The 144,179-nt window shown below is 37.0% G+C and overlaps 4 protein-coding genes across 9 annotated transcripts; 3 read left to right on the plus strand and 1 right to left on the minus strand.

The window, feature by feature from the left end:
- The first annotated feature begins 23,679 nt into the window (after positions 1-23,679).
- bcl9l (bcl9 like) lies at positions 23,680-83,044 on the plus strand. 5 transcript variants are annotated; one of them, XM_051135266.1, is made up of 9 exons: positions 23,680-24,141; positions 61,731-61,795; positions 64,240-64,644; positions 73,746-73,868; positions 77,485-77,659; positions 77,973-78,057; positions 78,457-80,884; positions 80,966-81,223; positions 81,382-83,044. In XM_051135266.1, the coding sequence occupies exons 3-9, from the start codon at positions 64,329-64,331 to the stop codon at positions 82,608-82,610; spliced, it is 4,614 nt and encodes a 1,537-aa protein (XP_050991223.1). In that variant the 5' UTR covers positions 23,680-24,141; positions 61,731-61,795; positions 64,240-64,328; the 3' UTR covers positions 82,611-83,044. The 5 variants fall into 5 exon arrangements, with proteins under 5 accessions (XP_050991223.1, XP_050991220.1, XP_050991222.1 ...); XM_051135263.1 differs by having other exon boundaries at positions 23,681-24,141; positions 73,743-73,868; positions 81,382-83,042; XM_051135265.1 differs by having other exon boundaries at positions 23,682-24,141; positions 81,379-83,040.
- A 144-nt stretch (positions 83,045-83,188) lies between these two features.
- LOC127180907 (C-X-C chemokine receptor type 5) lies at positions 83,189-85,274 on the minus strand. Its single transcript, XM_051135301.1, has 2 exons — positions 85,136-85,274; positions 83,189-84,541 (listed from the first exon to the last, which is right to left on the minus strand). Exons 1-2 carry the CDS (start codon positions 85,163-85,165, stop codon positions 83,456-83,458), a joined length of 1,116 nt encoding a protein of 371 aa, XP_050991258.1. The 5' UTR covers positions 85,166-85,274; the 3' UTR covers positions 83,189-83,455.
- Positions 85,275-87,013: 1,739 nt separating this feature from the next.
- Positions 87,014-99,603, plus strand: ddx6 (DEAD (Asp-Glu-Ala-Asp) box helicase 6). 2 transcript variants are annotated; one of them, XM_051135297.1, is made up of 14 exons: positions 87,014-87,131; positions 88,683-89,298; positions 89,393-89,456; positions 89,556-89,660; positions 90,801-90,930; positions 91,050-91,196; positions 91,304-91,398; positions 91,489-91,611; positions 93,432-93,560; positions 93,688-93,804; positions 94,005-94,068; positions 96,193-96,294; positions 96,406-96,590; positions 96,699-99,603. In XM_051135297.1, exons 2-13 carry the CDS (start codon positions 89,096-89,098, stop codon positions 96,579-96,581), a joined length of 1,455 nt encoding a protein of 484 aa, XP_050991254.1. In that variant the 5' UTR covers positions 87,014-87,131; positions 88,683-89,095; the 3' UTR covers positions 96,582-96,590; positions 96,699-99,603. The 2 variants fall into 2 exon arrangements, with proteins under 2 accessions (XP_050991254.1, XP_050991255.1); XM_051135298.1 differs by lacking the exon at positions 87,014-87,131 and adding an exon at positions 87,140-87,986.
- A 373-nt stretch (positions 99,604-99,976) lies between these two features.
- treh (trehalase (brush-border membrane glycoprotein)) lies at positions 99,977-116,717 on the plus strand. Its single transcript, XM_051135289.1, has 15 exons — positions 99,977-101,019; positions 101,486-101,586; positions 101,685-101,832; positions 102,097-102,184; positions 102,561-102,661; positions 104,859-104,951; positions 105,265-105,381; positions 105,492-105,614; positions 105,810-105,859; positions 108,181-108,381; positions 109,904-110,121; positions 110,586-110,697; positions 113,991-114,103; positions 115,980-116,033; positions 116,472-116,717. The coding sequence occupies exons 1-15, from the start codon at positions 100,949-100,951 to the stop codon at positions 116,607-116,609; spliced, it is 1,728 nt and encodes a 575-aa protein (XP_050991246.1). The 5' UTR covers positions 99,977-100,948; the 3' UTR covers positions 116,610-116,717.
- Positions 116,718-144,179: the final 27,462 nt, after the last annotated feature.

The following is a 144,179-nucleotide window of genomic DNA, read 5'->3' on the forward strand; positions in this document are numbered from 1 at the left end:
TAAAAAAAAAAAATCAAGAAAAATGCTTTTCCCACTTAACTTATCATTCTGTTTCATCATAAATGTCTGATTAGTTAAGTGTAATCAGTTTGATCAGATGGTTCAAAGTGAACGTAGCAGTTAAAAATGATTTGCTGATGTTTTTGCATCTTTACCCTTACGAAAACGTTTATTCAAGTGTGCTACTAGCAAACTAAAAATAGGAAAGTATACTTTTAGTCTACTTTTTATGTGCTTCTCAGAAATATACTTAAAATGACATTTAAGTATACTTGACTTATACTTAGAAAAAATATATTTGAGCAATATTGTTCTCAGAGAATCCATATTTTCATTGTTATATGGTAGGGGGCGCTATTACACATCTTATGTACAGAATTTCCAAAACACAAGCGAAGAAGAAACTGAAACAACAGATGCTTCTACATGATCATCAGTCATAAAACAGCATCAAAACTATAACGTTATGGAATAAAATGTGGTCCATAAAGAGGTAATTACTGTCAAGCTTTGGGGTGTTGATCGTCTCCATCTACGTTTTGATTATCACTTTGCATCCAATTCATATATATATATATATATATATATATATTAATGTTGTTTATTTCTATTTTATTATTATTAATTAAACTTGCCCACATTCAAGAGTTTATAAAAAGAATGCATGAAGCTAAAATAAAATATTTTTGTTTACAATCAGATACCCTGTTCTTTCTTTCAATGTTTTGTATGTTCAGATATTCATATAACAAAAAATACAAATTAATATCTAACAGGGACATAGTAGTATACTTAAAGTATAATGTCAAGTTAACTTAAAAAAACAAAAAACTTATGAGTATGCTTGCGGTATAAAACTACTAAACTAGTAGTTTACTGAGACTATACTTTAAAGTGTACTAGAAATGCAGTACTAGTATAAAATAAGTAAACTATCAGTATACCTGTAAGTTCACTTTTAGTATAGTTGCAGTACAAACTAAAACGTGGATAAAAACTAGTTGAACTCAAAGGTTACTACTGAAAGTATAATACTTAAAGTATACACTGTAAAAAATAAAAAACACAATTTGTTGAGTCAGCTTAAAATAATTTGTTACCCTGCTGCCTTAAAATTTTAAGTTCAGTCAACTAAAATAAGTTTAGTCAACTTGAAATGCTAAGTTGTACTAAGTAACAACTTAGATATTTGCGTTTGCTAAACTTAACAGATGTGTAAGTAACCCAGCTGCCTTAAAATTTTAAGTTGATTCAACTCAAATATCTAAGCTGTCACTTAGTATAATTTAACATTTTAAGTTGAATAAACTTTTTTTGAGTTGACTGAACTTAAACTTTTAAGGCAGCCGGGTTACAAATTATTTTAAGTTGACTCAACAAATTGTTTTTTTACAGTGTACTTAAATGTATACTTTTTTAAACTAATGGGCCAATTTAGTCCAAAGGAGTATTGAAATAGTACACTTACAGGTATACTACTACTACACTGACATTTGTATACTTACTACAAGTACTGTATAATAATACACTTGAACTTTACTTAAGTATAATTAATGAAATAAACTTGAAGTATATTTATTTTTGGTAAGGGTATGCCTTTGTTGAAAAATGTTTAACAGTTTTATTTTTTTGTTTACTAGCCCTTTTTAGCTGCTTTTTGTTAGCAGCTGAAGGCAGATTGACTGCAGTTTCATATTAAATGCTAATGAAATTCACAAAAGTAATAATTGAATTAAACATGAAGTACTCTTGTGAATGGGCATCAAAGACTGACACAGAAGAGAAGACATTTTTGAATTGAAAGTTATTTTTGTTTTCTTTGCACACAAAAATCTATTCGGGTGGCTTTATAAAATTACGGTTGAACCACTGATGTCTCATGGACTGTTTTAACAATGTCCTTACTACCTTTCTGGACCTTGAATGTGTCATTGCATTGCTGTCTATGCAGGGTCAGAAAGCTCTCAGATTTCATCAAAAGTATCTTAATTTGTTACGAAGATGAATAAAGGTTTTACGGGTTGGAACGACATGAGGGTGAGAATTTTCCTTTTTGGGTGAACTAACCTATAATCTGCACTTAGAAACAGTTACAAATACCAGTTTTATGACTAAAATGGTACTGGATGATTATGTTCATGTACCATGATATTTACAGTACTTAATAATATGAATGCATCGTTAAGGTACCTTTGAGTAATATATATATATATATATATATTTTTAATGGTAATACCCCAGCATAATTTTTAAGTGACATGGATAGAGTTGTTTTCAGTGTCTTGATGGAATGTTTTAAGAGATAAAGGCAAAACGTTTAGCACAGTCTCTGCTATTGATTTCCTTTTTAGTGATCACATGACCGTATAATGAATTCAGCGTCTGGCCTCAGCTAAAATGATTGTAGAAAATGATCGCATCAGGATCTGTGTTTACACTGACTGAAGAATGCCATATCCAGATCAGATGGTGTTTGTGCTGTATGTGTTGAGTATGTGCAGACAGTCTGTGTGTCATTAATGTATCAGGCTAAGCTCTGTGTGTAGTAAACCTGCAGCGCTGCACAGTCTCCTTCTGTGTGCTTAAATATGTAACCTGGCATTTCCTCTCATAGCCGAGAGCTCCTTTGCCGTTTTGTGTTTCCCCTTCGTTCTTGTGTCCCACATTACTTCCAGTAAGGATTTTAATCTGCATTTGCGCACATGCACACTGTTTTCTTCTAGCTAATAATCGTGTTAGATGGTGAAAAGGTCAGGTCTATTTTATTCATCATCACTGATATACTTACAAGACAAGAGGAGAATCTCAGTTGGAAATCATCTTTTCCACCCCCTCTGATTTCCTCTCACATTTTTCTCATCTTGTCTTAACTTTTTTTTTTTTTTTTTTTTTGTCTCATCTTGTGTCATTTTGTTTTCGTCTCTTCATTCTTTCCCTATTCTTGTGTAGTCTTTTCTCCGCTGGCATCTTTTCTCATCTTGTTTAATCTATTCTCATCTTTTCTCCTTTGCCTCATCTCATCTTGTTCCTTTGTCTCTTATTTCCATTCTCATCTCCTCAGTTCTTATATCTAATGTCACCTTCCTCCTCTTCTCACTTCTCAACTCACGTGTCTCTCCTTTTTCTTATAATCTATATCCACTTGTCCCCTTTCTCATCCCATAATTTTTTAAAATCTTTTACATTTTTTTATCTATTGTCTCATCTCGTCTCTTATCGCATTCCATCCACGTCTTGTTTGTGCTCTTCTCATTTTTCATCTTCTTTCCACTTGTCTCATCTTTTTCACATTTTCTCCTCTTGTCACATTTCATCCCATCTTACCTTGTCTTCTTTTCTTTCAACTCTCTATATGTAATATTGTCTCTTCTCCCTCTTCTACTCCCTTCTTATATTTTGTGTCTTCTTCTTGTGTTGTCTTGCTTCCTCTCATCTCATTTTCTCTTTTCTTTATTTTTTTGTAATCTTTTATCCTCATTCTAATTTTTCTCATTCTATTTTTTGTCTCCTCTGTTCTTATATAATATCATAATCTCACCTTGTCTCCCTCTTCGCTCATCACCTCTCAATTTATCCTAATTGGTCTCCTCTTGTCTTGTCTCCTTTCTCATATTGTCTCATCTTGCATTGCCTCCTCTTTTTTCTTTTTCTCATCTCATGTTTTATCCTTTGGTCTCGTTTTCTTTTCTCATCTCACCTATTCTCCTCTTTGATTTTGTCTAACTTTTTTCCACCTGTCTTACAGTCTCTTCTTGTCTTCCTCATTGCCTCATTTTGTTTGTCTTATCATCCTGACTTGACATGTTTTCTCCTCTTGTCTCTTCTTCTCCTCTCATCTCATCTATTCTCATCCGTTCCTTTTATTTCTTGTATGTCATCTTCTTTGTGTCGTCACCGCTAGAAATTTTATGCTGCCAGAACATTCTCAGAATGTCCCCACTGGTGTCAAGGGCGTCGCCTAGTAACATTCCCAGAACGTTCCGAGACGGTCACAATGATGAGTTATTTTAAATTTTGAGGGACATTATTTGGCGGACATTCAGGGAGCATTCAGGACATTTTGGGAAACTTTATGGGACCAACCTAGAATGTTATTTTTTTGGTAGTTTTTTGATGCTTGTACCTACCATTCAAAAGTTTGGTAACACTTTAGAATAGGGTACACTTATTTACTATTAACTACAACTTTTTTCTCAATAAATTCCTAATTTTCTGATTATTAATAGTCAGTAAGGTAGTTGTTAAGTGTAGGCACTGGGTAGGATTAGGGATGTAGAATAAGGTTATGTAGAATAAGGCATTAATATGTGCTTAATTAGCACTAATAAATGGCTAATATTCTAGTAATATGCATGCTAATAAGCAACTAGTTAAGAAACCATACAATAAAGTGTTACCAAAAGTTTTTTTTAAAGAAGTCCCTTATGCTTACCACGCATTTGAAATATTTTTATTATTTAAAGTAACTGTTTTGGTGAGCAGAAGAGACTTCTTTAAAAACATTAAAAATCTTACTGTTCAAAAACTTTTGACTGGTAGTGTACATCTGCCACAAATATGGTTAGAGAATGACTGCCGCTGTCTATTAGTTCGTATTCAGTGCGAGGCATCTGGCATCTCAAATGAACTTGCCATGTAATGTGAGAAGATTTATTGAAGAATAAGTACACTTGCATAGAAATATATATACAGAAAATTTACACAGTGTACTTACTATTACAGTCATAGCAGCAACAAAAGAAATAAATCAAATAAACTATCCACTGAATGACATAAACCAAATTAACAAGAGAATAGCTTTCAACTATATATTTTGTGTAGACACGTAATGGTTATACAAATCTGAAAGCAAGTTTACAGTTTACTGATACAGTTGCTGCTAGCTAGCCTCCAAACCATCTAAGGTAGTTACAGAATTAAAGTTGATAATCAATAATGTTTAGCCAAAGAACCCGAAGTACCCGAAGTATATTAACATTATTAGTCTTAACTCTTATGTTCCTGCATTTTCCCGAGAAGTCTCCAGTGCGAAGGTAAAATGGAAGTACAGATGCACTGCTGCTTCTTCTTCTCGACGTTTCCAAGTCAGGAAAGCTCAGGAAGATACAGTATGTTGTAGCACAGTCCCGAATGAAATGCCCCCATCTGACTATTACACGTCTTCTGTACAGAATTTCAAAAAAAAAAAAAAAACACAAGTGAAGAAGAAACCGAAATACGATCATCAGACATAAAACAGCATCAAAACTGTGTAACATTATGGAATAAAATGTCGACCAATGAAGAGGTAATAATGACTGTAAAGCTTTAGGGTGTTGATCGACTCCATCTACATTTTGATTATCATTCTGAATCCAATTCATAGTCTTTTTTCAGCTTTTTGTTCAAAATGTTTATTTATTTTTTATAATTATTTATGAAACTTACCCACATTCAAGTGTTTAAAAGAATGTATGAAGCTAGAATACAAGCAGATACCCTGATCTTTCTTTTGATGTTTTGTATGTTCAATTATTAATAAAACAAAATATAAACAAATTAATACCTAAATAAGGACACAGTAATATACTTGAAGTATGATGTAAAGTTTATTTAAAGAAAACTTACGAGTATACTTGCAGTATGAAACTACTAAACTAGTAGTTTACTGAGACTATACTTCAAAGTGTACTAAAAATGCTACTCCAAGTATTTAATTAGTAAACTCTCAGTATACCTATAAGTTCACTTTTAGTATAGTTGCAGTACAAGCTAAAAACTTTGATATAAACTTCTTGTGTACTCAAAGTTTACTACTGTTATGTTTAAAGTATACTTAAAAGTATACTTTTATATACTAGAAAGTTGGCCAATTTAGTCCCAAGGAGTATTGAAATTGTACACTTATGAGTATACTAGTACAGTAATATTTGTATTGTGTACTTACTACATAAAGTATACTTAAAAATATACTTGAACTTTACTTAAGTATACTTAATAAAATAAACTTGAAGTATACTACTTTTTGGTAAGGGTAATGCAATGTCAGATTTTAATGGTTGAGGTTTAAAACTTTTAATTTATATATTTATATATATTTTACGATCATTTCTAAAAATTCAATTTTTTTTCATTTGAGAAAGGCAATGAAAAAGGACTTTTGGTGACAAAGGTTAGAACTCCTGGTATGATGTAAATTTTTGAGGTGCACTCTTGTCAAATTAATCTATTACTGTTCTTACATAATTTGTAACAAAAAACAGTGGTAAAATATCTATTTAGGAGTCTTAGCCTTTCCAACAGTTTGTCATGATTAGAATAGGATTCAATTTAAATATATAGTAAACTTAGGCGTCCCTCTGAGGGGACGAGTGACAGTTAAAAGGTTAAATTGCAGCACTTTCATAACCAAAAGAGGATGTTTTAGGAACATCCCTAATGTTCTGTAAAGGTTCAGGACTTTTGTCATCTTTATAAAACTTTCAGGGAATGTTGTGCAAAGTTGTGAGAACGTCCCCTCAAACATGGGATACTGTCTCATCTCGTCTTCTATCCTCGCGTCTCATCTCCTATTCACATGCAGTCTTTATCTCATTTATTGTCCTCATCTCCTCTATTCACATATTGTCTAATCTCACCCTGTCTCCTCCTCCTCTCCTCAGTTCTCCTCTTATCTCATCTGTTCTCCTCCTGCATCCTTTCTTCTCATGCATTTTGCACTACTTCAGCTTGTTTCCTCTCTTTGATTTATTTCTTCTCATCACTTGTCTCTTCTTCAGTTCTTGTCTCATCTTATTTTGTTTTCTCTTGTCTCCTTCTGTCTCATGTGTCCTCCGGCATATAGTCTTCTCTCATCTCATATTGTTTTACCTCATCTCTACTCGCGTAGTTGCAGTTGTCAGCTCTGCGCTGGTGCGGTCGTCTCTGCCCTGCGTTTGAGGTTAGAGACAGATGACAGAAAGCATGAAAGCATGATGAGAAAGCAGAGGGCGCCTGACAGCAAAAGTGGACGGCATAGCGAAGACAGCCTATGGAAGGCGGGAAAAAATAGCACAAATTTTCATAACTTTCAGCCACAGAAGGATTACAGTGGAGCCCGATGCCTGAAGGGACATTCCAGCAGCATCAGATTTATCCTGACTAGCTTCAAGGAGGGTGGCGGACCGGCCCTGCTTATTCATTCCTAATTCCGTCATTACCATAACTGCTGACAGCTCCGTGTTTTGTTCGCACTGTACACACAAACCACATTTTCCCAGGCTCCATGTTCAGAGTTACAGTATACTGTGTAATATCTTTGGCTGCCACACCAAGGGCAATACCGTAATGGCTTCTCACAGGCCCACTCAGGCTCTTAATGATGGAGAGGGGCTTGTGGCCTGTCAACAAAGTGTGTCAGGCTGATGAGCTCAACTGCTTCTCAAAGTGCCGTGGATGTATTTGTGGCTCTGCCAAGCGGCGGACACACTAGAGTGAGTTTTACAGCCGACCTGCCACCGAGGGAACGAGAGACCCGTGACACGCCGAGACTGGCCTGTGTGCGTATATGCGCGAACCACAAAACCCTGGAGAGAGTTTGCTTGTGTTTCGGTGGAGCGGTCGTGAAGCGTAACGCAGGTTCACGTCGGGCAGGGTGTGTGTATAAGAGAAAGGGGCGGTCCAGCTGACCTGGAAAGAGCCAGATGGGAAAAAAGGCACCACAGAGGCCTTCTGCAAACAACATGTGGAAAGGCTTTGGCCTCTAATGTAGCGTGGAGCGTTTATGTACTGCATGCGGACCGCTCTACTGTCCATCAGAGAGAAGAAGCTTCGCCGCTCGCAACTACGCCCGCGGTCGAGTGGCCGCGACGACCTCATCTTCTGCTTCCTGCTTCCTCTTAATCTTACCGACCCCCAGTCGGAGAAAAAGACTCCCTCAGGGCCGTTGCCTCAGCGGCTCCGCTTCAGCTGTTCAGTGTGCGGAAGTGCTTACCCACAATCCTCCCTGAGCAGGTGGCCCTTAACAGGCCTCTTTGTTTTCCTGTGTCTTGCCAAAAGAAGCTGAAGGCAGAGGGAAGGAGAAGCTTGTGAAAATTATTTCTTTTTTTCCCCCTTTGGTTTCACATCTTGGCGCTCTGCTCTTGGCTCTAGCTGGCCCAAATGTATATGAAGCATTCACGGGCTCCAAAATAGGATTTCCTGCACTGGTGTGATGTCATATGTCTTAGAGTCCAAGGAAAAACGAGAAGCTGAATTTGCGCTCTGTGGAGAAACGCGAAACGAGTCCGTTGGGACGTGGGAATAAACGGCGGTTTACTTAATCTTTGATACACTCCACACAGTTTTCTCACATTCTCATTGACCCCTTTGTGATCCCACAAGATGGGAAGAGTTTTACAATTCCTTCTTCGGTCAGTAGGAAAATATGGTATCTTTCTGTAAATGACTTCCTGAACTCTCTCTGATGTCTATCTCGTATCTCCTCAGCTCAGTGCAAACGGCTCTATTTTGCTCCCAGAGCTGCTCGTTTCGGTCTCAGAGCCAGTGAGCAATTATGTGCAATTAGCCTTTACAATCCAGTGTTGCTTCTGATGATCTCATGGATAAATGCCATGGGGATAAAGAGAGGAGATTAGGCTTCACATTGAAATCTGAAGGATAGCTGGACGGAACAGGCTTCAAAGAGATCAGGCTGGTGCTGTCCTGGCTAGATAACTGATGAAGGACACCATAAGGAAACATCAAGGACAATGCTGAGAACAACTGGCACCGGACTGCAGCAACTGGCCTTGAACTACTAGCCAATGCACTTTTCCAGGTTAAATAGAATTTAAGCTGTGCAACTGTGGCATGCTGTCTATTATTGCGGAATCTTTTTTTTTTTTCAACTTAGTTTGTAAAAACATGCATACAGCAAGCACGTCCTGACTTTGCTGAGTTAGATGTGTACCTGGGTCAACATATTTTGTTGACCCTGGAACAACATTTTAATCCAAAATTTTAATCTTGCCCATATCCCTCCACCTAAACCTCACCTTACCCATGACTAATCCCTAAAATCAGAGGAAATGATAGATGAATGACACTGATGTACAACCACCAAACATTGATTGTAAGCCTAAACTTCACAAAAACTATAAACTGTTTTTTCAAATCTGATTGGTTAATCACAATGTTGTTCCAGGGTCAACAAAGATGTTGATCCAGGAACATGTCGTACTTGGTAAAATCAGGTTGTGCCATACGGCAATGCATTTACAAAAGAAGTCTATGGGATAGGAATATAGAAGTGTTAAAGTGTAGAGTAATAAAATAGTCACTTTCTACCAATGTACAAAGTGTATTTATTTGCACAAAAATAAATTATTACATTTATTGGTTGTTCACATGCTGTTATTTTTAATATTATATTTATTCTTAACCAGAAATAATTAATAGTTGTTTAAAAACTGTTTATACTAATATATGTACATATTGCATATAGAAGTTTTAATGTTTTTGAAAGTAGTATCTTATGCTTGCCAAGGCAGTATTCATTTAATCAAAAGTACAGTAAAATATTAATATATTGTAATATATTTTTTTCTATATAAGAATATAATTTATTCTTGTGAATAAGTTGAATTTTCAGCATCATTACTCCAGTCTTCAGTGTCACATGATCCTTCAGAATAAAAAATAATAATAAAAATAAATCCGGTAACACTTTATTTTAAGGTGTCCTTGTTACACATGTTCCATGTACTTACTTTTATAATAACAATTAGTTATGCATAATTACATGTAAGTAACCCTAAGTCAAACCCTAATCCTAACCCCAATCATATAGTAAGAACATGTAGTTAATTAATATTAATAATATTACGCAGTAATTATATGTATAATTACACTGTAACAAGGACACCTTAAAATAAAGTGTAACCAAAAATCCTAATCCCAAACTTTTGAATACTGTATTGTTTTTTTCAAAAACTGTTCTAACACTTTGCCTGCTTCTAAGGCCACAGCCTTATTTTTTTTTTTTTTTTTTTAATTTAATTAAATTTTCTAATTTTCCTTTAAACTGTTCATAATATATCTTCATTCAAATACTTTACCAAAAATACAAACTAAACAATTTTGCTTTGAAAACCTCCACTACACTCTCCCCATAAACGAATTCTTACATTCAGAGACTGAGTCAAAATATTTTCTTTGGCAATTTACAGCATGACAGCATAAATTTTACTGCAGATTATTACTTTCATAGAAAATTGTACACTATTTCTGAAATAATTTATCTTGTACTCTAATTTTGATTTTGAAGGTAAGGCTTTTCAAGACAGCATTATAAAATGTTTCTTTATTGGATTTGTAGCTTTGGAATGGTTTCTTGAGGCAGTCTACATCAGGAAACTAGGCTGCGGTTTTACCACACTTTTTACCACATTTGTTTGCAATCGAGCTGTGAGATTTTCACATCAGCTTCTCAGGCTGCATGCATTTCATCACACACCAACAGCACTGCCCTGGAAAGCCACCATCGCAGAGTTTCCTCTCTCAATGGAAACCAGACCACATTGCTAACCATGACAGTGTTTGAAATGTACAAGGATAATATGCTTTCTTAACACTTAAGAGGAGCAAACAAACATCGGTGCACAAACAAACAGATGAGTAAACATATTATCCTCAGGAATCCTGCTCAAGAATGCAGCCACAAAGAAAAGGACGTCTTATTTTCTCTCACACGCTTTCGCTCTCCTCATCTGTCCATGGCTAGAGGTACCCGTTCACAGACCTGCTGCTTTAAGCAACTTTTTTCTGGGAGTCAAAGACATTATAGCATTACATTTTTTGAAAAACAAACTTGAACCCTGTTGTGCCTTCTCCATCTGGAAACGGTAGAGGGCTTGTCTGAAAGATAAAAACGATATGAATCGCTTCTGGCAACGCAAACAGACAATCTGGGATCAATTACAGGGACAGCGTTCTGAAAGTAAAAAGGGAGGAGGGGGTAGGAACCAAGAACAGACTTAATGCTACAGTCTCGTCCAGACACACACACACACACACACACACACACACGACTGCTAATGCTATCTGTGACCTGTAGCTTAAATAGTGTGTCTATAGAGTCTGGCTGTGGATTGGTTGGTCTGTGGGCAGTTGCAGACCCTCCCCACTAGACCAGTCCTCATAATGAGGTTCTGCAGGGAGTTTCATGCATGGAGAGAGGCATCACAGGCCAGCTGCGTTAGTTTGTAGGATCATTCTCGCTATTTTTCGGTGTCCCACCATCCGTTTTATAAGACGTGCGCCTATAATTAAAAACACAAATATGTGTCTGTAAACTTGCAGATGTTTAGTATGTGCAAGTGAAAATCATTAATGCTTCATTCAAAGTTACATTCATGCCTAAAATCTAGGAAAACACACTTGCGCTGATTTAACTTACACTGGTGCCACAAACTGTGAAACATCTGCCAGGCAGCTCGGGAGCAGTGCATTGTGGGAGCAGCAGCGCTTAATGAAAGGAATATGAATAGCACAAACTAAAAACAGAGGGAAAAGCAGGGAAGAAAGAAGAAAGGAGGAAGAGAAAGAAAGACAAAAAATCTAATGCAGTCCAGATGAGACACACTGTCACAAGTATGTTTGTAAGTGTGAAACCTGGAAGCACAGCGGCTTAACTTATCACAACAAAGACATAAGATAGGTTTGGTGCTGCCATGTTGTATATTTTTAGACTACTGAACAGTAATTTTAAAACAACTTACTAATTTGTTTTTCCTGTAGCATGCAGTGAAGATATATTTGAAAGTGAGGATCTATATTGATCTATATCGATGAATTAACCACTTGCCGCACACCTAATTTAATCTGAAAACATGTCAAGAAAATGTTTCAGAAATTTGGCATTACAAACATCACTGCAGCTCAGCACCAGCATGTAATTACAGTCCGTCCAACTGTAGTAAACTGTGTTGGTAGCTCTCCTCTGGAAAAGGTCAGGGGCGTGTTAGAAAATACTCTAGTGCCATCTAGTGGTCATATGCAAAATATCGAGTGACTGTTTTAATAAGGCATATACTGTATTTATTATATTAATTAGTGTGTGGTGTGACCAAATAAATCAGCATATTTAATACGTATTTAAAATGTGTCACGCTATTTTTAGAAATCATTCTAATATGTTGATTTGCTGCTAAATAATATTGAAAACACTTGATATGGTGATATTTTTTTTAAAGAAATGCAACTTTTATTCAGCAATTGAACAAAAGTGACAGTAAACACATTTATTATAAAAAAACAACGCCAACAAAAATAAATAAATAAATAAATGCTGTTCTTGTGAACTTTCTATTCATCAAATAATCCTAAACAAACTAAACAAAACATTAAGTGTTACATTAACAAACTGTTAAACATTTGTAATAATAACAACCATTAACAATAACAACTGAGCAGCAGTTCAGCACATTAAAATGATTTCTGAAGGATCGTGTGACCCTGAACTGAAAATTCAGCTTTGCATCACAGAAAAATATCACATTTAAAATATATATTGAAATGGAAAATGGTTATTTTAAATTGTAATAATATTTCACAATTTTACAGTTTTTCCTGTATTTTTAATCAGATAAATGTAGCCTTGGCGAGCATAAGAGACTTAACACATTTTTATTATTCCAAACTTTTGCCTGGCAGTGTACCTATACATCTTCTGAACGTAATATAATTCTGCAACGTTCTTGACAATCCTAAACAAATCAAATCAAATCCTGATGTAATATTCATGAACAAAATAGCACGTTCAGAAAGCATGTTGTTATTCTAGTAAACACTCTCTTATGTACATGCAGGTAGCAGATCATCTCCCACCTCCAATAACAGAGGCTGCTGGGAAATTCATGAATTATTTAGTGCCTCATTAGCCCTACAAATCCTTGCATTAGCCCAATTAACACTACAGTGCATGAGCATTAACCAGGTAATTTCAGCAGAACACCAACCACCCATGTGCCACTCTGCACACCTGCATCTATAACACATCTCGTTTAGATGTGTGGTGTACATTCTGATGCTGAAAGAAATGCAGATGCTTGAAAATGCAGTTTTGCCTTTTATGTGGCAGTGGATGAGAGCAGTAGCGGGCTAATGCGGAGTGCTTTCATAAATGAGGGTCATTCATGGCGAGGAGCAGGTTAAGATGACTTACAGACACAATGGCAGGGGTATTGTTGTCACCACGGAAACCATTAGTTGCCAGGCAACTGACCTATCAAGGCAAGACTGTGAGCGTGTCAACTAATGATGGGATTCCAGCAGCTCAGAGTGTTAAAATACATCTGCGTGATGTTTGAGTGTGTGTGTGAGAGAGAAAAAACGAATGAACGAATGAAATAAAGGAAAAAAAGGAAGGTGGGTGGCAAGCTGTGGGAAGAGTAAAGTATTGCTTTGAAAATGTAAAAAGATCATAATTTAAAAGCATTGAAACTAAAAACATGCACAAAATGTGCTTTCAGTCATTGAGGAGAATGAATTTATGGGAAGTGACTCACTTTGCCTTTAGCAAGTGTGTTATGACTAAATGTCCATTAACACTGGTCTTTGTAGGAAGTGTACCTGGCCTTGGAAGTGTTCCGGCCTTGAATGAACCCTCTATCATCAGTGACACGTCCTTCGCTATTTGAGGACAAACTGTGGCGAGTGGCTGCTATTTCTCATCAAAAAAACAACCTCAGAACAAAGCCAGAGTGGCACATGATAAAAGCCCTGTGCCGCAAATTGAACTATACAAACTCTTTACAGGGTCTAGAGTAGACTTCTATAGAGTCAACATGAAATCAGAATGGGTGCTTTTTACTTTTTAAATGCATGGATATTCATTTGTTCCCTCATTTTAAGGCTGTGACACAGCATGTCGCGTGCAACAAATGCACCATCTGTATGAATTTGTTCAAATGTGTTAAGTTTATACTCATCAAGTTCTTATGATGGTAATTTTGATCCCCGAACACGTAATTACAAATTACCAGGATGCCTTGAACACGCCATCTCTGTCTGTACCAGCAGGTGGCAATAGTCTATTATTAAGATGTCACTGCGTCTCATGCGCAAATTTGTGCGTGAAACCTGCGTACGAACGTTTTCACTAACAAATCATGATTCGCTAAAACGTTCATAAATTTAAGAAAAATATAGGAACAGCTCACTAAGAGCACACATACGCAAAAAATCACACTCTCTCCAGTCTTAATTATCTATGTATATGCTATACAGTGCTGCTTAAAAGTTTGTGAACCCTTTAGAATTTTCTATCCACAAGTTTCCTACACCCCATGAGACCTTGCGTCAAAAGTGGGAGCGTCTTCCGGTTCGAAGTAAACAAGCGGGATGTAGCACTCATTCGTCAAAAGCTGACAGTAGTGATGGGCAAATGAAGCCTCGTATGCACTGACATTTCAACTGAATAGAAGAATAGTGTACACATTAAGTGCATATCGCAATTTTTTTTTAACTTTCCTTAAATAATTTATATTTTTCATATTACTTGTATGACTGGGTATTTAAAATATAAATGAATAAGTAAGATCTGGGAGTTTGAACCGACACATGGTTCGTGAATCTCGCAGGGGACTGGAGAGAAAGTGATGCTTTGTTTGTCACTGGTTTCGTCATTTCTAATGACGTTAATAACACAAGCCTCGAATCGAGGCTTCATCTGGCACACCCCTTAACACAATCTCCGATGCCTCGGTTCAAATGTCACATCACATAGTTAACAGTCATTGAAGATTTAATGATCCAAACTTGCTAACGATGTGGGAGCACAGCTTCGAACAACACATGTTGTCCCTGATAAAGGTGTGCAACTTTACAAAGTAAATAATGATCCGAAAAACACTTAGCCTCCCACTAATTAGCACACAAATACCACTGGTATACTACTACTGCCGCCTCACCAGAAGTTGTACCCACGTTCTTTTCTACAGTAGCGCCCCTCGGAAACAGGTGGATAGACCTTTTTCCTGAGAAAACGATAAGTGCCACCATTAAGAATTCTAACTTCCGATTGGATGCTCTTCTGTTCCGGTCTCCATTGGAACCCATTCGCATAGTGCCCATCTGTTTTTAATGTAGCCAACGTCGGCAGCTTCCCCTGGTGAAAAAAACAGCATATGCTGGTAGGTATGTTTTGATGCTGGAATGCTGGTTAGGTAGGTTTTGATGCTGGTTTAAGCTGGTCCTTTGCTGGTTTATGCTGGTCCTTATCTGGTTTATGCTGGTCCTTTGCTGGTTTTTGCTGGTCATGTTGCTGGTCAAGGACCAGCATGAACCAGCAAAGGACCAGCATAAACCAGCTAACAAACTCATTAAACTTTGAGGAGTGAGGCACTGACAAATGACGGTCATTGCAACATTGCAAAGTGATGGCGCTATGGAGCCATGTGCTTTTGAAAAAACATTTGAATAGGTTTAACATTAGATTATCAGCTCAGAATATACGCTAATTTGATTAGAAACACTGGAGACCGGAAAAGCAAAGCATCCTTCCGGTTAATAGTCAGGCGTGACTTCCGCGTTCAGAAGAAACGTCCCATAAATATGCATAAATATGACCAAAAAGTTCATCAGATTTTCACACAAGTGTTGAAAATTGACAAAGAGAATCCTATGGAAGCCAGTTTCTGCCAGTGAATGAAAAATAAAAAATGTAATAACGACTTTTTACCTCACAATTTTTTTTCAGAATTGCATGATACAAACTCGGAATTCTGACTTTTTATCTCAGAATTGTGAGATATAAAGTCAGAATTGCGAATTATAAAGTCAGAATTGCGAGTTATAAAGTCAGAACTGCGGGATATAAACTAACAATTGCGAGAAATAAAGTCAGAATTGCAAGATACAAAAGTCAGAATTGCGAGTTTGTAAGTCAGAATTATGAGATACAAACTTGGAATTGTAAGTTATAAAGTCCTGTTATGGGAAGAAAAAAGACTGATATCTTCAGAGAATTGCAAGTTTATATCTCACAATTCTAACTTTAGAATTTCTCAGAATTCCTTTTGGCTACTTTGTATAGGTTTCTATGCTAAGTACTAGCTTTTCTGATTGGGCTGAGGCTGGAATTTAGCGAGTTTGAAGTAAAAGTATTTGATGGAAGTATACAGTGTGTCAGGAGCATTCACTCAGTATCATTATCCCATTTTTGACCGAGATGGCTTTGAACTGGTTTTGCATCTGACTCTTCATATATACTTTGTCATTTATTTATTATGAAAAATTATCCAGCATTAAATATTTGTGAGTTGCAAAAAGTATGTGAATCTCTAGGATTAGCAGTTAATTTGAAGGTGAATTAGAGCATATCTGTTCAGAAGTGTTTTTAGTCAATAGGATGACAATTAGGGATCTATTAAAGTCTGATCATGTTTGTGAAAGTGAATCATGGCACAAACAAAGGAGATCTCTGAGGACCTCAGAAAGAGTTGTTGTTGCTCATCAGGCAGGAAAAGGTTACAAAACCATCTCTAAAGAGTTTGGACATCACAAATCCACAGTCAGATAGATTGTGTACAAATGGAAGAAATTCTAGACCACAGTTACCCTCCTCAGAAGTGGTCAACCAACAAAGATCACTCCAAAGCAAGACGTATAATAGTTTCCGAGGTTGCAAAGAACTGCTGCCTGTCTGCAGTTTGATAAAGATCATGTGGACAAGTCAGAAGGCTATTGGAGAAATGTTTTGTGGACAGATGAGACTAAAATATAATTTTTGGCTTTAAAAAAAAGTGTAATGTTTGGAGAAAGAAAAACACTGCATAAGAAGAACCTTATCCCATCTGGGAAACATGGTGGTGGTAGTAGTTTGGGCCTGTTTTGCTGCATCTGGGCCAGAACGACTTGCCATCATTGATGGAACAATAAATTCTGAAGTATAACCAGCAAATTCTAAAGGAAAATGACAGGACATCTGTCCATGATCTAAAATCTAAAGAGAAAGTGAGTCATGCAGCAAGACAACAACCCCAAGCGCACAAGTCATTCTACCAAAACATGGTTAAACAAGAACAAAGGTAATGTTTTGGAATGGCAGAGTCAAAGTCTGGACCTTAATCCAATTAAAGGAGAAGTCCACTTCCAAAACAGAGATTCACATATAATGTACTCACTCCCTTGTCATCCAAGATGTTCATGTCTTTCTTTCTTCAGTCGTAAAGAAATTATGTTTTTTGAAGAAAACATTTCTGCATTTTTCTCCATATAATGGACTGATATGGTGCCCTGAATTTGAAGAAAGAAGATCAAAAAAAGAAGATCAAACACCCTTAACAAAAAAGGTAGAACAGCGATATAGGGCGATTTCGAAGTTGAGGGACAACATGAGATGGGAGTTTTTCGACATACCCTAACTGTCATGAACCGGAACAAAAACAGTCCCAGCAGAGTGAGACAAGACGAGCGTTTGGCATTACAAAGTATATAAATTGTATTGTTTTTATTAAAATAACCGATCGCTACACTAGATAAGACCCTGAGTACATTATTTGTAAATTGTTGTTCTGGAAGTGGAGTTCTCCTTTAAAATGTTGTGGAAGGACCTGAAGCAAGCAGTTCTTACGAGGAAACCCACCAACATCACAGGGTTTAAGTGTTTCTGTACTAAAGAATGGACTAAAATAAATTTGTATGTAGGACTGATCAGCAGTTACAAAAAACGTTACCTGCAGTTACTGCTTCAAAAAAGGGGTCACACCAGATACTGAAAGCACCTTGTTTTTTCTCAATAACTAAATGACAAAGTATATATTTTTGTCTTGTTTGTTTGATTGGATTCTCTTTGTCAACTTTAAGGATTGTGTGACAATCTGATGATGTTTTGCGTTATATTTATGCAGAAATATAGAAAATTCTAAAGGGTTCACAAACTTTCAAGCAACACTGTATCTCTACAGATACACAAATGAGAATGCATGTTAATACCATTAGAATAAAACCTAAAATTAATAACCAAAGTGATGAAATACTATCTTATCATCCTCCTAATGTTGCCTTTGCCAATTTCGAGTAATACTAAAAAAAAAAAACCCTACGCTGGCAATACACATAATGTAGACTCCAAAATATTAGCCTGTAACTACTATCAGATTCCCTATGCTTAATATCTTCAGTTTCCCGTTGGGACTCGTGTACAACCTGCTCTCTCTCTTCCCGCCGGTGGCTGTCTGTGATGGAGTTATTTCATTTTTCTATAAAACACTGATGTGGGGGAAGCGCCAAGTCTCCAGAGAACTCCCCACCACTAACAAGCTAAATTAAACTCGTGAAAGACAAACAAGGCAACAAAGAAACACAGTTACACACACTCACAAGCTTCCCTTTAACCCACCTTAGTTCCTCCCAAGGCTAATTAAAAGCACTTCGTAATTACTTAAGTCACTGATTTGGCTACGTAATTAGATGCTCTTTCTTCCAACTGCTCCTGTTGCACCAGCTATTCTCCTAAGATTTGATATATTTGCAGCTTGTGTTGTGCAGGTTTGATTATTTTAGGTTGATTTGATTAATACGTGACTTTGACAGTCATAACCGTTTCCTTTCTGCCTCGATCATACATCACTCTTGGTTTTTTATCATTCCCTCACTCTTTTCCTCTCCTCTTGTTATCCAATTCCATCAGACTCGCGGAGGGTAAACCAATTTACATTCTTGTTTTGGTCTTCAGATCCTTGCCAGTTTCCATGACAACACTGCTTTCGCACTCTTTCTCCCCCTTTCTCCTCCTCAGGATCTTTCATTCCCCACTGTTTCGCTCTCCTCCTTTACTCTTGACCTTCCTCTTCTGTCTCATTTTCGTTCTCTTTATATTCTGTTTGGTTCTTGCGTCTAACTCTCATTTCCTTGCCTAATTGATGCGGTTGCTGTCGTGGCACGCAGCGGCTGGCGGTAACGGCGAAGAAGCGAGATGGGCAGGAGGGAGAGGCATCCCAAATGTCTGTATTAACACACATCACGCTCTCTGTGTGTTAAATGATCAGTGCCGGGAGGAAATGATTTGGGCGTCTCTCTGTCTCTGTTTCAAAAGGCTGTCTGATCTCTGATGCTTTTATTTGCAGACCGAGGATTATTTTATATGGGCAATATAATTAAATAACTGTGCGAATGATATTAATCATCACATTCATTGGGTACAGGCATAAACTACTCATTATTCAGGATTAAAAAATGAACCTCTTTTCTTTCCAAATCTTTTAATATGCTTCCATGCACTTTCCAGAAATGTGACCATGTTTATCTAATATCATTACTTGGCTCTCTTGGAGTACTTGATTCTGATTGGCCAATTGTGCATTCTGTGGTCAAATATTTGTGCATAATGGTCGCTAAACTATTTAATTGGCCGTTGTCCCAAGCAACCAATTTCCTACATAGCTTGTTGCATGTCTCTGGTAACACACTGTGGTCTCATTCCTCTCACATGTTACATTTATTTCAAATTAAAATAAATTTTTTTCTTGTGTTTATTTGATAATTAGCCATGTAATAAGCAGGATACTGCCCATTCAGCTGGTCATTATTGCAAAATAAATCTCTTAAAGATGACACACAATCCACTCTGTTGGTATTTATATTATGATAATGACCGGCTGACTGTACATTACTTCTTGCTTGTAACGTTGTTTCTGTTTAGGGTCAGTTTAACCTCAGCAACACATATGTTGTGTCCCAATTCACACGCTTTCCTGCACTATTCCATGTAACGTGTTCACACTGAAAATTTCAACAAGAAGAAGTGCACTTCAAATGCTCGGATGATGCACTCATTTAACCGCAAGAAAAAAAGTGTGGAATGCACTTCATACACTCAACAGCTGCAGTTTTCTTTCTAAACCTTCTAAAATTCATACACTAGATGTTTCAGTATATCATAGTGCACACCATACAGTATGCCATTTGGGACACAATTATTGCTTCACAATTTTACTCACCTTTAAACCATGCCTATGCTGTATAGAAAAACCCACTGAATTTTATTGTATGCAGCAACAACAAAAGTCTTCCTCTAAGTTGCACAAGAAAGGAGGTCATACAAGTTTAAAATGGTCATCGGATGCAAAATTCACTTTTACATTGCTGTTTGAACATAAATGTGTGTTGGCAGTGTTTGTACACAACCACCCTATAATGATTTTTTTAATCCCTATACATCATAACCCCTTCCTCAGATCAAGCCATTTTCAGATTCTTGGCTGTGTGACGTCACACATGCCCAGGCCCCTCCCATGATTGACTGACACTGGCGTTTTAGCGTAAACCCACCCTGAGTGAACTGTAAATTGTCCGCCATTGTTTCGATGCTGCAGCTGGGTAGACAAGAATGTCTCCTAAGCGACTGAAGTGTTTTGTTGTTGGCTGTAATAATGAACACAGTCATTTACTCCCGACATCTCAGCCGCTGAAGATGCAGAGGATTACCTTTGTTTTGAAGGGATCAATCTGCCTAAATGCGTCTATGTTTGTGCAAATCATTCGTGATCCAACTTCACCTACAGAAGTGAAGGTTTTTTTTATGAATCTTTGCAAATCACCTTTCCTAATAATGTGCTAGTTAGCAGTTTCAGCTTTAGTTTCGGCTAAAGTTTACAGCCTCAGATAACTGCTCATCACCCCACGGGAAAGAGAGGGGTGGGGTGAGCAGAGCTCATTAGCATTTAAAGGGACATGCACTGGAACAACTCGTTTTGAACAGAGCTGTTTTTGACAAGGTAAAAAGGGTGTTGTTTTACACAACCATTGAGAAATTTTAACCAAAGTATGTTATAGGGTCATGAAACCCTGGACTACTTTTTTTGAGTTTTCAGCAGAGGTGTTTGTGTTGCACATCATAGACAACAATGTTAGCATCTGTTAATATTAATTGTTGGAGAAAACTGGTTAATTCTGAGCTTTTTTGCACTATTTTCATCTTCCTGGTTTAAAATTGACTATAGTATTTTGATGATGTGTTGGTGTCTCATTAATGTTCATGAGACTGTGTGTTTTTATCCTATGAGAAGATGCTTCGCTTAATTATACACAACAGCAATAGGTGATTTGCTATGACAGACACTTCAGATTGTCAGATTGCGTATATTAACTAAGTAAACATTCATGGATCGAAGGAGAGTGTTCGTTTTTTGCATTGTGAGAGTTCAGCACACGTGGTTTATTCATTTAGTGTTTTTACAGTTCTTTGATGCAACCCATCAAAAGTCTTATAAATGCCATAAAATAAGCATTAAAAGTTATTAGAGGTGCAACAGTGTTAATATATATGTTTTTGATGCAGAGTGTCAATGGCTGTGCATTTATTTGTGTTTTTAACTCAATGGAAGCGAAATGAAACTGTCTGAACCCGAAGTTGTCTGTGTTGTCTTGACCCTTTAAGGCCCTGTTTACACCAATGCATTTTCATTTTAAAACAGCTTTTTAAAATGAAAACGATCCTCGTCTACACTAGCGTTTTCACTGCTTTTCAAAAATGATCTCCGTCTACACTACACAACCAAAAACGTGTCACATTACCATTTATGCAGGTACAACCATAGATATGTATAGGTAGATTCCCTATTATTCAAATGGCGGATGCGTGGCATTTCAAATTTTCAGTGATTACTATGGTGAATGACGTCAAGTTGACCATTAAAATATGGCAGACAGCTTACGTTTAGCAGTCTATAGAAACAGTAGCTGATGAGGCATCTATGTATGTACATCTATATGGTCCATTTACACTGAAACACATCTCCGGAGTTTTGAAACTAAAACTGTGAGCTATCCCTTTACAACGATAGTCCACCCAAAAATAATAATTCTCTCATCATTTACTTCATTTCATTTTAACCCTGTATGACTTTCTTTCTTGTGTGAAATTGAATTCAACAGTTGGCAACCAATTGAATTCCAATGTAGTTTTTTGTTGTTGTTGTTGTTTTGCCCTCTGACTTCCATATAATGGACGTCAATGGGAAAAATACAATAGAATTCAAAAGAAACGGAAATCATTTGATTGGTTGAATTCAATGTTGCTTGCCAACATTCTTCAAAATGTCTTCTTTTATGTTCCACAAAAGAAAGAAAGCCATGCAGGTTTGGTATGACATGAGGGTGAGTAAATGATGACTGAATTTTCATTTTTGGCTAGACTATCACTTTAAAGTTTGTTTTTAGGCAAGCAGAATGGCCTTAGGGATTACTGGATGCCAAACTGAACATGAGGGTTAAGTCCAACGATTTTTACACAAGTTTGTATCTCTACAAAGATTCTTATAGTCTTTTTAGTATATTTCATTCATCTCTCTCTCTTTCTCATTTTCTCCTCAAGGCTTGGCACTTGAGAGTGTAATACAACACCAGATGCAGGAGACAAAGAAAAAGATCCCAGTTATTTTCAGGAATAAACTTTTGCCAGTGCCATTTTCTTTCTAAACCACTCTGTCCATTCAGCACGGTTTACAACACAAATTTAACAGTCTAATTAGAATCCTGAATTTCTCTCGGTTTCATCATGTATATGTGATTATAACGCATGTTTCCTCAGGGTAAAAAATATAAACACAAGCAGCTCATAAAGGAGCTATTTGTATGCGCGCACAATTAGATTAGCTTGCGCTTCAGTTTAGAGAGGGGTTGATTTCTCGGTGGTGCAACTTTGGGTGCATTTAGTGCAAGTCTGTCGGATATGAAACTATGGTTAATTCACTTTGGAATGCACATTTACATAATCATAGTTTAGTTTTAGAAGCTTTGTCTGCTTTGACAACCTAACAGTAAAACACTAAATTCATCAGGGCTTCACTAAAGGGACTTTTTGGACGTTTCCTGCACCACCAGAGGGAGTGCTCACCTGTGAAATGATGGCTGAACACCCAGCAATAAGGGTCCAAATGTATCAGAGGGTAACATGCCTCCTGGGGAGAGAGCGCTGATCTTGGCATATGCCAGGTAAGGAGTGATCTAAGAGGGCTGATACATCTGATACCTCTGTTGTCAGATCAGGTTATGTGTCTGACGTCTCAGACAAAGCAGACGTGAGCTTCATTCACCCAACCACATTCTATAACTGTATAAGTAAAACTATACGTTTTAGTGAACCAACGGAGAAACATGCTCTAATCATTCAGTCATTAGTGGCTCCTGCATTATTTTAGATTTAAACATTTTTTTTAAATAAAAGTAAATTACACTTAGGCCATAAAGAGGCTACATTTTATCTGTCTTAAATATTATGGATATTTGACAGCTGTGATTGGCAAATAGTTTCTTGTAGTTTCAGACATAACTGAGATCATACAAGAATAATACAAGAGTGATTCATTTACCATGTTTACTATGGTATTTAACATTCCGTTGTTTTATATTTTATTTTTATATTAATATTCTGCATAATTTGATCATTCATAAGCTTGTTATATTATATTGTTTCTGCGTGCACGTAAGTAGTATGTATAGTATATATGTGCTCTTACATGTATAGCCCTTTTGAAGACGCTAAACAATGTGTTTCATTATCATAATGCCTTTTTAATAGCATTATATATATGCAATGTTTTGTTCTATAGCCTATATATTATTTATTTTGATTTTTTGTGATGTATTTATTTATTTTGCATGTGCAATCATGTACATATGCATGTATGCATGTTATAATGACATCTAAAAATGAGTGTATTTTAAAATAAAAATGTGTGCTAATTAGATGATGGTGTACTGTTATGATCTAATATGAGAGGAGCTCATTGAAACAGCAGGAAACAGTCCTCATATAGCTCTGGGTGAGTGAGCGAGCGAGAGAGCGAGCGTGTCACTCATATGTGTGTACAGTGAGTTGAGTAATGAGCGCAAGAGCGGCTGTCTGTCTGAGCGCCTTCTGCTACCTCTACACTACAGGCTGGAATATGCAGACAGCGTCTCCAACAGCGGAGTCATGATCTGCCGTCTTCCCCGGGACTCGTCTTCCGCTCGGAGCCGAACCGAAACCACATTTTGAGGCATCTGATATTTAACCAGCGGCTTTACTTCGGGCCATCGCATTGGTCGCTTAACACAGCCGGGGAGGATCTTGCGCAGTGGCGGCGGACACTTCGGGTGATGTCGGCTGGCCGTCACTCTTGACATCGGCCTCCGCTCGCAGACACACGGCGGAATGGGGTAGGAAAGCTCCGCGCACACGCACCCACACAAGCTCGGCGTAGAATGCCGTGACAGCGCGTCGCGTACTACACGCAAACGCATCAAACTATCAGATGGCTGCATGTATCGCGGCGCGTCTGTAGTGTAGCGCTCCGGCGCTGAACTCGCAGTCACAGCAGCAGCTGTAGGGGATCCTGGAGTTAGCCTCGCCTGCTAACTGCCTCTCTTCAATGCAATGGATGCTAATGAGCTGACGATAGGCTCGGAGTAACGTCGGGCCCGTCTCCATGTGACCGTAAAAAGACACGAAAAGCCAGGAAGGACTTGTAGCTGCTGCTTAGGAGCGAGTTAGGGCGTTTTGATTGTCGTTTGAAGGTCTGGGTTGAGGAAAACGAGCTAGGCTGTTACAATGTCGCGACTGATTGGCAGAAAGAGGCAGGCACTTGAAGAATGTGACGGTGAATGTGGCCGCTGCTCACCATCACGTTCATGAAGTCAGTGGAAAAAAAGCGCTGGTCTGTAGCGATGCCATCAACACTGAAGATGAGCATTTTACAAAAGTGTGCTGCAAACTGTCAGGCCATGCACGCAGGACATTAGTTTCTTTTTGTGCAAATGAGTGTTGTGCACACATACAGTGGCCCCACTCAAGTCACACTTCAATGTCTGAATGTCCTTGCATCTCAAAAAAATATCCAAGCCAGAGGCATTTACTGTAAACAAAGATAGCACAAGCACAGCTTGTAAGCAGAACATTGCACAAAATATTTTTAAATCATAAAATACATTGAAGAAAGAAGACAAAATGATTTGGTTGACATGTTATGTCATCATTTATTTAACCTCATGTTGTTAGAAACTTGTGTGACTTGGTTTCTTCCGTGAAACGCAGAATGAGAATTTTTGAGGAATGTACTGGTTTCGCCTTTCCATTCAGTAACAGTGACTAAAAAGCCATATAACAGCTTTGCGTGAAGAACAGACAGAAATTTAACTCTAAGGAGCGGTTAACCACTGTGAGTCACTGAGTTTAGAATTAAGAACCATGTTAGTCAGATTACTGAGCAAATCATTCAAACTGGTTTTATGAACTGGATCAACAGTTTCATTGAAAATAGCGTACTTTTTCAGCAAATAATGACTTAAAGTTTGTTCTGCTTGCCACACAAACCTGTTGTATGGTTTCGGAAGGCTTAGAATATAGCACAAAAGTTGTATATGCTACTTTTATACTGCTTTTTTTGCTGTCATTTTTGGCTCTTGACATCTGCAGTCCAAATTTACATTCATTATATAATAAAGAGTGGCTAGTATATGTTTCAAGAAAGAAAGTCAGTCATACAGGTTTCTAAACAGTGTCATAATTGTAATTTTTGGACCATCTTTTGTGATGATCCACACTTGGGCACTTGTATAAACTTGAGGGTGGCTGACTTTACTTTTTCAGTTACAAGTAACTGCAAAATGGTTTAGTTCTTGTTTTAGAGAAAACTAATTGATATGTTTTGTTTCTAATAGTGTGAAAAAGAGGCTGAATGCCTTTTGGCGTCGCTGTAGCATAGTTCGCCTCAGTATATCATCAGATATAAGAAGTCTGACGACCTTCCGAAGATGATGTAGTCATTCGTTCTGACCGCAAGCTGTTTTGATGCTGGCATGATGTGGCATGACAGCTAATGATTTCAAAGGAATAACTGAACCATGGTCGATTTTGGATCACAGTTATTGTGCAGAATTGGAATGGAGCCTGTTAAGCTCCAAATGCTATGAAAGACTTGTGCACTATGTTTCAACTTGGCATAAGTTATGTTTAATAGCGTTTGTGACCCTGGACCACAAAACCAGTTATAGGTAGATTTATACATCATCTGAAAGCTGAATAAATAGACTTTTGATGGATGGTTTGTTAGGATAGAACAATATTTGGTCGAGATACAACTATTTCATTATATGGAATCTGAGGGTGCAAAAAAAAATCACCTTTACTTCTTAAAAATTTATACTGCTAATCAAAAATGAAGTTTTGATATATTTACAGTAGGAGTTTTTACAAAATATCAACATGATCTTTACTAAACTTCCTAATGATTTTTGGCATAAAAGAAAAATCAATAATTTTGACCCATACAATGATTTTTAGGCTATTGCTACAAATACACCCCAGCAACTTAAGACTGGTTTTTATTTACCTCAAAATAAGGCATATATTGGCCCTTATATACTTGCATTGTGTGGAAATGAGTGAGTGGGACCTTCAGTAAAATATCTTGTGTTATAAGGAATTAATATTCCTAAAAATAAAGTTTTTATTTATTTATTTTCTCAGTGATACAATAGAAGAACCATTTTTGGTTCTCCAAAAGAACTTTTCAGTGAGCAGTTCTTAAAAGAACGATTTGTTTCTTAGTGTAAAGATTTTGATCATGAAGAACCTCTTTCCACTATAAAGTGTTTATGGAAAGGTTCCATGGATGTTGAAGGTTGTTTATGGAGCCATACAGCCATTAAAGAACCTCATGCAAGATTGGAACAGCGCATTCATTTTTTTTGGATGAAATAGTCCTTTAAATTCTGAGTAAAATGGGATATTTAATGAGAAAAGTGCACTATGGGTCTTGATTTAATCTACTGTGAATTGATTGGATTGAGAAAGTGGGTGCTTGATGACGTCACACAAAAATGTTAGCTGTTTCAGAAGTAGACCAGACAATTTTAAAACATTTTTATTGTTTATTTGAAATAATGTTTGCCATTCTTTATATTTGAATAAAGATTTGCATCCCATTCAAGCCCCTTACTGAAGGGTGCTACCCAAGTTCCCCTAATTCTCTTTTTCCTGTCAGATCTCCAGGGCCTCAGTGACGCAGGCTGATTAAGTTAGCGGTGTGTGTGATAGAGGGAGAGATAGTGATACTATAAGCTGACCCCAGATCAGACAGAGCTGATAATCTTGCGGTTTCTCCTGATAGTTTTGGCACAGAGGTCTGTTTAAATTAAACACATCTTTTCCCAAATTTTCCTCCATCATATGAACCCGACAGACCGTCAGTAGTAGTCAGCAGTGTGAGTGGAGAGAGAGAGAGAATGTGTGAAGTGTATTCTGGCAGTGTTTGGCTGCTCTTTAGCCCACTGGCCACACAGGCCATTAGCTAGTGCTGCGAGCGTGATATCCTACCACGCTATTTTTAGAAGCTCACAGAGTTTGCAACTTGATCTGAATTGTCTTTGAGGCTCAAGGCTCACAGCGTGCTCTGCCCCACATTGGCTCAACACCTCGTAGACATCAGCGAATGTTTTAGAGCGAACCGCTCAAGGGAACTGGCTTTAAAGTGATCTAGATAATCTACAGTGTTAAAGCTTCAGTTGTGACGTCACAGAGATGAGGGAAATGCGACGTCAGTGTGCTTTACCAGCGAATGGTGAATGTGCTGGTTTTGTTTAGAAAACTCGCCTACCCATGTCTGACCCTTTACCCTGTAGCCTTTGCGTAGTTGCACTGAAGGGACAGTACCGTACAGACATTATAGTGTATTAGGTAGTTACCCGGCAAAATGTTGCTTTGAGACAAGACATCGGTCCTCATTAACAAATAATTGCATAGTTACATGACACCAATTTCTCATTTATTCTGCAAAAATATAGTTCCTCAATTTTAAATTGAGTTGAAATTCATTTCTGATCATTTTTAAGTAAAAAATACCGGTATTGCCTTGTCTTATTATAATATTTATATAAATTATGAAAATATATATAGAGGACCTCTTTTAAGGAGGAGTACATTTCAGCATCTGTCACTTAATTGTAAACTGTCATGTGGTGCAACTTGATAAAACCACAATAATATATCTATGATATTATTTGTTAAACAAATTTGCCTACAAAATATACTTAAATTATATTTACAGACTTGATGATTAAGATGTGCACACTAGGGGTGTAACGGTTCTCCGTTCTCCACCCATGGTTCAGCACGCACTTGCACCACAGCTCAACTTAAATCTGACAAGGCATTATATGGTTTGTTAAAAAATAACAACACATAAAACAGAGTTTGGCTAATGCACAAATATTGAGTTTTATTTCAAGTCTTGTGCTTGAATAGACACATTCATACAAACATGTTGTCAACATGCCCATCTTGGTGAGTATCCTAGCAGACATAGTCAGCTGAACGTACAGTATCAATGTACTGGAGCTGTGCATTGTCTTAAAGTGCCAGCACTTTTTTTTAAAGTTTAAAGAGGTCATAAATGAGGCGATTTCATGTTTTCCTTTGTCTTTGGAGTGTTAGAAGCTGTTCATGCATATATAAGATCTGTTAAGTTGCAAAGATTAAAGTCTCAAACCCAAAGAGATATTCTTTATAAAAGTTAAGACTCAGCCACACCTTCCTAAAATGGCTCATTCAAACACGCCCCCAACATGTCTACGTCATGGTGTGCGAAGATTTACACCACCCAAATGTATACGCAAAGAAAGATGGTGTAACTTTTATTCTCACTGGAGTATTGTTGTAGCCGCTGCCATGTCGTGGAGACGCTGTGTGTTTCATTGCGAAAGTGAAAGTACTTTGTTTGGCCTTCCAAATGAGTACACAACTAGAAATCAGGGGTTAAGTTATATTTACTGTTCCAGAACAGTGTAACACAAATATTCTAGTGTGTGCAGTGCATTTTACGGAGGATTGTTTCCTGAACCTGGGAGAGTAGCCTACAATGCTGGCTGTGCACACTATAAAGTGGGGCAATTCCAACTTTGCAAGGACAGTCTGGGCGTTTCTGACTCACAGCCTGTAAGTACGTTTTCATATGTAAAGAATTTGCTACCTACTATTCAAACGTGGGTATCTTTGCTCTTTTGTATTTATTTGTGTTGTTGGTTGTAGATTACTTGTTCTTATTTTCTTTATTTTTTTTTGACAGTATAGTCCTTTTCCTAAACATAGCACATACCGGACTCTAAAACCACAATACAAACAGAACCGTGAGTAATTTAAACCGTTACACCCCTAGTGCACACCCATGTATTGGTAGTATAAGGACACTGTTATTTACATTTTTTTTTTTAATTTATATATATATATATATATATATATATATTTATTTATTTATTTATTTATTTTTGAAAATGGTAAAAAACAAGCAAACAAACAAAAGTATAGCAATCATATGTGAACGAATGCAAAAGTAAGTTTTAAGAGCTTGGCACATGATTTTTTAAAAAGTTTTTATGTATTGAGGAGATTCTTATACAGTATGTGTGAGCTGCCTTTTGTGTTAGCTGCCATGGTGCTCATGCAAATTTCTTGTGAATTCACAACAAATGTATATGCAAACAAATGTATTCTTGCTTTCATTATAAGCTGTCAAATCGGGATTTTTCCCAAAGGCCAAAGTATACTTTGGTTTTTACCTGTATACGTGGGTCCACACACAGTGCACATTATGCAAATTTTGGCACCAGAATAGTATGAGAGTACACACACCATCCAATTTTTGTAACCACGTGCGCTTTGTACGTGCAGGATGCACCAATTGGTTGTTCCACAAGGTGGCGACACTGGCCCGTGCCGTTGTATCACAGTAGAAAACAAAACTGAAGAGACGTAACAACGAAAAAATAGAGACTGCAAAAACAACATTGACAAGCGCTTGTGTGAGAGGGTTATGAGATAGCGGCAACTTTAGTTTAAAAAAGCACAAGATGTATCAGTCATAACTTCTGGAGAAAAATAGAGCAGACACTGGACAAAGATGAAGCTCTCTAAAGTGTATGTGTCGAGCGCCTGCGTTTGCACATGCTATCAAGTATGCTATTAACTATACTTTAAAAGGCTGTGCATTTGACTGTTCAAACATGCAAGTGTACACGTAAATAACTGAAGTATACTTTGGGCTTAATGAGGGAGTGTGTGTCCACAGTTACTTAATTAGCATAACACACAGCCAAACCATTTCCATATAAGGGCTTTCCGCATGACTTGTCCTGCATAGCCATTCAAAACTCTGCAAACAGGTTTCTGAACACACCCTCTGTCTGTCATTGGTTAAACAAGCAGAGAGTCCACTCAAACCCACACCATTGATGCAGTCAATGTTGCTGTGTCAGGCTAGTTGGGATTCTAACATAAACAAGAGTGATGTTTTTATAGCAGCACAGAGTGCTTATACTTTTTCAAAGAAATTCAACACTTATAATTGTCTCTCAATATTTAACTAGATAAAGATAAATTTTAATATTTAAAAAATAACAACGTATGTAACTCCTGTGTGTACATTTAGAAGCCTTCATGCACTGGTTTGTGTGTTACAGAAAAGCTTTCCTCCTGGACACTTGTGAGTTTGCTGTGTGGTTAGTGTGACCTGAGTTGACCTCAAGTTCAAACCTACAATTCACTTCTGCTTCTGTGGAAACAGTAGAGGATAAACAACTACTTTAAGGAACTAGACTAGACTACATTGTGATATCACATTTTAGCCAGGAGGAACATTTATCTGATAAAGTGACTGAATTCTTGAGATTCTTTCTGTCCTTTTTTTCTATAGAGAGATGAATGGGGAAATGATGGGGGGAAAAAAAGCAGGAAGTGAGATCAGTGAATGACACAAGTTGGATACAAACTGAGCACCACAAGTGCTAGACAGGGGCATAGTAACAACCCGAAAAGTAGGTGGGGAAACGTTATGAATTTGACAAGCTTCTCTTCACAAGTATGACACAGATGTTAATGTCTGGTTGACTTGGAAACTCATATGAGATACTTTTTTATGAAAGGTCAGTCACTCAACGTTTTCTAACTACTGTGTATGACCAAAATCTTATGAGTCATTTTATTTCATATTAACGATATATATATAACAATACAGTTTTTTATGCTTTAAATAAGGTCTTTTTGATATAAAAAGTTTATGTTTTGCCTAAATAAAACATAATATGAAATAAGAAACTAATTACAAGCAATAGGACAAAAAACAAACAAACAAAAAAAACTACAGTCAAACAAATAAGTAATGCTACATACATTGTATAAATTAATCAAATGTATAAAAACACTGCATATTCTTCATTGTGTGAATTAAATATATATTTCTTCTTATTAAAGTTGATTTAAAAACGTGATTTAGTCAAGAGTAGTGAGGTATTTTCTCTCATTGTTTGATTAACATGAATGACAGACAGTATGAATATTAGACTGCTGTCACTTTAAGAGCTGCCTTGATACAATATACTGTTACACACATTTTCCTTCTCAGCTGTTTGCTTTCACCTAAATTAGTTTATGAGGATATATGCAAAGACAGGCATTTTGACACATACAAGTGTGTGTATTTAACTGTTCAAGGCCTATAAAGTGGCAAAAATAACTTGTGTGATGTCACATAATAGAGACGATAGTCGAAAATCTTTAGACAAATTTCTACCGGTTAATCATGTCTACCAGTATATCACCCACCCCTACTATATGTAGACACACAAACATGTACATAAAGTGTAGCCTTTTTTGTATTTCGTCACTTATGTTTAGCATATTTTATGAGCTCTATGGTTGTGCGTTTGATCAGTGTTGAATGAGTAGCCTAGTTTGTATGGATTTCTTCTGCAGTTGGTTTATGAACTTGTGTCAGTTTGGGTTGAATGAACGTTCAGTGGATCGACAGAAACCAGGTTTAATTAAAAATGTCTTCATTTGTGTTTTGAAGAAGAACTTTACTCACCCTCAGCCAGTGCAGATGAGTTTTTTAGCATTCCATCACTTGCTCACCAATAAATCCTCTGCAGTGAATGGGTGCCGTCAGAATGAGAGTCCGAACAGCTGATAAAAACATCACAATAATCCACAAGTGTATCTGACTAATTTGTTTTGACTTGATTTGTGCATATTTCTCACTTGTTTGAGACAAGACGACTTTTCACTGGAGAAATCAACATTACGGACAGATTTGGAAGTAACAATTTGAAGTGTTTGCTTCAAAACACAGCTTTTGCTGGATTACTTGTGTTGCTGGATTACAAATCTGCTCTGATAAAGATACAAACTTTCTTTAAGCATAGCATGTTTCCCTTGATAAATCTTTTTTTTAAAAATGTATAATAATTTTATATATTTTTTAGTATCGCTACAACTGGTTAGCACAAACATATAAATTGAAAAAAATAAATTAGAAGACTAAAAACATGGTCAAGAAGAAAAGAAAATGATTTCAGAAACATGAAGAGGAAAGCATAGTAGCTGGAGTAGCTCTGGGGCACACTGAAAATAGAAACAGGGTGTCAATCTTCGAATGGGTTAAAGTCCAGCTTTATCGATTAAAATGGGGGCGATCAAGTGTTGTGATGTCTGCATGCTTCCGGTTTATTTGCGGTGTAAGGTTGCTGACCTGTGGCCTATTCTAATATCGCTTAATTTCCTCCGCTGCAGAACCAGAAATGACCTCTTCCTGCTGGCCTGTGCAAACTTTTTATAGCCCAACATATGGCCTCTCACCTGAGACGGTGTGATGCCACACTTCAGATCACCTCTGCTAAGGGACAGCGTTAGTCCCTGTGCTACCATCTGCTTTCATGTTGTTTGAAAAGTAGTGCATCCTCTCAGGCACACAGACAGGCGTCCAGGGAAGGCATATTCACATCGGGAATATTAAAAACAAGAACCACCGCAGGTCTGTGTTATATAACCCTGAACGCACCACCACAGTATCACCTCGTCATAAAAACAACAATAGTTATCACTGGTCAGGCGAGAGAAAGGTGAAATGTTTCATTACTTGTAGATCTGTGTTTTGGGTCTGTTAAAGGCCGTTTGTAGTGCGTTGGAAGGACAATGAGATCCAGCGTTCGGAACAAAGTGTTTCTTATCTGGTCAGGTGATCTGAGCTTCCAGATGAGTTACAAGTCGTGGTGCTAAGGTGAGCTATGAAAGAATAATGTGATATCGAGAAGCTTTCAGAGCACTGAAAACAACAGCACCCAGCTGTGAGACTCAGAACACTCCACAGTCAACACAACAAGCCTTTTTTTCTTTAGTACAAACTCTTTGGCTCAATCGAGCTAGAACTTTGCCCTACATTTAAGGTGGAATGGAAATTATTCTGTGTGTGTACAAGATTCCAGTGGAGTTTGTTCCTCCAGCGCTGCAATTGGCTGGATGGCAGAGTGTGTATACACTGGCTTAATTTAAAACTTAAATATTTAGCTTTACGCGCCAGTGATGAAGTAAGATTTCTCTCTTAAGAGAAAATTTACTGTATTCTTTCCCCTGTAATGATGATTGTTGATGCTCATGTTGTTAATTTAGATTTACAAAGACCTGGGATTGTGCAATGACTAAAAGTCTTGGTGTGGACCATAAAAATGGGGTAGTACTATAACAAAAATATGGTAAAACATTTATCTTCAATAGACAAGTCAGTCTTTTCAGTCTTTCCAAATTTGTTATGATAATGTGAAAAAATCTTGCGATACACAAAAATGTAAAAGTGGGTGGAGGAGGTCAGATGGGAAAGATTTGTGACTTTTTCCTTCGGGTCCATTAATTTACTAAAAAAAGCATTCATGAAATTCACTTGAATACACCTCTTTTATGATATTAACTTTACTATGGTATAACTTTAACTTTATTATAAATAAAAAAAAAAAAGAAGCTTCATTTAATACATTTCTTAGAAAAAAATAAGAAAAGCATTTTTGTTAAAATATTTTATATATAATAATAATAATAATAATAATAATAATAATAATAATAATAATAATAATAATAATAATATTATTATTATTATTATTATTATTTTGACAACAGTGCTTTAAATATGTGAAAAACAGTTGTTTTGCCTAATAAAAATGTGGTACAACCAATGTGCTGAAATGATGCCGAAAAAAAACAGGAAACAGTATCATCATCACCTTTTATGTTGTTTACACACACACACACACACACACACACACACACACACACGTTTGTTTTTGTGAATTGTGGGGACTTTCCATAGACTTCTATAGTTTTTATACTGACAAAATGATTTTTTTTCCCCCTAACCCCCCTAAACCTACCCGTCACAGAAAACCTGATTGCATTGTTACATGCAGATAAACATCATTTACTATTTTTAATTACTAACCAGGTTTTACTATCCTTGTGGGAACATAAGGATATTAAAAAAAAAAAAAATGTGTGTGTTTATGTGTATATATATATATATATATATATATATATATATGTGACCCAGGACCACAAAACCAGTCATAAGGGTAAATTTTTCGAAATTGCAATTTATACACTTTTTTTTATACACTTATTTTTTTGCACCTTCAGATTCCATATATTAAAATAGTTGTATCTCTGCCAAATATTGTGCTATCCTAACAAACCATACATCAAAGGTTATTCATTCAGCTTTCAGGCAGTGTATAAATCGCAATTTCCAAAAATGTACCCTTATGATGACTGGTTTTGTGGTCCTGGGTCACACACACATATATATATATATATATATATATATATATATATATGTGTGTGTGTGTGTGTATATGTGTATACATACACATATATATATATATATATATATATATATTAGTGTTTACGGTTACAGATTACTTAAGTCTAAACATTTGTCCAAAAATGTTGTGAATATATTTCAAAACCATAAAAACCAACATTAATTTTTTTTTTTTTCAAATCTTTGCCACTCTTGCTTGTTATTGACCTGAATACCTGTGCAGAATTGCATTTTTTAAAATGAATCAAACTTCGAAAGGCATGTTTAGACACCACAATATCATAGAGAACCGACTGGTTCTTTTGACCCCCTGGAACATCCTGGCATTGTGGCAGCAACCTTTGCACAGGCAAACACCGCTCAAATTTTCTTCAGAAAATGTACAAATCGAGTTTTCACTTGCACATCTTACTTTCCTGCATGTCTCTCTCTCTCTCTTTCTCATGCTGAACAGTAGATCTACAGAACAGAGACCATACCTCCATGTCTTTCTCTCCATCTCACTCTCACCATCTCCTGTCTGTTTGTGCTGCGGCTGCAGTTTGTTCTTTTTTTCTTGCTCTAGTTGGCTGATGGCCCAGAGTGTGTTGGAAAAGATACAACCCTTGACCCCCCGTGCAAAGTGAGCTGAGCTCTTCCCTGTCTTTACAGAGAGAGAATGAAATAGAGAAAGAGACTGCAGAGCTCACTGAGGGACTGCGGCCTCAGTCACTGCACACACTGCTGTTCTGTGGCCATGACAATCTGTTTATGCTGTATATACTGCTGCCCGCCCGCCCTCTCTCTCTCTCTCTCTCTCTCTCTCTCTCTCTCTCTCTCTCTTTCTCTTTCTCGCTCACTCTCACTCTCTGTTTATCAGTTCTCTTGGGGGTCACATGGTATGTGCTCCAAGAAACTCTGTTCCACGATGTGATCGTTCTGTATGCACCCAAACCAGTGCGTACATGTTTACTTCAAACCCTCTGTAGTCATTTTTCCAGATAGATCCTTACCAGGCCAACACAGCAACACTGGCTCGACCAGTGGTGTGAGTTTGGAGCAGGATCTGTTCGTCTGTATAGGAACAGACAGGGAGAGTGTTTGGTACACCTAAAAACATTAAATAGCTGTCTTTAGCAATACGCACAAATATTAAGTTTCAAGTTTCAGATATATACAGTTAACATACAGAGTCACAATACTTGCCTTATGTAATTACATAGTCTTAATGAAACATTAAAATATTTACAATGTTGCTTAATTCTATATTACAGTTGAGGTCAAAAGTTTACATCCCCCTTTCAGACTCGTTAAGAATGTTAACTTTTACCAAAATAAAAGGGATCATACAGAATGCTTGTTATTGTTTAGTACTGACCTGAGTAAGATCTTTCACATAAAAATGTTTACATATAGTCCACAAGAGAAAATAATAGTTGAATTTATAAAAATGAACCGGTTCAAAAGTTTACATCCCTTGATTCTTAATACAGTGTTGTTACCTGAATGATCCACAGCTGTTTAGTGATAGTTGTTCATGAGTCCCTTGTTTGTCTTGAACAGTTAAACTGCTCGCTGTTCTTCAGAAAAATCCTTTAGGACCCACAAATTCTTTGGCTTTTCAGCATATTTGTGTATTTTAATCTTTTCAAACAATGAATGTATGATTTTGACATCCATCTTTTCACACTGAGGACAACTGAGGGACTCATATGCAACTATTACAGAAGGTTCAAAGACTCACTAATGCTCCAGAAGGAAAAACCATACATTAAGAGCTGGTGGGTGAAAACTTTTGAACAGAATGAAGATGTGTACATTTTTCTTATTTTGCCTAGTAGGGACTCACGAACAGCTATCACAACTATCAAAATTAAGTGTATGTAAACTTTTGATCAGTGTCATTTTTATAAATTCAACTATTATTTTCTCTTGTGGACTATATGTAAACGTTTATGTGAAAGATCTTATTCAGGTCAGTAGTAAATAAACAATAACATGCATTTGTATGATCCCTTTTATTTTGGTAAAATAATTAACATTTTTAATTACTCTTAAATGGAGATGTAAATTTTTTACTTTAGCTGTATAAGCAAAATCATTGTGAATATTGTGAATATTTTACTCATCCTGTTTGGAGACTGTCATGTCTAATTACATGGTAAACACAAACCTGTTTGCTGACTTAATGCACGCATAAATATAGAAAAGGACACGGTTTCCACAATCATAGAAAATCTGGAAATATCATGGAGTTTTAAAGTGGTGTTTTGGAGGAATGGAAAAGTCATAGAAAGTAATAAACTTAAAAGCAATGGAACTTTCTATAATGAACATACAGTACATTTCTAAAAAAAATTTGGTTAAATATTGATAAAATGTGTGTGCTAAAATTATTTGCAGGTCATAGGGATGTCAGATTTGTGAGTGAGTTCTATCAGTTATTTTTTTAATGAGTTAGTCAAAAGTGGTTTACAAATTACTTTTTTTTTTTTTTTTTTTTTAAATCTTCATGCAGCTCTTTAATACAAAACATAGTTCATAGTAACCACAACTGTACATTAGAACTCTATACTGTACACAATAAAAGAGGTGCATATGCATATGAAATCAAATCTGGTATGTTTAGATGTGTTATGCCAGCTTGTAGATCAATCATGTTTGGTCATAAGGCATGCAACAAACAGTGACTTAAAAAAATTGTCGCTTAAAAGACGATCCCTTTATATTCCATAAGAAAACAAACAAACAAAAATACAGCTTTGGCATGACATGAGGGTGGGACAGAATTTTCATTTTGGAGTAAACTATTCGTTTTCAGTTTCTTAGGCTGAATCTGTGAGGGTGTTTATATTGGCTCCTTTGTCTTTGATTGCTCCACTCCTCCTTCCTTGTTTCCCTCATTCAGAGCGCTGCAGCCTGTCCTCCCTTTCTCTTAAATAAACAGTATTCTTTCATTTTGTTGTGGCACTGTTTCTTGGCGCAGGGGCACGGGCAGTGTTTTCAAACAAGCCCGGCTGCGAGATAATTTCCCCCTGACTGCGTCCGTTCTCAGTCTCTCTGTTTGTTGTAGTGTCATCATCATCCAGCCCGCTTTAGGCCTCGCGTTCTTCGCTCTTCTCTCATGCTGCTTTCATTTGCCAAGACCCATGTCATGCATAGTTGCCACAGCAACCTGCCTAAACCCCCAACAGGCTGATTTTTTGGCTTTCACCTGTGCAAAGTCCCACAATGCACTGCACATAGAACAAGTTGTCTACAAGAAGACACTTAAGTTATACGAATTAGTCTCTAAAGTGTCTTTTAGATCTCCTTTCTGTTTTGTTTTTTCTTGTAAGTGCCAATCATGTTTATTACAACATGATTATGATTAGTTTGCATTTGCAAATATCTTGGCATGAGGCGCACGTATCCAACTGATTCTCAGAAACTGGAAGAGGAGCTTTCGGTAATTATAGATAATTACCAAATTGGCTTTTGAGAAAAGTAATCACCTGACACTGAAAAAGAACTTGGAGAGTGATTATAATTTGTCGTGAGTTGTCGTTGATTATGTTATTTATCAAAGTTGTTCAGCGGGGTGTCTCGGATGTATTATCTCCTGAGTGTATACAGAACGAGTCTCCTCAAATGCCAGAAACATGCTCTAGACAAACAGGCAAATACAGATGCAACTGTTTAGTCAATGCATTGCAAGTACCATTTTCTGAAGTAGTTTTATATCATCTATCTCACTTCCTCCCTATTGCTTTAAAGGAATAGTTCACCTAAAACTGAAAATTAAGCTATTTCTTCATGGGAACAGATTTGGAAAAATTTGAGGTTTACAGTTTAGGTCAAAAGTTCGTACCCCCCTTTCAGAATCACTAAAAATGTTAATTATTTTACCGAAATAAGAGGGATCATACAAAATGCATGTTTTTGTTTATTTAATACTGACCTGAATAAGATATTTCACATAAAAGATGTTTACATTATAGTGCACAAGAGAAAGCAATAGCTGAATTTATAAAAATGACCCTGTTCAAAAGTTTACATACACTTGATTCTTAATTCTTTGCTGATGCCTGAATGAGCCACAGCTGTGCTTTTTGTTTTTGTGATAGTTGTTGAGTCCCTTGTTTGTCCTGAACAGTTAAACTGCCTGCTGTTCTTCAGAAAAAATCTTCAGGTCCCACAAATTCTTTGGTTTTCCAGCATTTTTGTGTATTTGACCCCTTTCCAACAATGACTGTATGATTTTGAGATCCATCTTTTCACACTGAGGACATCTGAGGGACTCATGTGCAACTATTACAGAAGGTTCAAACACTCACTGATGCTCCAGAAGGAAATGCAATGCATTAAGAGCCGGGGGGTGAAAACTTTTTAAATTTGAAGATCAGGGTAAATTTAACTTATTTTGTCTTCTGGGAAACATGTAAGTATTTTCTGTAGCCTCTGAAGGACATTACTAAATGAAAATATATGATATTTAGGCAAAATAAGAAAAAATGTAAACATCTCCATTCTGTTGAGAAGTTTTCACCCCCGGCTCTTAATGGATTGTATTTCCTTGTGGAGCATCAGTGAGTGTTTGAACCTTCTGTAATAGTTGCATATGAGTCCCTCAGTTGTCCTCAGTGTGAAAAGATGGATGTCAAAATCATACAGCCATTGTTGGAAAGGGTTCAAATGCTGGAACACCAAAGAATTTGTGGGACCTGAAGGATTTTTCTGAAGAACAGCGGGCAGTTTAACTGTTCAGGACAAACAAGGAACTTCCTCATTCAGGTAAGAACACAGTATTAAGTATCAAGGGGATGTAAACTTTTGAACCTGGTCATTTTTATAAATTCAACTATTATTTTCTCTTGTGGACTATATGTAAACATCTTTTATGTGAAATATCTTATTCAGGTCAGTATTAAATCTAAAACAATCACATGCATTTTGTATGATCCCTCTTAATTTGGTAAAATAATTAACATTTTTAATGATTCTGAAAAGGGATGACCTTTTGACCTCAACTGTACTTAACTTTTTTGTACGAATGGATCCTCTTCAGTGGCTGGGTGCCGTCAGAATGAGAGTCCAAACTGTTGATAAAAACATCACAATAATCCACACCACTCCAGTTCATCAATTAACATCTTGCAAAGCAAAAGGCTGCATGATTGTAATTAAAAAATAAGAAATTTCATCATCAAACTTTTCCTCAGTCCATAATATTGTTTTCTCCAGTGAAAAAGGCCTCTCATCTGAATCAGGGGAGAAATATGCAGTCACAGTTCAATCACAATCACATATGTGGGTGGATTTTGATTTGAGAAGACAAAAGTTTGTGGATTTTTATTTTTTTTTTCCACTGGAGGAAGTGTTATTATGGATTATGGATTGTACTTGACCAGAAGGAACAGTTTGATAATAAAATTTCTTATTGGTGGATTTGTTTATTACAAACACACAGCTTTTCTCTTCATGTGATGTTAATTGATGGACTGAAGTCGTGTGGATTACTCATTGTGATGTTTTTATCAGCTGTTTGGACTCTTATTCTGACGGCACCCATCCATTGTGTGCAAGTGATGCAATCTGTTCTGATAAAGAAACAAACCTATCTATATCTTGGATGACCTCAGGGTGTGTAAATTTTCAGCAAATTTGAACTTTTGCGTAAACTATTCCTTTAAAGTCATGTTGCTGAAAAGTAAAAGTTGTCTTCCCATGATTGCTCTGGATTTGTGCTATTCTGTTCTTCTAGTGTGCAATCATGGACCCGCTTGACTTTAAAATGTCATAAACTGTTGTGCGTTCAAGAGTGATTCCCAAAAACTCTGGAGCATGTGTGGCGTTGTCGAGCTGGTCTACTGACACGTCCGTTAAATAAATAAGTCACAAGAATTCACTGGTCAAAAAAAACATCTGTATCATCAAAACCATTTCACTGAAAATCATGCAGATTAGATTTTTCGTTGGCTTTCTGTGACGCATCAGCGAGGCTTTGGACAGTGAAATATTTAGAAGAAAATTAGATCAGTGTGAGTGAGCGAGTTCTTGACGCATGCAGCCTGCAGTTGGCGTCCTAAAGTCTCTCAAACTGCAAGCAGCTACGCCTGGAGGATGGGAGAAGAGGGTCAGGTCCAGCTCATTTCTGATTTCTGATAAAGTCACACACGCTCTCACCTGCAGTCTTGCCGTGTCCCTGTAGCTGCCGTCTTGCACATATGATAGTTGCACTCTCGTAACCTTTTGTTCTACTCAAGACTGCACTGCACTCACTCCCACGACAACAGGCGACTGAAAAACAAACGGCCTGTTGCAGCGGAAGAACAATGGACTGACTGAAGAGGGAAGGCACACAGCTGGACAGAGAGAAACTGAGAGAGAAAATTACTATATAGACACTCTGACAGTGGGAAGTTTCTAGGTGAACCCTCTATTGCGATGAAAACTGGATTTTACAATCTAACCTTTTTTTTTTTTTTTTTAAATGCCAGACTGGGAGTGTTCAGCTCCATTATTTTCCATATTTACTCATCTGCTAGTTATGCAACATTAATTTTTAAGGCCTGTGTGCACAAAAGCATTTAATAGATCTGTTATGTTCAAACATGATTCAGCAAGAAAGAGATTTGTGTGACCTACTGACCTCTAACACCTCTTTACCTAAGCAGCCAGATTTCCCGTCACCACTTGCAAAAGGTGCTACAATGAAGCTTTGTGATTCTAAATCGAAAATGGTTTATGTACAAACATCGTCATTAATTCAAACAAAATAACCTAAGAGTATGTTAAGCTAATGGCTTAAGTATTAAGTATTATATTTTCTGTGTCAGCATGGCATAACACATTCTACCTGCAGATGACGATAGATTGTTTAATCCAGTGATTTTGTTAAAAATGCACTCAATCCAGTAAGCTGACCCTGTTTTGTGACTGACAGGCTCCAAACTGCCTTCAAATCGCACAGCCAAGCAGTATAACCTCCAATAATAGTCTTTCTAGAATCTTTCTAGAATGGGCGAATGGTGTCATGCAAAATTCAGCCCCCCCCCCTGTAAAATCACAAAAATATGTCAGATCTTATCCCCACTGGGTTTTTTTGGGAAACAGGATTTTACATGATAGTGAATGGCAACAGAGTGGATTTAAAACTTCCTCTGCCATGTTTTGCTGATCCCAAATACAAATATCTTTTTTTTTTTTTTTTTTTTTTTTTTTTAGTTAAATCTATGCGTTCTCTTGATTCTTTCTCATATTTTTTTAGCATAATTACAAAAACTGGTCACAATGGTCATATAGTCAACTGTGTCTAACCACCCACTATTCAGTTAGTAAGGTCGACTATATTAGCTGTTTGCACAGAAATAATTTAACTGATTGATTGATTGACTGATATTGATTGATTGATTGATTGATTCAATTTAAATGAAATTAGAGGTAGTGTTTTTGTATATCCCTACTGAACACTAAAAACAATACTGAGTGTCTTGTAGAGTTATAGAGTTAAATGTAAATTAAAATAGTGAGTAGATAATTTACTCTAACTCAGCTTGTCCACGAAATAAACACTAATCCCTAACTAACATTCCATTGTTGAATATAACTGAAACTAAACTGACGTAACAGTAAATTTGCTATTAAAATACAAAACAAATTTGAAACGGCAAAATTAACCTTAGACCCTGCCTCAAGTCTCTATGGTATTGTGGTTTCTGGATATGTAACCCCAAGTTCTCTCACTCTTTTCAACAGCCTATACGATTACGTGGCTTAATATGTGGAGTTCAGCATTTGATGAACCCCAAATCCTAAATATGAGCAAAAGCAATTGTAATGCGCTCCACAGCAAGCCCCACCAACAAGTCCTTTGTGTATCATTCATAGAGCTGTCAAACATAATTGATGCTCAGTCAAATGTCAAATGCGATCCTAGAGGCAGCATGAATAATGGGTTTGAACATGGTTTAAAACGTGTTTAATGGCTCCCTCTTCACACACTTCATTAGGGAATGAGCGGAACACATACCGAGACAGAAATAGAGAGCCGTGGGGAGGGGGGAAGTGTTCAGACGGTGTGAAGTAGTCCCCGCTGCAGCGGAAGGGAAGAAATTAAGGAAAGCGAGAAAGTGTGTTAGTCACCGTTTGTGTGAGAGAGAGTGGCCGCTTCAGTCAGACGCGGAATGAAAGCATGTTTGACTCAGGTGGTTTTAGCTGACGTGTGGGAAATTGGGTTTCGGCTCGGCAAGTTACATGTTCAAACAAGACAAGATCCCGACTTCTAACAATCATGCCTCTCTGTCTTTCTCTCGCTCTGATGAGTAGCTGTACAGTCGAACGCTGACTCATCAGTTGTAATCTGGGTGTGGGGCGATATTTTATACGTTAGTGCCATTAGCATGCTCAATCCTGAGTGATTCGTAAGGTTCTGGTGAAAGTTTTTTTTTTTTTTTTTCCTCCCCTCAAGAAATTAAAATGAAGGTCATCATTTACTCACACATTTTTTTCATTTAAACCATGTCCAATTGTTTCTATTGATTTCTTCTGTAGAATATAAAAGGAGAAATTTTATAAAATGTGCTGGTTGCTTTTTTCAATTTAAAGGAGAAGTTAACTCATCCAAGATTATATGCTTTTCTTTCTGCAGATGTAAAGAAATTATGTTTTTTGAGGAAAACATTTCAGGAATTATCTCATATAGTGGACGTCAATTGTGACTATGAGTTTGAATGTCCACAGTGCGGTTTAAATGCAGCTTCAAAGGGCTCTAAACGATCTCAGCTGAGGAAGAAGGGTCTTATCCAGTGAAACGACCGGTTATTTTCTAAAAAAGATTAAAATTTATATACTTTTTAACCTCAAATGCTTGTCTTATCTAGCTGTGTGATGTGCATGTGAACTCTGTGTAATCTGGGTCAATACAGTATGTCGAAAAACTCCCATCTCATTTTCTCCTCCAACTTTAAAATCATCCTGAATTGCTGTAATGCCCTTTTCCTGTAAAGGGCATTTGACCTTCTTTGCATGTTCACTTTGTATATATTGCATGCCTCTCTTATTTAACCTGATTCAGATAACCAACTAGTTCAAAGAGAGCTCCATGACTGAACTGTGTTCCGATTAACATGCTCCCCACTCCCAGAGCAGTGGAAATCAGTTTAAGTTTACTTGGGAATATTCATTCATGGATTTGTGCTACACCACCGCCGGCATTGTCTTCACATACAGACGAAACTTAGTAGAGAAGTGTGACATAATATACCTCTGGAAATAAATGCAATTTAAATTCATATCTTGCACATTTTAATGGTTGTTGACTGGAACGCATACGTTGTCTTCGAACTGTAATCAGGGCGGAATATTTCAAGTTCGCAGGGCACTTTCTTTTGAATAGAACAGACATCTGAGATACACACAAAATGTGCAGAGCGGTGGTTCACTTACAAGATCAACTGGCTGAGATCAAGCTGTAGTGTTTATTTTATCTGGCAGATATATCGGTGCCACCTAGTTATTAAAAACTGCAAAAGAGAAATTAATTTGGTCCTGTGTGTGGTACAATAGAAGGCGGCCGTATGATTTCTGAGTATGTATGTGTCGTGTTCTGGCCACACGACTGAGCGCTCGAATGAATGCAATGGATTCAAATATTAGTACATTTATTCTAAGCAAGTGCAAGCAGCTCTTAAAAATATTAACGCAAATACAGTCATTTTTTCCTCTTGTGATTAGCGTGTCCTAAAACATGGCAGCGACTACCCAAAATGCAATGAATTTCTATACCTCAGTACGTGTGTTGACCTGACCATCATTACTTTTTTTGTGTGACATCACTCTTATCTACTAAATATAGACAATTGAATTATAAAGAAAAATAACAAACAAAAATATTTAATCATAATCTATGTATTGCACTGTAATAAAGCAGGTAACATATGATTGATAAGATGAACAAGAAAGGCTATTAATAGTCTTTCATTGCACAAAAGTATTATGATACGAAAGGCTCCAAATACGAAAGGCTGGAGCGGCGTCGGAACACTTGAAATATAGTGTATGAAAACTTTATTGAGCTTTATAATGTTTTTTTTTAACTTTCTTGGTGCTTAACAATAACACAGAATAGTATACACAGAGTAGTATACTCGGGCCGACAGAAAATGCCAGTATCAGAGCGATACCGATACTATATATCGGATTGGTGCACTGCTAATTTTGGCTTTGTTTTGCAATTGATTAGAGGGGAAAAAACACAGGGACAACATATGAATGTGTCCATTAAAAGTTAAATAATCTCAAGTTTAACATTACTGTTCTCAAGGTCAACCAGCTGACTCAGTGATTAACAAGTAAACAACAGCATTTGTTTTGGTGATTTAATGGATTTAATGAAGTCATACAGATTAGTCATACACATTTTTGGGTGCCTTAACCAATTTTCCCACCCAAATTCTTTACTGAAAATCATGGGCTGAAATAATTTGATGTGACCTTTGTATAAAACAGGTCAGCTTTATTAATAATAATCCAGTTTGTGTTTCCAGTTAAATAGCAGATCGCCATTTCTGGGCTTGGCCGAGTGTACAGTAGTGGAAAGACCTGATTGGTGGCAGTGAACGCTCACTTGTGACCTGGATGCACTGATGGGCTTTTAAAAGCCGGTAGCAGGTGAATGATTAGAGCTTTCAGCATGGCTGTCGGCTTAAGTGTGTTTAACTTTCCTTTATAGCGCTCGGTGGCGTGAGCAAAGGTCTTGCCGTCAGGTGATTGAGTGGGATTACAAGTACAGTGCCGCTTACCCTTTGAACTCCATGCCAAGTAGGAGACAGTTGACAATGTATGTGTACATAAACTTTTGTCACAGTGATTAGCCTTTGTCTGTGATTTGCATTGATTATATGAAGTGTGTGAGTAACAGCTCTGGCGAAATCTGTTTATTTGCGCAAAACTTGCAGTTTATTTGTGGGAAGCAAAACAGTTTATCGTAAATAGTTGCCAGAGGTTTGTCATTGACATTTACCGGAAAATCATTGTTTTGTTTGTTTTTCAGCAGACTGGTTAATGGCTGAAAACATTTTATGTTTTCATCTGAATTTATTGCAGTGACTTTTAGTTTTTTATTTAATTGTAGTAATTTTGTGTGCATCTCATTTTCCCTCATTCACGTCAAGATGAAATCAAATTTGACCATCGCTTTAAGAACTTTATTAAAGTTATAAATAGTTCAAAGATTGTTGGAATATATTTTATAAGAAAATACGGTTTCATTCTTGCTTCTTTCTTTGTGATTAGTTTTTAATTTTTTTTAGCAAATTTTGGGTGAAACTTTTTTCTGCACAAAGATGTTTTTCAGTGTATGTACATAATACACACAACCTGGTCTTATTGTACACCATTTATTGGCATATTATGGCCAAAAAAAAAGTTTAGGTTACACTTTATATTAGGTGGACATAACTATGATGTACTTGCATTTAAATTAATAATTTGATACAATGCACTTATTGTGTACATATATGTTTTTACACTGTAATTATATATTTTTATCTGCAATTAAGTTCTGTAATTACATTTATAGTTACACTGTTGACCCATTTCTTACACTTTAACCCACCCTTAAACATACCCATACCACCAAACCTATCCCTACAACCCTCTACGAACACCTTGGCAATAGAATCGCCATTGGCTAGTACATTTTTTTTTTTTTGTTCAGTCGCCAGACTGATATACTATACATATATGATGTATCTGAAAGTACACTTTTAACTAGGGATGCACGATATTATCGGACTGATATCGGAATCGGCCGATAATGACTTTAAATGTAAATATCGGCATCGGCCCGATATGAAAAATTATGCCGATATGTCTTGCCGATAAGATGAATATGTTAACTCGCATGTGCTGATGGTGTGCTAGGGATTAGATCATGTCAGCAGTGTGGCTCATTCTTGAAGCAAAGTTTTGGCTGAATGAGGAGTATATTCACTGTTTTGGATCACTGCATTTAAACTGAGAATGCACATACAGAATGATGTGTAGCAATAGCACGTGCAGTGGCAGCAGAGAAAAGCGCGCCGTTGTTCCGTTTGGGATCATTTACTGTTGCCTGTTTCATATCCAGTCACTAGATCGCCAAATGCACATTAAATGGTTTTATGGTGCTCTTTGTTGTATTTTGAAACACAATGGCTATGTTTGCACATGACATGATCTGCATTTAAAATAAAATAATCCCAAAAGTAATTACGGCGCGCAGTCAGTGAATTCTCTTTCTCCGGCGGCGCAATGGCAAAACACACTGTTGCTCATATGAAACATTTTTACATGAATATTATGACACAAGTGAGGTAGAAAGCATTCTTTATAAGACAAATAATTTGTTAGCAGGCAAATGTTAGTAGCGACCATGCTTTTGGATTCATGCCGTTCGAGCCCATACATTTAAGCCATAAGCGGCTATGTGTCCTGTTTTCCCGGTTGGTCACGAATTGCCACAAACGTAATAATATTTATAATTTCTTTTCACAAATCATCACCGTCTCACCCTTTAATTTCGCAGGTTTATTTTCTTGTCATTTACTTTTAATACATGTTGTCGTATCTTTAATGGTGGTAAACTGCGGGTGGGAAATAAAATATTTTGTGGCAATAAATTAAGAATTCGTTAATACGACTTTTTAATTCGTTCCCTCATTTTACAAATTAATAAATTAATAAATCGTAGGAACGAATTAACAAGTTGTAGGAAAGAATTATGTCCTGTTCGTTTCCCGCAGCCCTGTCAAAGGGCAGTGCACAGTATAAAATAATTAGAAATTATAATTAAACATGACTTAGTGACTACATTTCTATTACTTTCCATGATGAATGCCTTTGTATTGCAGGGCTCTAGACTGATCAAAACTGTCACATTTTAGATAATTTTATTTATATATATATATATTATGATAATGTGCAAGTTAAAATTTGACGTGGTGGCATTTGTGCGAGTGCATGATCTGCAGTGCTGAAGCGTCTGCTCCATACAGCGGGAGTTACAGAGTTACAAAGCCGTGGCATATTCAGGATTTCACTGATCACGCGAAGAGTAGTTTTCGTTGCGAGCGCTTCGGGTGTAGAGCCTGCTTTGTATTTGTAGTGTCAGCAGGAGCCAGGTGGTGACGGCAAAAATGACGCAACTATTCTGGAAACGATGGCGGACGGAGGATTTGGTAGGGTAAAAGACCGCTTGTTAAACCAGAGAAGGTAAACATGTTGGTATTCTTGGTGCAAAAAAAAAGAAAAAAAAAGTGTACTGTTTTGCCAGTTGGTCACGAATATAACTTATAATAATTAATTAATACTTTACTTTTCCCAAATCATCACCGTCTCACCCTTTAATTTCGCAGGTTTATTTTCTTGTCATTCACTATTAATCCATGTTTTCGTATCTTACTGTGATAAATTGTGGGTGGGGGAAATAAAATATTTCGTGGGAATAAATTAATAATTTGTTAATACTACATATTAATTCCTTCCCTCGTTTTAGAAATTAATAAATTAATAAATCGTAGGAACGAATTAAGAAGTTGTAGCAATGAATTATGTCCTGTTCATGTCCCGCAAAGCACCCTCACAGTCACCCAGTTTAGTTCTACTTTTCTTTTTGTTTTCGTTTTGAAATGTTGTTTTCAGATTGCGAATTTGAAAGTTAAAGCATCGGAAGTGAGAGAAAGAAGGGATTGAATGTAAACCACTCATAACTATTTATTTAATCCTAGCAAATCAGTTATTGTTAAAAACTAATTTTCCAAACAAAAGGATATATATCGGTATCGGTATCGGCCAAAATGAGATGAAAAAATATCGGCATATCGGATATCGGCAAAAATCCAATATCGTGCATCTCTACTTTTAACATCAGTCAGTCAAGCATTATGATATTATGATAATCAAGTAATTTTATTATTTAGTGATAGAACTTTAGTAATTAGAATTAAAACTTGGTAACCATGTATGAAGGCATGTTAACTGTGTTTTTAACCAAACTAACAATTAAACTGATAAGATAATAATAAAAATAATGGGAATTCTACTACTAAGAATAATATAAAACGTATTAGGGATTAATGAGCTGCTTGATTCATGAATATTAATCAGGTTGTGTGCGTTCGCTCAAACTGATTTGCTGAAATCAAAACAGGGACGAAAATAACTGAGCGCCAGCCAGCCAATGAGATATATATATATATATCTATGCTAAACTCATGTTACTTAGCTTCCAACTCACATACTGGCAAGTAAAATCTCAAAATGTATTAGACATCATTTAGTCGCCCAGAGTGAAGACTTGGTCACATATGCGAGTGATTTACTCGCAATGTAGAGGGTTGCCCTAACCTTACCCTTATCCCACCTCAATAGCAGCAATATAATATGAATACAATAAGTACATTGTACTTATTTTTGATGTAAGTACATGGCAGTTAAAGCCACCTAATATAAAGTAGAACCGAAGTTTTTCGGAAGCTTTTAGTTTGCCTCAAAAACGTCTTCAGTGCCTGATTAGAAATCCTACAAAATTGCTTATGACGCATGTTAATACTGAATCCTTATCACGACCATTAATGTAATATCTTTAATTTTGCAAGTTAACTGCTCAGCATACTAGTTTAGCACACCACTAGGCGATTAGTCTGCTGTCTTAGCCAACTGTATCTTATTTAAATGTTTAGTTATATGTTTTCATACATACTACATGTTTTAAAGTGATCAGAAATGACAAACAATGACTCTACGTGACATGATTCAGTGAACAGACCGTATGGTTCATAAAACTGGTTTGCTGCAAATGACTGCAAACTATCATAACTTTTTCATGATTAAATTAATTCCTAATAGTTAAAATCAAGACCCAGCCTGCGTTTGTTGTTAAACATTCAGTTTCACTTGTAAATGTGTCATAATGTGGAAGTAAGATTTCAGGTTAACATAAAAATTTGTAATATTATGTATGGATGTGCTCTCTAGATTAGTATTAGCTAATACACATATCAGTTCACAATATGCTGGATCATTATAGGCCCCAATCAGTGTAAGCTTGTCATCCGACTGGAGAACAACTCTCATCTCGCACCGTTTTTTTCAACCGAATTAAATCCGGCAGCAACGTTGACGAGGTTAAGCAGCAAAAGTCAAAGAGCTCGTTGTTTTGGAAACAAACAATTTGGTCTGCCAGAGAGACCGAGTCTAAGTGGACAGCCTGGGACAGAGACGGCCGTCAGACCATTTCATTCTTCATCTCTCTCCTCTCTCTCTTCTTTCCCCCCTCCCCACATTTCCACTGGCGCCGTGCTCAAATGTAGTTTGTTAAGCCGGGGCCAATGTCATAAAGCCTTCACTGTGTGTGTGTCTGTGTGTGTGTTGTTAACGTTTAACTCCTCTGTCACACACTTTGGTCACAGTATTGACCCTGTATTGCCTACAGTACAGCTCTGTGTGCATATGTGTGAGAGATTTATGTGTTTACGCAAGTATAAGAGGGCGAGAGGTGTGTGTGTCTTAGGAGAGGGCCTAGAATTTTCCTATTACTTTTCTCCTGCTCTCCTTTGGGTATTTGAAGCTATAAATATACCTCAGCATGCTAAAAATGTGCAACAGTGTAAGTTGTGTGTGTGCGCGCTTGTGTGTTGGAGATTTGATTCTAGATCTCAAAACTACATTAGGGTGCGTGTCAGCATTAGGGGTGTATTCAGTATCGAATGGGTCTGTTTGTGTTAAACTGTCTGTGTGACTTTTTCTGTGTTTAAGTGCTATAATTGAGTCCCCGGTGCATCTACCAACCCAGAAAACGTGAAAAAGGACAACCCAGTAACTTTGTTTTGGTAAGCCTTTCTCTGCAAGCATGCGAAAAAAAACAGCCGCTCAGATTTCACTCCCTTAGTGACGTAGGAAGCGGATCTTATAATAATATTACCACCCCTTCATCTCCACCCACCCGGGATTTAAAGGAGAACTCCACTTCCGGAACAGCAATTCACAAATAATTTACTCACCCCCTTGTCATCCAAGATGTTCATGTCTTCCTTTCTTCAGTCGTGAAGAAATTATTTTTTTTGAGGAAAACATTTCAGGATTTTTCTCCATATAATGGACTTCATTGGTGCCCCGATTTTGAACTTCCAAAATGTAGTTTAAATGCGGCTTCAAAGGGCTCTAAACAGTCCCAGCCGAGGAAGAAGAGTCTTATCTAGCAAAATGATCTGTCATTTTTTTCGGAAAATAAAAATTTGTATACTTCTTAAGCACAAAAGCTTGTGTAACACAGGCTCTGGGATGTGCGTCCACGTACTATTGAATCACGTCGAAAGGTCACAGGTGTTTACAAAGCGAACGCTAAGACTAAGAAACTGCAAGTAAGTCAAAAGGTGTTTACAAACAAAAATATACAATGATGTCGGATGTTTCTTAAGACGTAGGAGAAAATAAGATGTAGTTTTTTCGCCATTCTATACCTTTTTTAGCCAGAGTACACAGACAATGAACTTTCAGCAAAATGAAGGAATCTTTTTTCGAGTCATTTCGTTCATTTTAGCAAAACATAATTAAAATGTTACGTGTTACTTCCCTAACACATCTACTGCTTACACAAATGTTGATCACACTAAAAACAAGACAAAACTATAATGCTATAAGAAACAGAAAAGATTAATTAATTGTTTACCTGGGTCTTTAGTCTATGATTAGCTCACCTCACCTCTTATCTGATAAGTTTTCAGGTTTTAGTCGTTCGTTCATCACTTGACACCCCCATAAGCTTAACCAATGCAGTGTGAGCTGAAAAAGAATTGATTAGTTCGTCTCTCAAGTCTTTGGGTTTGAGTCATTCGTTCATCACGTGACAGCCCCATAAGACTTGAAAAACCCGAAGACTCGAAACAGGTGAACTAATTCCAGTACAGAACCTAATAGGGTGTTGCGCAAGCGCGACTGAACGAATCACTCCCTGAGACGATTCGTTCAAAGAATGAATGAATAAATCGTTGAAGAATCACCCATCACTAATTCGTAGCATCGTGGACGCGCATCCCGGAGCCTGTGCTACACAAGCTTTTGTGCTTAAAAAGTATACAAATTTTTATTTTTCGGAAAAAATGGCCAATCGTTCCGCTAGATAAGACCCTTCTTCCTCGGCTGGGATCGTTTAGACCCCTTTGAAGATGCATTTAAACTGCATTTTGGAAGTTCAAAATCGGCACACCAGTGAAGTCCATTATATGGAGAAAAATCCTGAAATGCTTTCCTCAAAAATCATAATTTCTTCATGACTGACGACAGAAAGACATGAACATCTTTGATGACAAGGGGGTGAGTAAATTATTTGTAAATTGTTGTTCTGGAAGTGGACTTCTCCTTTAAAGGTGCTATATGTAAGTTTTTGACTCTACTCAAGCATAAAAATACCATAATATGTTTGCAAATATTTAAGAAACATGCTAAGTTAACATACTTGTTTATCTAAAAAAACAATGCTACATTTTGGGGTATTTCAGCACCCCGGGTTGCCAGTTGGCAGAAAACACAGCGTATTTCATTTCAGTCATGGAAGCTGCCAAACGAAAGGGGTCAGAGTCAGAGATCAAACATTCTACCCTTCCTAAAAGGGCTCGGCATCCATCCAAAAAAGTGTATGATCAACGGTATAATAAAAGCCATGCGTTTGAGAGATGGAGACGGCTTAAGATAGACAAAGGTTTCAAAACGAACGCTGAGTTGGCTAATTTTCTCCTTGACAGGTAATAGTTAGCTAAAGTTAGTTAGCTGATGTATCCTGGCTACTAGTAGGAATATTTTAAGTAAATTCAACATTCAGACAGTACACGTTTACACTGTGTTTCGTGGTACCTGGCTCTTAAGACAGTGTGTATTCGAGACAGTGTGGCTGACTAGTGCAGAGATGCAGACGGGTCATTGCTGTTTATCACATCGGTAACAACCATGACAGAAAAGTCAAGTCAAGTTCTCTCCAATATTTTGAATTTGTCAAGTCCTCTCCAATATTTTGAATTTGGACTGCAATACCTAGTTCAATTTTAACGTGTCAATTCAACATGCAGCACCTTTAAAGAGACATGCACAAAAACAGTGCCTAATAAATGTTCTGTGGGGTATTTTGACCTAAAATTTTACAGACACATTCTGGGGACACATGGGACTTATATTACATCTTGTAAAAAGGGGCATGATATGTGCCCTTTAACAGTTATTTAATGTCCATAATCAAGCCTCATATTAAATTGTTTATGGTTTGCTTTATTTTATGCCGTTTTTACAAATGAGGACATCCCAAAGAACTTTTTGAGAGGTTTTTTAGCAAATAAGTCCCCAAAAAGAAAATAGTTCAACCACATTTTTTTGTTGTTTTTATTGTTGCTCTGGGAATTACAGGCAGCAGAAAAGTAAAGATATTTGTAAAAATGAAATGAATTTAGTTTCTATATAATTTTGCACAGACCAAGAAACTGAACATTAGGCTCTGAATTACAGGCAATAATGTTGTAAATAATGTTTAGTTTCTTGCACAGACCAATCGTTTTGCTTCATAAGACCTCAGTAAATCATCAGAATTCGCAGGTATTACTTTTGTGTTCTTTGGCATGCTTTGTTTTATTCTAAAAAAATGGGCAGCTGCTGATTTGCTTTCTATGAATCACCAAGGACCACAGTTTTAGCTAAATATCTGTACTTTTCTACTGAAGAAAAGAAGTCACCTATAACTTGGATGGCCTGATGGTGAGTAAATTAACAGCAAATTTTCATATTTGGGTGGACTATTCCTATGTTGTTGATGAACATTCAGGTTCACTCATAAATGCATCATATTGTGGTAGTGAAACGCATTGCAAATATTTTTTTTTTTTTTTTTTTAACATAAAAAAGAATGTAGTTTCTAGGTATTGGCATCAGCCTCAGCCATCTTTATCATTGAGGACATCCCCAAAATGAGTTTTTTGGAGGTTTTGTCAAATTTAGCTCACTTCTGGGAACAGATTTGTCCCCAAAATATGGTTAAGTATGTACACACACACACACACACACGCATATGGGGATATCCATTCTGACGCTATTATCTGTGTCATCTGAGCTTATATGTTGGTGGTCCTCTAATGACATCAGCACTCCTCTCTTTTGTGAGTATCAAACATGTGCTTCAGATTTCCCCCCCAAAAATCAATCATCTCAGATGTTCATTTAGCCTCTTTCAAACACAAACTTGAATCTCTGGAAAGTTTCTCTGGCTGACGTCACTTTCATGTTCTCAATTCAAATGCCATTTGCTAGAGACAAACTCCCATTTCGGGCTCTTGTTTTCTCAGATCAGTCTCTTTCTGATTTGTTCTGGACTGTGTAAATGGGATCAAAGTGGCAAGCTGTAATAGCTGAGTTTTGAGAAGAAGCGGTTAAAAAAAAAAACACGCTTTTCACAGGGTTCTCTGGGTCATTCTCTTAAGATGTTCTCTGTTTTTCTCTGTCTGTCTGTCTTCTGCTCTCTCCCACGTCTCACTTTCTCTCTCTCTCTAATCTCTTTCTCTTTCACAAACACAGTTCATTGGTTTAGGAGGTGTGTATTTGTGTTCCCTTTATACAGTTGTTCTGACACACTGATGTAATTGCTGCTTTAGAGACTCCATGCTTTAACACACACAAACTTTGACAAATGTGACGAAACTTTCTAAACAGGAAGACTAGGCGGGATGTATCAAATGGCCCATTTCTTTTGAATAGTCTGTGTGTCATAGACATGAACAGTTGAGTCCGACTGCTTGATAGATGATACAGGTGGTTTCAGAGGGAGGGACATTCTTGTTTTAGAGAGCATTTGATTGGACGAAAATCGTCAGTACTTTCTTTTGGTGTTTTTAAAAACAAGAAACAAGGATTCCATGAAATTACAGTGGATATCTTGCCTGTAGTCCATGTGTGATTAAATATTGTATTTAATTGACAGACCTAATCTTTGTGAAAAAATGTGCTTGACTGTATTGAAATCTAGCATTCTAAAGCTAACTACATCTAATATAAACTTAAACTATAATACATTTTCATTTAATTGCATGCAAATAAGTGTCCAGAAAACATTACATGCAGTTTGCAAATAAGGCTATTCTTTTAAAGGGGTCATGGGATGCAAAGTTCACATTTACATGTTGTTTGAACATGAATGTGTGTTGGTAGTGTATGTACACATCTATGATGATAAAAATCCATGTAGTGGTTATAATATCCCCTTTTTCAAATTGAGCCATTCTCGGTGTGACGTCGCACTGACAGAGACCACTCCCACGATAGTTGATTGACTTCAGCGTCTTACCTCAGACCCGCCTTAAATCAGCTGTAACAGTCCGACCTCCATTGTTTCGATGCCGGAGCAGGGATTAAGTTAGACAAGAATATCTCCGATTGAGCGATTGAGGTGTTGTATTGCTGGATGTAATGATGAACATAGTGGTCGTCATTTACTCCCGACATCTGAGCCGCTGAAGATGCAATAGATTACGTTTGTTTGTGAATGGAATGCGCCTCCCGATCTACATATATCCATCTATGTTCATGCGAATCATTCGTGATCCAGCTTCACTTACAGCAGAAGTGAGTATAAGGTTTTTTTTTTAATCTTTGCGATCACCTTTTCTAATAATGTGCTAGTTAGCAAGTTTAGAGGCTAAACACGGCTAAAGTAAACAGGCTCGTCACTCCACAGAGAGAAGAGAGGGGCGGGGTGAGCAGAGCTCATTAACATTTAAAGCAACCTTGACCAGAACAGGATGTTTTTTGCAGAGCTGATTTTGGCAAGGTAAAAAGGGTGTTATTTTACACTACCATTGAGAATTTTTAACCAAAGTATATTATAGACTTTTCATTAAGACCCTAAAGAATCATATCAACTTGTGGAAAATGGGCATCTGATGACCCCTTTAAAGTAAAATATTTCCTTAAGTACACATTTTAAAGTTTGCTAATGTGTACTTCTTTTTAACTAGGGTCTAGATGTATAGTCCTCACTGTCACTGGCATCAGCCATTTAAAAAATCATAGTGGTTAACCTCTAATGCTAATGATTGTAGTTAGCACAGTCGACCTGACCTGTCCACTTTAGAAGATGAGCAGAAAGGCTGCTGTGATACATTATCATGAGAGAATTTCCTCTAGGAGTTAATGAGTGATGAACACTGTGTGTCTTTTAGTTAATGACTAATGCTGGTGTCTAGCAACTTGTGTGTGAAATGTCAATTTAAAGGTAAATTGGGATATTTTATTTTTTTCATATATATATATATATATATATATATATATATATATATATGTGTATATATACATACACTAACTGAATGTGGGGCAGGATTATCAGAAATCAAAAAACATCAACAAACATATGCATAACTTGTTCTGTACCATTCATGCTATGAACATAAATACAGTAATATACAACCGGCCAATGCACCTTAGCAACTGCACAACAATGCGTAAATAAACACTTGGACACCTTAGTAACCTCATAACAATGCTTAATAACAGCTCTGAAGACCTTAGCAACGACACAGCATTGCATAAAAACCATTCAGACCACCCTAAAAACCATACAAGAAGTGCAAAAATCTCCCAGAACACCTTAGCAACAGAACAAACGAAAAAAAAAAAACACTCACAGTACCCTGGAAACTGGATAGCAACAACCTGACTAAAGTCCAGTTCACATTATATACAAAAACAATAACTGTTACGTTTTTTATTTTTATTTTTTGTTTAATTCTATGAAAATAGGGAAGTTGACACCACACCATAACGCAACAGAGTAACACTGGGATCACTGGAATCACTTTCAGAATGATTCTTTTCCAGCTGATATGATATGAATGATAAAAACATTGGCAGCCAATTAGAATCAACAGCTTCAAAGATCTCAAGCATTTAAAGGGTCAGAAGACTCAGTTGACACATGTGTCTATCATAAACAGAATGTTATCATTTGTTGTCATTATAGGAGTAAACTGGTTTTAAAGAGATCACCCCCAAATGAAAATTTTATTGAATTTTTATTAAATTTTTCATTTATTTTTCCTCACCCTCAGGCCTTCCAAGATGTAGGTGACTTATTTTTTAGCTGAAACTGTGGTCTTTGGTGATTCATAAAATGCAAGCCCAGTTCTGCATAGGTAAACACCAGTCACCTGTTTTTCAGAAAACGTAGAAATCAAACTGTTTTCGCATATCCGTTTGGTGCCGCTGTGGCACAGAAATGACACTCCTCACGAGAAATAGAAAGGGAAAGAGTCTGTTATTTGAGACCGAGAGGAAGAAAGGGCGCAAATAACTTTATAGAGGAAGGAGAGGGTGTTTGTGAACGGCAGCAAGTGGAAAAAAAAGTTTCCCGTTGCAGAGACGGAGAGTGTGATGGAGGGGCAGAGGTGTGCTAGTGAGGGGGTGGGAGAGGGACTGATAATGTGTCTTTTGTTTTTGAGGTCAATAGCTTGAATGCCTCTGGGATGGAAATATGTGTGGGACCCCGTTACCCGTCACTGACACTGACTGAAAGTGTATGTATGACTGTGTGTAATATGTACCAGCTATTTATGACTAATTATTAGAATTTCAGACTTAATTAAAATTAAGCACAAGCTTTTAGGCCTGCATGATTCATCAAAATAAAACCAAAACTGCAATATGGCTTTAAATGGCTGTGACTTATTTAAATAATGCATGTTTCAGAGTGATGCACAGCACTATGTTCTTATAAATGAGATGAGCAGCTCATGAATGTAATGTGAAATAAAATAATTATGATGTTATTTTTAATAATGTAATAATTTAATCATTAGGGCCTGAGCACCGGTGGTCTGAGGACCCTGTTGGAATTGCTCAGATTCTTCTTCTCCAAAATGAATCGCATTTTTGAGAGCCTAAACATGTCCGAAAACTCATGAAACTTTGCACGCGCACCAAAAGTGGTGAAAATGTACATCTGATATGGGTTTTAGAAGTGGGTGTGGCAAAATGGCTCAACAGCGCCACCTATGAAATTTCATTGAAGTGCCTCTCGAGCTATGTTTCACATAAATGTATGAAATTTAGTAGACAAATGTAACACACCAATACCTACAAAAAAGTCCCTCGGTGCGAAGTCCGAAACCCAACAGGAAGTCTGTTATTTAGAATTTTCTCAGCAAGTTTTGTGTCCTTTTTGCCATTTCCAGGCGTTGTATTTAAACAAACTCCTCCTAGAGATTTAAACAGATCGACACCAAATTTGGTCAGTGTAATCTAAAGCCCTTTGTGACATTAAATGACAATAAGTTTTCGTTGAAGGGCGTGTCCGTGGCGGTCTGACGAACTTTGATGTTTCACCATGAAAAAGGAAGTTGTTATAATTCAGGCATACAATGTCCGATCTGCACCAAAATTCACATGTTTAATAAGAGTCCTGTCCCGAACACATGCCCATCACTATATTCATGTATAGCTATAGCACCATCTGCTGGCAACAGGAAGTGAGATGTTTTACTCTGTAACAAACTCCTCCTAGAAATTTAATGACATTAATATTATAATTGGTCAGTCTAATCTAAAGGCCTTTGCCATGGTAAATTGCAAAGATCTTGAGTTTTCGTTAAAGGGTGTGTCTGTGGCAGCCTGACAAAACCAATATCCAGTTATAGTCATAGCGCCACCAGCTGGCAGCATATAAATGACTTTAACATATTCCTTCTATATTTACCACTTTAAAAGCATATTGCCCACTGCTCGCTGTTTTGCTATAGCCACCGGATGGTGGTGAGCCCGGGTGTGAGGACCCTTTCAATTTTACGTTGTATCCTAAATTAAAAAAAAAAAAAAAATTTACAGTGAAATATTGTAATAGTAATTGTATTTGGTATTGTATTTGTATTTGTATTTGGTATTGTATTTGTATTTTTTATTCAATAATAATAATAGTAATAATAATAAATGTAATTTTAGAAACATTGTTCAGCCCTAAACACAGCAAACCTTGGTTTGGTTTTTAAAATTGTAATTGCAATTGTTTACATTTTTTATTTTACGGTCAAAAATTACAACAGTTTTTTTTTTTTTTTTTTTTTTTATCTTAGTAGTAGTGGTAGTAGTAGTAGTAATAATAATAATAATAATAATAATAATAATACATTTTATTATTATTATTATTATTATTATTATTATTATTATTTATGTTTTTATTATATTTATTGAGGTAATTTTTCGATTTTCAGACATACAAAAAAACACAATCACAAAACAAGACAAAACACACCTACACAAGTGTAAAAAACAAACAAACAAACAAAAAACAAAAAAAAAAACATCTCCTTCAGATAGATTCAATTCAGCAGTCAACCACATCACTGTGTAAAGGCAAAAAAGGTCAAAAATAGATTTTTACTCAATGTGACATTATGAATAATATAATGTAATTATAATAATATAATAATAATGACAATAAAAATACAAATATTAATATATAATCACCTAGGTACTTAAAGCAAGAGTGATAGGGGAAGTGAAAATAAAAATAAAAATAGAGAACATTAAGAGAGAAAACGAACAAAAAGAAATGGTGTATTAACACCGACACTACGATTACAAGGTTTCAAGTAGTGTCGCGATTATCGGAAATTATTAACAGGTGATTGAAAACAGGCCTCCAAGAAGCTTCAAATAGATCTATATTTCCAGACATACTATATCTAAGCCTTTCTACATGAAGGGTGGAGGAAAGTTCAGACAACCAGATCTTGAATAACGGCCTTGACTTATTCTTCCACATGCAAAGAATAGATTTTTTTGCGATCATCATACCATACTGTATAGGCACTTGGAAAGCATTGTTAAGATGCTGCAAGGAGGCTGACCAGTCAAGAACAGCAGTTGCAGGATCTAAGGGAAGCTCGCAAGCATAAACTTCTGAAAGAAATTGAAAAACTTCTGACCAGAATTCACTGATTTTAGGGCATGCCCAAAAAAGATGACCAAGCGAACTCTCAGCAGATTCACACTTATTGCAGAGAGAGGAAATAGTGGGATAAAAAGTATTAAGTTTAACCCTAGAGTAGTGCAATCTATGTAACACCTTGTACTGAATAAGTTGGTGCCTAGCATTAATAGAGCAGGTGTATATATTTTTATATTATTATTATTATTGTTATTGTGTAATCACAATATTTTGGTAAATTTCTTCAGCCCTAAACACCGAAAAAGTGGATTGATTTTTTTTTTTTTTTTTCTTTTCTTTTTTTTTTTTTATTGCAGTCACATTTTTATCAGAAAAATCGCAATTTGATTCTGTTCCCAATTCATTCAGCTAGCCTTTAGAATATGGAAAATAAGGCTGATTTCTTTTGATCATTTGCATAAACACTGGTGTCATTGGGTGTGTGTGTGTGTGAATGTCTCTTGTGCAACAGGTGTCAGGGTGCCCTGTTCAGACCTGTATGTATGACGTGTACCACATGCCTCTCCCACACAGTCTACATCACAGACCTGCAACGACAGCATGGGAACTCCCTCAGCACACACACACACACACACACATGCAGGAGAGCTCCGCAGGTTATGGACAAAGGCAGGTGGCTGCTGGGATTGTGTGTAGTTCCTCTTTCATTCACTTGAGAGAAACCCAATCCTTCACACATTTCGGTCTTGGCAGCTGTGCCAAGGCATATGTATGTACACGTGAGTGTGGATCTGCGGTAACTCTTGGAATGTGGACAGTTAGTTTCTATTGTAAATATGTCTTCAAGAGCCCATGAAGTGGTTTGATCAGTGCATTTTTCTTTTCTGATTTGATGTTAAGGCTGCACGATTAATCAGAACTGCGATATGGCTTGGTGTGATTATCAAAGCGCAAAGGCTGCGATTTAATTAAATGAATGTGCGCTGCTTGTTTAATAGTGAAGTGTCTTTGTTCATTTACATGTGAGCAGCTTGTGATCCACAGCAGCGTCTCAGAGCGGCTCTGAATTACTTCTCTGCATCTGCTCTGAGTTTGGGTTGCTTTAAAGTGCATTTAGGAGCACAACATACTTGTAATGAGAAACGCTTATCAACAAAAGGGAAGCTTTAAGAGCTGCCTGCAGTTTTCTGTCAAAATAAAAGGTTGATGTAGTTGTAGTATTGTAATATTATAGTTGCAATATAAAATACAATTATTATTATTATAGTTATATTTTTCATTATTTTTTAAAAAAGTGAAATTTGTTAGTAATAGTAAAAAATTAGTAATGCTTGTTTTATAATAATAATAATAATAATAATAATAATAATATTTTTTGTATTTTTTTATATTATAGTCATATTGATATATAATCACAAAATTTGTGACAAACCACATCAAACCTTTTTTTTTTTTTTTTTTTTAAATTAAAATGACAACGACATTTTTTTTTTTTTTTTTTTTTTTTTTGATGGGATATTCCCATTCTAGACTAGAGACCACTAGATTGGACAAAAGTAGACACACCCCTGAGTGCAAGATGAGTCATCATTCCTTTTCTAGAAATTAAAGACTTTAAATATGTGTGTGTGTGTGTGTGTGTGTGTTTTTTTTTTTTTTTTTCGTTAAAGGTTAATTTATTCAAATTTTCATTTAGCACATCAGCATATAGATGACTCAAAGGCCTTTAAGAGTTTTAGGAAATATGTAAATGTGAAAATAATAGTAGTAGATGCAAAATATGTAAATACCTGTTTTTATTAGATCACAAGGTGTCTGATATTTTATTCATTTGCAAACATTGACGTTTATCGTGGGAAACGATAAAGAGCAAGAGAGAAAATAAGAACTGTTTGATGAAAAATGAGACAGTCTGGATATTATTATTGAAGGTGGGGAGTTTTTGTGGTTTCTGCTCACTGTGGGCGGAGCAAATTAAGCAGGAAATTCACTTCTGGGCATCAGTGTGTCCAAACATCATTTACAGCCCCCTTCTTAAAGGGACGGTTACACCTTTCCAAAAGTCTCGCTCTGTTTCAAAGGTTGTTATTTCTCTCTAGTCATTATGCTAAAATGGCTCATTGTTTTTTAATGTTTTTGTGTGATAATGGGTCATGATTGAATTAAATTAAAGTATAATTAAATTTCTGTGGTGTGTGTTACAGATCAGTGTGCGTGCAGTGAGGAGACGTCGGAATGAACTTGTTTGTTGGATCTTCATCCACATGAGGTGTGTAAATCCTCAGCAAACCCACAGCCTCCTCTGCAAACTGGCCTGTCCTGAGATTGTGTCTGCCCTAAACATGTACAAGACCATTTACATTGTAATAAAATGATTTCTTTACACTGAGCTCCTGAGATAGTATCTCACAAAAGTGAGTACACCCCTCACATTTCAGCAACGTTTTTAGTATATCTTCTTAAGGAACAATACTATAGAAATGAAACGTGGATATATTTGAGAGTAGTCAATGTGCAGCTTGTATAGCAGTGAATATTTACTGTCCCCTGAAAATAGCTCATCATACAGCCATTATTGTCAAAACAGCTGGCAACAAAAGTGAGTACACTCTAAGTGATAACAGCACTATGTCATTTAACCATGCAAAGCCACATGTCCTATTCATCATGTTCATGTTTTTGTCTGCTTGACAGGACCCTACAAAGTTGTGTATCTTGTATTAGAGCAGTTAAAATTTGGTGATTTGAGTACAGTTCTCTCATACTGACCACTGGATGTTCAACAAAGCATCTCATGGCAAAGAACTAATTTGAGAATTAGAATTGTTGCTCTCCACGAAGATGGCCTAGGCTATAAGAGGTTCAGTAACAACCTGAAACTGAGTCATACAGAGGTTTTCCAAGTCAGGTTCCATTCGGAATAGGCCTTGCAAGGGTCGATCAACGAAATTGAGTGCTCGTTCTGTGCGTCAGGTGCAGAACCTGATGCATGAGTGCTGGCAGCATTGCTTTAGAGGTTGCAGAAGTAGAAGGTCCGCTTGTCAGTGCTTAGACCATACGCTGCACACCACAAGAAGTCGGTTTGCACTGGCGTCATCCAAGAAGGAAGCCTCTTCTGACGCTGGCTTACAAGAAAGCCCGCAAACAGTTTGCTGAGGACAACCTGTCCAAGAGCATGAGTTACTGGAACCATGTCCTATGGTCTGATGAGACTAAGATAAACTTGTTTGGCTCAGATGGTGTCCAGCATGTGTGGTGATGCCCTGCTGAGGAGTACCAAGAAAATTGTGTCTCTCCTACAGTCAAGCATGGTGGTCTGGGGCTGCGTGAGTGCTGCTGGTACTGGGGAGCTGCGGTTCATTGAGGGAAACATGGATTCCATTATGTACTGTACATTTCTGAAGCAAAACATGATGCCTTCCCTTTAGAAACTGAGTCGAACGGCAGTTTTCCAACATGATAATGACCCCAAACACACCACCAAGATGACAACTGCCTTGCTGAGGAAGGTGCAGGTGAAGGTGATCTGACCCTATTGAGCACCTGTGGTGCATCATCAAGCGGAAGGTGGAGAAGCACCATGTGTCTAACATCCAGCAGCTCCATGATGTCATTATAGAGGATTTAAGAGGGGATCCCGGCAACAACCTGTGCAGCTCTGGTGAATTCCATGCCCAGAATGATTAAGGCAGTGCTAGATAACAATGGTGCTAACACAAAATATTGACACTTTGGACACAGTTTTGATAAGTTCACTTAGGGTGTACTCACTTTTTTTGCCTCTTTGTTGAGTTATTTTTAGGGGACAAGCTATACAAGCTGCACATTGACTACTACTATATATCCAAGTTTTATTTCTATAGTATTGTCCCTTGAGAAGATATACTAAAATGATTGCTGAAATGTGAGGGGTGTACTCACTTTTGTGATATATACATTTTATTACATACATAATTTATATACATTTTAATTGAACTATCCCTAAGTAGAAATCGATTTTTAAAATAGTCCATAATCAACATGTCCTCGAAATTATTTCAGTAAAACGACATAAAAAAATCCACCCATTTTGCAGTTGAAGTTTAGTATCAAGCTTACAGCTAATTGGTCTGCTAGTCAACAGTCTGAAGTGATGTACAATTCACCCATTGTTTTTTTTATTTTCAATTCTTTGAATTTATGGGTTGTTCGTGTAACAAACATGGTTTTAGATCGAGTTTCCTTTGAAGAACAGTTTGTTGTCTTTTTTTATGGCTGTATTAAAATAGCGAATGATCATATTGGGTTGTATCATCTCTCTTACGAAGTACATTGTGTTGTTGGCAGTGAACTTTGAATCCTGTTTAAGCATTAAGAGTGTTTTGGTGAAGGATGAAGGACAGATCTAGAAATGTGATAGTTTTGATCATTTTCTTACTGTATGAACATAAACAAGGAAATAATAGTGGGACGTTTTGTAACTCTCGTTAAAAACAAAAAGACTTGTAAAAATAATATTATAAAATAGATGCTTCAGACTTTGAACTCTACAATTGCAATACATCCATTGTAAAATAGTCAGTATGCACACAATTGTGACTGCTCTTTTAGTTAACAGTTATCATACAGCCCTACTTGTATACATCTGATAAGAGATGAAGTGGGGAAAATTTGCTAGAAATGTAACAAGACAAACTCTCACACTCTTTAATCTCTCTCTCTCTCTCTCTTCAGCTGTCTGTTTGCAGTCTCACTGTCAGACAGACACAACATATTGCTGCAACCCAACCCCCTCAGCTTCCTCTCCATCACCAGCCAATCAAATGCACTCTGAAAATAAACTATCCAATCATGGCAAGCAAGTGACAAGTGGGGCCCAATCACAGCTCCCCAATGTAAACCAAGCACAGCAGCAAGGACCTGCTGGCAACCAAGGGTCAAAGGGCAGTGGGTCTGGGAACCATGGGGTCAAATCCAACCAGATTTCTCCTGGCAACACTGGACTGAAGAGCCTCAACCAATCAGGTGGTGGAGTTGGTGGGATAATGAAGACCAAGGCAAAGAGGGAAAGGAGTGTCTCCATGGACACGGGAGACCAAAGAGAGTCACTCACCCCTGTTTTGGAGCCAGATGTCAAAGGTAGGCGTAATGCTGCTCTCATCCTCGAACCAAATATCCATGGGCCGCCCACAGTCCGTAGACTAACCGTCTGATGCCTTATACACAAAATAACATGAGCTTTCTTGAAACGGATCATATCCGATCTGTCTGACTAGCTCTACGGATTACACATATTAGGTAATGTGTTCTGACTACTTGATTACTTTTAGATTACTTTTGTAAGAAAATATTTTCCATTCTTTGTTATCAACATTTCCCAAACTGAGAAAGAACTGAAAGAACTCCAGGGGGGTTCGTGAGGTGATGAAAAGCTAATAATTAGAAAATCATAAAAATGTCAAATTAAACGAACTGTCCTGTCCATTTTCTGTGTAATTATAGTCACCCGACTAGTGGCTTGTGTGTGCATTTCCATAAAACTAGAATACTTTCCGAATGTATATAAGCGGTGCAGGAAGGAAGATTTAAGAGAGAAAGTAGAAGAATTAGAGCAAGTCAATACATTATCAATAATTTAATGCCATTGTGTAAAGAATATGCAAACATGTAGTCTGTAAAAAATAAATGTAATCTGATCTGATTATGAGCATTTTGAAATGTAATCAGTCACTATATACAGGAGCAGTTTTTGCTAAGTACATTACTGGTCAAAAGTTTTGTCCAACCCTGCATTTATTTGATCAAAAATACAGTGAAAACAGTATATTGTGAAGTATCATTACAATTTAAAAGTGTTTTCTGTTTTAATATTTTTTAAAAATGTAAAATATTCCTGTGATGACGAAGCTAAATTTTTAGCATCCATACTCCAGTCTCCAATGTCATATGATCCTTCTGAAGTTGTTGTAATATTTAGAATATTCGCTTCTCAATTATTGGTGCTCAGTAATTAATAATGGTTATTTTTGTTGTCATTGCTGAAAACAGTTTTTGCTTCTTTTGTGGAAATTTTTGCAACATTATCATTTTGACACACACCTTACAGGCACACCCTAGACACATCATCAGTAATGTAACCTGAGGTCATCAGGTTTTTCGGGTCTTTCAACATTATACACCCTTGCACAGGCGACCCAGCCAGGGGTTAGCAGTCCCCGACCATGTCTAGGTAGCTTGTGTGGTCCACCTTTTTATCCACAACCAACTGGATGCCTTCTCAGCAGTGGCCATGATGTTCCTAAATGCTTTATTCTGGTGAAGTCCCCTGATTCCCAAGAGCTTCAGCGTCCTGCAGTAAAGTTAATGTGTTAAACTGACAGTCATACTACAAAACATATAAATTGTTATTCATCTATTGCACAAAAGCAAAAAAACAAAAAAAAAACAACAACAACAACAAATTAAAGTGATTATTAAGCATAAGCAGAATTTCTATTTATAATGTGTTTAAAGCATTGAGCAATGTAGCTAATCGCAGACATATCTGTTGATTTCCGGAACGCAATGGCCAATCAGAGGTGATTAAGTTAGAATCCACTCACCGCTCAAAAGTTCTTGCGCAGTGCAGAATATTGCATGCTCACAAATCCTCGCATTTTAACACATGAAGTGTAGACATTGTGAAAGATTCATTGTGCATATTGTGTCCATTGTGTTATAACAGAGCTTTATGAGATGGCGATAAACTGAGATGTCAGCTTTTTAGTGATAATAAAGGGAGTACTGTTTGCTCGCATTCTGCCATGCCAAACCATGCACACAGCAGCCCATGGTTGCTTTTCTGTTACAAATAAATGACAAATATTTTATCGGGAGTGTTTATGGTAGGATGTTGTGGAACTTAAGAGATGTTACAGAACTATTTCATGTATATTTCATTGATGTACTGAAAACAAATCTATATAGGTTACTTTTATGTGGGCTTTTGTGGGCGGGAGCAGGACAAGGTAACCTATTTCTGTGGGGGCAGGCAGGCGCGAGACAAAATCCTGTGGGAGCGGGACTGAAAAATCCATCCTGTGGAGGTCTCTACCCAGCAGAGTGACTGGCCAGGCAATGTAAATGGCAATGGGTCTTCCATCCCCTGCTATGGCATTCACCTGCCAACTCCTCGTACTTGGCCCTCTTCCGTTCAGATGCCTCCTCCATAGGTCTTTCCAGGGCACAGTCAATTTCAGCAGAACCACCTGCCTTGATGATTCTGAAAAGAGGACCATGTCAGGCCTAAGCGTGGTCATGGCGATGGTTTCTGGGAATTTGAGCTGCCTTCCCAGATCAACCTTTAGCTGCCAGTCCCGAGCTGTTGCCAGAAGACCCCCGGCTGAGTTCCTGCTTCATGGCGATGGTTTCTGGGAATTTGAGCTGCCTTCCCAGGTCAACCTTTAGCTGCCAGTCGCAAGCTGTTGCCAGAAGTCCTCCCGCTAAGTTCCTGCTCCATGGTACATTCTCTCCAGCCTTGACAAATGTGATCGAGCGCTGGATGTGCTGGCTGCGGGTGCTTGCTGAGAGATTCCTGTGCTGATGGTTCCACCAATGGCCCTTAGCAGCTGGTCGTGGCACCATAGATAACGTCCCTCTCCCAGGGCTTTATAGCGGCAGCTTAATATGTACTTCAGGGATCCTCTTTTTTGGCATAGGAGGCATGAAGGGGTGTCTTTCAGGCCCCAGGAGTAGAGGATTGTTGGACTGGGGAGGACATCTTAGACTGATTGGATAAAGAACTGGATCCGGTGTAGCTCTGCTTTCCACAATTCGGCTCACAAGATCTTTCGGTCCATCACCTGTTCCCATCGAGTCTATGCCCCTTGTTGTTGCATCCTGCTGATGCGTCTCCATTCCTGCTCGAATTTCTTCTTGGACCAGTTGATGCCTGTCCTTTCCCTGGGCCTTGTCATTTTAAGGTTTGTGGTTACAGCCAAGCCCTGCAAGTCCTGACTCCACTGTCCCCACCAGTGCGCTGTGCCGCAGCCATACTTCAGCCTGGTCGACTGCCTCCTGGTCCTTCCACTTTCTACTTGTCCGCACCTCTATGCCAGTTGAGGAATCTTTGTTGTCAGTATTCTCTGTACAGCAGCACTTCTCTTGTTCAGCAAACCATGAACTCCTCCGAGTCTACTGAAGAGAAATTGTGGCTTGTTCTTACTCCTGTACAAGGCTATTCTTCTGAGACCCAACTACCTTTGCAGAACGTGGCTGATCTTTCTCTCAAATTCTTTGACTGTGGTTAGGGGAATGTCGTAAATCAGTAATGGCCAGAGGAGTCATGGCAGGATGCCATGCTGGTAAATCTAGGATTTAAACTGGCAGTTTTGATTGTCCACTGCAGTGATCCAGGTGTGCAACTCTTTTTCCAGTTACGTGAAGTGTGGCTATGTCCTTTAGTGTGCTCTTGAAGACTTTTCCCAGCCTCTTAACTGGTATTTCAATGATTGATGGAATTTGGACTTTTCCAAGAGAGAGATAGAACTTATCCGTTACATTTCCCTTCCTCACTACATGGATTCAGGACACTGAGATTTATTAATTTCTCCAACATATGAAATGTAGATGTTACAAATCCAGAGGTGACTCTCAAACTAAAGCAGGTATATTAGTACAAAATGAAGTCCCTGATCTTATCTGGAGCATGATTTGATCAGTGAGGTTTCCACCATCTTGTGTGGGATTGACCTATAGGCATTGGCAAGGTTGAGCCACAGCACTGCCAGATCGCCATCACCTTCTCAAACCTCTCGGATTTACTGGGTGACAAATCCAGTGCGCTCAATGCAGCCTGGCACTTTTGGGATCCCACCTTTTTGTACAGTGGTGTCTTTCTACTTATTCTGCAGGAGGAACTCCATCATGCATCAGGCAACAATAAAAAAAAATATCTTGCCCTCCACACTGACCCTGAACTGCTCGATGTTACTTGAGTTTTCCTCCTTTGGAATCCAGACACCCTCTACATGTCTCCACTGCTGCACCACTTTCCCCCTCCTCCAGATGACTCCGGTGATCTTCCATTTCTGGGGCACCTCTTGTAGACCACATAGGGCACTCCACTTAAATCCTGGTGCTGAGTTCATCCTAGCTGCTTTGACAACCTCCTAAACCTCTCTTATGCCACACTGGGTTCCAGAGGGGTTATCAAAGTGCTACACGGTGCGAGGTCCTGGTATCTTGCACGATCACTGTAGCTAGTACTGAGGTACTTATCAACGTCGTCTTGAGTGCAGTTGAGTCGATCGCTTCGAGGAGCCCGCTGGTAAATCCAAAGAGATTTGCGATAAAGGCTGCACGTCTGCGAGTACTCTCCTTGCCCTTGTCCTTACGATGTTCTGGATCTCAGCCAGGGCAGCCTTATTCTCCTCCTTTGCCTGTTTGAAAATCTTTCTAAGCGCATTGAGCTCCTGCTACAGCTGTCGGTTCTTCTCCTTCTAATGATTTGTTCCCGTAGTATCGCTGGACGAATGATGCTCCTTCAGGCCAAATCTCTGGCTGTTGCTTGGAGGATCTGGCCCACGTCCTCATCAATCTGGTGGCACTAATTTTTAAGCAGGCCACTTAACCTGATAACTTGTTCTGAAAGCCTGGCTTGGAAACGACCTAGTGGTGCGTGGAGGGTCTGGGCGCTGTAGGGTGGCTCTTGGCTCCTCCTACGTCTCACCAGGTACCTGACCTGTGCGTTGCATCACTTTTTTTTTTTACCAGACAAGCATTTTGGCCTGGTGGATCTTAAAGCCATACAGGTTTTTGCAGGCTTTGCTGCATCTACAAACTGCACATGTAGTCTTATGTCCATTAGTTTGGGTCAATACTGGTGTGTCTGTCCTTTTAAAATTTGTTTTTATTTATTTTGTTTTATTTTATTGTAATTATTTAATGTGTCCTAAAATAAAGTAATATTAATAATTGAATAAAAGCAGAAAAATTAATTTCTTAAAAAAAAAAAAAAAAATTAATCCTAGTGTATCATGGTTTCCACAAACATATTAATAACAATAATAAATGTTTCTTGAGCAGCAAATCTGCATATTAGGATGAATTCTGAAAGGTCATGTGACACTGAAGATTGGAGTAATGATGCTGAAAATTCAGCTTTGATCACAGGAATAAATTGCATTTTAAAACATATTAAAATAGTTTAAGGCTTTTTACTGTATTTTTAATGTAATTCTTCTTTTAAAAAACGTGAAAAAAGGTTAATTATTTTCCAGACTTTAGGTGTAGTGCATGTTAAAAAAAGTTTGTTTTTTGGTAACTTTTTTTTACTTAAAGTCACTTTGTTGATTTTGATTTCTGAGATTAATTTGTGAGATTCGTGAGATTTTAACACTGTTAATTTGTTTTAAAGTCATGATTATGTAAATAATATTTTAATAATTCATATTACCTTTAATATTATTATTTTTTTGTAAACAAAATCATAATATTGTGCTTTTTATTTTACACACATTCCTAGAAAGGGGATCCTTTCTTATCTAGTGGGTGGCTCTATGTCTAAGTGGTTAGAATATGCAGTAAAGTAGACCAGATTTTATGCCAATAATTAAATGTCAGGCTATGGGAGACTAGCATAACACACACACACACACATTCATGCACATACGATAGTCAATCGGTAGTGCACAAACAAAACTCAGCACAACACATATTCATTTTACTCATGTATATGTATCACTATATCTCTTGATCAACAACCTAAAAAGGCCATACTTCTGGAATTCCCCTTTTAACTGGAAACACAGTAAAGATGAAACTGCCTGTTTTCAGCAACCCCAAAATGCCCTGACCTTTCTGATCACGTGTGTCTCTGTGTGCGTGTCCTCATATGTGTGTATCATGTCAGATGTTTTGCTCTTGGAACAGCGCCAAATGCGCAAGTGCTTGTGTTTTCCTGTTGGTTGTCCTGTTGTGTGTGTCACTCACTAATTGAGTGGGGGTTGAGAGAGGCTCTGCGCACAGACAGGAAGTAGAATAGAGCGGGGTGGAGAGACTGAGGGGGAGGGAGACTATGCAACAAGTTCCTGAATGTCAACAGGTCCCCTACTGCACACACACACACACACACACACACACACACACACACACACACACCCGCACATGCACATACACAAGTTCCCTTATGTGGTTAGCTGATTCTGACAAAAACATGTCCATGTAATTTTTCACACCAAAGCCAAAGCAAAAAATAAATATATAATTATTAGATAGATTATCTAATAATAGATTAAATAGATTATGTAGTTTTTCTTTACAGTAATGAAAATTTGTTTCTTGCTTTAGAGTTCTCAAAATATTTTTTTTAATAAAATAAATGTTAAAATTAAACAAAATTATTTTAGTACATTTCATTGTTGCAAAAATCATTTAAAGGTTAAAACATAAAAATGTCTCTTACAATGTTCCAAAATAAATTAATAAATCAATAAACATAAAAAAGCTTTGCCAGTAGCATCATGAAAGGAATCATTTACAAAAATGAAAATTTTGTCATCACGTAAGCACTGTTCACACCACCAATTTTTTTTTTTCCACTGCATGTCAGCAGTTGCTATACTGATCGGTCACTAGTCTGCGTTTCTAGTTTTGGTTGCCCTAGTAACCGTTATGAATGCCACTACTGATAAGATGTTGTTCAGTGTCATTGTTCAGTGGTTTTATGCGACTAAAAATTAACATTCTAGAAGGAAAAAAGTTATATAATATAATATAATATAATATTTAATATGCAGTAGTGCATAAGGTCTCATATCACGACATGCTGAGCTCTTTGTGGGCATTGTGGCCATCTGTCTTCACTGACAATGCGGTAGATTTGAATGTGTGAAAGGGAACGAGAGACTTGCACAACTTCATTACGATAATGAGAACTGAAGGTGGTGAGAATATGCTGTATTGTCATGAAAAATTGCATAATATCTATGCAAAAAATACCTTCTTGTTATTTCTTTTGATTTGCATTGAAATATGACCAGAGCATGTTTCTGACAGGTCTCGTGAGATTCAGCCAAACTACTTCCGTCCAATATAAAAAGCAATAACAGGTCTTCTCTTCCTGGATTGCGGAGGCGTGTTTTTCTTTTCACTGTGTGTGTGTCTTTTCTTTTTGTTTGGTTCACTGTGCATTTCTTATTTTATTTCCATTTGCCTGGTGCTGTGTGTATGTTATGTGTGTATTAGAAGATCAGGGGAAATAACGGGGCAATTTGAGAATTTGATTTTGAGAAACTGAGTCATCTACGCTTCCTGTAAAGGCACTGAAGCTCTTTTGTGTGTGCATACACACTCTCACTCTTTCACACAAACACACACACCTGTTTGGTTTTATAACAGCATGGAAGGTAGAAGGAGGGGTTATTACGGTTTTGTAAATAGAATTCATTGCTTTCATAAATCAGCATTTTGAAAAATGCATTTTAATGTAACTTTGTTACTTTTAAAATATGATTATTATTTAAATATATATTTCAAAATATTATTTTTTCAAGTACACTAACACTTTAAATACATCTATCCACATTCGTCCATCCATCCATCCATCCATCCATCCATCCATCCATACATACATGCATACATGTAATAGTAATGATGACTGCTGGTTTAAAAGTCTTAATTCACCTTTCCACAAATTAAGGTGAAAAAGAAATGTCTTAAAAAAGTCATGGTGTTAAATGTTGCATGCATTGCCAAAATCATGAACCTACAGGACGATACGCTGGGTAAACAAAACAAACAAAAATATTATTATTATTATTATTATTATTATTATTATTATTATTATTATTATTATTATTGTTGTTGTTATTGTTGTTATTGTTGTTGATGTTGGAGTGCAGTAATACATGTGTAAAGCTATCAAAGTAAATAATAAAATATATATATATAAATTATAGTAGTAATGGTAAACTTTGTAATTTAAAAAATAATTATATTTTATTTAAATATTTTAATCCTAATACATTTTTACATGTCATTATTTACTGGAGTACACAAATACATTTTATCATGTAATCAATGAATTCAAAGAAAAAAGGCTTCCAGATATCTATAAAATGTTTTGTGATACTTAGTTATGACCATTGTTAGTTTTATGTAAATATTTGAAAAATCAAAATATTGTAAATATTGTGTATGTGTATATATATATATATATATATATATATATTATATGTGTGTGTGTGTGTGTGTGTGTGTGTGTGTATATATATTTTATTTTATTTTTTTTTTACATTTGATTTATTTTTGCCATTTTCGCCTATTATGATAGCACAATATTGTAAGTATTGACAGGAAGTAAAGTGGGAGTGAGAGAAGGTGGTGGGATTGAGAAAGGTCCACAAGCCGGGACTCACACTCAGAACACTTGAAGCGCAGTGGCGCTATATGTCGGCGTGCTGCCCACGAGGCTTTTGGTGCCAACATATTATTATTAAATTGTGTGTGTGTGTGTTTTTTTGTTTTTTTTAACATAATAGTACAGATTGACAGTTGTCAAGTAATGTAATTTACTAGTAAAAATATGATAGATTGCTTGATTCTACTTGGAGTTCAGTTATGATTTTGGTTAACAATAATAACCTCAGTTTTTAGGGAAACTTTCCTCTGTCTTTCTCTCTCTTTCTCTATAAATACTGTTCACTCGGTAGAAAACCAAACAGAAAAACAGTCAAATGAAAAGCAAGTCACCCATCCACTTCAGACCACTCGACTGCCACACCTGGAAAGGGCCAATGATTAAAGAGAAAGTAGACCAGAGACAGAGAGCTGACTCACTCATTTACGTAAACTGATGTCTGCTGGGAACAAAAGAGGATGCAGAAAAGGTCAGCTCTTTATCTCTGCCCGCCGCCAACACGGCGTGCGCAGGCCGAGGACACCACAACCTAAAGCTGTGTGCACTCTCTCTCTCCCTTGTTTTCTCCCTCACTATGTGGTATTCAAGGTTAGGGGATGTTTCAAGGCTTGGGAGGCCTTGTGTCCTCTCATACCACTTAAATGGCAAAACATTTCTGGAGTACTCTGTGTCAGGAGTATGTGAGAATACTATCAGTATAAATGTGCTTTTTGAGACAGTTTGTGGGCGTTTGCTTATACCAGTGTGGATAGAAGCCATATTGCCTTATATAAATGTGTAATTGATTCTAAATATGTTTACATTGTTGTACTTTTGTGTTTTTCTCTATGGTGTCCAGTAGAGGGCGTGATGCGCAGCAAACGTCGGTGTGTGCTGGAGAGAAAGCAGCCGTACAGTGGTGATGAATGGTGCTCGGGGGCCGAAACTGAGGAAGAGGATGAGAAACCCCTTTCTGCCACACACCGTGAGTGCACATACATGCATAAAATACAGCCTGCCAGTCTGAACCTGTACATAAATGCTGTCTTATAAACCTTAATGAGTGTTTCTTCCTGTAGGCTGTTTACACAAACGTCTGGTTGACGTCGTTGTCGTAAAAACACACAGTGCTGTTGATCCAGGGGGAAAAAAAAGCTAAATGTTGTAATTCCAAAAAAAAATAAAAATAAAAATAAAAATAAAAAATAACAAGATTGAACTGAATTACAATAATGAAAACAATTTTGTTTGTACCTTTTTACAGACTACCACAGTTTTTTATATATATATATTCATTTTTTAAATATTTCAAACACTACACCTTGTGTTATATTACATTGGCAATAAATACAGAAAACTAATGCTTCTGCATGAGTGTTTCTAATACAGCAGCTGAGAGAGTGATTTTTCTCTCTTCTGGCCAACATTATCAATCAATTTCTCGGTAACACTTTATTTTCAGGACCAATTCTCACTATTAATTAGCATACATATTGCTAGCATATTGGCTGTTTGTTAGTACTTATAAAACACATATGTGACCTTGGACCACAAAACCAGTCATAAGGGTCCATTTTTCGAAATTGCTTCGAAAACAGGACATTATTTGACCGAGATACAACTATTTGAAAATATGGAATCTGAGGGTGCAAAAAAATCAAAATATTGAGAAAATCACCTTTAAAGTTGTCCAAATGAAGCTCTTACTAATGCATATTACTTATCAAAAATTAAGTTTTGATATAGTTACAGTAGGAATTTTACAAAATATCTTCATGAAACATGATCTTTACTTAATTTCCTAATGATTTTTGGCTATTGCTACAAATATACCCCAGCGACTTAAGACTGGTTTTGTGGTCCAGGGTCACATATTTATGTCTTATCCTGCATGAAATAGGCTATTTTAGACACCTTAATCCAACCCCACATCTAAACTAACAACTACCTTAATAACTGTTAATAAGCAAAGGAAAAGTCGTAGCCAGTAATTCATTAATATTGAGAATTGGACCTTAAAATGAAATGTGACAAATATTTCTTTTGCTTTTCGGAGCTATTTTTTGTAGTTTCTGTTCATCACCGTAACAGTTTACTCAACCATGACAACTTCCACTTTTGAGAACCCTGTAGTATGAAAAAAGTCATTTATTATGAATAAATGAATATTAAGAAAAGTAAAAAAGAAAAGCAAGAATGTTTCAATAAACTGGTAAGTACATTTGTGACACAAAATAACAAAATAATTACAGTAGAAAGACAGTATGTTGTCTTTCTCGTCCAACTAAACTGCACACCATTTAGATCTTGGCCAGCTGTCGGATGTTAAAGCAGTCAATCACTTTTCACTGCAACACCTATACTCTCCTAGACTGCTTTAGTGTCATCTTCAAAGCCTTACATTCTCTGAGCGTGTGTTTGTTTCTGCAAGTATGTTTGTGCATCTGTCAGTTGGTGACCACAATCCTGGAGTGTGTGTGCGCACCCTGCGCTACCTGCTATTCTGTACGAGAGAAAAGTTGAGAAAGAGGCATTCGAAGACTTGTTTGCATAGCAAACAAGAAACAGATAGAAACACAAACAGCCGTACTAACGGTTATGAACTGCACTGCTGCTAACATTAGTTTTTATGCTGATATAAACTGACATTCTGAAAGAAATAAAGGTTTATGTATAAAATGCAGCAGAGCATAATGCATAATATTAAAGATACAAGAATCAACATATGCTGACAGCACTTCAAATTCATTGGCTCTCATGTGTATCTCATGTGAATGTCAAAGTGTGCAAAACTACCACTGCATTGCCATAAAGATAATTGAGCTGGTGTCAATATTTTCAACTGCCATAAAAATGCACATTATTTTAAGCAAATTATAATTTCATGTTTCTTTGTTTTGATTTTGGAGTGAATTATGACTAGGACATGTTTCTGACAGCTCTCATGAGATTCACCCAAACAGCTCCTTAACACAGAAAAGACACTGCATGAAAAAAAAGGAAGAGATAGTTCAACCAAAAACAAGGTTTTGTTGTCATTTAAAGACACTCGTGTCTATCTAAACCCTTTGTGACTTTCTTTTGTGCAACACAAAAGGAGAAGTTTATCTGATTCACAGCCTTTGTCACAATTACCTTTCATTGTACAGTGTAAAAAATGTGGGTTTGGAGAAACATCAGGAGTAAATGATGAAAGAATTTTCTTTTTTTGAGTAAAATATCCTTTTAAAACTAACGCTCATGACTGACAGTTGGCATACAGTTATTGATAAAACAGAAGAAATCTCGGGGGAATTAACAGCTGTGTTGTGCTTTTTTTTTTGTTTATTTTTTCTATACCAGTGAGTTTGCTATTATTAGACTAGTACCTAGTCGTTAGTATGGTTTCTAAGGGCATTCATCAACTAGAGCTTATGGTGTCATTTGTACATGAAAAAGCAACTGAAAAATGATGAACTTAAAAATGTATTGTTGGCATTTGACTGTGAACATGCCATTTAATAGTATTAGAGGTATGACACTGAGCTTTATTTGTGAAGTAAGCTCAGCCTCCCTTATCTGTGTATAAGACACGTGACTGAAGGTGTGCCGTGAAACATTACCTGCACATACGCAACACAACACCCCTAACATACTCCCTATTGCCCTTTAAGAAAAATGTCCTGCTTCGTAACCTTGACCTTGCCTAAGTCATATCAAAATTTTAAAGACAATAGGATGAATCAAAGTTTCCTATTATCTTGTGTGCTGTAACTTCTGTTCAAAAATGTATGACCAGATTTCTATTCATTTAGTGTGACGTTAATGAGACAGAACATGGCGTGTTTGTTTTTTTATTTTGTACAAATCTTCAGTGTTTCATATCTGCCCACGTAAATTTGTGACGTAAATGCTAAGCCATCAGTCGTTTATAATGGAACTGAAGCTCTGGGAAGATTTCTGTGGGATTTAGCTCCTCCTTGTGGTTTTATGGAAGATTTTTTGGTAGTAAACAAACATCTATGTTTTTGGATTGACATTTCTATTGTTGCAAGAAATACAATATGCTAACAATTAAGAATCCATGTTATTAATATGGTAATAATTCAGTACTGTTGTATAATTGATTACCATCTGATCTACCACCACTGACCTCTTTTATTAAGGTAGACTCTGTAGGTGTGAAAACTAATTCATAAATGCATACTGAATGCATAAAGCATACCAGATTCTGATCAAATAAACCAGTAATTCTCAAACTTGTCAGATTACGGAACAATGATCACCTTTACCATCCTATTTGACCTGACAAAATTGCTTTATCAGATCAGTTTTTAATGATTATTGATGAGTAATATTTAAATAATAATAAATAATATTTCATTGCTTCTCTCCACTTAAAAATGATGGATGGATGCATGCATGCATGTTTACAGGTAACTCAGTATGCATAATTGTCAGTTATATGAATCACTGCTTCCAGTGTTTGTAATGTGAAATGTTATTTTGTCAGTAAAACACCACTGACATATGACATTAAGTGTAAATAATGTATGTTACAACCTAAATTTTCTACCAATGCAAATATTTGATCAATCACTTTTTCTTGTCTCTTCTCTCAGGTGAACATGTGATTTGTCCTAGTCAGGGCCACTCTGGTTCATCTGCCACGGGCCATGTTAGTGATCCAGGAGGTGCAGCATTAGGTTCTGGCCATGGACCTGGTATTCGCACAGATCTGCATCCTCGGCCCCCTCAGCAAGTAGTGTATGTCTTCACCACCAGCCTAGCTAACAGGTCAGTCTGATCATTTTTTTCGGTGCCAAAAGTTTCTGCAGCTTAATAGTCTGGTTTGAACAAATGAGATATTTACCATATATTGCCATGTTTAAGCCGGAAATTTCTGAGAAAGCCACAACAAAAGAATTGATTTATGCACGCATTATCTTAGCAGCCAATTTTCCACCATACTCTTTTAACAGAAGTAGGAGTGTGCTTTTAAAAGCCACTGTCACATGACCGTATAGAAAGCTATGAAAATCATAGGAAACAGGTTTTTTCATAATTTCTTTGTTGTTAAGTAGATTTAAGCACCTTTTTTGTCTTGCAGTGCTGCAGAGGCCGTGATGCATGGCCACACAGACTCCATCCTCTTGTATCACCAGCAGAATGTTCCTCGTACCAAGTTGGAACAGGTCGGTCTTTATATATGGACAAATAGTGTACATACATACCCTCATATTTTTGTTATATTAAGTTATAAAATTACAAGAGATTATGTTTGTAATCATGAACCATGATTACATATGCTCTTAAAATATCAGTAGCGTATAAAGCATAAAGTAAAATAATAGTATAAAGTAGAATGGAAAAACTGCATCATGACATCTACACTTGCAGGTGCTGTTTGACATGAGACACTGTATTTGTTTAAATATCTATTTAAATCACAATGCTCATCTTTGTTCCTGTTTCTGTTGTGATGAGAAACAGTACAGTTCAAGTCTTTTGTGATGTATTGAGCTGAGATTAATAATGGCATTAACAGCACCTCTTTCTTTCTCTTTCACATTTTTTTGTATCTGTCTGAGCAGTCTTCTGGCGTTGGAAAACTCTCCAATCTAACCGAGCAAATCAGCTCCAGTCATAGTCCGCCCATTGGCACACCCAAATCCCAAAGTGGTACGCCCCGGCCAGCTTCTGTTGGTGGAGGTATGGGAGGACACCTTCCTGGCACCAGTACTCCTTCTTCCACAGGCCATCCAGATAGTGAGCCAGCCCAAACCCACCGAGGAGGAGGAACATCAAACAGCAACAGCCGATCTGCAGTTCATTCACTGGGTCAAGGAAGTTCAGGCCCACAGTCTGTAGGGGTTTCAGGACCAGAAGGAGTGGACAGGCCAAGTACAATTCCTCACCATGGTGCAGGTGTGTCTCCTTCCTCCAGTCCCTCTGCATTATCTGCACACCGTCAGAGTGAAATGGGCCAGCGTGTAGGGCCAGGAAACACAGATTGCCTCTCTAAGGAGCAGCTGGAACATCGTGAACGCTCTTTACAAACTCTTCGAGACATTGAGAGGTTGCTTCTGCGTAGTGGAGCAGGTGCTGGCCATGAGGAACCAAGAGGTCCTAATGGCAATCCTAATGGCACTAACGTTAACAACAATAATAGTAATGATGGAGGTAGAGGTTTGGAAGATGGTGAGAATGGTGTGGGGAATACTGGTAATTGCCACAGCAACAATGCTGGTATGCCTGGTATGCCCCCTGTTGGTGGAATGAAAAAGTATGAGGAGCCCTTACAGTCCATCATCTCACAGACACAGAATCTTGTGGGGCCTGGACTGGACGACCCGCTGATGGGCCCACACCACAGTATGCCACCACATTCCCACCACCTCTCCTCACCCTCAGGGTTAGACATGGGGCCCCTTCTGGGACCTGAAGGTGTAACACCAGAGCAGCTGGCTTGGAGGAAGCTGCAAGAAGAGTACTACCAGGAGAAAAGGCGGCAACACGAGATGAACCCACACCAACATCCCCAGCATTTCCGCATGATGCCAGAGATGGGCATGCCTGGGGGGCCTCCAATGCTGATGAGGGGCCCCCCACCACCATATCATAGTAAACCTGGTGATCAACAGTGGGGGCCAGGACCAGGGCCAATGTTAGGGGGAGGAATGGGAGGGAATTCACGAATAAAGGACATGCATCAGGAAGGTCCTCGAGGGCCAAGGTTTCTTGGGCAGATGCGAGGTCCTTCAGGGGCTGGGGGTTACCCAGAAAGTCCTGGTGGAGTTCTAAGTATGGAAGGATTGGGGCCTCAGAGACCTACAAGGCCAGGCATGGGTTGGTTAGATGATATGCCTCCAAACATGGGTGGTGGAGGCCCATTTCATGGGTGCTATCCTCCAGGGGGGCCTGGGGGACCTCCCCAGCCCTTTCAGGGTGATTTGGATCGTCCCATGACAAGGGAAGAGATGTTCCGCAGACTCCATAGATTGGACTTGCAACAAATGTCCAGACAGCAGCAGCAGGCAGGGCTAGGAGGACCTAGGATGATAGATAACACTGGGGGACCAGGCTTCCCCAATCCTGGAATGGGAGGAGGCCCGCCCTCCCGTGGCGATCCAATGGACTTTCCTGGTTCTCGGACTATAATGGGCTCTCCTATTGGTGGAGTAGGCAGTGATGGTGGTCCCACAATGAGAGACATAGTTGACTCTCCTTTGGGCGGTAACCTCAATATGAATATGGGCATGAATATGAATCCACAGGGGCAGCAGTTGTTGGCTCAGAAGCTGAGGGGAGGTCCTGGAATTGCCGGACCACTTGGGGAGATGTTAAGCCCTGAGGACATCTCCCGCATTAGGGCTTCACAGAATGGCCGGGGAGGTGCTAACAAAGGAATGATCCCTGGCCCAGATGGACCTCTTCAGTTCCCCAACCAGAGCTCCTTTCCTGGTAGTCAAGGTGATGGCTCATATATGCAGCAGCCAGGCTCTGATATGTTTGGAGCAGACCAGCCAGGTCCTCCCCACATGAGCAACACCTCAAGACTTAGTCACATTCCCATGAACACTGGCTCAAGGGGTACAGACCTTGGTGCTCGACACCCTCCTGACCTGCCCATTAGTGTTAACCCAATGGGTTCCCCAGCGATACCCCCATCTCACCAGCTCAAATCACCCTCTCTTAGTCAGGAGCCATCACCCCTCATGCCTTCACCCTCTGCAGCAGGCCTGAAATCACCCAGCCAACTACCACAGAGTGGTCCACCTCACCCTCCTCTACCAGCAGCCTCTGGGGCTGGAACACCCTCTTCCACCTCTATCAAGTCCCCCCAGGTAATGGGCCCTTCTCTTGGTCTTCGCTCACCATCTGGCTCCCCTGGACACCTTAAATCTCCAACCATGCCCGTTGCTTCACCTGGCTGGAATGCCTCACCCAAGACAATGCCTAGCCCTGGAGGCCCTCCTAGTGTCAAGGTCGCAGGGAATGGGAGCAGCTCCACTGATACAGGTACTGTTACTGATTTTCAGGATTTTGTGTAGGTTTATGCTTTTATGTGATTTACATGTTTGTCATTTTTTTTTATATTAGGTATGTCCCTGCCACCTAGGAGTTCCAACTCAACACCGATCAGTCAGCCTTCTAACTCTATCAATCCTAGCATGCCTTTCACATCCTCACCAGATGCCCCTCCATCCCAGAATCCTTTATCCCTTATAATGTCTCAGATGTCAAAATATGCCATGCCTAGCTCCACTCCGTTGTACCATGATGCCATCAAGACAATCGCCACATCAGATGATGAGATGCTACCCGACAGACCCCTCCTACCTGGAATCAACATGTCAGGTACAGATTTTACAGTACCTGTCAGATCATGAAAGCGATTATTTTTTGTCCTTTCTCCTTGATGCCCTCTTACATTGTTCTACCTTTGCAGTTGTTGTTTTTTTTAAAAGAGCTGTTATTCATTAAAATCATTAAATGTAACTTTTTTTTTCCAGTAGGCAACATGGGAAATCACCAGTCCACACAGATGCTCCTCAGCTCGCAGGGTTCAATGGGACCTCACAGCGGTCCGCAAAGTCCAATGGGAATGGTTCTCCAAGGAGGTCCACAGCTATCCCATGATCCTTCTGGACCTATGCTCCCATCCCCTAACCCTATGGGAATGCCAGGAATGACCTCAGCAATAATGGGAGGTGGAGGGGGACCACCAGATGGAATAGGGCCCTGTAATGTTTCCCCAATGCATCCCCAAAACCAGATGGGTGGATTTCCTCGCATACAGGGACCTCTTCACTCCCCTATTGGTGGAATGGGGCAACAGTACCCCCAGCGCCCTGAAGAGGTCTTACCACCCCAGCAGATGCACCTTCTAAGCAAAGGCATGTCTCACCAGCGGCCTCCTCACCAACCAGACTCTTTTCCATCCATGCCCATGGGTGATGGTCCAGACCTGAGTGAGGTCATCAGGCCTACACATACAGGCATTCCTGAGTTCGATCTTTCCCGTATCATTCCTGCGGACAAGCCCAGCAGCACCCTGCAGTACTTCCCCAAAAGTGAAGCCATGTCCCAGCCACAGCAAAATCCTCACCAGGGCCAGATGCCTCCACAGGCTTCTTCCGCTCAACTTCTCAAACAGCTCTCCTCATCTGGACCTCCCCATAGCAGCGTCCCCTCCTCCAACCCCCATATCGCTAACCTACAGAACATGATGGCTGAGCAACAGCTGCCCCTACACCCCTCACACTCACATTGTGGGATGCGTCCAGGTATGGGCATGCCTCAGATTGGCTCCAGGGGCATGGGATCAGGAGGTGGAATGGGGCCTATATGCCACCCAGGACACATGATGGGCAGGACAGGCATGTCTCCACAACAACAGCTCCAGCACCAACATCACCATCAGCAGCAGCAGGCCATGATGGCCAATAATCTCTTACAACACCCATCCCACCCCAACCGTGGCATGCTGTCTCCACAGCAGCACCCTCATAATCTTATGGCTCAGCAGAATCTAATGATGATGCAGGCTAAGCAGCGGGGCATGGCTCTTCCTGGGGAGCACTTTGGCCAGCAGGGCGCCCTCATGTCCCCACAGGGGCCTATGATGGGACCTCCACATTCACAGTCGGGCATGATGGGCCCCCAGAGTCTCAGACAACGGAGCATGTCACTGGACAGCCCATTGGGCTACGGGCCTGGAAGTATGGCCAACATGCCCTTTTAATCTGGCTTCTCTGTAAAACTGTAAAAACCTTGTTTCTTAATGTCTGTTTCTCATTTGGACATGTTTTTATTGCCACTGACTGACTGTGGCAATCAGATGCTAAAAACATTGGTTTTGAAGTCAACTTTGTGTGAAAAGAAATCTGTTGAGGGTTATCATTACAGTTAAGTAACACAATCTGAAGCCATTTTTTAAGATATTTGTAAAATATGTATATTTCAGATCAATGTGTTTGATTGCAAAGGCGGAAGGAAAAAAGCCTCTGGGTTTCTATGTTCTAAATACATTCTGGCTACCAAACTGTTGTGGAAGGTAATATATAAATATCTATATATAAATATAATATATATATATATCTATATATATATATATATAGATAGTTGCTGTAAATAAGATGCAATTTGTGCTTGTTTGCAACTGTTCTGTATACTGTGTTTTATTAGAAATCTAATAACAAATATGAAAAAAAATCTGTTCACTTACTGTGTTGACCTCGTTTGATGCTTGTGAGGGGACAATTTGACTGACAATCAGATTACAAAAAAAGCACAAAGAATTATATCACTTTTTATTTCAAATTATTTGTTTACAGAACCTTTTTTAATCTGGTATTTAACATAATCCATTCAAAACAATGCAAAGCACTACAGCATTTCAGGTACAGTGCTTATTAATGAACTTCAACCTTTGACTGACAGATTGTCCAGTTTTATAGGATTTCATGCGCTCACAGTATGTGATTTAAGTCATGTGCAGTGATTGGCTCAGTGTGCAGGTAAAGCTGTAAATCACAGATAGTTGGCGATTTTAAGATAAACAAACTGTACAAAAATGTTCAGGTGCCATTAGATATATTGGCTGCTTGTTGTGGTAGTAACAGCCTCTGAGACAGATACCCTGTTCACATTTTTAATGCGCAGACCTGGCAGGCATACACGCAGGCACTTCATCTTTGCTAGCAACTGCAGGAGGTCTCTTCGGAAACGAACCCCGATGAAAGCATACAGGATTGGATTCAGACAACAGTGGAAAAAGCCAATGCTCTCTGTCACCGTCGTCGCCTGATCCAGTGTGATGCGAGCATGGCAGTTCGGCTCAGGCACAGCACTCACCGCCACCAGGGTATCTATAAAAATGGTGATGTTATATGGTAGCCAGCACAGGCAGAAAACCAGTGTAACCAGTAGGGCCAGCCGAATTGCTCCCTGTTTCTCCAGACTTCTCTGGCTTTGGCAAAGAGTGATGATAACACAAGTGTAGCAGTACACCATGATCACCACAGGCAGGAAGAAGCACAGGAGGTGTGTGATGAGGTGGCTGGTCAACTTCCAGTTGTTTGCAGAGATGCCAAAATTGCTGTCATAAGTACATGAAAGCCTGGTATGGTTGTTCTCGTTTTCCTCCACAGACAGAAACACCATATGGGGAATGGTCACAAATAGGCAAAGGAGCCAGAGCAATGCACAGGTAAGGTGAACGGTCCTAGGCCGACGGGTCTGGAGACTGGGGATGGCGTGCACAATGGCAAGGTAGCGATCGAAGCCGATGCATGCCAAAAGCAGACTCCCGCACACTAGATTTAGGCGATTAATGAGGCTTACTAGCTTGCACAGGAAGTTTCCGAAAAGCCACCCGGCTATCCCTTCAGTAATTGCAAACGGTAACGTAAAGAGGAGGAGCAGGTCAGCCAGTGCCAGATGCAGCAGGTAGATCTCTGTGATACGGAGGTTCCTCCGCCGTTTTAGCAGAACGGTCAAAAGAAGGCCATTTCCTGTTAGGCCGAGGAAAAAAACCACACCATATACAAGTGGTTGAAACACAGTGTGAAACAGATGCAGTGGGTTACTTTCATAGTTGCAGGTGTACTGTACTCCATCAGAGGGTCCTTCTGTCGTATTGTCGTAGTCGCTGAAAAAGTCTTCCTCAATATTCTGAAAATACAACAACAGTTGATTTTTTTTTCTCTAGACACTGCAATATTTACAATAGAAGCTCCAATATAGATCAACCTAACTAATTATTTGTATTATTATTTGTTCATCAATTGCATCCTTTAATCTTTATTAATCATTTGCAATTTATTTCTTACTTTTTAACTGTAAACAATTAAGTTGCATAGAGCAAACACATTTATAACCACTTGTGGCATCTACAGGAAGCTATTTAAAGGAAATCTCACTTCCTGTTTTTTTTTTCGGTATTTCAAATTAAAATAATAATTAATAGTACAATTAATAATAATATTAATAACAATAATAATAATAATAATAATAATATATTAAACTCTGATTAAGGCAAACACTTTTTTTTTTTTTTCCACAAGAAACAATCTAAAGATACGTAATCAGGGCTTATGTAAAAATGTGCAATTTAGTACAATTCAATACACATTTTTTCTATTCATATATTACAGGAGGAAAATTAAATCATCAATGATTACCGGTCCACAAGAAATATCTAACCATAAATCTAACCAAAAAAGAAGAAGGAGAAAAAAAAAAAGTTGAGGGTTTGTAAATACTCACTAAAGTGACTTTCCCTTGTATTTGATCCATGTTTGTCTTGATGCGTGTGACCAAAGTATTGTTTCAGAAATGTGCGTCTTTCACTCTGGGTTTAAAGGAATGCAGTGTTTCAGCAATAAAACCCCTCTGAACAACCAACCCATGATTTACGCTCAGAGTCTGAAGACACGCCTTTTTAAAATATACCTCCTCAAGGGCTCGCATTCACCTTATTTGAATTCTTTTCAAAAACAATGAGAGAAACCCACACATTTCCTTTACAGAACATCCCCCACTAACCTTCAGTTCAGATTTATACAGTACTGATTGCACTAAACTCTGACATTTTGATTTTTTCTGAACTGATCATTATTGTTGGAAGCTGCAGCGGTTTTATTTTTAGCACATGGCTGACCAAACCTTAGCACCTTACTGTTTTCTCAGCAGTCAGGCTTGATAACAGAAACCTATTTAAAGTCTCCACTTTAATGCATAAGTAACTTCAGCACATTGCATACATATAACAGCAATTTGTGGACAAATATGAACATATAAAAATAAACAAATATAAATATATGCCTACATATGAATTATTTTATAAAACTAAAATTGCAATTGTTTTATTTGCATTTCTTTTTAAATTAAAAATAGCAGATAATGAAGAAAAAAATCATTGCACTTTGGACACTACATAATTACCCATATTTATTTATTTACTTTTATCATTATGTAGATGTTTTAATAATAATAATAATAATAATAATAATAATACTTTTGAGTGGTATAGTGCAAATGCAACCAATGCAAATACATTTTTAAAACATAGCTATGACTTCTGAAAGTCAACCAACCATTTTGTTCACATTACGGAGCTGTGGGTGTTTTAGGTTTCCCAAGTCAAAATATGATTAATTACAAATATTATAAATGTGGACTTATATATATAATATGATAAGTTGGCTACACACCAGTGTTATAGTTAATGCGTCTTACTAAGGAAAACATCTCTTTCACTATTACTCATCTTTGGGTGTTAGATGTACTTGGATGTACCTCAACACCTACAACACTCTCGGTGAGTTTTGCACAAACACTGCTCACCTTCTCTCTCTCTCTTAGAAAAGTTTAAAACTAGTTGTGAAAATGATTGCTACATGCATGGGCACAATTATGAGCATATGAAGCTTGTTGGAGTGGCTATAGTTTACTACGTAAAGAAAAAGAAAAAAAAAATATTACCACTATAATGAACTTTGTAGGTAATGAAACTATAAAGTCCATTTACCAATTTTGCAAACAGCTTGTCTTGCGAAGCTGAAGTCCAATTCAGTTCATTGTGTGCATATACATAAGTCTAATTGTTATGGAGGAGTCATTCAGCTGCTTAAGGCAATTAATTAACTACATCTGAACCCTACAGGTGTCCCTATCAACAGATTCCTACTTTGTGCACACCAAACCTCCTTAACACATAAAATAAGTAATAATAATAAGCATGTTTTTACGCATCCAAATTAATGTCACAAAGCTTTAAATCACATGAATACATACATCACCTACCAATTAATCAAACACAAACATGTTGACCTAATTAAATGACTCACATGTCAGGTTTCTGTCAAGAGCAAAGACAATAACAAGCTCAGGTAAGAAATAAACTCTGCTGCCATGTCATTATGATATTTTTAAGGAACAAGTATAATTGTGATGATCTCATACACCTACGCAGTAAATAAAATTCAGTGCACATTTGCAATATTGTTTTAAAAACAAGATATCTAAAATATTTTACATGTGTTTCAAATGAAAAGAGCAGTAAAAATGCTTTTACTTAATAATCTTCATACGCGTGTTTTTGTGGATTAGATGGGGCTCTCATGTGACTGATTATGGGAGGGTTTAAAGATGACTGGAAGCCATCTTACACACTCGCTTTACACCCCTAAATATATGTCACAACTCTACACCTATAATTCACAAATACAAACACACAGAAAGACATTCTCAGCCACATTTGGTAAGTTTGCAAAAGGTTACATTTATGTTGCACGTGGTGCGATTTTAAATCCGTTTTGTGGCTTCTTTGTAGCCAAGTGTTTACATACTTGTCTGTGGTGTCTTTTTAAAATGTTCGGCTCAGTTAATGTTACAGCATTCGGAGAATTGCTTTAGTATGATGTAAATGTTATATATCTAATGTATTATTGTTTATAAAATAAGTGTTTAGTCATTTAGAGCGTTAATTGTAAATCTTTGAGTTTGTTCATTCGCGTGCGGCCTGCGTGTGGACGCAGAAGCTAACAAGCTCGAGCACAGAGCTAATATTTTTCTCTCACGCAGCTCAAATATTTAATTTTACAGGTAACAGAAGCAACATTAAAACGACATTATTATAGCTGTATTTTCTAACTGTTTAAACAACATCCTACTGTTAAAACCTGACTGATATAAAACCACCAGCGGTAGCTGCGTAGCTAAACATTAGCATTAGCTGCGTGACAGCGAGCTTGACGTTGTGTGGACGCAAGACGGTTAAAATATAACAGGGTTAACTAAATAACAACGGCGTTACATTGAGATATTTTGGTTTACCGTGTTCGGTATGTGAGTTTCGTGAACTATGGACTTTCGGTTCACTTAAGCTAACTAAAGTGCGTTTACGTTGTCTCTAATTTTAACCAGATACCACAGCTGTTTAGCCAAAGTGCCGCTGCACCTGTTTTACAAGCACAACATCAGTGAAGTCATCTTATTAATGCATTTGAAATCTGTAAATACCTGCGTGTGAGTTAATATGGGGCCTATCGTGTTGACTTTGTGCCAGCTGCTGCTGCTGCCATCATTACTGTGGTCAGTTTTTACATTTAATAAGGTTTGTGGTTTGGTTCATATGTACAAATCTTTCACGTTTCTGTATAATTTTTTTCTGTAGTGTTTACTCTTCTGCTACTCTGCTAGTTTAGTAAAAATGTGTTACCACAGATTAATATCGCACATGATAAATTACTCAAATTGGTCTGTATTAGTAATGGGTGTAATAATCAGGGCACATTTTGACATTTCGAGCTTATACAACAGTAAAACAACATTAAAAACACAGCCTTGCTTGTTTGTCAAAAATATAAAAAATATTTTGAAATAATAATTAAAAATGGAGATTTGTGAATCAAGTGTGTATGTGTGAGACAGCATGTTTTAAGTAATTTATGTATCAATATAATTTATGCAATGTGGAGGATATTATCAAAATTATTTAGAATATTTATAATATTGTTTTGAAAGTGTGGTACTAGGATGATCGTTAAGGTAATGTTTTTGAAAAGTTAAAAACAAACTGATAACTGTAAAGTGCTACAATTATGTATGAAATGGAACCTTTTAATGACTTTATTATTATTATTGGTGGCACCTGGTTTGTCTGAGAGTCTGGATGCAGGGTGCCTTGCTTTGAATAGGCTGGGAAAACCCTGCCCTATATAATTGGTATCAGTGTTGACTAAAATTGTGACTTGTGGTTGTGTTTGACATTTAATATTATGTGCTTTTCGGTGTTCTTTCTCTCACACAGGTGGAAAACCTTTGAAATCGTTTATGTTGACTAATTGGAGAGAAAGGAATGGACAGAATAATAGAAAAGACTAACACTGGCTTCCTGCTCCCTGGTCTGTGAAACTTTCCTTGTGCAGAGGAGGGATTCACTCATTTATGGAAGGATAATTGAAGCTAATCTTCCTGCTTATAATATCTGTGACCTGTTGCTTGAGTGACATTGACACTGAGATGTTCCACAAGAGACTTGCATATTGAGGAACAAGGAACTGGTGAAAAATATCGCTTTAACTTTTTTTTCGTGCGCTTTGGACACTGAGAAAGCTGTGGGAAGGACAACTTGCAAATTGTTTTGCAAGCCCATTAAAATAAAGTATTATCTCCACTGTTGTTTATTGTCACTCACTGTTTGGAAGAGAGAATATTTAAGTCATGAGTACAGCCAGAATGGAGAATCCAGTGATTCTGGGACTGTCGAATCAAAATGGCCAAATGCGAGGCTCGGTGAAGCCAGCGGGTGGTCCTGGAGGAGGTGGAGGTGGGTCCCAAACAACGCAGCCAGCCCAGGTCAAACCCTCCAGCACAGTCAACAATGGCAACTCCCAGCCTGCACCAACAGCCAACACTATTATCAAGTAAGTCCTTGAGGAAAGTGCAAATGATGTTGTGAGTGCTGGTTTACTGTGGTGGTGATTGGGATTTGATGTCATTTCCCCCTCCTCTTATCAGGCCTGGGGATGACTGGAAGAAGAATCTAAAGCTTCCTCCAAAGGATTTGCGCATGAAAACTTCAGTAAGTCCGTATCTAACGCGTGTGTTTGTGTGTCTCTTAAAGTATCCTCTGAACCAGAATCTTTCACTGATGTGCTGCTTGTGGTCGTGAAATTTACAGGACGTGACGGCGACCAAGGGAAACGAGTTTGAGGATTACTGCCTGAAACGGGAGCTGCTTATGGGCATCTTTGAAATGGGCTGGGAGAAACCGTCACCTATACAGGTAAAAGGCAAAAAGAAAAAAAAAGGTGGCAAATATTTCAGAACTCAGTCTAGTTTTTTAGAGCCAGTTACAAATACCAAGTGTAGGGCCCTATGAATATATATAATTAATCTAAATATAATAATAATAATAATAATATTATTATTATTATTATTATTGTTATTACTATTAAATTATTCTATATATATTTATTAAATCTCATATATATTATTATTAATTTTTTTTTTTTCCCCCAATTTTTCAGAATTGATTTCATTTTAATGGTCAGTTTTGGTGGTCAATACTTAATTCAAGTTGTGAAACTTGCATAGTTTAACAGAAATTTCTTAGATGTTTTTAACCACAACAAATGTAGAGCCTTGTGAAATTACTTTTAACTTCTCCCAAAGTTTTTTTCTTTCCTTGATTTGTTACAAATACAAATGTATTAAGTGATTGTAATTAAATGCATAAATAATGAACAATTTTAATGAATCAAATTAATGAATAGAATCAAACTAAAATGAGGTTTACTCTTTAAAAACAGAGTAAATTGCATTTATTATTTTAAAAATGTGTTACTATTATTATTATTATTATTATTATTATTATTATTAAAGTACATTGTGTTGTAATGTTAGTAATGTGTTTTTGTGTGTGTGTCAGCGTTAAGTAAAATGTTTTTTATTCTGACTGGTTATCTTGAAGTTTCAGTGTGTATCTGATTATACAGAATCATAATCATCAATTTTTTTTTTTTTTTTTTTTTTTTTTTTTTAAGAAATTGTGAAGTGAATCCTTAGCAGCTCTAGAGAGGATGTTCATGTCCTCAAAGTGAGACAACAGGTGCTGAAAACACTACAAGAGTCACGCATGCTTGAGCATGTGTAATAGACGAAACCGCGCTACTCATTCATGCAGAAACGTGCAGAACATGCAGACATTGTATTTAAATGGCAGGCAAATTAATAGCAGTCTATAAATTTATTATTTTTTATTTAAACTGCCATGGTTTAACTGAATGTTTCTTACAGACAGTTTAGGCTTGTTAACCTTTTTGTCTATCAGTGACCATACAGTTTCCATCCACTGTAAGGCAAGAGAAGCCTGCGTTTAATCAGGCCCATCTGCTCATTACTGTGTTCTCACTCGTTCCTGCAGGAGGAGAGCATTCCCATTGCGTTGTCTGGGAGGGACATTCTGGCCAGAGCCAAGAACGGCACAGGAAAAAGTGGCGCCTACCTCATTCCCTTACTTGAACGCATTGACCTGAAGAAAGACAGCATACAAGGTCGGTGACTATCTTGGTTTTGGCACAGTTACAAGAATTCATTAGGTTTCACAATTATAGGTTTTACATGCTTTCTCTATTGCGTTTAAGTGACTTCATACTTCAAATGTTTTCTCCAGCGTTGGTTATTGTGCCCACTAGAGAACTGGCTCTACAAGTGAGCCAGATATGTATCCAGGTCAGCAAACACATGGGCGGGGTTAAGGTCATGGCAACTACAGGTGGAACCAATCTCCGTGATGACATCTTGAGACTTGACGAAACAGGCAAGTGTTCATAAATTGGTCAGAAAAGTTGTAAAGTCATTTCAACTATTTTACGTATACCTTTTCATAACACTGACTCACGCTGGATTAAATGCTTCCCTTTGTAGTGCATGTTGTCATTGCCACTCCAGGAAGAATTTTAGACCTCATCAAAAAGGGAGTGGCCAAAGTCAATCAAGTACAGATGATCGTGTTGGATGAGGTGTGTGAAGAGCTTTATCTTGTAGTTATGCTAATTACCAGGTTAACTGCCATACAGTAATTCTCATATCTCTTGTATATTATTGAGTAGGCAGATAAGCTCCTGTCACAGGACTTTGTACAGATGATGGAGGAGATTCTGAGCTCTTTGCCCAAACAAAGGCAAATTTTGCTGTACTCTGCCACCTTCCCACTGAGTGTGCAGAAGTTCATGGTAAGCCCACTGATGTATGCATTTTATGCATAAAAATGAAGTATGCATCTTAGTTTTTATTAAAGTATACACTGTTTTAATTGTAATTGAACTGCGAATGTCACTAACCAGTTACCAGCTTACACATGAAAAGTTATGATTTGCTGTGCATGAGGTTCATAAATTAGCCAGTGGCTGCTTGATGTTGGCCAAAATCATAATCATGCTTTTTAAGAATTTTTACACTGTTGTAGTTACATTGTAGTAAATAAGAAAACTACTAAATATTTGTCTCCTGCACCACTAGCGTGTTTTTATTTTTTTTATTTTTTTTCCACAAAGTTTCCATGGCTCCCAGAATATTTTATTGTATTAATATATACACATGCAATATGTCAAAAGAACAGAATTTTAACTTTTAAACAACAACAAATGTTTTATTCTATAGGGCCCTGTGAAATCAGTTTTATTTTTTCTCAATTTCTTTTTTTCTCTGTATCTTTTTTTTTTTTTTTTTTTTTTTTTTTTCATTTTAGTTTTTCTGGACTCCTTTTTAATGGTTAAATTAAATTTTATTAATGTCTAATTAATTAAAATCATGAAACTAGTACAATTTAACACCAATTCATTAAAAGTTGGTTAAAAATGTTTAGAACTCAAGTAAATGTTGTTGTTTTTTTTTTTTTTTTTGTTTTTTTTTTAAGCATTATTTGAGTGCATAACTATTTTTTACAATAGCCTTATGAAATTATTTTTTTTTCCAACTCAGAAATTCTGTGTATTTAAAGTTTTCTGGTTATCAAATGAAGGCAAAACATTGATTTAATTTATCTTTTAACTAAGGAAAAATTAAACATTTTATTTTTGCCAAATAAATGGGATTTACTGTTAAAATGGAAGACACATTGTAATTATTTCTTTAAAAAAAAAAAATTAACAGTAGTAAACTAGTAATAACACCACGAGAGTCACGCATGCTTGAGCGTGTGTAGTAGATGAAACCGTGCTACTTATTCACGCGGAGACGTGAATAAGAAATATGAAGAGAAATATGCAGACTTTGTATTTAAATGCCAGTCAAATTAATAGCAGTCTATAAATGTGTGTATGTATGTGTATATGTATATGTGTTTTAATTTTTTTTTTTTTTTTTTTTTTTTTTTTTTAAACCGCCACTTCAACTGAATGTTGTGTGGTTTTTTTTTTTTTGTTTTTTTTTTATGGAAACTGTAGTACTGCTTTAGTACTAAAGCTTAATCTTTTTATGCAATTGTGTTCAAAGTAGTGTTGTACGATATACCAGTATTTAAAAAGTATATTTTAATAAGAGCCGTATTTCAGCGTGTCTGTGGTATTGAATGGCGCAGATGCGCAGTTTCATATAATATAATTATATCATAAATTAATTCTTTATCAAATCTAATTATCCTTTATAAATTCATTAGAGATGCTTTTGGTTATTAAAATGTAATGAAATGATTGTAATAGATTCCAGAAAATGAATGGAAAACAGAGATTCACAAACAAAACTGAATTTGAGAAGAATAATAAAACGTATTTCATAGGACCTTAAAAACGAAATTTTTGTTAAACTTTTAATTAATTGCTGGGGGGGGTGAAATGATTTGTTTATTTAGAGAGATTAAATAACTATAATTTCCACTTGGATCATCTATTATTAAATTACTTTTCCTGTTCTGTGTGTTTTTTTTCGTAGTATCGGTTCAGTATCGTGATATTTTAGTCCGGTATCGTATCAAAATTTTGGTATCGTGACAACACAGGTTCAAAGGCTGTCTTATTGTTCAGAAAGTATTAATATACTCTGTATTTGTCAACAGAACACCCATCTGCAAAAGCCCTATGAGATAAACCTGATGGAGGAGCTGACCCTGAAGGGTGTTACTCAGTATTACGCCTATGTCACTGAAAGGCAGAAAGTCCATTGCCTTAATACTCTGTTCTCCAGGGTAAAAACCTTATGGTCCTTCTGCATCCCACACTTAATCTGACTAAGATTTGAAGACTTGATTGCTGTCCTCTTGACTGTTGGAGAACATGCAGGCGTCCATTTTAATGTTTGTTTTTGTTTTTCAGCTCCAGATCAATCAGTCTATAATCTTCTGCAATTCATCACAGCGAGTGGAGCTCCTGGCAAAGAAGATCTCTCAGCTTGGATACTCCTGTTTCTACATTCACGCCAAGATGAGACAGGTGGGAATAAAGGGGGCATGTGGTGTTACCGCACTGCTGTTGGCTGAGTATTGAAATAGAGCAAGTGTTTATGTAATGAATTCTGAAGGATATACAGGATTTATCATTTTAATTAGTTTGGTTTTATAAACCAGCCAAACTGTTGACGTTCTGAATTATGTGTCTTTTTATGCCAATACAAGTTTTAAATTTTCCTTTAGGAACACAGAAACCGCGTGTTCCATGATTTCAGAAATGGCTTATGTCGAAATCTTGTCTGCACTGGTGAGTACACTTGGAAAAAATGTATGATTACTTTTTCATGATAGATGCGTTAAGTTAAAGTTAGTAGGAATGTAACAATGCAAATGGAGCCAATTGAAAATCGATAACAATGTGGTGATTTGATTTATAGGTTGATACACTTAAATGAATTGCAGTACAGTTGTGGTATGCGGGTTTATATGAATGTATCTCTGAGGAGAACCAGCTGACCTCAAAAGTTTAGATGGCTTTTTTTTTATTTTTTTTTTTCCCATCTTGCCTCTGCATAATGTACATTTTAATGTAATATTTATAAGCCCAGCTGTTTAGTTTACAGTGATAACCAAGGAAATGCAGCTCTTCCATAAGCACCACCTACTTTATAGAGTGAATGTGTTTTCACTGAGCATGTTTGCTGTTTTTGATTTCATGTGTTTTTTTTTTTTTTTTTTTTTTTTTTTTTTTAAAGGGGGGATGAAATGCTTTGTTTTAATAGATAAAATAACTATGATCTCCACTTGGATCATCTATTATTAAATTACGTTTTATGTAGTATAGTTTTACAAAGCTAAAGTCAAACCGTTCTGTTTTTGCTTCAGATTTTGAAATTATACAATCTGATTTAAATGGGAGAAGAAAAAAAAAAGCGCTCATGCAGCATGTATGCAGCATCTTTGTTCGAATCATGATTAAAAAAAAATAGTGGTTACTTCTAGTGTTGCACGATATACTGGTACTTAAAATGTGTTGTGATACCCTGCCTTTAAAAACGGTACGATTCTGCATTTTACTAGTACCAGTACTTTAAGAATGCGTTTTAATAAGAGCCGTATTTCAGCGTGTCTGTGTTAGTGAATGGAGCAGATGCGCAGTTTTGTTTACTACGCACGTACGTGTGACGCTCCCAGTGTTTTCAGCCTCTGCCACCTCAGTATATGAGTACATGAACACATTAATATAATGTCTAGAACTGCTCTGAGAGTCACTTCATGAGCATTTTACCATTTCTTATGCGGAAAACTATCATCATATAATGAAGATCCTAAAGGTCTTCACAGCAACCCGTCAAAATAAAAGTTTGGTTTAACTTGACAGTCAGAAATACTGTTAAGTAATATTAATATATTACTTAATGTAAAGAGAGTACTACTACTACTACTTCTACTACTACTAATAAAAAATAATTAAAACAATGTTTAAGGAATATTTACCAGAATTTATTTACCAGAAAATTACAGATTTCATAGGGCCCTCTTTATTTTATTTGTTTCTTTGTTTTATTGTAGTTGTAAAACCCATAGTATCGGTTCAGTAGTATTATCGTGATATTTTAGTCGGGTATCGAAGTCAATTTTGGTATCATGACAACACTACTTACCTAATTTTAAATGGAAAGGGCACAGATGACAACCTTAGTTTTAGATGGACTGAAATCTAGGATAAATGTACACATAATAAATTACATGAAATCAATCTAGAAATTTCAAACTTTTCAAAATTATTTATTTATTTTTTTTTACAAACAATTATTTTTACATTTGGTGGTTAGACACTGATATAAAGGGGACTATTAAAAACAAAAACAAAATGTAGCAACAAAAGGAAAAATACGATGACAAAAGATATCCAAGTAAAACATTATAGCAATGCATGTTTTGCAAGATTCCCCTTTCTGTCAAACATTTTATCAGACTGTCCCTGCTTTTAATGCATGTATAAAACTCTTATGGCGCGAACTTGCTTAAAAAAAAAAATCTTGTGTATTATAACTTGTTTATTTTTGTTTTTATTGTATTTTAATTTTTTTTTTTTTTTTTTTTTTTTTTTATAATTGTTTTTGCCTTGAAAATAGCCTAAGATGCTGACATGGCATTAATTAAAAATGTACTACTACTAATACTTAGTTTAGTTATTTGACACTTTGACAGTTTCACAAAGGAATGTGACATTTTGTCTGAGAAATAATAAAAGAAAAAACACTTTTGTCTTGATTTGTCTTAAAATCTCATTTTGTTAAATGGAAAGAGAACCATATTGTAAAAAGAAGTATGGTGACTCGCATCACATTGTGAGTTGAATGAATTATGTCCCTAAATAAACCAGAACTTGATAAGCTTTAATGACTACCCTATTTTCTCTTTTTAGATCTCTTCACAAGAGGAATTGATATACAAGCTGTGAATGTGGTGATCAACTTTGATTTCCCCAAACTTGGGGAGACGTACCTCCATCGCATTGGCAGATCTGGTGAGTAAGGTTTCATTCGCTCTGAGATCGAGTGCTGTTGCATTGGAAATGTCACAGTTTGGCAGGCAGGCTTTTGAAATGTTATATGACATTGGCCTTCTTTCCCCCCAGGCCGATTTGGACACTTGGGTCTCGCCATTAACTTGATCACCTATGATGACCGCTTTAACCTGAAAGGTATTGAAGAACAGCTGGGTACTGAAATCAAGCCTATTCCCAGCAGTATTGACAAGAGTCTATATGTGGCCGAGTACCACAGTGAGAGCGGAGAGGAGGTTAAACTGTGAGCAGGAGAGGTGAGTTCAAACACGAGTTCAGTCACACTAGAGCTTACAGTGTACAAGTAAGATTGATTTTTAATTTTTTTTTTTTTTTTTTTTCTTCTTCTTTTCTACCCCCTCCAGATCACCAATCTTTAGTCCTCTATCCCCACCTTTTTTCCTTCCCTACTGTGTCTAGGGAATAGGGGACTTTTTTTTTTTTTTTTTTTTTCCTCTTTAAACTATATCTTCCGTCTGTCTTCCTCTTCCCCCACTTTTTTTTTTTTGCTTTCTTTTTTGGTGCCACCACAAGGAATGTGATGTTGCGACGGCCCAATAATCGGGAAGGACTCATGGCCTAATAAAGGACTGCTGCATTGATATTTTCATCCTGAAGACTTCAGATTTCTTGAGGAGGGAAAGAGGGGACATGAGGATGTATCACCCAAGAAAAAAACGACTACTCATCGCCTGCAAGCACATTCTCACCCCACTCTCTGTTCCTCTGCTCATCTTCATGTTTCTAGTCATTTGAAACAAGTGCCTTAACAAGCAGTCTAACTTGTTCAAAAAGTAATAACCTGATTTTTTTTTTTTTTTTTTTTTTTTTTTTCCCTCATGACTCTTCATTTTAAGACATGGTGTTTTTCTCTGGCTTTTGGTATTGCTTGTCTGCCCCCTCCTGTTTGACATCAGAAGAATAGTTTTGCATTTGCTACCTGTAGATTTTTCGGGGCAACGAAGAACAGGATTTCACAGCGGGAGAGAGGATGGGGTGGCATGTGTGATTTGTGCAGTCTCTGACATATTTGACTATGGTGTGAAGAGAAGCCCCCTGGAGAACTGAGATGATATCAGTGGGCATAATGACAATAATAGGGGCTAATGTTCCTGTGGCAAGCTTTCAGAAATCCCACAAGGCTCCCAATGGCTTTTTTCCTTCATCCGCTCATGGAACATGCCATGCCTCTAGAGACCCGTATCTCTTTCCCCCTCTGTCTTCAGTGGGCCAACACTAAGAGACTTGACCAGACTCAGACCAGCCTTTCTCCTTGGCCATGAGGACTCCCGCTTCGAGACGAATGTGGACTTCTTTGTCTTTTTTTGTTTCTTTTTTTTCCCCCTTCCCTTTCCTCCTGATTTGTGCAATTTTGCATTCTTATTGGGTGGGCACTCTGTCCTAAATGTGCCATTTATACAGATCTGGCACATTGTAAACATTTTGTAAATACTTCATTTACTTTTTTTTTTTTTTAAATTGGATTGTTTTAAAACGAGCTAAAAAGGCTGGATGACCATTTGAGAAGAATGTTGGAAAGATCTTTTTAAAAAAAAAAAAAAATCAGGATTCTGTCAGCACTGGGTGGCACTATTTAGCTTATGCCCCCCCCCCCTTTTTTTCCCCTTTGGGAAATGAGTTTAGCAGAGTTTACCAGTTTTGTTATAACAAAAAATTGGGCTTGTTTTAAATCCAAAAATACCTTGTTTAAAGTTGTGTGTGCAAGCTTCTAAGCATTTCAGTAGGTGTTCAGTAGCACTTGTTCACTCTAAATTATTAACTCTCATCCTTTACCCAGTGTTGACAAAAGTTCCTGACATGGGTTACTCAAATAAATGGCCTCATTTAAGGGTTGTGAAAACATGAGGCTTATTTGCGTTCCAGCCTTTAGCTTGTAACACTGACTTATGAGGCACTCAGCAGGGTCCCCTAGCCTGGGCGACTCTAAACATGGAGGTAATTTAATATTTTCATCATGTAATAGTGCTACTCGCTGCAGTGCAGCTCGAATTGGCAACGTGCAAAAATGTTGAATTTATAAGCGAGATGTGTAGCTGTTACATGGGTCTGTGTTCTCTAGGACATGACTTTAAACAGACCGTTTGGGGTGGGAGGATTGAAAGAGTTGGATGTTCACATTGGAAAAAGGAAAAATGGACAAAAAAAACACAACTGGATGCCAAGACTTCTAAACGATGGACTGACATAATGTAGCGGCAGAGACATGCAGTGCATCGTGAGTCAGCAGGCTTTTTTGTAACAAGACCATGTTCTTGAGATGCTGCACAGACTTAACAGAAGAATCTAAACCTTTGCAGTGTGGGCTGCACTTAAGTTTGAACTTTAGTTCAAGGGTTGGGCAATAATACGGGCTGCACATGTTCTTGGGAGCACTTCCTCGGTTAGGGCAGAGGTGTATAGACCGAAGGGGAGATTTTTGTTTTTTGTTTTTTTTTTTTTTGTTTTTTTTGTTTTGAGGAAGTATTGTGGTCGGGATAAGGGTATTTAACGTGGGATGGGTATCTGGGAAATTCATGGGTGCTGATAACCAAATGATTTCATTTTCTTTTGCAGCAGAATATTTATCCCCCTCCAAACACTAATAGCCTTTTTTTTTTTTTTTTTTTTTTTTTTTTTTTTTTCTCCTTGTTTCTGGGGATTGACAGGGGCTTGCTTGAGACACTTTAGCCCTTCTGCTGCTTTTTGAATAAGTTATGCATTTTGACCCATGATGTTTTGAGGGTTGCCTCTTTATGGGGTGGGTTGGAGGTTGGGAGGGATACAGTTTTGCCTTTTGTGATTATTGGCACAGAATTTACTTAATTTTACGTTGGAGTTTAATATCAACAACGTCCCCGTTAGAAGGTCAAAACAGGTGAGATGTTTTTTTTTTTTAAATGGATTGGCTTTGTCTACTGTGGCATGTTGCTGTTACTTTTCCCTGATACAATTCAAATTAGTTCTGTGTGATTACCAAATTATGAGCAAAAATTATTTATCCCATATTGTAGAACATGCAACCTTTTCCCAGTGACATTTGCTGAATCCAAGCTTGTATTCTCTTCTCTATAGCGCATATCCCTTGGTGTGCACATCACCAGTCTAATCTGTTTTGGTTTGTTGTAGGGATTTTAAACATCTACCCATAGAGAGGAGTATATGAGTTACTGGGCTTTTTGGCAGCAGCCCGGTGTTTTTCAGTAACCACTTGCCGTGAAAATCACGGTTCGTTCCTGAGATGCTGTAAAGCAGCATGTGATTGGATGTGCTGTGGTCTTTGCCATGGTGGTTGGGGTTTTGATTTAATTTTAGGTTGTTTTCTCTTTATTTTGAAGAACTGGGTGGAGAACATCTCGCCTGTTTAAGAGTAGTTTTCTAAAGAATACCAAATTGTCATCTTGAAATCCACTCGTTCTTCAGTGTTGTTTTTTTATTTTATTTATTTTTTTATTTTAAAGTTTGTATTTGGGTGGGTGGGAAGGGTTTTTGTTTGTTTGTTTGTTTGTTTGTTTGTTTGTTTTTTGCTGCCCTGATGTATCTCTTCCTGACACTTTACCATATTTCAGTCTGTTCAGTGTTGGGAGTGCAAGAATACATCAGTTTGGGTTAGTGGGTGGGTGGGTGGGTGGGTGGGTGGGAGGGAAATGGAGAGAATTGGTTTCAAAAATTTGAATATACAATTTGGGAGTTCAGGGTAAGGAAAATTTGATCTCTAAACTTTGCCCTTAAATTTGCAATATTTTTATTTTTTTCTTAACTTTTGGGTACTACAGATTAAAATGACCAACCAAATTTAAGAAATCAAGATTTTTTTTTTTTTTTTTTTTTTTTTTTCGTTTTCTATTTGGGCAATTTCAATTGGCATTTTTCTCAGTGATGCTACAATTTTTAAAGAGTTGAGATGTGTGAAATTGCAATGGTTAACATCTGTGATGGTTTTTGTTTGAGAATAAAGCTCACTGAAGTTCCACATGTGTTTAAGTTGTCTTTTTCTATCATGAGAAACTGTGCAAAACCCACTTTGTGTTTGTAAATGAATGTAATGTGAAGAGTTCCACTTGAGTTCCAATTCTGCTTAAAATAAAAGTATTTCATTCTATTAGTGCAGTGTTTCTCAACCCTGGTCCTGGCCGTGCCCTCAACATTGCAAATTTTGTGTGTCTCCCTTATCTGAAACACTCATTTTAGATTCTGGAGATTCTTTTAATGAGCTCCTTGTGAGTCAAATCAGGTGTGTTTGACTAGGGAGACACAAAATGTGTAGTGTTGAGGAGCGCCCAGAACCAGGATTAAGAAATGCTGTATTGGTGTTTTAGTTTGTGAATGTCAGTATCCAGTACCGCTTTGTCTCAGTAGATGTCAGTATTTTTTGTTTACGTTTTTTCCCTAAATATATCTTACGTAACCTTTTCCTGCTGCTGCTAGTAACAGTCCGCATACTGATATCTGACAGCTAGGTCCAGGCTAGTCTTATGCTATGTTGAAACTTTTTAATTGTTGTAGAATGATTTCAAACTGATCCCTCCCCTGATCATTGATAAAGAGTTCAGAGTTTTAAAACTCAGGATAAGTTCACTGACTGTTCAGTTCTACTGACTCCTGATAACTTAACAACATGCATTGGCTAATTCTGGTGATCTTTTCATTCTTCTCGTCTGGGAACACGCTCCTGGCACCTTGTGACAGGTTAGTTCCCATAACTAACTTGCCTTCTTGATCAATGCTTTTTTTTAATAATCTAAGCAGCTTTTCTGAATTATCCAATGAGGTGGCTACCTTTTAAGAATGAGATGAATACATTAGTAATTATTACTTTGAGAGAAACGCATCTGCAAATCACTGTTGCTTGAGTGTGAATTTCCTTATGCAAGATGAGCTTTGAAGATGGTCCTTAACGTGTTATAAAAGACTTCAACACCCACCAGATGGTATTTTCATTATGGCTGAACTTTGAGTCAATGACAAAGCAGGTGGAGTGGTAGTGCTCAGAAGCTGAGCTTTGAACCTTCATCAAAGAAGAACAGTAGAGGAGAAGTTATTGATCTTGGTTTTACGAGCTTAACCTGTGAGTGCCAGACAAGAAATGGGCAGACATACAAGCTGCCCTGTTATTCTGTGCATCAGATGCCTGACATGTGTTTGTTGCCACCAGTCAGATCTACTGCACTGGAGACGTCCTACGACAGATCCAGATGGCTAAACTGTTTGATGATGACAAGTACTTTGTAGATATGAAGTTGACTGCAGCTCCTGGTGAGACAAGCATGTTTGATTTGTTCTGATGCCCATCTGAAAAGCTCTAGGTCTGTGATTTCCTGTATTCTGTCTGCTATTTCCCTGCTTACCTGTAGAGGTCGTTGTGGAGGCTTTTGCCAATCTGAGCTCAGGGTTCCCAAACAAGACCGTCCCATCCTCAGAGCTACAGAAGTTCCTGCAAACATACTTTGAAGAGCCGGGTAAGGAGTTTGAGCAGTGGACTCCTCCAGACTGGCATTCGACGTAAGAACATTTTGAGTGGAACTGTCTTGAAATGGCAGGATAGTACCCCAAAATTAAAATTCTGTCATTGTTTATTGACCACCATGTTGTTCTAAACCAGAATTACTTTAACAGTAGAACACAAGTGTTCCAAGAAACTTATATAGACAGGAACTGTATGACCTGAGGGTGCATAAATGACACAATTTGTTTTTTTGGGTGAACGATTCTTTTAAATTTGAACGTTAATTAAACCATATCCATCTTTGTTTCCCTCTTCCATAGACCAAGCTTCTTGTCCAGGGTGTCTGACTCAGAATACCGCAGCTGGGCTGAAGAACTGCACGGTTTATGGAAATCCCTTGGTCGAAAGGTAAATGTTGTTTTTTGCTAATGTATAGGACTGTGAGGGACCAAGCAGTAAAATAATGAGGGGCAATTAAAAAAGGAGCTTACTTTAAGGTAGTTACTTTAATAAATCACACACACAAAAAAGGTTCACTCTTGCAAAATCAAAGTTCGCAAACAATCAAACCAAATCAAATAACTGGGCCCATAAAGAAACAAACAAAAAAGGCAACAAAACAACACTAAACTTGGGACACAAAGACACGTGCCAACCAAACTAAAAACTCACTCCACATGGCACAACAGGGCATTTTAAACTGTTGGACTAGTCCATCTTACACACCAGAGGAGGGGGGGGGGAGGACTGTGTGCCACTAACTAATATTTTCATTGTTGTGCAGATCCGTGATGATGTCAGAGACCACCCAGAGCTGTACTCACAGATTTACACCCCAAATCCAGTCGTCGTGCCTGGTGGCCGCTTTAGGGAACTCTATTACTGGTTAGTCTCTCCATTTATCGCATGCATCCATGCAAACCTAACCCTAAACCTTTAAAGACAGACCTGTTGTGAGTTCCACAGTTGTCAGTCAATGGTATGTGCTTTTGCCATCTGCTTTCATTATTTTAGCAAATTTTTTATGTTTAACAGTAGAATTAATGGTTAAAAACTACATTATCTATAATGCTGCACATAAAATTCCACCAATCGGGGAATCTCCACTCACATGAAGCACTATGAATGACACAATCCAGTCGGTCCTCCTTCAAAATACTTAAATATTAGGGCTGGTAAGCTATTAATTTTTTTTAAGTCATTGTTGTGTAAAGCATCAGCAGGCATTACAAAAAGTTACTTCAGCAAAATATGTTTGGTAATTTTTTGTTTGAAATGTATTACATATACTCTTTTGGACCATGAGGGGGAATAAATGATGACACAATTGTCATTTTTGGGTGGGTGAACTATACCTTAAATAATTTATTTTATTAATTTTTAGGGCCGGCAAACAATTAATCATGATTATTCGCATACAAAATAAAAGTTTGCCTAATATATGTGTGTGTACTGTGTGTAATTATCATGTGTATATATAAATACAAGCACATTCATGTATATATTTAAGAGAAATGTGTTATGTACAAAATATTTGTAATAATTTTTAAGAATTTAATATGTTTTATAGAATTTATATTAAATATAAGTTTTATAGAAATGATCATAAATACATATACTTAAATATTTCTTAAATATATACATGAATGTGCTTGCATTTATATATACATAATAATTACACACAGTACACACACATATATTAGGCAAACTCAAACTTTTGTTTTCTATGTGATTAATCGTTTGCCAGCCCTATTTTATTATTGTTACTATGGAAATATGAAATTATTTTTTTTAATGAAATGATACTCTAAATAATAAATACAAAGTGCCAGTAGGTGGTGGTAAATGTCTTAATGGTTAAGTCATTGAGTCATTTGATTGGGGTGGGGTGTTTGAGTTTATGTCCCCACCAACGTCAAAACCAAACCTTCACACTTGCACAACATTAACTTACTTATTAAACTGTTATATAAGATCAGTATACACCAGTTCAGTTATCTGACTCACACGCAATTATATGACATACAAGCAATATCACACGATATCATTTGCACTCGTGTGATATTACACTTAGCCTATTGCTTGTGTGATATTGCTTATCTATATGATGTAAATATGAGAAGACAAACTCAAACAGGGGCATTTTTGCCCCATATCTTGAACTTTAGGACATTCTAACTACGTTCTCTAGGCTCCATCACACAGTGAGTTGTTGCCCTGCCTTGGATTTGTCATCAATCAACTGTATGAAATGTCAGATGACCCACGTAGGTCTGGGGCGGGGGAAAGTGCGTTACCGTGTTATTTGTCCCCATTATTAATTAAGACATTAAATTACCAACCCTATTAAAAATATATTTCAATACTATATTGTTATAAATGTAATATATATTGTTCCTGTGGATGTATTCAACAAATTTAAATAAATAGCAACAATAACAACAATAACAATTTAAATAATAAATATATTTTAACATTGTTTTTAATTCACAATGCTTCTGTAGATCGTTCTCTTTTTTTTAAGTGCATGGTCTTCTGCCTTTCTTTTTTGTCTAATTTTGTAATACTTTTTTGCTTCAAATTCAAATTTGTAATGTTGTGGTTCACCTCATAGCTCTTTGGCTTGGTTCATGGTTTGTAACACTTTACCAAAGACTATATACTTTTAAACAAATGACTATAGACTTCTTTTTTTTTAAACCCTGTGGAAAAAAATACTTCTGGAACCAACACTGCTGAAAAAGTGGACGAGCACTAATGCACTGTATTTCTTTACCTTGGAGACTGCACTGTTTTTGGACAATAGTGAATTTCTACACTGGCATTGGTAATTGACAACTTATACATGATGCTGCATCCACACCACTAGGTGTCAATGTATGTCCACGGCCAGCCCTCATACTGGTGCACACATCATTCACGGATAAATATTATCAATACTGTCAAATTTGATTTCATGGTGACTTTAATAAACACATAGAAGCACCCTGCCTGACAACTACCCACAGCACCATAGCCAAGTAGTGATTAGTTTTGTATTTACTTTGGAAATTGTAATAATCAAGGTGTTTTTGTTCTTCAGGGACTCGTATTGGGTACTAAATGGTCTCCTTTTGTCTGAGATGACAGAGACAGCTCGAGGAATGATTCTGAACTTTGTGTACCTGGTGGAAAGGTGTTTATTTTTCTTGGTTTTCACACATACAGATACAAAACACTTCACACATGATCAGTTTAATTGTTTCAAAGCATTACCACAAAATAACAGATGTTTGATTCAGCTGTTAAATGAAATTCATTATTTATTCACCTTCATGTAATTTGTAAGTGTTTTATTTATTTATTTTGTGGGGTTGAACTAAGTATCATTGCTTCAGTTCAGAATATTTAATTAAGAAATGCACAAGCTTTGTTCTTGACTGTTAACAATACAAAAATCCTCAGTAAAGCAGTAAAACCGCTCGCTTACTCACTTCACTTCCATTCAGATATGGCTTTGTGCCAAACGGTGGTCGAGTTTATTACCAGCGTCGTAGTCAGCCTCCCTTCCTTCCGCTAATGGTGGAAAGCTTCTATGAGGTCACCAGAGACAAAGACTTCCTTAGGTAACCTTTCTGACTAAACTGCCCTCCTGCAGGTTTGTTGAATATCGAGGTGTTGTGCTGAGCTTCTCTGAGCAACACCTCTGCACTGCATGTGCTCTGTATGTGTTAAGGCAGGTTTTGCCAGCATTGGAAACAGAGTACAGCTTTTGGATGCAGAATCGCTCTCGTGCTGTGACGATGAGTGGACTGACTCACATCCTGAATCGATATAATGTACCAGTGGACAGGCCCAGGTGAGAGAACTCATTAACACTGTGCCTTTAAAAAAACATGTCTGGTTCACCCCAAAAGCAAAATGAAATTAGCTTTTGCATAAGGAAATTAAGCCTAATTTTAACTTTAAGTTTCATATTCATGTGATTCTCAATACTGTAATAAAGTAACACATATGGATACGCTGCAGTATTTAAATGTGTGATTATTTGCAGACCTGAGTCGTACAGTGATGATGTAGAACTGGCTGAGGGCCTGTCAGAAGGTAGGAATCTAAGTACTATCCAGGCCAAAATGCAAGTACTTTGACTCATTTTACCCATTAAAGGAATAGCTCACCAAAAAATATAATTAGCGGAAAATGTACACACTCTCAGATCATCCAAGATGTAGATGAGTTTTAACAAAATAACAAAGGCCAAGAATGCTGCACTGGTCTCTTCAATAAATCAGCGGTGCTCTTTGGATATTTGGAGGTAAATATCAGCTGAAAGACGAAATATTCCAAGGCACTCGTGTAGAAAAACGACTGTTTTTCTACATGAGTGCCTTGGAATATTTAGTCTTTCATGTAGATGAGTTTGTTTCTGAAATGTACTGTAGCATTCCATCACTTGCTCACCAATGAATCCTCTGCAGTGAATGGGTGCCGTCAGAATGAGAGTTCAAACAGCTGATAAAAACATCAATTTTTTTTGTTCTTGGCTATAAAGTTATCTATCCATAATATTGCTTCTCCAGTGGAAAAAGTTGATTTGTCTGAATCAGGAAAGAAACATGCACAGATCAAGCACTGTTTACAAGTGAAAACAGTCAAAAACTGTTGTCAGTAAATATGTGGATTCTGATGTGAGAGGACAACAGCAGATGGTGTGGTATTTTGATGAAAAGTGACAGTTTAAAGTTAAAATCCCTTAGAGAAGTTCACTTCCAGAACAAAAAATTTACAGATAATGTACTCACCCCCCCCCCATGTCATCCAAGATCTTCATGTCTGTCTTTCTTCAGTCGATAAGAAATTGTTTCTTGAGGAAATCATTTCAGGAATGTTCTACATAATAGTGGAATTCAGTGGTGCCCTTGAGTTTGAACTTCCAAAATGCAGTTTAAATGCAGCTTCAAAGGGCTCTAAACGATCCCAGCCGAAGAAGAAGGGTCTTATCTAAAAAAAAAAAAAAAAAAATTAATTTATACACTTTTTAACCTCAAATGCTCGTCTTGTCTTGTCTCTGCGATGTGCATGCGTAGTCTGTATAATCCAGGTCAATAGAGTTAGGGTATGTCAAAAAACTCCCGTTTTGTTTTCTTTAATGTCAAAACCGTAATACATTGCTGTTTTACCTTTTTTGGTAAAGGGTGTTTGATCTTCTTTGCATGTTCACTTTGTAAACACTGGGTTGGTACTTCTGCAGCGTTTTGTAGTTGGGGAAAAACGAGATGGGAGTTTTTCAACATGCCCTAACTGTATTGACCGTGTTGGCGCCAATAGTCTCGTGGTTAGCGCGCTGACATAAAGCACCGTTTCACTGTGGGTTTCCTGAGTTCGAATCCCGGCTCGTGGACCTTTCCCGATCCCACCCCCTTCTCTCTTTTCCACTTCGCTTCCTGTCCACCTACACCAGGGGTCACCAGATCCGGTCCTGGAGGGCCGGTGTCCCTGCAGAGTTTAGCTCCAACCCTAATCAAACACACCTGAACCAGCTAATCAAGGTCTTACTAGGTATACTTAAAACTTTCAGGCAGGTGTGTTGAGGAAAGCTGGAGGTAAACTCTACAGGACACCGGCCCTCCAGGAACAAGTTTGGGTGACCCCTGACCTACACTGTCCTATATAATAATAGGCATAAGTCCGCTAAAAAAAAAAGGGAAAAAAACTGTATTGACCGTATTGAACCGGAAAAAAAAAATCACTCAGACTTAGACAAGAGGTTTGAGGTTAAAAAGTATATAAATTGTCAATTTGTTTAGAAAATGACCGATTGTTTTGCTAGATAAGACCCTTCTTCCTCAGTTGGGATCATTAAGAACCATTTGAAGCTGCATTTAAACTGCATTTTGGAAGTTCAAACTTGGGGGCACCATTGAAGTCCACTATATGGAGAGAAATCCTGAAATGTTATCCTCAAAAACTACTTTCTTATCGACTGAAGAAAGAAAGGCACGAACGTCTTGGATGACAAGGGGGTGAGTAAATGATCTGTAAATTTTTGCTCTGGAAGTGAGCTTCTACTCTAATGACTGATTTGTTTCTTAAAAACACGGCTTTTTGCTTCACAAGACATTTATTTGTGAGGTTTTTATCAGCTGTTTGGACTGATGGCAACTATTCACTGCAGAGTGGATCCATTGGCGAGCAAGTGATAAAATGATACATTTCTCTAAATCAGTTCTGATGAACAATCTCGTCTACATCTTGCATGACCTGAAAGTGAATACATTTTCAGCAAATCATTTTGGGTTAATTGTTTCTTTAATATTCTGATGCTTATGTGTACCACAACAAGATCAGTAACAGACTCATATTAAAAGGGATTATCCTTGTTGTTTTTTGTGTTTATATGCATGAATATAGTTTGTGTATTACAGAGGCTCAGAAGAAACTTTGGGTGGAATTGACATCTGGTGCAGAGTCAGGCTGGGATTTCTCTTCTCGCTGGTATATAGACAGCACAGGCAGAAACAGCGGCACCCTGAGTGACACGCGGACAAGCTCCATCCTGCCTGCTGACCTCAATGCCATTTTGTGCCGCAATGAGCGTCTGCTGGCCTCCTTTCACAGGATTATGGGTAAAAGAGTAAAAAAACACGTGTGTATTTACACACACTCCTAATTTAAATGAATACTCATATTAAAATCTTTTGTAAAATGTAAGAATCCAGTCGAATTGATGCACATTTTCAGTGGACGATGCTATTTTGAAATCACTTTGTGATTCAAATTTAATTTCCCTGTTTCATATCTTCTCCCCATGATTTCCTCTTCTGTTTTTGTCAGAAAAGCATCTAAAATGACTCATTTTTTCCCTTGATATGGTGCACTGTATCAGTCATCAAATATGAATCATTTTCTGAGTTTGAATTCTGAGTAAACAATTATAATTCCCAGCAGGGTACACTCTATTAAACCTATAATACGCTGTCAACATATCCAATTTTCTTTTATTCCTGCAGTCTTTGTGTCCCAATGGTAGTCACCCCCTCATACACACATTTTTAAAAAATCATTAGAATTAGTCATCATATACTGTATGTGACCCAGGACCACAAAACCAGTCTTAAGTCACACAGGTCATACATTGTATGGGGTCAAAATTATTATTAATTTTTCTTTTATGCCAAAAATCATTAGGATAGTAAGTAAAGATCATGTTCCATGAAGATATTTTGTAAATTTCCTACTGTAAATATATCAAAACCTAATGTTTTGATTAGTAATATGCATTGCTAATGCATTGGACAACTTTAAAGGCGATTTTCAATATTTAGAATTTTTTGCACCCTTAGATTCCAGATTTTCAAATAATTGTATCTCGGCCAAATATTGTGCTATCCTAACAAACCATACCTCAATGGAAAGCTTATTTCAGATGATGTATAAATCTCAATTTTGACAAATTGACCCTTATGACTGGTTTTGTGGACCATATAACAAACGTTTTAGAGGTTATCAATAAATAATTTATTTTTGTAATTAATAGTTTTTAAGTCAACAATAATATCAATTAAATTAAAGATAAAACACTTCACACTGAAGTTGAGGCAGATTTCACATTGGAAATTACACTTTGTTTGATGGTCCAAATATTTGCCATTATCACTTGTAGTTAATGTATCCATCTAATCTAATCTAAAGTAATTTCATTTTTTAATAACTTCGTTAGGCTACTGCTTAAAGGATAAATGATGGTCATCTATCTTCTCCGAGTGCTAACATTTGTTTATTATTAATTTTAATAATATATAGATTTTTTTTGTTAATGTACGTGTTCAAAATGTCTTAATGCTCTACATTTTTTGGATTTTTTTGATGAATAAAAAATTCAGCAGCATGTATTTGAATTAGAATTTTAATTAATTTAAATTTGTAATTTGTAACAGTGTAAATTTGTGTAACAATGTAAAGTCCTTATTGTCACTTTTGATAAATGTAATGCAAAAAAAGAGAACTCACTGACCCCCAAACACCTGTATATGTGTATATTTGATAAAGATGCTTGTTTAGTTCCCTTAGCTATAATAATAAGGCAGCAGAGTTTGAACAGTGTGGCTTGTGTGTTATATTAAAAGCACTCTGGGATATTTTCTGTAGGTAATGAAGAGAAGGCATTGGAATATGAGAAGGCACTTTCTGCTAGAATTAAAGCGGTTGAAAGTCTACTGTGGGATGCAGAAAAAGGAGCCTGGTTTGACTTCAGCCTAGTGAACGAGACCCAGCACCAGTCCTTCTACCCATCCAACCTGGCACCTCTCTGGGCACAATGTTACTCTAAGCCAGAGATGGGCAATCAGGCTGTGCAATACCTGACGGTGAGCCTGTCACATTACAAACCTTACAAATTATCTCAATAACTGGCTTTTATAGTGTGTGATTTCATAGACGGCACACAACATATGGAATGCTTCCTTCCTGCAGACAAGCTCCAGATGTCTCACCTCTGACTACTGCTTTAATAAGACCTTATATCCACACTCACAGTGAATTAATATTGCAATTTCTTTGCATCAGTATATTCCCTCTTGAGTAACACTGCCGTTCACTTCCAATATTTCTCCTTATTAATTTGTCTCAAATATAACAGAAAAGCATTTTTAGGCTTCACAGGAAAAAGTGAGATCTCAAACAGTGGGAGGTTGCATTTCCCATCTTGTTACCGAAGCAAACTCCATGTTCAACAGCAGATGGCACTCTTTGCATAATATTTCTGCTTTTCATAAACCTTTCTTCATTCTGGTTATTTATTCTCTCTCTGTCTCTCTTTCTCTCCGTTTAGGGTAGTGGGGCTCTGGACTATCCTAACGGGGTTCCCACTTCTCTTAGTGAAAGTGGGCAGCAGTGGGACATGCCCAACGCCTGGCCTCCACTTCAACAAATGATTATTGAGGGTATATGGTCTTAAGTCGCTGGGGTTTATTTGTAGCAATAGCCAAAAATATATTGTACGTGTCAAAATTATAGATTTTTCTTTTATGGCAAAAATCATTAGGAAATTAAGTAAAGATCATGTTCCATTAAGATATTTTGTAAAATTCCTACTGTAAATGTATGAAAACTTAATTTTTGATTAGTAATATACATTATGTGATTTTCTCAATATTTTGATTTTTTTGTTATCATACATCATTAATGTATTTGAACCCTTTCCAACAATAACTGTATGATTTTGAGATCCATCTTTTCACACTGAGGACAACTGACAGACTCGTATGCAACTATTACAAAAGGTTCAAACGCTCACTGATGCTCCAGAAGGAAACACCATGCATTAAGAGCCGGGGGGGTGAAAACTTTTTTAACTTATTTTGTCCTTTTTTTTTTTTTTTTTTTAAAGTTATATTTTTGGGCTTTTAGTTACTTTATTATTCAGACAGGACAGTGGAGAGATGACAGGAAAGTATTGGGTAGATAGAGGGGAACTTGTTCCGCATAGGACCTCGAGATGGGAATCAAACTTGGGTTGCCAAGTTTGATTCACAGCTGTGCTGTGTAAGTCAGCGCACTAACCACAAGGCTATCAGGCTATCAACACTTATTTTGTCTTCTGGGAAACATTTAAGTATCTTCTGTACCTTTGGAAGGGCAATACTAAATGAAAAAAATATGATATTTAGGCAAAAAAAAAAAGAAAAAGAAAAATGTACACATCCTCATTCTGTTCAAAAGTTTACACCCCCGGCTCTTAATGCATCATGTTTCCTTCTGGAGCATCAGTGAGCGTTTGAACCTTCTGTAATAGTTGCATATAAGCATGCATAACATGACATGCATTGTGAATGATCCCTCTTATTTTGGTAAAATTAACATTTTGTAGGTTCTGCAAGGTGTATGTAAACGTTTTACCTCAACTGCAGCATTTTGTGACAATACAGAAATCAAGCAGTTGAAATTTGCTATGTATTATATATCGCCCTATGTGAATATACTATATTTATAGTTATGCCAGAAAAGCTGGACACAATTATATATACAACTTTATATAAGCTGGGCAATAATATAGTTACATTTTGTAATGAAATTACAAAAAACTTAATATTATATTGCCCTTGTTTTTTGGCCTTGTCTTATTGTGCATAATTTATCAGTATATTTGTGTATTCAATAATAATTTAATACCTTTTTGGTCAAAATGTCATCATCTAGGCCAGGTGTGACCAGATTAGTTGATAAAATCGGGACAGATACTGTTTTTCTAGCCACGTTCTTTTGTTTAGTGGCTACAGATAAACATTTTAAACTAGCTTCACTGTGATTCACACTTTTACTCTCATATAAAAGCCAGCAGCAGTGTGATGTGTAGCCTTATGTAATGAGAGTGGGTGGGCTGTGTAGTTCTTTGACCTATTAATAGAGCATAAAGTATTAAATAAAGAGCTACATCTGTTGGGCCAAACATTTTTTTAACATCCAGGATAGTTGTAAGAATGAACTGTCATCTGGTCACCCTTCCAGAACAGAGAATGGGCAGGGTGTTGGTTAATTTTAACAGCTAAACAAATAGTTCTCTAGGCCAGTGGTAATCATGTTTAACCATGGACATACACGACCAGTCAAAAGATTTTGAACAGTAATAATTTTAATATTTTTTTTTTTTTAAGAATTCTATTCTGCTCACTAAGTCTGTATTTATTTGATCCAAAATACAGCAAAAGCAGTAATGTTGTGAAATATGTTTAGTGTTTAAAATAACTGCTTTCTATTTGAATACATTTTTAATGTAATTTATTTCTGTGATCAAAGCTAATCTTTCAACACCATTACTCCAGTCTTCAGTGTCACATGATCCTTCAGAAATCATTCTAATATGTTGATTTTCTTTTCAAGAAATGTTTCTTATGATCATCAATATTTAAAACAGGATTATTTGATTAATAGATTAATAGATAATAGAAAGATCCAAAGAGCAACATTTATCTAAAATTAAAAGAATTTGAAGATTTTGAAGAATTTATAGAAATTAATACTTTTATTTAGCATGGATGCTTTAAATGTATCAATGTATCATATGATGATAAAGACATTTATAATGTTACAAAAGATTTCTATTTCAGATATAAATGCTGTTCTTCTGAACTTTCTATTCACCAAAGAAGCCTGAAAAAATTCTACTCGGCTGTTTTCAACAATAACAATAATAATAATAAATGTTTTTTGAACAGCAAATCAGAATATTAGAATGATTTCTGAAGGGTCATAGTACTGGAGTAATGATGCAAAACTTAGCTTTGAAATCACAGGAATAAATTATATTTTATAAATATATTCAAATAGAAAACAGTTATTTTAAATAGTAAACATATTTCAAATTTTTTGTTTTTGCTGTACTTTGGATCAAATAAATGTAAGAACTGCAGTAAAAATCTTACTGTTCAGAATTTTTTGCGTGGTAGTGTATAGTGGTGAATCAACACAGTATGACAGGGGTGCTCAATCCTGGTCCTGGAGATCGACTTTCCTGCAGAGTTCAGCTCCAACCCTGACCAAACACGCCTGAACTAGCTAATTAGGATCTCAAGGAACTTGATAATTACAGACAGGTGGGTTTGATTAGGGTTGGAACTAAACTCTGCAGGAAAGTTGATCTCCAGGAACACGGTTGGGCACCCCTGCAGTATGACATTACAATTTATATATATATATATATATATAAATAAATATATATATATTTATATATATAGTTTTTCATTAATTTACTTTATGTAGTTTTGTTCATAGCTTTTGAGAATAAGGGCAAGACATGCAATTGCCATTTTGCTTCTATCAGGCTGACTTTAAAATCAAGTTCTCTCAGGTTTTTTCCGCGCTGAAAATTTTGTTTCATTGGGAACCAAATGATCGGGAGAGAACATGTCTGCAAAAATGAAACACTGTGATTCAATACAGTGGTTTGCTGTTTATCTGAAGGTGCAGGCTGGCTGTAATACATCAGCATCAAACATACATTTTGCAGATCAGCCAATTCAGTTATAACTTGAAGCAGTGCGCCTGAAGAATCTTCAGTCTGTTCGATGTGTGAACTAAATCACATTATTCCTTTCAAAATTCAATTTACCTGCTGTCACATCTTGTCTGTGAGTTTGGGAAGTGACTATTAAGATGTGATTAATGATGCTCAGTAGTTGGTGAATTTGCCATTTAAATGACCCACCAACTTCTCACCCCATCCATCATGTCTTTGCAGGTCTCTCGAGGCTCGATTCAGCCCACGCTAAAGAGCTCGCCTTCAGTTTGGCCCAACGGTGGATTCAGACCAACTGGCGGGCGTATATCAAATATGAGGCCATGTTTGAGAAGGTAAAGTCTACCAAGAAAAACTGATCGATAGACTGCATTAGTGGCCATCCACCTGGAAGTATTTTTTCCATTAATTCTCCACATGGGCATTTAAAAAAAAAAGTATTCATTGAAGCATTAATGCAACATTTACTTTGGGAATCTGACAAAAAGACCAAATTTGAAGACTGTATACTAAGAGTAAGAATATACAGTGGCATGCGAAAGTTTGGGAACCCCTTGCAGAATCTGTAAAAATGTGAACAATTTTAACAAAATGAGAAAGATCATACAAAATGCATGATATTTGTTATTTAGTATTGTCCTGGGAAAGATATTTTACATAAAAGATGTTTACATATAGACAAAAAAATAGCTGAAATTATCAAAATAACCCCCTTTAAAAGTTTGGGAACCCTTGAGTCTTAATACTGTGTGTGGTTACTTGAATGATCTACGATTGTTTTTTTTTTTTGTTGTTGTTGTTTTGCGATGGTTGTTTATGAGTCCATTGTTTGTTCTGAACAGTTCAACTGAGCACTGTTCTTCAGAAAAATCCTAGATGTCCTGCTGATGGTTTTCCAGCATCTTTTGCATATTTGAACCCTTTCCAGCAGTAACAGAAATTGAGGGATTCAAACACAACTATTAAAAAAGGTTCAAACATTCACTTGATGTTCCAGAAGGAAACGCGATGAGGTGTAGGGTGAAAACTTTTTGAATTTGAAAATCAAGGTAAATTGTACTTAATTTGTCTTTCAGGAAACATGCAAGTATCTTCTGTTGCTTCTGAAGGGCAGTACTAAATAGAAAAAAAAAGATATTTCAACAAAATAAGAAAAATTTGGATATCTTCCTCCAATTCAAAAGTTTTCACCCCCCACTCTTAATGCATTGTGTCTCCTTCTGGAGCATCAGTGAATATTTGAACCTTTTTTTAATAGTTGTGTTTGAGTCCCTCAGTTATCCTCATTGTAAAAAGATGTGTCTCAAAATCATACAGTCACTGCTGAAAAGGGTTCAAATATGCAAAAGATGCTGGAAAACCAAAGAATCAGCAGGACATGGAGGATTTTTTTGAAGAACAGTTCTCAGTTTAACTGTTCAGAACAAACAAGGGACTCATGAACAACCGTCACAACCAATCATAGATTATCCAGGTAACCACACACAGTATTAAGACCCAAGGGTTTCCAAACTTGTGAAAAGGGTTATTTGAATGCTTAAAATATATTGCCTCTAAAAATGTCATGTATATAAGAGAGTGTACGGCAGGGGTGCCTAACCCTGTTCCTGGAGATCTACCTTCCTGCAGAGTTTAGTTCCAACCCTAATCAAACACACCTGTCTGTAATTATCAAGTGCTCCTTTAGATCCTAATTAGCTGGTTCAGGTGTGTTTGGTCAGGGTTGGAGCTGAACTCTGCAGGAAAGTCGATCTCCAGGACCAGGGTTGAGCACCCCTGATGTATACGGGGACCAACCTGATTATGCCATTTGCGGAGCTTCATGAAAGAGACTTTTTTTTTTTTTTGGCGTGATTTACTGGCTGTGATTCTGTGAATTTTGCTCAGCATCATGGGTAATGTAGTTTTTCATCATGAATTCCAAAACATTATTATTTTGAATTAAAATAATCAATGGTGTATGCTTTTGTTAAAGCCATCTCTTAAATTCGATGTTCACAACAGGTTTGTCTTAAAGGTTTAAAAGTTATTGTTAAAAATTGGTATCCCTTGGAAGAAAATGGATGCCATTTTTAATGTAAATGCGGCTTTTTAAAAATAAATAAATAAAATGTCGCATATAAATGAACAATTATGGCACAGCGTTCGCTTAACTTTCTTACTCTCTCTCTTTTTCTCTGCAATTCTCTTCACCCCATGTCCTTGTTACAGTACGATGTCAACGGTGATGGAAAGCCCGGAGGAGGTGGCGAGTATGAAGTTCAGGTATTAATGGCCTGTTCATATTTACATATTCAAATTCATAAATCTGCTTCAGAGCTGGGCACAGCGTTTCGGAGACATTTTAATCTCTGGAGGAATTAGGGGTAAATTAGAGTTCTTCAGCCCAGCAGAACCATTCTTGAAATGTAGAATCTCATTTTCTCCTGGACCCTGAGGACCAATAGAGTGTCTAGAGAAGGAACGGCAAATTAATAGAAGCTCAGATCATCAATTTCTACGTTCATAGAATAATTTTCAAAAGATATGTCATGAAAAGTCTTTATATCAGCCATTGACATTAGTATTGCAAGCTTTGGTACTGCTATTGCAGAACCCAAACCGAATTAAACTATTAAACTATGGTGAATAGCTCATCCCGCGTGGTTTATGCAAGGGGCGTGAATAATAACCCAAAACCTCAATCTTGTTTCGTTGTCATAGTTGGGATTCGGATGGACCAATGGGGCTGCTCTGCAGCTGTTGAACCAGTATGGTGATAGGCTGAGCTCTGGAGGGAGTGTCCTGAATGCCAGCATTCTCATTGGACTCCTCTATCCCATCTTAAAATCTCTGTTCTGATCCTGATCTGTGATGTCTGGAGAAAATCCCACATTGCCCTTCAACAGCTGAAGCTGAAATTATTCAGTGTCTTTCTGTCTGACTAGCTTGTGTTTTTTTTTTTTTTTTTTTTTTGAAAACGTATCAATCAATTATATATATATATATATATATATATATATATATAATCTGCATGTCATTTGCAGGGATTGGTAATTTCTTGTGTACATTTGTTATATTGCTGCTGTAGAACTGTGTCATTTTTTTAAAACTGCAAACGTTGCATTACCACAGCCAGATTAAATAATATTTAAAATGAAAAAAAAAAATTGGGTTGGTAGCTAGCTAGTTGATCACATCTAGCTTCAGCACATGCACCATTTTAATTCACTTTCTTTCATTTTAATTCTCTTTTATCAAAAAAACGATCAAAAGTGGCCATTCTTTCAAATGAGAAAACACAAAGCTTTAAACTAAATACCAAGCACATTTTGGATGAATTTGCCCAGAGAATTAAATTAAATTACATTAATTACAACTAAAATGTGAGTGTGTCATTGTCCATTCTGTGGAAGAGTTATTTGTTTTTGTATTCTCTCTACTATATATTCAAGTTTATGTAAACATGCACTTAAGTCTTTGGATGCTGCGTCACATCTTGCTGGATTTGAATCATGAGCTTGGAGTGTTTAAAAAACGCTGAAATGTTTTCCTCAAAACACGTAATTTCCTTACAACTGAAGAAAGAAAAACATGAAGGGGGTGACAAGGGGCTGAGTAAATTATTTGTAAATTGTTCTGAAAGTGGAGTTCTTCTTAAAGTCGTCTCAGAAGGTGTTTTATATATATATATATATATATATATATAAAATACGTAATGTTTCCAATTTAACAAACTCCATATTATTTATCAATTAAATCTTATATTGTAATATATATTAATTGTATTAATAGTTAATGCATTAACTAACGTTAACTAATGGGACCTTGTTTATAATTTATGACTGCACGAAGACTGGAGACTTTAATGAGATTTACCCAGAAGTAACTACAGTAAAATAATAACCCAGTTTGCAAGGCTGTGATACGAACATGTAGCTGATATAATCCAATGGAAAATTGTAGACACCGTGTTATATTTTTTCAGGTTCATTGTCTTTGGTTGTAATTAATGTCTCTGCAGTGGCAGGATCAGAAGATTATCGTCATGACTAAAACTGAGCTGACATTACAAATGGTAATTTGCTCTAATCCAATTAGAAGGCTTATTGCTGATCAGAACTTTGTGCATGCTGTGTACAGGGAGCATGATCATTAAAAGAGTTCCTGTTTGACATGGCTTGTGCGTGTGAGTGCACATGTATGAGTGTGAACAAGTGTATTTTTAGAGAAAGTGTGTGTATTGGTTGACATTTGCTTTCTTTTTTAGTCACTGGGCTTTATTGTTACCTTCTTTTTCTAGGTAGAGTGTGTGAAGGTCACAGGCCAGTTTTAAAGAATGGCTGAACTGAATTTTTTTTTTTTTTTTTAATATATCAAGAAAACCATTTCCCAGAATAAAAGCACAAAGATGAAGCCATTGTGATTCTACAAGGATTTCTCATCGTCATACCAGCGGGAACACAACGGTGGCTCAAGTGTTTTTCATTTATCTCATTATCTATTTATTCCTGCTGAACAAATAGTTCAATAAGCGATGAAACATCTTGAGCCACCTGCTTGGCAATCTGCATCATTGTGTATTTTAAATCATGAGTGGCATAAAATCTCGCTTTAAATCTTAATATACTGGATAAAATATTCAACTCTCAATTTTGATGACAGAAATTATAGAATTTTTCACAACAAAATTACAATTAAGTGAAAATATTTAACAAATCATGTTTAATAAAGGTTTAAATGTTAAATTATAATTATATGTCCTCAACTTGTCTTCCAATGCTGTTAGTGATTTGTAAAATCCAGAAATAGTAATTTCAGGAAGTGACAGCGTTTTGGAGGGAAAACAACAGCACAAACACTTGTAAGCATTAGCAATGGCGTTCATGAATTCTTTGATGCATGATGATAATAGTTGATTTGTCTTACTCCATTCTGTTTGATAAAATTACAGAAATTCTTATAACATTACAATTTCGAAAGTTAAAGCAATTGAGAAATGTGACACTTAGGTGAATCTTAATCCCCTACTCAGCAGTGACTAAGTCCATGCTGTTGTTATTATGTAAATAATCCAGTTATAGTTCATAGTTATAGCTGAAGTTATAATTGAAGTGTCTGAACTTGATCAGCGCATATGTAAAATACAAATTAAGCATAATTGTTCTCAGAGGTTACAGAGCTCCAAGGGTACTGCAGAAATTATTCAGAACAATGTGGAATTGAGTGTTTTTCTCAAAGGCAAAATGCTGCTAGTTCATGGCTCTATCAAACCCTGTGACTTTTCAGTTACCAACTTAGATGATAAAAGTGAAGAATTTATTGATGATACTCCTATTCCAGTTTAAAACACAACGACACCTAAATTAGCCATTCATAGGTTAATCTGAACAATCTTCATAATCTTCCACTGATGAAAATTTGTTGAACGACAGTAAAAATATCAAAGGTGCACTAAGCAAATTTTGCCAAACAATGTTAATATTTGAAAACACCAAAACAAACACACCCATAGCCCAACAGGACCTCACCCCTATTTTGATATATCCATAATGACAAGCGAAGATGACACACAAGCATGTTCAAACAAAAGCCAACACAGAATACAAATCAACATTACTCACCTATCAAAAAGAAACAATGCAACCTCGGCGTCCGATTTGAGCCCTTCTCGCTCCTTCAGTTTTCTCCATCGCTGGAAAGCAGCTCCGATATTTACGCTGGTTCTACTTCTTCCCTGATCGTAACCCTTCTTTTTTTTTTTTTTTTTTAAAGTTATATTTATTGGGCTTTTGCCTTTATTTGATAGGACAGCTGAAAGCAGACAAGAAAGCATTGGGTGAAGAGAGGGGGGGGTGGGATTGGCAAAGACAGGAATCGAACTCGGGTCGCTGTAGGGCTGGGCGATATGTGCAAAAAAATGATCACTATAATTGTTTTCATATCAGTCGATAACGATAATTATCACGATAAATGTCAAATCTTTATTTCTTTTGAGTTTAAAATAAGATTTTTGCTCCGAAGTGAAAGTTGTAGAAACCAGGCCATTCATTTTCCTTAAAATAAATATCTAAATAGAAAAATTAATTTCTGCATGTTCTAATGAGTTATATTGTTTCAAATCAAGAAACAGGTTTGGGTTGTCTGATAATGATAATGATTATAATAATTGTATCACTTTTTTTTTGTCTCTTAGACAAAACATTTGATAGTGAGGATGCAGAGGTAAATTTTTGCTTATTATCAATCAGTAACATCTGTAAAAATTGTAGCAACCTCAGTTTTATATGATTAAATTTTTTCTGACCCATTTTTTTTTTCTTTTAAATTAAGCATTGGTCTCCCATAGTAGCAAGCATACATTTTAAATAATGATAAACACAGTTAAAACCACACATAATGGTACCTCAGTACCATGGTAAAAATATAACATAGTTTTATAGGTAGCCTATTTGTATGAAAAACGGTAGTCTAAAAACATTCAGTATAAATGCACACATGCTATAGCTTAATCACAAATACATACATACTATAATTATATAGCATTACTCCTGTAATAAAATTCAATGTGAATATCCCACATTGCTGCCACAATACCATTGGTGCAGTGAGTGTTACTACAGTAAATCCATGGTAAATGATGATGATGTGTAGATTGAAAAGCCTTCTGACTGTCTCGTTGCACACAGCTTTAAACTAGTTTGAATCACAGAGTCATTGATGAATTTAAGTGTTTCACACTGGACCTCTCAGTGATGTTTTACACTTGCGCTATATGTCGGCACACTAACCACTGGGCTATCTGTGCCGACGTAACCCTTCTTTTTGATGTTTTATTCCACCAATATTTTCATTTTTTTTTTATCTTCCTTTTCTCTCTATCTATATAGCCGATCTGCTAATAACTGTCCTGTGCACTCAAATTGAGCGCTCTTATCTCTCTATCATTAGAAGACACGCCCCTTACTTCTGATTGGCTACAAGTGTGTTTTAGGACTTGGTCCTACACTGTGGTCAAAAACGTTTTTCAAAAATTGCTTAGTGTACCTTTAAATAGGTGAAAAACATCACATCAACTTACATTGAAGGTGGTTGGGCTCTATTCATTTGGACCATCCAGGAACTGCAGCAACAGACACTGATTGAACACCTTAGCATTAAAGCATAGCAACAGCCTGCCACAACACACTAACATTCCTGCTTAAAAAAAACAAAAAAAAAAAACAGAAATCATCACAGAATTTGTAATGGTTTTACTGATTATAATGGGAATTGTACTGGTTTTATTGGAAACTGTAATGGTGACTGTTGGTCTCTACTGGCCTTCTATTGACGGCCAAAACACACCACAGGAAAACTTTTTTTTCTTTAAATGGTTTTAATGGTTAAAAGTTGATGATTTGTAATGTTTGTACTGGTATTTATAGTGGAAACCATTAGATTTTCTATGATGGTTTCTATTGTTCATTATGGCAGGGATCATGGAAGCCATATTTGCACAAACACACAGTTTTTCTTCTGAAATAAAATTATATTAGCAATTCCGTTTGGTGCCATAAGTGGTAGAGAAATTCCTCACTTCACCTTTAACTACACACCTACACTTATAATAACCAGCTGAAAATGAATTTTATTATGCTACAGAGATCAGTAGGCCAATGAGTGGCCCATTTGAGATTATAAGGGTGTATCCATGTTATTAAATAATTGATAGAGTGAGGATCGTGAAGCCTGGCGGCTGGTGTTACGTTTCCATGCGGCAGTTGTCTGCGGCGGCTTGCTCAGAGCCAGCTCATTGTGATAAGTCACACATTATGAGCGTCTTCAGCACAAGAAAAACCTAATCAGAGCATTGAGAGGAGGCGGATCCGTCTGTAAGGGAGGGAAGAGAACTGAGGAGGGGGGCAGTTTTTCTTTTCTGGGAACATTATTAGAGTAACGAATCCCTGATATGTGGGGTGAATAAGAATAGAACTGCCTGTGAGGCACCATAACACTTTAATGTGGAGAGTTCGAACCATGTCTGATCATATCGGTGTGTATTTGATTGCCAAATGGATCCTTTTATCAAAGATGGCCATGTGCTGTTCTCACACAACAAAGCCCTTGATGTCAGACATTTTAGGCTATTCAGTGTAGGAAATTATGGATTACAGACACATAATGGCCAAACTAGACTAACATTTCTCTACCGTGTCTAGTGTTTATTTTGCCATAAGATAAGTGCGGATGAATATATGTTTGTGCTACAGTTGTTTCAGGTGCATAGATAGCAAAAAGGTATTACAGTTCTGTTATTGGCACCCACTGTGAAAAGAAGTGTGCTTTGTGTGCTTGTAGTGTACTTCAAATCTTAAACGTGTATTTAAAAGCCCACTTAAGTGTTCCTAAAGAGAGTACACTTTAATGTTTCATAACACATGTGAGTAAATGTCACAAATCTTGTCCGTGGTCTTTTGTCTGCTCACCACCAGAGGCGTCTATTGATTCTCACACTACACAGACTGTTACACTTCACCCTGGACTACACTTCCCATGTTTCATTGCACAGATTGCACTTTCACCTGCAGCCAATCAGACACTCTATAAATATGAGCCCCTAACCATCATTCAGGTCTAAGTATCGTTTATCGCTCTCCTATTGATAGCTACTTTACAGAGCCTCTCCCAGTTTCCTGTGTCTAGTTTAGTCTTGTTCTTAGTCTGCTTACCCGAGTCTTGATCCTAGCCTGTTTATCTCATCTTGTCTGTCTGCCGCCTGTCTCATTTTCTCCTTCAACTTCAAAATCGTCCTACATCGCTGCAGAAGTACCGACCCAGTGTTTACAAAGTGGATGTGCAAAGAAGATCAAACGCCCTTTACAAAAAAAGTAAAACAGTGATGTAGGACTGAGCGCAACTTCTGTAATAGTTGCATATGAGTCCCAGAGTTGTCCTCGGTGTGAAAAGATGGATCTCAAAATCATACAGTCATTGTTGGAAAGGGTTCAAATACACAGAAATGCTGAAAAACCAAAGAATTTGTGAGACCTGAAAGGTTTTTCTGAAGAACAGCAGGCAGTTTAACTGTTTAGGACAAACAAGGGACTCATGAACAGCTATCACTAAGCAAAAAAACAGCTGTGGATCATTCAGGTAACAAAACAGTATTAAGAATCAAGTGTATGTAAACTTTTGAACGCAGTCATTTTTATAAATTCAAGTACTATTTTTATTTTGTGGACTATATGTAAATGTCTAATGTGAAATATCTTATTCAGGTCAGTACTAAGTAAAAAAAAAAATAACATGGATTTTGTATGATCTCTCCTATTTTGGTGAAATAGTTAACATTTTGCAGATTCTGTAAGGTGTATGTAAACTTTTGACCTCAACTGTACTTTTAAATTATACTATTTCTTTAATAAGGACTTAAGTTTTTAATATATACTTTTTCATAAAGGTATGATGAGTATTTTTTGCAGCAGAACCAAACTCTAGCTGTAGCTGTAACAGTTGGTTTCACTACTTCTAAAATGTATCATAGTATATTACACTGTAAAAAAGTAGGAACCTGACTTTGTAAAGATTGTTCCTACTTGATTTTACGCAAAATTCACATGATAACCTGCCAGTAGAATTGAGAGCTCATGAACCCAAAGATCTCAGTGTGAGGTACTGTGAGAACTCAAGAGGTTAGAGCTTTCAAGATTCACAATTCTTGACTGGGACGGTTGAGGTGGTCTGCTGGTTCTGAAACTCTGTCTGTTTCTACAATCTCATCTTTGTTCCCACACGTCCACATGGACCTTATTATATCCAGCGGTGGCTACAGGAAGAAATCCCTGCCTCACCCCACTACCTCTCCCACTCAGCAGACCACACAAAAAGACAGAGGGGGTGAGAAAAAGAACAGCTATCAGGGCAAACCCATCGCTACGTCCCTCCACAGGCCGATTTGATCAATAGCTCTCTTTAAGCATTAATACACAGTACATATTCAGCTTACTACAGTCCTGTGTAAACACACTTGTGCACGGCCATTCATTTGATCACTGACTTTCCCTTAAGTGCTTTGACCTCAGATGCGTTTGAATAAACCCCGCTGGTGCAGAGAGATCAGGCAGAGCTGCATCGATTGGCTGTGGCCTCTGGACCATTTGGTATTCATTACAATAGAAGAATTAGAGACGAGATAATGGCTGAAAAAGTAGATTCTAAAAACCAATTTTAATCTAAATACACGCACTAAATAAAGCCACATCGATCTGGAAAATAATTCCAGTCTTTCAGATCGCTTTTCATCTGCATTTCTGCTCCCGAGGACCAGTGTTCTAAGTTTATTATCGCATTTATCATGTATAAGATCAGTTCTAGAATATCAATATGTTTGTGTTGTGGGCATTGACATGCATGGTGGCTGTTTTCGACTTGTTTTTTTCTTTTTGAGGCTTTTAAGTTGACTCTGAATTGGAAGCATTGATATTCCAAAGGGCACTTCGCCTCTGCTATTGCTTTATGTTAGATGAGCAAAACACCAGGGTTGTGTGCCAATAATTGAGTTGAATTGGGAATTTAATTCTTGAACTTCAGCTGAATGTTAATTTAAGGTAGAAAACAGGATGTAGAATTGTCATTTCTCGTTTTTCGATATGAATAAAGACGTTGTCGTAAACAGGCGGTTTCCAAAAACTTCAGAGGATATTAATGATTACTTTTTGAAATGCCACACTCAAAAAATCTGTTAGTAATATTACTAAATTAATATTACTAATTAGTAAATATGTATGTCTAAAATAAATATTAATGCATTTTTTGCATCCACTTACCCTTAAAAAAAAAATTTAAATATCAAATACTAAATATAAAATATATGTGAAATAATAAAATCATTTTATGGACCGTGATGGTAGAGCGCTCACATTTATGTCAACATTTACAGTTATTTAAGCAATATCACTTGATTTAATAAACATAGTTAGACAACATTAATTCTAAACTTGTTTTGGACTATTGAAATTCCTCCTAAGTGTGTTGATTTTCTTTAAATGGCCCATTTAATTCAAATTCGTACTCACGAATTAAAAGGAAGTAAATTATACATTTTGCACAACGTTTCAAAACAATTTTGTGCTTAAAATGGTTTGCAGCCCCACAGTCTTTCTGAGAACGCCTGGTGCTTCTAATGTGACACATTTCCATTGCATGTCACATAAGTTACTTGTCATTGTTTAGCACTGCGGTTGTTCACTCTGGAATGATGATTTCCTCTATAATCAGTATAAACATCACTTTCAAGGCAAAATGGTCACCTGTTTACTTTTGGCGCTCACTGTTTTGTGCAGGTAGAAAAACATTTTGAATGTTAACACATGCTGAAACGCCACATTTAACATTTAAATGATAAATTCCAACCAGAAAGTGGAAATTTCTGCATTCTTGGAAAAGCACTCACCTCTTTAGCCTTATTGCCTTTAATGACCCATGTTATGGCCACTTAGCATGGTGAACAGTGCTGGCAGTCAACTTTTGCCTTTTAGCATGGTCAAAACTTTTTCAACAAGTCAAACTCTCTAGGTTCTAACAAACCCGTATACCTCATTTTTACCTGTCTTTGAGTTCAGTATTGATGACCTGTGATTAGTACATCTTCATTAGTCGTTACAGCAGCCATGTATTGCTCTGTCATGAAAGGATTTATGTTGTTTTTGTATTTTTTATAAGGCGCACTTCTCCAGCCGATAAAACGAGTTTATTGATGAGTTGGATTGAGCTGGGTAATCTTGTGCGATTCGCATTCAGTGGGAGACGCCTGTGATTTATAGCTGTCTTTACCCGTTTATATAGGTTTTTGAAAGAGGGTGACTGTGCATTGTGTACAGAGAAGCTTCACAGTTGTGTGGTTCTGACAGACTGCGTCATTTTAACTTAACTTGGTCTGCTATGATAAAATATGCAATATTAACAATATATTATATTATCAGAACATAATATTAGTAATGTATACTAATATGTTACCCTGGACCAAAAAACCAGTCATAAGGGTCAATTTTTTTAAATTGAGATTTATATATCACCTCAATAAATAAGCTTTCCACTGATGTATGGTTTGTTAAGATAGGACAATGCTTGGCCGAGATACAACTATTTGAAAGTCTGGAATTTGAGTGTGCAAAAAAATCTAAACATTGAACAAAATCGCTGTTCAAATGAAGTTCTTAGCATTGCATATTACTAATCAAAAATGAAGTTTTGATATATTTATGGTAAGAAAATGTACAAAATATCTTCATGGAACATGATCTTTACTTAATATCCTAATGATTTGTGGCATAAAAGAAAAATCTATAATTCTGACCCATACAACGTATTGTTTGCTAATGCTACAAATATACCCATGCTACTTATGACTGGTTTTGTGGTCCAGGGTCACATGTGGTCTATCCATAGTATTATATGAATGTACAGTATTATTAATTATGGTTGGAACAACATTTTTTGAGTATAAAAATGAAAAAGAATTTTGTGTAGTTTGAAAGTTATGTATATATAATGACAGCACGTGATATAATGTAAATAAGGACAATGATACTTCAAAAGGGTCAGCAATATATTTTTGAGTAAAAAAAAAAGACCATTATGAAATTATATATAAAGGTGTATTTGAGTCATTTTTAGATGGATCAAAAAATATTAATTTCAGGTACTTGCATTTAATATAAAATTAAACTATAATACAGCTGAAGTCAAAAGTTTACATACACCTTGCAGAATCTGCAAAATGTTAGTTATTTGACCAAAATAAGAGAGATAATTTTTTTTTTTTTGTGTGTATTTGAACCCTTTCCAACAATGACTGTATGATTTTGAGATCCATCTTTTCACACTGAGGACAACTGAGGGACTCATGCAAAACCTACAGAAGGTTCAAACACTCACTGATGTTCCAAACCAGGGGTGCTCAACCCTGTTCCTGAAGATCTACCTTCCTGCAGAGTTAAGCTCCAACCTTGATCAACACACCTGAACCAACTAATTAGGATCTAAAGGAGCACTTGATAATTACAGACAGGTGTGTTTGATCAGGGTTGGAACTAAATTCAGCAGGATGGTAGATCTCCATGAACAGGGTTGGGCACCCCTGCTCCAGACAGAAAAATGACGCATTAAGAGCTGGGGGGTGGGGAGTAAAAACTGTGAAGATGTGTACATTTGCCTTAATATCCATTTTTCCATGCCCTTCAGAAGCTACAGAAGATACTTACATGTTCCCCAGAAGACAAAACAAGTTAAATACATCCTGACCCTGCTGAAAAAACCAGCTTAAACCAGCTTAAGCTGGTCAAGCTGGTTTAAGATGGTCACCCAAGCTGGTTTAAGATGGTCGCCCAAGCTGGTTTTAGAGGGGTTTTGACCACTTTTTTTAGCTGGTCAAGCTGGTTTAAGCTGGTCTTAGCTGGTCAAGCTGGTTTTAGCTGGTCAGCCTGGCTGGTCTTAGCTAGTCAGGCTGGTCTTAGCTGGTTTTAGCTGGTCAAGCTGGTCTTATCTGGTTTAAGCTGGTCAAGCTGGTCTTAGCTGGTTTAAGCTGGTCAGCCAGGCTGGTCTTAGCTGGTCAAGCTGGTCTTAGCTGGTTTTAGCTGGTCAAGCTGGTTTTAGCTGGTTTAAGCTGGTCAGCCAGGCTGGTCTTAGCTGGTCAAGCTGGTCTTAGCTGGTTTAAGCTGGTCAAGCTGGTCTTAGCTGGTTTAAGCTGGTCAGGCTGGTCTTAGCTGGTTTTAGATGGTCAGCCAGGCTGGTCTTAGCTGGTCAAGCTGGTCTTAGCTGGTCAGGCTGGTTTTAGCTGGTCAAGCTGGTTTAAGCTGGTCAGGCTGGTCTTAGCTGGTCAAAATGTTTGTTTAATGATTCATTGATTACATAGTGTCTGCCCCAGTTTTCCTGACAAATAATGTGATAAGTAATATGTTTACTTTTAATAATCTGCAGGACCACAAGGAACCATTAAAACAATTTTTATTTGATCTTACAGCCCCTTTAATAACAAATATTTACAAAATATTTACAAAATAATAATGAATTACAATTACAATTCTAAAACTATATTAACAATTAATGGTGAAGATGAACAATAACAGAATTCTTAACATATTATGCATTCTCATTTTTCTTTTTTTTTTTTTTTATTATATTATATTATTTATTTTTTTTTTTTTTTTTTTTGGATATGTAATGCCCCACTTGTTTCTCCCTCTTCTCTCTCTCTTCTTTCAGGCTCCTTTTGTTTCCGCCAGTCACTGAAACAGACTTAAAAAAGAAATAATTTATTGATTATTAATTTTCAACAAGTAAAACTACTTAAAAAAACAAACTGTAGTGACGTCTTTATTGCATTTTCCTTTTTTTTTTCAGACATAGCCTGCAATAATTTAGAAACATGCCCCTGATAGTTGTTCCTTTTATTGCTAAAATAAAGATAAAATTTATATATCCAAATGGAAGTGTGTGTGTGTGTGTGTGTGTATATATATATATATATATATATATATATACACACACACACACACACTTCCATTTGGATATTTCTGTAGGTGTTTAATTAATGTAGCTATTTTATTGATAAATGAGTATACATGGATGAATATGAATATGAATATGAATATATTAGCATTAACTATTTTTAGCTGTTTTTAGCTAAATTGACTATGGTTACAAAGGCTGCCTCCTGAGTTCTGATCATCAATTAACCATTAGTCTATCAAAATTTCATTAGATGCTAGAAAAAAAAAAAAACACAGGAAGTGGTGAAGTCCATGATGTAATTCTGGCCCTAGGTCTCTATGAACTTGAGGGTGTCAAAAAAAAAACAAAAACAAAAAAAATAATAAACAGAAACTCTATGCTTGCTTCACAGACATGAAAAATGTATCTATAGAAATGTCTACTTTTAAATAAGCCAGTTAAAATGGAAAACAAATATTTTCAGATTGTTTAATCCATTCAATCAAACATGCAAATCCACTGTAGAGATGACAAGTGTTATCAACTTTATCACTGCAGCCGAAAATACAGAAAACACATATTAATGAATTATTATAATGTTAATGCAGTCTTCTTTGCTGTTTTCTTTACCTGACACATTCATAATCATTACTTCTGCCAGTGTTCTGTGGCAAGCTTTGTGTGTGCTTGAGCGCTGATGGACTATAGGCAATTAAAGGTTCATTATTATAAATTATATAGTTTATTAATAAGCAATTAGTCGACTAATCTCTTAAAAATAAATGACTACTAGTTGACCAGAAAATTATAGTCATGGGCAGGCCAAATGGTTACATATAGTGCATGCATGAATTAATAGAAAAATTAGATTACCTCTCAACAAATAGATAACAGAAAACAGAAATCTTATCTAACAATAGAAGTCTTTACTATCAATTTCAGTTTAACACATACTTGTTGGATAAAATAAAAAAACAACAACAACAACAACAACAACAACAAAAAAACGTTATTTATACATGAAAGTATCCTGAGAAAAGTATCACAGGTTCCAAAAAAAAAAAAAAAATAAATAAATAAATATAATAAATATTTCTATTTTATTCTAAAATTGATAATAAATCAGCATATTACAATGATTTATAAAGGATCATGTTACACTGGAGTAATGAAAAGACTAGAGTAATGATGCTGAAAATTCAGAAATAAATTACATTTTAAAGTATATTAAAATAGACAAAAAAAAACTATATTTTAAATTGCAATAATATTTCACAACATTACTTTTGTTTAATTTTTCAATTAATTTTCTGTATTTTTGATCAATTAAATGCAGCTTTGATTAACAGAAGACTTATTTAATAAAAAACGGGATGAACGGGATGACCGCGAGTTGCGAGACTTAACGCGTTTTATTTCGGCGCCCGTGTTTACAGCTGACTGCTTGTGCAAATTTGATTTACATCATAAAATAATCATGAGAAAGTGTGCTGAACAACGCGACGCTCTAGTGAATCACAACTGTTGTCAGTGAAGCGTGTAATTATTACCGTAGGATTTTCCGCCTATAGCCGCTATGAGGCCGGGGAATGTGTGAAATCCTCCCGCGACCGCGCTCCTTAAACCCGGCACAAGTCTTTCTCGCGCCCCGCGTTAATCTGCGGTTACTGCAAATGTAGACACCTTAATATACTACTGCAGTTACCAAGAATGAAAAATTAAAAGTGAAACAAAAAACTTACCGCTGCTGTGAATCGTACTTATTGCTGCTCCCGAATGTCGACCGTTGAAGAAAATCCCGCCTCTGTAGATTTAAAATTTCAGCAATATGCTTTACATTTGCTTCAAACCACCACGTGATCCACGTGATCAGATTATGCTTTAAGCATTTCTTGTTAAAGATATATATATATTTTTTCTCTTAGTGTTTTTTAACTGCAGGTGGTTGTTATTGTTTCATTTATATTTTGTGTAAAAGTCTAATACCGAAACACTCCTTAAAAATAAAACAGCTGACTATATTTGGTCATACAACTATGGTGAATGTATTAAATTATTGTTCAGACAATAATTTAATCTGATTTTAGTTCTATGCTGATTTTTTGAGTGCTAGCTTGATTTTATGCTATACTTGATACTACAATTTATTTTAGACTCTTCTCAGATATATTATCATTAACAACTAGAATAATTTAAGATGTATCATCTAACCTACCTGATTATGATACTAAACTTACCTTGAATTGAACCTTGTCAGTAAGTGAAACAAACTGATTAATTTGTAATTAGGTCAAATGGACACCAGGTTGGCCAGGCTGGGAGACCAGCTAAAGCCAGCTACTTCCATCTTAAACCAGCTAAAACCAGCCTGGCCAGGCTGGGAGACCAGCTAAAACCAGCTACTTCCAGCTTAAACCAGCTACTTCCAGCTAAAATCAGCTACTTCCATCTTAAACCAGCTAAGACCAGCTACTTCCATCTTAAACCAGCTAAGACCAGCTACTTCCAGCTTAAACCAGCTACTTCCAGCCTGGCCAGGCTGGGAGACCAGCTAAAACCAGCTACTTCCATCTTAAACCAGCTAAAACCAGCTACTTCCAGCTTAAACCAGCTAAAACCAGCCTGGCCAGGCTGGGAGACCAGCTAAGACCAGCTACTTCCAGCTTAAACCAGCTAAGACCAGCTACTTCCAGCTTAAACCAGCTAAAACCAGCTACTTCCAGCTACTTCCAGCTATTTCCATCTTAAACCAGCTAAAACCAGCCTGGCCAGGCTGGGAGACCAGCTAAAACCAGCTACTTCCAGCTAAAACCAGCCTGGCTGGGAGACCAGCTTGACCAGCTTGGCCAGGCTGGGAGACCAGCTTGACCAGCTTGGCCAGGCTGGGAGACCAGCTAAAACCAGCTACTTCCAGCTTAAACCAGCTAAAACCAGCTAACCAGCCTAAGCTGGTTTTAGCTGTTTTTTTTCAGCAGGGGATCTTCAAATTCCAAAAGTTTTTACCCCCCAGCTCTGAGTGCATTGATTTTTCCTTCTGGAACATCAGTGAGTGTTTGAACCTACTGTTATAGTTGCATATGAGTCCCTCAGTTGTCCTCAGTGTGAAAAGATGGATCTCAAAATCATACAGTCATTGTTGGAAAGGGTTTAAATCAGCGGTGTCCAACTCCTAGAGGGCCACAGCCCTGCAGAGTTTAGTTCTAACCCTGCTCTAACACACAAACCATGTGGTTGTCAAACAAGCCTGGATGACTTGATTAGCTGGATCAGGTGTGTTTAATTAGGGCTGAATCTAAACTGTGCAGGGCTGTGGCCCTCCAGGAACTGAGTTTGACACCCCTGGTTTAAATACACAAACATGCAGAAAAACCAAAGAATTTGTGGGACCTGAAAGATTTTCTAAAGAACAATGGGCAGTTTAACTGCTCAGAACAAACAAGGGACTCGTGAAAAACTATCACTAAAAATGCTTTGGATCATTCAGGGAACAACACAGTATTAAGAATAAAGTGTATGTAAACTTTTGAATGGAGTCACTTTTATAAATTCAACTGTTTTCTGTTGTGGTCTATATGTAAATGTCTTTTGTGTGACATCTTATTCGGGTCAATACTAAATAAAACATAACATGCATTTTGTATGATCTCTTTTATTTTGGTAAAATAATTAACATTTTGCAGATTCTCCAAGGTGTCTGTAAACTTTTGACTTCCACTGTACATTTAATATATTCTGTTAGATTCTATTATAGTAACTGCTTTCAACATGATGTTTGAAAATGTTTCAAATGCAAACTGCTGGGGCCACTTTGGCATCACAAAATATCTTATTTTATATGCCATATTTGCTGCATAGTGCTTTGTCGTCATTGTGTGGAAAATACCATGTCAGAACAGATGCTTTTGTGTTGTAGCAGCTTGGACTGCGGATGTTTTGCGGTGTCTAATAGCAGTGTGTCCACCGCTGACAATAGCACACCCATCCCACTGCAGGAGACGAGTGCCGTCGAATCATACAGTAGTGGAAGATGCGTCAGTCGAACAGGAATACAAGGGGAAAGGGTCTGGGGGAACGACAGGGAGGAGACAGAAAGCACTGCACTTATCTCAGCTGCACAGATGGTGCAGCAGATGAGATGGGAGTGGAAGACGGACAGATAAGGAGGGCTAGCAAGATACAACAAGAGAACGTGTGTGTGACAGCGTACTTAAAGAATGGTGCTTTTAATCAAAACAGGCTTATTGGAAAAAATAATGCATCTACCTACATTTTTGCACAAATCCAAAAACATACCAATACATACAGTAAGGAAAACACCAACTTTTATTCCTTTTCTTGCAAATTAGTTTATCGATTAATAAAGTCTAACAAAACACAAAACTGACTATGAGTATGATTTTTCCATCATGCAAATCTGTAAATGAATATATTTTCACATTTGCATAATATAACAGCTACACGTTTCAGTTTTCTGAAAATGTAAACTTGCTCGGTAGCTCTACCTAGTACAGCCACACAACACTTAGGTGGGATCTAGACAGAGGACAGGGTGTAGTTAAAAATATTAAAAACTGAAGTGTATCATTTCTGCAGTATCAAACAAAATAGAGTGCTGTTATAGATGACAAATGTTTGTAGGACAAAGCCTAGAAATTAGTTCCAGTTCCATTGTCCTGAAGTCAGTGGGGTTTTTGAATGGGTTTTGGTTAAATGCTAGAAATAAGGTCTGTGGTGAACACAAGCTAAATATATTTTAATGTTTTATTTTATGACATGAAATGCCTCAGTAATTCCATTTGTAATTTTTTTTCAAGTTTTACTTGTCTTGAAAAAAGTGTTTGGGAAAGATACTTTTAAAAGTATTGCATTACAATATTGCGTTACTCCCTAAACAAGTAACTAATTGCATTACTTTAATTACTTTTTATGCAAAGCAATGCATTATGTTACTTTTGCTTTACTTTTTAAATCTGGGTAGAGCTCGCTTTTTGTTTTTAATATAAAAAGTTCTATTTTTGACAAATGTAAAAGCTCTGTCACACCAAAAGTGAAATGAATTAGCCTCAGGCTGAAGAAAAAGTAAATTCACGTCTGTACAGTAGATCACAGGAGAAGAAACTCAGCACAAATGTTAGATTATGTAAAGCAACTTTTGCTTATTTGTATGGTTGAATTGGATCATTGAAGGTCAGCAGCAAATACATTGGTTAATAAAATGGGATTAAATACATACAGGACATTCGTTTTATTTAACACAGTTAATGATTGCAGGTTTGCGTCATATTCTGAGTTTGCATTTCACAGTTTGTATTCATTTTGAGGAATACAGAATCTGTTTTTGTGCAAGTGAGATGAGTATATGCATGTTTACATTTGGTTTAGAACTACAGTAACTATCACGCTTACACAGCACACACAACGCCTCTGCACTTACTCCTGATTTCTCTCAACCTGCGGTCAGGTGAGCTGTCAGTCAATAAAAAGAAAGCCAAAGTAACTGGCATTACTTATTTAAAAAAGTAACTCAGATATTTTCTTGTAAATTAACAAGTAACACATTACTTTACCAGTTACTTGGAAAAAAGTAATCTGATTACGTAACTCATGTTACTTGTAACACTGCTAATAAGTGACTAAATGAGACTAAAGAGGTTGTTGGGAACACTAAACATTGATGCACCAAGTAGAAAAACTCATCTACTAACTAGTTTGCTTTCGCAGCCTTGAGTTTATGATCATTTCACTTGCAAACTGTTGTTACTTAAACTTTCAGGGAATTGAAAAGAAAAAAAGGGGGAAAAAAGAAAAGAAAAACCAATGAAGACTAAAAGCGTTGTTGTAAGCTTAATGGTGGTGCAATAGCTACATTTTCATTACCCTGTTTTTATGTGCATTTTAAGGTATCGCAGAAGAAATGACTGATGGAAACACCACATTTTGAAAGAAAATTCCTTAATTCACAAAAAAGTATTTATGCTTGCTTGAGGTGGTTTTTGACTTGTGTGAAAAAGAGTTAATACAAATAATGGGATATGGAAGCGCAATTGGCAAACAAATTCCTCCATGCGCATCAAAAAAGTCATGTGACATTGTACTATAGGACGAGATGACCTGACTAATCAGTGGATCAATCTGTTGTTATGGTCATTCTTAAATGCATCAAAGTATTTCTGTATAATTGCCTCCCAGAACTGTCTTACAAAACCGCATTCCCCAACAGCTGGCATCCACTTCCGAAAGCAATGACCACATTTATTGTGTTTACTCTGCTTGCTCTGAGGCCCAAGTAATTGTATATGAAAATGATTATATTCAGTGGATTCTTCTACTTTTCTTAGTGATATTTACTGTCTGTTTATCAGGAAGTGACGATTTTGTTCTCTTTGACTCGTTGGATGGAAATGGTGCCTATTCGCAAATGTTTCATGTGATATTCTAATTTTGCGCTCAACTTTGCGTGGATAGCCATTTATTAAATCCATGTGAACATTATGTAGTTTGTTTATAGCCTACATTTAGCTTTCGACTTCTGGCGATTCATTAAAGTTGTGTTTATTTGTAAGGATTATCATGATGAAAAAATGTGTAAGAATCATAAATATTTGTGAGTCACGGAGCTTATTCCCTGCAACATTATAAACCAGTGGAAAAATCCTATTGGATTTTTGTTGAGGGAACATGGGTTGGCCTACAAAAAATCAGTAAAAAAACATCATCACTGCAATGCTCTATTGCAAAAACAGATTTCTGAAACATTCCTCCCATCTTCCATTCAATAAAAAAGGTAGTCCAGCCCAAAAACACAACCTATTAGTTGATGTGGTCACACTTTATTTTAAGGTCCAATTCTTGCTATTAACAAACAATTACCTACGACTTTTGCCTCAATAAACTACTAATTTGCTGCTTATTAATAGTAAGGTAGTTGTTAAGTTTAGGTATTTAGTAGGAATAGGGATGTAGAATATGGTCATCCAGAATATGTGCTTTATAAGTATTAGTAAAAAGACAATATGTTAATAATAGGCATGCTAATGCAACTAGTTAATAGTGAGAATTGGTCCCTATACTAGAAATCAACCTGCAGGCTTACTCATCAGTTGTCTCTTCACAATAGCCTTGAATAGGATGAAAAAACTTAACTAAACAACAACAGCGACAACAACAAAACAACACACTTTACTTTTAAGCTGATGAGAATGATTCAGTGGAACTCAAGCCAAGATCCCAGCACATTAATGCAGACAGTGACAGATGGGAAGAAAAATATGACAGAGTTTAAGCAGATACGTTCAGAATAATTCAAAGTAATAAATAGAGCAACTAAGAATAGTCTGAAATGTGATCTAGATCAGCAGGGGCTGTCTTGTATGAGAAACAACATAAACATAATCCATTATTGAGCGACTGTGTTTGAACGGAGCTGAAACTCTTGTGCCTCTCTGCCTTTGTACTGAATAAATAGTGCTGAGCTTTATAACCTCCTCTAGATGTCCACCAGATACTTTCTGTGCTGTTGACTGTCAGTGAGTTGAAATCACATCCTTACCAAAAAGAAGTATACTTCAAGTTTATTTTATTTTATTAATTGTGGAAGTTTAAGTTCTATAAATAAAGAAAAAAAGAAGAAATAATAAATAACATTTTCAACAAAAAGCTAAAAAGAAAGACTATGCATTGGATTCAGAGTGATAATCAAAACGTAGATGGAGTCGATCAACACTCCAAAGCTTGACAGTCATTATAACCTTTTCATGGGTCGACATTTTATTCCACAACTTTACACCGCTGTTTTATGTTAGATGATCGTATTAGATTACATTTCAAAGTATCTGTTTTTTCAGTTTCTTCTTCGCTTGTGTTTTGGAAATTCTTTACAGAAGATGTGTAATAACGCCCCCTACCGTATAACATGGATTCTTGGAGCACAAGTATAGCTCAAATATATTTTGACTTTTTCTAAGTGTAAGTCAGGTATACTTAAAGGAGAAGTCCACTTCCAGAACAACAATTCACAAATAATTTATTCACCCCCTTGTCATCCAAGATGTTAATTTCTTTCTGTCTTCAGTCGTGAAGAAATTATGGTTTTGAGGTAAGCATTTCAGGATTTTTCTCAATATAATGGACTTCATTGGTGCCCCGATTTTGAACTTCCAAAATGTAGTTTAAATGCATCTTTAAAGGGCTCTAAATGATCCCAGCCAAGGAAGAAGGGTCTTATCTAGTGAAACGATCTGTTATTTTTTCAGAAAAAAAAAAATTGTATACTTTTTAAGCACAAAAGCTTGTGTAGCACAGACTCGGAGATGCGTTTTCAAGGTACAACGATGTTGGATAATTCTGAAGTTGTAGGAGAAAATATTTTGCCATTCTCTACCTTTTTGAGCCAGAGTACACAGACGATGAACTTAGACGTGATTCATAGTAGTGATGGGAAGTTCAGATAATTTTACAGACTTTTTTCGAGTCATTTCATTTATTTTAGCAAAATATAATTAAAATGTTATGTGTTACTCCCCTACTGCTTACATCTACTGCTTACACAAACAAGACAAAACTATAATGCTATAAGAAACAGAAAAGATTAATTCATTGTTTACCTGGGTCTTTAGTCTATGATTAGCTCACCTTACCTCTTATCTGACAAGTTTTCAGATTTGAGTCATTCGTTCATCACGTGACAGCCCCATAAGCTCAACCAATGCAGTGTGAGCTGGAAAAATAATTGATTAGTTCATCTCTCGAGTCTTCAGGTTTGAGTCGTTCATTCATCACGTGACAGCCCCATAAAATGAACAAACGACTCGGAAAAGCCGAAGACTCGAAACAGGTGAACTAATTCCAGTACAGAACCTAATAGGATGTTGCGCATGTGCAACTGAACAAATCACTCCCAGAGACGACTCGTTCTTCCTGAGTCACATTAAAAATTTGTGCAAAATGAACGAATCATTCAAGAACAACCCATCACTAATTTGTAGCATCATGGACGCACATCCCAGAGCCTGTGCTACATGAGCTTTTGTGCTTAAAAAGTATACAAATTTTTATTTTTTCGAAAAAAAAAAAGGCCATTTCACTAGATAAGACCCTTCTTCCTCGGCTGGGATGATTTAGAGCCCTTTGAAGCTGCATTTAAACTACATTTTGGAAGTTCAAAATCGGGCCACCAATGAAGTCCATTATATGGAGAAAAATCCTGAAATGTTTTTCCTCAAAAACCATAATTTCTTCACGACTGAAGGCAGAAAGACATGAACATCTTGGATGACAAGGGGGTGAGTAAATTATTTGTAAATTGTTGTTCTGGAAGTGAATACTACTATGAATTTGGACACAGCATACTGTTTTTTAATTACTATATAGTAGAGAAGTATTTGATTTTGGACGCAGTGTGTGTCTGGCTGAGATCTGTCTGGGTGTCTGCTCACTGTAAGATACTGTTCCAAGAACAGTATTAGTCATACTAAAGCATTAGCAAGCACTGCTAATTAAGGCCTAAATTATTATCGGAAAATAATTTAGATGACAGAAAACATTCCTAGCCCTCTCTCCCAGTCTTTCTTTCATTTCATGGCTCTCATTTCAAATGCAGAGTACCTCAGCAGTGAGCTAAAAGTGGCGAGTCGAGCAGCTCAGCTGTCAGAGACCTGCCGCATCCTCATGGGTTTGATTAACATGATGGCAAAGTTGTCTCGTCAACACTACACAGCATATGAATCCTCAAGAGTCCTCTCAGCATCGTCCAAATGATGAGCACCAGAGAGGCGAAAGTGACAGAAAGACAGGGAGCTCACCCACCTTGCTCTTTGATTATGTTTTAATCAGTGCTGTCCAAGTGATAATCTCCTCGTCTTTTTACAAGTAGCCCTCCTCCTTCCCAAATCTCTTGAGCTTCATTAATTGGAGGTCTTAGCCTTGATGGATGAACGGCGCAGAGGAAACCACATGTATTAGTCCCTCTGATTGAAATCATTCCTTTGGCCTTCATTGTATGAGTCGAAATACTCCAAGGCCTCGTTTCCTAAAAATTCTTGCCTCCAGCTTACATCTCTGAGTAACCGGAATTAATGTAGAGTCAGAGAGTTTGAGATCGCTATGTTCAGAATGTTTACACGCAGTCCGGCCTGCTTTAATTGGCCGTATCTGATGTAGTTTTCTGTTTCCCGGAGATATTCGGGAGCTAACCAAGACTTTGCTAATTAAATTGCGATTTTGCCGTTAAATGCGGTATTGTTTCAGGTGATACTGCCAAAATCCAACTTGTCTAAACGCCAGCGGATATGTCTGCAGTCTGCCAGCACACGGAACCGCTTGAATCAGCCTTGTCTGAGCTGAAACTAGTGGATTTTCTATCTGCCTCTAATTTAATGGCGGAGACAGTGCCTGCCTGAGGACTAGAGGAACTGCTTTTTCCTCTGTTGCTTATGAGTTCTTTTCTCAGGGTGTCTTTTCGAATGGTGTTCCACCAGTGTAATGGATTGGGATAGAAATGGTAATGTTTTCCCCGGCATCGTCTCTGACTTTAAAGTGGGAGGATATCCTTCCCTCAGCTAGGTTATTGAGAGAAAGCTTTGGGCAGGACGGATTTTCTGGCATTCTGGCAGGGGTCCTTGCCTCAGGGGTTGATTGACTTGGAGACTACTAATGTTTGGAACCACTGAATCATACTTCATAGGATTCATGGGAAACTCAAGACAACCGTGGCTGGTACGAAAAGCTGCTGCAAGTCCCCTCAGGGTACACAAAGGTCGACTGATACCGGAATAGCGCAGTGTGATGGTAGCTGGCAGTGCTGCAGTGATGTTCCAGCAAGCACAAAATGTATTACAACATTTCACAATGTCGCATTTTGGTGGCAGTTTGATTACACCGTATGAGAAACTAAGGAAGCCATGAGAGGTCATGCATTATTGTTTGTTTTCTCTCTATAATTATAGCATGATCAAAATTTTAAAGGGGTCATCGGATGCACATTTTCCATGAGTTGACATGATTCTTTAGGGTCTTAATGAAAAGTCTTGCTTTGGTAAAAAAATTCTCCTAGGTAGTGTAAGAAACACCTATTTTACCTCAAAATCAGCTCTGTTCATAGCAGCTCATTTGTTGCATGTCTCTGCTAATGATCTCTGCTCACCCCACCCTCTCTTCTGTGGGGTGATGAGCAGTAGGGTATAACGGGACTAAGCCCGGGGGTAAAAGGCGCCTTTGATATTATTTTCCTCTAAACCACTAGATGGCAGAAAAACGTGGCGTAACACTTTCCAAAACATCTGCCTTTGCAAAATACATGTGCTAAATTATCTGATCCTTCACGGGAACACGGGCAGCACAAAGTCGATTCTGTACTTACTTGATCTAATATTTGATGCTTTTAAAAATGGTGTAGATTTAAGTAGCAATTGAGCATCGCTAAAATTATTCAATATATGTTGACACAAAGATCTTCTTAATGATTTTCAATTTTGTTTAGGATAATTAAAGCAGCAATTTTTAAATAACAAAAGAGTATGTAAAAGTATGATATTCGGGGTTCTGTTGGCGCTACAAGGCACAATATTAACATGATAATTAATAGAAGGCTGAATTTTCCATTAAATGACATGAAATTGTTAGATTCAGATGGTAAATATCATATACTATGTTGGGTCTCCATCTTAGAGATAATCAGCATGTTTAGAATGTAGCCATCATATTTAAAAACATGCTATTAATCGTATCCTATAATAAAATATCATTCGTTGTTACTACTGTAAGTCTATATTAAATTATTATGTGATCTCCTTCAATGCTTTTAGAATCTTACATTTTAAAATTATTTTGTTTCTGTATTTTAAAATGTTTTATATTAACATATTTTAATGACAGGATATTTATTGAACAAAAAATAATTATTTATCAGAATAAGCAGAAAATAATACAAACTTTGCTAAAGTGATTGTTTTGAACAAGTATTAACTTATTCAAAAACATTATTTTAGATAAAGTATTTGTAATAATACTGTGTGCCTTTTACCCCATGCTGGTGAGCCTTTTACCCCGTATGTGGGGTAAAAGGCCCCCCCCCTTGCCACATCATACATTTATGAGATTTTTAAACAAAATAAACAACTTGTATGATTTATTTTCAAACAAAATCCAGTGCTCCATAAATGTTCACTACAAACGTATGTATTTTTCTGCAATCATACACTTTGGGCACAACAAAAAGTTTTTTTTTTTTCTTAGGGGGTGGCTTTAGCCCCCCTTGTACCCTTCTGTTTACTTAATAAACAGATTTTAATTGTTAATAATGTGCTAGTTAGCAAATTCCGTGGCCAAAGGCAATATGAAAAAAATCATAAAATAACCTTGTACTCACTTCTTCTGTAGGTGAAGCTGCATCACAAATGATTTGCGCAAACATGGATGCATTTTGATGGTAGATCAGGAGGTGCATTCCCTTCAAAAACAAAAGTATTCCTCTGTGTCTTCAGTGGCTCACATGTCGGGATTAAATGACGACTGCTATGTTTATTATTACATCCAACAACAAAACCTCAACCTCAGTCGCTTAGGAGTCATTCTTGTCCACACCTGCTCCGGAGTCGACACAATTGGTGGGCTGTTTATAGCTCACTCAGGGCGGGTCTAAGGTAAGACAGCTGTGTCCTTCAACTATCGTGGGAGCGACCTTGGCCTGTGTGATGTCACACAGCCAAGAAGCTGAGAATGGCTTGATTTGAGAATGGGGATATTACTTATAAAGATTTAAAAAAAAAAATACCACTGGGAGGATTTTTATCATTATAGGGTGGATGTGTACACACACATTTGTGACCCTGGACCACAAAACCAGTCATAAGGGTCAATTTTCTCAAATTGAGATTTATACATCATCTGAAAGTGGAATAAATAAGTGGAATGAAGTGAATTTTGCATCCGATGACCCCTTTAATAAATAAAGTCCACATGAACCTAAAGTTGAAACCCACTTTACATATTTCCAAGTTAAATTGGATATTAAATGAGAACAAATAAAAGACAGGGCTTTTAATAAAAAGCTAAATATTCCTCCAGTGTGATCAGCATCTGTCAAACCATGTCTAGAACTGTCAAATCTGTCTATAACCATGCAGGCTAATTTACTGTTTTTTGTTCCATCATTTTGCTTTATTTGACGTTTGATTCATTGCAGGTTCCCTCTTACTTCATACTCTGGGGTTCCCTTAGGCATTTATGCACTTCTCAAAAACGTCATAGAGGACGCGCAAAAATACATAGATTAAAATGCATTTATATTTAGCTAGAATAGAACAAATAGATTGTACTGCATGTTAGCTTGCTTATTGTGCCCAACAGCATAATTTATTTAAGTCCATATGTAATAGCAAGAAACTATGCTTCAAACCACAGGTCGAGAGCTGTAGACCCAACTGCGTAAGTTTGCAAAGCTGTTTGTGAATGTTTGTTCGAACTATGGTTTTGGGAAATACTGGAACCACTGTATGCTGATAACGACAGAACTTGCAACCATGGTTGGCTAACAATGCTTTTGGGAAATGTACCCCTGGATGGCAGATTTTCTGACGTTAGACTTATTTACATTTACAAATTCTATCAGTCACTTATACAACGGTATAAAAACAAACAAATGCAAGCAAAATATCACATACAGTAATATTGTAGCCTATGAAATTTAAATTTAGAAAGGAAAATTAGTGTTAAATATAAAAAAAACCCCACTGGATTCTCACTTAGTGTCATCACATTTATTCTCACAAATGCCAACTTAAGGGTGAAATGATGGTCTAAAGTATTTCAGATGAAGCATGGCATACAATCGCGGTTGGTGGAACATGTGTCAGTGGAGAATGGACTGATGGGTGCACTATGGTAAAGCTCATACCTCACTTCAGCACAGATGCTAGAACATTAAGCTCCAGAAGAGCAGTGAGCTGGCGTGGGCTCACATTCACACGTAGGTAGGAATGACGGCGGAAAAAACAAAAATACACTTAAGTAGGTTATGAGTGGTACTAAAAAGGCGACTGAAGAAGTTGTGCAAAAACTTTTGAGTAGGCTGTCAAATGTAAGTGAATATCCAACCACAGGTGAAGTGCGTTTTGCTCGGAGCTTACCTCTCGGGGGGAATCTGTGATGTGCTGTGCAAGGTGACAGCTCTACATTTACCGTCTGTCTTATTTCATTCAGGTAAATTAAGGTGAGCTTGAGGGCAAACATGTCTGTCTGTGTGGGTGATGTGGTTCTTGCTTTGGTGTTGTGTAGTGTTCTGATAACAAGGATGAGCAGCTGTTGTCTGTGTCAAAGCTAAGGAGGTCTATATTACCTGGAGAAACCTGTAATCTGTCATTGATAAAACATCTACTCCAATGTAATTATATACTTACAGCGTATGTTTTATCAGAATACACAGCTGTTTTTCAATGGTCGTCAAAAGAGAATGATGTTTCTTGCCTGCAAAATGGTGTAGGTATGAGCAGCAAGGTCTGCCTGGCCCATGTTAACCAGAGAAACCTTGACCCCATGGTCCAGACTCCTATCTTAACTATGTGAATCGGGATAAAGAGGTCTGTGGGAGCTGTGTGGAACCTCGGGGGTCACTCTGGACTATATTTGTCATGAGGATGAATTAATCACTCTTAATGAGGTTACGCTCCACAGAAAGATGGATCTCATCGCCCTCCATGTCTGACCGAACCTGATTCAGTGATTCCAGTGGGTGATGGATCTCTATATACAGTTGAAGTCAAAAGTTTACATACACTGTGCAGAACCTGCAAAATGTTAATAAATTCACCAAAATAAAAGGGATCATGCCAGATTCACGTTATTTTTTATTTAGTATTGACCTGAATAAGATATTTCAAATAAAATGTTTACATATAATCCACAAGAGAAAATAATAGTTGGATTTATAAATATGACCCTGTTCAAAGGTTACATACACTTGATTCTTAATACTGTCGTTACCTGAATGATCCACAGCTGTGTGTTTTTTGTTTTTGTTTTGTTTAATGATAGTTGTTCATGAGTCCTTTGTTTGTCCTGAACAGTTAAACTGCCCGCTGTTCTTCAAAAAAATCTTTCAGGTCCCACAAATTATGTGGTTTTTCAGCATTTTTGTCTATTTGAAGCCTTTCCAACAGTGACTGTATGATTTTGAGATCCATCTTTTCACCTTGAGGACAACTGGGGAACTCGTATACAACTATTACAGAATGTTCAAACACTCACTGATGCTCCAGAAGAAAAAAAAAAACATGATGCATTAAGAGTCGGGGGGTGAAAACTTTTTGAATTTAAAGATTAGGCTAAATTGAACTTATTTTGTCTTCTGGCGAACATGTAAGTATTTTCTTTAGTTTCTGGAGGACATTACTAAATTAATATATATATATATATATATATATATATAGGCAAATTAAGAAAAATGTACACATCTTCATGCTGTTCAAAAGTTTACACCTCTGGCTCTTAATGCATCATTTTTCCTTCTTGTAATAGTTGCATGAGTTCCTCAGTGTGAAAAGATGGATCTCAAAATCATACAGTCATTGTTGGAAAGGGTTCAAATACACACAAATGCTGAAAAACCAAAGAATTTGTGGGACCTGAAGGATTTTTCTAAAAAAAAAACAAAAAACAGCAGGCAGTTCAGGACAAACAAGAGAGTCATGAACAACTATCACTAACCTAAAAACATAGCTGTGGATCATTCAGGTAACAACACAGTATTTAGAGTCAAGCGTATGAAAACTTTTGAATAGGGTCATTTCGGCAAATTCGGCTATTATTTTCTCTTGTGGACTATATGTAAATGTATTTTATGTGAAATATTTTATTCAGGTCAATACTACTTATAAAATAGCTTGCATTTTGTATGGTCCCTCTTATTTTGGTAAAATAATTAACATTTGCAGATTCTGCATGGTGTATGTAAACCTTTGACTTCAG

The sequence above is a fragment of the Labeo rohita genome, chromosome 18 (genome assembly GCF_022985175.1).
Source record: "Labeo rohita strain BAU-BD-2019 chromosome 18, IGBB_LRoh.1.0, whole genome shotgun sequence".
Lineage (NCBI taxonomy): Eukaryota > Metazoa > Chordata > Actinopteri > Cypriniformes > Cyprinidae > Labeo > Labeo rohita.

What these genes read in the sequence shown, in the direction of transcription:
- ddx6 (XM_051135297.1), top strand. Translation starts at nt 89,096, where the DNA reads ATGAGTACAGCCAGAATGGAGAATCCAGTGATTCTGGGACTGTCGAAT. An exon ending in CTTGAGACTTGACGAAACAG is followed by an intron (nt 91,197 to 91,303) that starts GCAAGTGTTCAT and finishes TTCCCTTTGTAG; the next exon opens with TGCATGTTGTCATTGCCACT. An exon ending in TTAATACTCTGTTCTCCAGG is followed by an intron (nt 93,561 to 93,687) that starts GTAAAAACCTTA and finishes TTTGTTTTTCAG; the next exon opens with CTCCAGATCAATCAGTCTAT.
- bcl9l (XM_051135262.1), top strand. Translation starts at nt 64,329, where the DNA reads ATGCACTCTGAAAATAAACTATCCAATCATGGCAAGCAAGTGACAAGT. An exon ending in CTCGTACCAAGTTGGAACAG is followed by an intron (nt 78,058 to 78,456) that starts GTCGGTCTTTAT and finishes CTGTCTGAGCAG; the next exon opens with TCTTCTGGCGTTGGAAAACT. An exon ending in GAGCAGCTCCACTGATACAG is followed by an intron (nt 80,885 to 80,965) that starts GTACTGTTACTG and finishes TTTTTATATTAG; the next exon opens with GTATGTCCCTGCCACCTAGG.
- LOC127180907 (XM_051135301.1), bottom strand. Translation starts at nt 85,165, where the DNA reads ATGGATCAAATACAAGGGAAAGTCACTTTA. An exon ending in TACAAGGGAAAGTCACTTTA is followed by an intron (nt 84,542 to 85,135) that starts GTGAGTATTTAC and finishes TTGTATTTTCAG; the next exon opens with AATATTGAGGAAGACTTTTT.
- treh (XM_051135289.1), top strand. Translation starts at nt 100,949, where the DNA reads ATGCATTGGCTAATTCTGGTGATCTTTTCATTCTTCTCGTCTGGGAAC. An exon ending in AGAGACAAAGACTTCCTTAG is followed by an intron (nt 105,382 to 105,491) that starts GTAACCTTTCTG and finishes GTATGTGTTAAG; the next exon opens with GCAGGTTTTGCCAGCATTGG. An exon ending in AGGCTGTGCAATACCTGACG is followed by an intron (nt 110,122 to 110,585) that starts GTGAGCCTGTCA and finishes CTCTCCGTTTAG; the next exon opens with GGTAGTGGGGCTCTGGACTA.